Here is a 113,750-nt window from a genome sequence, read left to right on the forward strand (position 1 = left end):
TATCTATACTAGTCATGTGACGTCTAGCGATGAAGGCTTGACTCGAGTACTCGAATATCAATTTATTTTGAATTGAGTTTGACTCGTGTCAAGCCGTATTCGGCACATCTCTAATCTATACTAATATTATAAAGCCGAAGAGTTTTCTTTCAACGCGCTAATCTCAGGAACTACTGGTTCGAATTGAAAAATTATTTTGTGTTAGATAGTCCATTTAACGAAGAAGGCTATTTATTGGCTATATAATATTTTAGTGGGTATTTTTTTCTCAAATTAACGCGGATGAAACCGTAGGTCACGGCTAGGTTATCATTTTTGATGTTGATCATTTTGTGTTCTAAATGGAATGGATCCAAATGACTAACGACAAAGGTGTTATAGATATACGCACGGATATTGAGCGCTCGGAATCTGTGATTCTCTGGAAGAAATAAATCAACTAATCGAACTTATTGTCGATGTATGGTCAATCATTATTTCCTAAAAAAGCTAAAAGAGGGCGCTGCTGGGTATAAGTTGCAAACAATAGTTTTAAAGGAGACGTGCACTTTGGGATATTTCAAATATCCCTAATCTATATCTTATATATATTTAATATTATAAATGTGAGTGTAAGTTTGTTTGTTACGCTTTCACACGAACATTACTTAACCGATTATCGTGAGACTTCGTATACATATTCTTCGGGCTATTAGAAATAACATAGGATACATTATATTTAAAAAAAATGCAATGCGAGCGAAGCCGCAAAAAGTTAAGTTGAAGATCAGCGCTCAATCCATTTTATATATAAATCATAATTTAGTGATAATTAAAGTTTAAAAACACTTATTATTTGTTGTTTGAAATTTTGTGACAAATGTTATCAAAAAAGTTTTTTTTATTTTATATTTTGGTAAAAGTAAATCGTTTTATAAAATTGTTGTTAAATTTATCTTTTTTTTTAATTATTTAGTTTATGTATGTGTTATAAACACATATGTAAATGTATGTAATGTATGTAATTTTTGCGAGTTTTTGCATTTTTAAATTTGATATTATTATATATGTTGACATCTAAAGAACCAGCATTTTTTATGGATTATACAAAGATTTTTGAAAAACTAGCGTTTGAATATTTTAAAATAGCTTTATACACATTTTTAACTTGAAAAATGTAATTTAACTTATTTAACTTAATTAATAATATACGAAAACATCAGGTAAATTATACGAAAACGCACAAAAAATTCAGCTAAATCGAAAATAATTCTTTTTATAAATAAATATGTACCAATATTACAATATAATAATTGCAAATTAATTATTTATAGTCATGTCAATAACCAAAGAACCCAAAAGAACCATAAGTATATAACATTTTGTGTTCAAGAAAATCTTCCAATGATTTTTTTTTCATAATAACTCTTTTGTCATTTCATAAAATATTGTATAGTCTGTATCACAGTTTTAAAAATATATTGTGAAAAATAAGATACTACAGTATGTACTTTATACTATTTTAATAATAAAACGCTAGTAGATCTGACGTATGAACAATTTATGGTAATTGGTATGTAGGTTAAGCATAAATTCCACATATTGTATATTTTTATAGAAGCCATTTTACGTGACTAACTTAAGAAAATGTTGCTTATTAAAGATTGTTATAAAAATGATTGTTGAATCTTTATTTTTCTTACACCTTAATATCTGTAATAATAAAAATATTAACTTTATTCTGTTAGAATGGTATGTATGTAGATATTCTTCAGAGTCATCAACAGTTTCTAGGTCTAGATTTTTGATTAAAAAAATGTATTTCCTATGACAATTTCGAAGTAAATTACGAATTTAGTAGCAAAATTAACTATTATCAACCTTCAGAATTTATTCTTAACAAACGATATATAATTGTGCAGGCAAACGAAGAAAAACCGACTTCAATTATATCGACAAGTAATACAACGTAGGTAGACAAAAAAAAATTGTCAAGTAAATACGCATTATCAAAGATTACTCCAAGGGTTGTAATCAGATCTCGATAAAATTTAAATGTGACCACATGATAAACATCGGCTTTCGATTAAATTAAAAATCATTAAAATCGGTACACCCAGTAAAAAGTTATGCGGATTTTCGAGAGTTTCCCTCGATTTCTCTGGGGTCCATCATCAGATCCTGGTTTCGTTATCGTGGTATCAAACTAGGGATATCTCCTTTCCAACAAAAAAAGAATTATCAAAATCGGTTCATAAACGACGGAGTTATCCCCGAACATACATTAAAAAAAATATACGGTCGAATTGAGTAACCTCCTCCTTTTTTTGAAGTTGGTTAAAAATGAAATACCTTATTAGCTAATACACATCAGAATTAATTTAACTGGTATAACCGTGTCATGCGTTGGTCTTAGGACTCTTAGGTCGACGTTGTCGACAGAGAATCGGAAGAAATCGCCTTGATATGTCTGTCCCTAGAAGGTCTAGAAGCTAGAACTAAACTTTCCGAAAGTCTGAGTAGTTGATTGCTAGACGTAAAGCACAAGAACACAGTTTTAACTGAGGTAGGGCACAGCAGGAATTTCCTGCTCAAAATATGGAGCAGCCCGATTGGGGTAGTACCTCGACCTTACTGAAGATCACAGCAAAATAATACTGTTTTCAAGCAGTATTGTGTTCCTGTTGGTGAGTAAGGTGACCAGAGCTCCTGGGGGGATTGGGTCGGCAACGCGCTTGCAATGCTTCTTGTGTTGCAGGTGTCTATAAGCTACGGTAATCGCTTACCATCAGTTGAGCCGTACGCTTGTTTGCCAACCTAGTGACATAAAAATAAAAATAAAAAACAAGATTAAAGCCAATAATGTCATTTCTAATGATGCAAAAGACCGTACTTACGAAGTGGGTGAGCTTATTATTTAAGATAATAATCCCAAGCAGAAAGAGTATTACTTAAATCAACTTTAGAAAATAAATGTATAAACCAGGCTTAATAAAGAAGAAAAAACCATAAACTTTATTAAAACTTTCTTGACAAATGACATAATTCAACATGAATACAAAATTGAAGTAAATAAAAATAACAATTTCCAATTTTCTATCCATATATAAACAATTTCCTCCTTGTTCGTATACTCATGTAACTGATTATATCTAATTAATAAAAAACAATAATTAAAAACCTAAATCATGTCTAGGCATGTCTCGAAAAATCGAATCAAAAGAGAAAGAACTGCCATGGTATGTGGCTATGGTGTTGGGCGGAATGGCTGGGTAATGATTCATAGTTACTATCTTATTGTAGTCCTTGTAACTCAATGATCCCATAGCATTTTTCTGATAAAAGAATTTTTAGAATCTGTGTAGTATTTTGTGTTTTTTTCTATTTATTTATAATCTATACAAATAAAATTGGAGTGTCTGTTTATAATATTAAAATAATCGCTTTTTACTAAATACATATGGATGTATACACGGTACATATATCAAAATAACATTTTTTTTCATTTTTTTTACAATTTTTGTCTGTCTGTCTGTCTGTTCCGGCTAATCTCTGAATCGCTGGACCGATTTTGTAGGCATTTAGGTTACTTTTATTTTAGTAAATCTATTTTATAACTCTGCGAACTGAACAACACAACCTTTTTTGTTAAATTACACGCGGACGAAGTCGCGGGCACGTCTAATCTATACTAATATTATAAAAATTAAGAGTTTATGTCATCCGCCAACTCGTATCGGCGTGTATCGTGTGGGCTTAAGTTCTGATCCCGATCTGTTCTGATCTGAAAGAGGCCTATGCCCAGCTGTGGGATATTACAGGCTGTAGTGAACAATTTGTTTTTTTTTTCTTTGTTCGAACATGCTAATCTTAGGAATCACCTTTTCATATTAAAAAAATGTTTTTGTATTATTACTTACGTACTAAGGTACGTTACTAACGTAAGTGAAACCGAAAGGAATAGCTAGCATTAGTGTAAATGTAAAAAGAATTGAATATTATAATTTATGAAAAATTAATTTTAGTATGGTAGCAACAACTGCTGTCCATCCCTTGGACCTTATCAAAGTGCGTCTACAATTGCTCTCACGCTACTGTACGACCAGAGAAATGGCGCGACTTATCATACGCTGCAGAGGATACAACGCATTCTACGTCGGACTGTCCGCTGGTCTCATGAGGCAGACGACCTACACGACAACTAGACTTGGTGTTTATTATGCGCTGTATAACATTTATCGAAGGTACTAATTAGATTTTAGCTAATTTATACATTGGAATACTTTTATGGTATAGAACAAGTAGTATAATACTAGATATGTACGATTTTATTTTTGTGTTACCCACACATTAGGAATTCTAAACATTTTTGAATATCATATCCAAAATTGACCGCTCCAGCGAGGATCGAACCCGCGTCTCCGACTGAGCGATTTTCGGTTCGAACCGGTCCGGTCCACCAAAGTGTTCCGTGAAAACGATGATTATTACTTCAGATTGACCCAAAAACAATTGGTGGTCTGCAGCAAAACATAGATTTTGACAAACGGTTCTCATTGCTAAAACGTTAGGAACCCCTGGTGGAAATATTTGTTTGAAAATAATTTTTAAAATTCTTCATAACTCTGCCATAAAACTTACAAAAGAATAAGTCAGTGTCTTTTATAACTCTGTAAAACTTATTCATTTAAAAGTCTTATGCAGAGTTATGAAGACTTTTGGAACGAAGTTCCTTATCTGGTATCCCACATACATAACATACATAACTATAAACAAATTTATCTCTTTAATCTTTAGAAGCTAAACCAATCCAGCTATGCGGTTAATCTTATTTTCTCTTCTTTCTTCTTCTTCTTCTTCTTGTTTCTTGCTATCGCTTATTCTTTTTTTTTGCTATCGCCAGAATAGTTAAAAATTTATAAAAAACTAGCCGACCCGTGCCCACTTCGTTGTGCGTTAATTATTATTATGTATATTAACCAAATAACATACTTTAAACTTTTAAAGAACAAATTTTATAGCACTTAAATAAATAATATGTTGCTCCAACACCATCTATCAAAAATCGAGAAAACGTCGTCGATAGACTAAAATAAGACTAAATTAATAACGTCGAAAGATTAATAAATTGTTTTCTAAGTGGCGATAGATGGCGCTAGTGTATTTACCATTTTGATATAATATTTTAATATTTTTCTTATTTACTGAATTTTTTGTTCAATTACAATAAAATATAGCCTATGTCATTCCTGAATAGTGTAGCTTTCTGTTAGTGAAAGAATTTTCATGATCGGATCAGTATTTGCGAAGATTACCCTCTACATATAAACAAAGTTATAAACTTTACCTCTTTATAATATTAGTATAGATATTCTTATTCTGTATATATGAAAATGAATCGCTAAATTGTTTGTACGCGCATTAATTCCGAACGACTTGCTCCGATTTAGATAATTCATGATTTGTGTATTCATAATTGATTTCAAAATATATTACATATAAGGAAATATATATATATATATATATATATATATATATATATATTAAAAACATATGGCGCTACGAAATTTAGAACTAAACAAATAAAACACTGATACTAGATGAGTGAAGAAAGTAAGATTTTATTGTATATTAGATTCATTAACATGGGCCATCTGACACTTTTTCCACATTGCGTTGACACTTCAAGCACCCCTCGTTGACGTAAGTAGAGCCATCTGAACCGCACACGGGCTTGCGGTCTAATGAGCATTCGCAGTATTTTGGTTCTATTTCTATTGCAGAAGAGAACATAAGAATCGCTAGAAGTAGGGCTGAAATATAAAATACAAGTAATTTATGTTACAGCTCATTTTGTTTAATGTCATACTTATTCGACAACGTCATAATAAGTAAGGAAATTTTTATTTGAAAAGGATTCTACCTACGTGTTCTCAATAAGATATTCTGGTGATGACGATGTAAAAATGAGCTGGGACAGTACACAAACGAGTAAAAAATAGTAGGAAAACAACAAACACAATTATGAAAGCATATGAACCGTGGCGTAACGTGGAGGGTGTCCGGGGGCCATAGGCCCGGTAAAACTACAGTAGAGTTGAAAATCCTCCTTTTTTGCAGTCGGTTAATGAACGAAATAAAAATTGCGCTTGCAGTGAGTTGGTAAAAAAATTATGATTTGTTAGGGGAGGCATATACACGGTGAGCCCCGGGCGGTAAATTTACGGTTAGTCCCGGGCGGCAAATTTTCAACGCAACACCATGGTATATGTACAATGGCTAGTTCTCGTCATTTTATTTATTATTACCTACTAACAGTTAATACTAAAATGTTCGCTGCGATCCTACAAACCTATTTGTAAGTTAATAGTAAATAAAAAATTAAATTAATTTATCCTACTACGAAGAGTCGAAGAATATGTAAAATAATAATTGTGTTTGCAGGCAAACGAGAAAACCAACTACAATTATATAGAAAAGTAATACAACGTAGGTAGACGAAAAATTAGTCAAGTAAATACGTATTATCAAAGAATACTCCAAAAGTTGTAATCAGATCTCGATGAAATTTAAACGTGACCACATGATTAACATCGGCTTTCGATTAAATTAAAAATTATCAAAATCGGTATACCCAATAAAAAGTTATGCGGATTTTCAAGTTTCCCTCGATTTCTCTAGGATTCCATCATCAGATCCTGGTTTCCTCATCATGGTGCCACACCAGGGATATGTCCTTACCAACAAAAAAAGAATTATCAAAATCGGTTCATAAACAACGAAGTTATCCCCGGACATACATAAAAAAATATATATATGTATGCGATTGAATTGAGTAACCTCCTCCTTTTTTTGAAGTCAATTAAAAAAAATAATCATGACTCACGTAATATTAACTTCATTTTATATTATCGTCGATATCTTCGAAGTGTCGGAATAAAATATAAAGTTTTTTTCCTTTCGATGTTGTTTATAATATACCCGTATAGCTTAAATTGACTGTGAAGAGAAAAATGTGTTATAATTTTAAAGTGATGAATAAATATAATCAATTGAATAGAAGTGTAGGTATTGAATGGAACATAGTTTTAAATTAGCGATGTTTGAAAGAAATAGGAACAAATGAATTACAGCCGGAACTCATCCAATGTTCCGTTAGTGGCAGATTCTAATTTTCTAAACTTCGTTCCGCCATAATTCTTAAAGTAAATATATATTTTTTATTTTCTTATATGTAATACTAGCGATCCGCCCTGGCTTCTCACGGGTGCAATGCTGATACTAAATCTATACAAATAAATAAAATTTGAGTGTCTGTTTGTAATATTAAAATAACAGCTTTTTACTAAACGCATGTGGATGTATACACGGTACATAATACATATAGCAAACTAACATTTTTTTCAATTTTTGTCTGTCTGTCTATTTGTTCCGGCTAATCTCTGAAACGGCTGGACCGATTTTGACGGGACTGTCACTGGCAGATAGTTGTAGTAAGGAATAACTTGACTACTTTTATTTTAGTTTTTGTTATAACTCTGCGAACTGAACTATTACGTTTTTGTTATATTCCACGCATACATATTATCATACACATAAATATTAAATACATATAAATATTACATATATACACTGCTAAAAATTTCTATGGTAATTTATCAATAATAGCGTAGGAAGTATATTAGCAAAGCAGTTTTGTAATATACCAATTTAGGTGTTCTAATTTTACAAAATATTTGTCACTTTATTGTGTTGAAAAGCTACAAAACATAAATACTAATATGACTAGATAAATAAAAAATAAACAGTCATTTTACTATACATCTGTGTAATTACACCGTACAAGTGAGTTCAATTGAGATTACTAAAATTACAGAAATCCTGCCCTTTTTTGTCGTCTATATGACGACGACGTCTACGACTTTTTACATGAGGATAAGAATTTGTATTTACATTAATTATTTTTCGACTCTTACATAAAATTTCTCGCCTATATTCCTTTCGCACATTTATTCAGCATACTTATAAGTAAATAAATAAATAAATAAATAAATACTTTGTCTTTCTTTCATTCATCATCTTTCGCCGATCTGGGTGGGTTCCCTTCAAGTGATAACACTTATTTATTTTTTACTTCATTATTTAAGACTTTTAGTCAGAGTAATACATTTTTGTAATCTTATTTATTTTGGGGTGGAGTAATTACTAATAAACATATATGTAATCAGTTTGTTGAATTACGATTTACATATTATAGCTATAGTCAAATAATCAGCAAATAATATAGCTATTATATATAATCTATTTGTTCTATTACATTTTAGATATCATAGCTATTATTGTATTTCAAAATTTTATATAATTTAGGTGCAGTTAACTTTTTATCTATTTATTTATTTATACAAGTCTGGGCTGCTAACAGTAAAACAAAATATTAATATTCGACATAAGGTCACAATTACAATTTGTCATTACAACTAATGTGCTAACAAGCTGTGTGGCTACGGCATTAAAGAATATAGCCACCCCCTCTCTCTTACCGTGGGTGTCGTAAAGGCGACTAAGGGATAACACAGTTCCAATACCACATTGGAACTTATAAAGCCGACCGATGGTGGGATAACCATCCGACCGCTGGCTTTGAAATACACAGACCGAAGACGGGCAGCAGCTTCTTCGGTGCGACAAAGCCAGCCCTGCGGTCACCAATCCGCCTACCCAGCGTGGTGACTATGGGCAACACACATGAGTTCGCGCCATTTTTGGCGCGAAATTGTGGAGGCCTATGTCAGCAGTGGATAGGCTGGAGTAATGATGATGATGATGATGTGTGATGATATGCCTATCTACAAAAATTAATACCTTCCAAAAACGCAGAATGTATTAGTTTTACAAATTCCTTGAGTTCTTTTGTTTCAATCACGTAAGTCACACACCAAGGACACCTCAATATCACTCAACAAACTATTATTTATGCTTCAAATTAGATAAAAGAGTTTTAAAATGATTAAGCTTTTTGCGCGAAAGTCAAAACGCTTCGCATTCGACACACCATCAAAAGTCAATCAAACTGGTATTTTAGATTTGAGTGCTACATCTACTTCTCTCAATGGTAAGAGGGTACTGTGATATTTTGATTTCGTCAGGTCGGCTCGTATGTATATAAATGAATCACCGAAACTTATGTACGCGCACAACTTCCCAACGCTTGCGCCGATTTTGATAATTCTTGATTTGTGTACTCGTAATTGTCAGGACTGGTTTGTATAACATAAATTTAAAAAAATAAGTCGATTTCTTTATAAAAAATAAAATATGGCGATACGAAGCTTAAAACTATAAAATAAAACACTGATGCTAGGTGAGTGAAGAAAGTAAGATTTTATTAAATATTACATTCATCAACATGGGCCATCTTTCACTTTTTCTACATTATCTTCAGCTTCACACGCCAAGCACTGCTCGTTCTTGTAGACAATGCCGTCTGAACCGCACACAGGATCGTCGTCTAACGGGCATACACAGTATTCAGTTCTTGCAAAGGCAAAACCCCACATAAGAATCGTTAGAAGTAGGGCTGAAATAGAAAATACAAATAATGTGACTCCACAATTTACAACAACAAAAACAATTATGTATCATAATATATAACTAGTTCTTGCCATTTAATTTATTATTAGCACTAACAGTGAATACTAAACTGTTTTGAATGATGCCACAAAAGTTAATTGTAAATAGAAAAATTGTGTGTAACATCAATTACATCGACAACTATACAACGTATGTACAAAAAATAGTCGAGTAAATACGCGTCGTCAAAAATTACTCAAAAAGTCACCAGATCTCGATCAAATTTTAATGAGACACAAGACAAGGTCAGCTTTCGATTAAAACAAGGATCATCAAAATCAGTACACCCAATTGAAGTAGGGCACAGCAGGATATTTCCTGCTCAAAATATGGAGCAGCCCGACTGGGGACTCAAGCTTATAGAAGACCACAGCTAAATAAACTGTTTTCAAGCAGTATTGTGTTACTATTGGTGAGTAAGGTGACCAGAGCTCCTGGGCAGGATTGGGGATAGGGTCGGCAACGCGTTTGCGATGCTTCTGGTCCCGACTAGAAAAAAGGTCAGGCTCAACCAGATCATGTATCTGGACCGGATCAGGATAGAATGAGGCATACCAGATCCGGCAAGCTCTATCACGACCAGGTGTGGTCCAGACAAGGATAGCCTGATGTAAAATATAATCAAGTATGGTAAAGCATACTGGATCAGGACCTGGTCAGGTCCAGATAAGGATAGCCTGATGTAAAATATAATCAAGTATGGTAAGGCATACTGGATCAGGACCCGATCCGGTCCAAATCAGGATAGCCTGAAAGAAATTACGCGAACTGAGCCTGAATCGCGCTATTAATGTTTTTAAGCGCACTTAGTAAATATACAGTTATCAGGACAGTCTAGCAGGGAGTCCATTTCTACACAGTGGAGCAGTCGTAAGTAATAGGAAATAGTTAATTATTAGAAGTTAATAAATAAAATTTAATTAATAATAATAATTAATTAATAACATAAAATAAATAAAAATAATTAATATTTAAAGTAAAAACATAAATAAATAATACATTGGAAAAAATAAACGGAAATAAATATCATAATAATTATGTTAAGTAACATATTTATAATATCAATTCGCTTTCAATTTTTTCAAGAATATACATCATTGAATATACATTCGTGTTTTTTAAAAGGACCGGACCGAACCAGCTGATCAGGATGAGATGAGATTTCCTGATCGAGTCCAGATCAGGAAATCTCATCTCATCCTGATCAGGTCCAGACAAATCATCTGCATCAATACATTACATGCCTTATCTAGTCCTGATCAGGCATGCCTGGTCCGGTCCTTATAAGGAAGACGAAAAAATTTCTACTCTGGGTGTTGCAGGCGTCTATAAGTTACGGTAATCGTTTTCCATCACGTGAGCCGTACGCTTGTTTGCCAACCTAGTTATATATTTAAAAATAAACAGTATAAAGCTATGAAGTATATAGTAGGTTAGTGAATATATGAAAAAAAACATTACACACACTACCATGTATTTGACACACACACGCATATGTTCTCTTTTGTTTATTTTTAAAATTTGTGATCACTAGTATGTATATATATAAAAAAACAATCGATTTGAAAATCTCGTCCATTATTTGAAGTCGGTTAAAAATAAATTAATTTAAGAGTAAATGAAGAATTAAAATAATCAACACTCACGTAATATCAACTTCATTTTATATTAGCGTCGATACCTTCGAAGTGTCGGAATAAAATATAAAGTTATTTTCCTTTCGATGTTGTTTATAATATACTCATATAGCTTAAATTGACTGTGAAGAGTAAACTGTGTTACAATTTAAAAGTAATGAGTAAATATAATCAATTGAATACAAGCGTAATAGACCAGCGCCTTTAGCTTTTGAAACCTAAAAAAAAATAGTAGAATGAAACCCATTGGAAAAGGAAGAGAAATACAACAAAAATGAAAGGAAAAATAAATTACGGGCAATCTGAGTTCGGGAAATGGTAGGGGAGAGGGGGGGGGGGTTAAGGGTAAAAAATGGTATAACTCGATTTCCGGCTAAACAACAAGTCCTATGGAAAAAAAATCAATGGCAAAGTTGTAGGTAGGAAAAAGACCTACAACTTTTGTATTAACTCTTTTTTCACATAACCTCAAAATTCAAGTGAAAACTTCAAAAACCAAGTTTTAGGTTTTTTATTTTTATCTTTTAAAATATTCTTTTTTTACAAAATTTTGTGGAGACACCTTTTAAAGTTCAAACACACTGTAATTTTTTTGATTATTATTAGTCTTGGGCGTTGTTTTTTTTTTCCGCTGTCACCTGAAGCCCAAGAATAATAATTTATTTGTTAGAACTGACAAGTTCTAATAAGTGAATTATTATTCCAACCATACAAGAAGGAGAACGGGGGCTTAGGGATTCACAGAAATTTAACCAGCTTGCTTTTTTCTTTTTTGATACCAATCGTTTCATTTTAGCATTTATTTTTGCAAAACAATTAAAATTATTCTGAGTCATGTTCAGTGAGTATGCTTTCTCAGCCTGCAATCTTTGTTCGTAGATTCGTTTGCATTCCTCATCCCACCAGGGGGTGGAAGGCAAACGAGTTTTTGAGTTTAGGTGCTTTTTAGGAAAGTGAAGGTCTGCAGCAGTTAAGAGGGCTTTAAGGAAAAGATCATTACAAATAATTGTGTTTGCTCGCAAACGAAAAAAAACCGACTTCAATCACATCGACGAGTAATACAACGTAGATCGACGAAAAAATAGTCAAGTAACTACGCGTTATCAAAGATTACTCAAATAGTAGTTATCAGATCTCGATAAAATTTATATGTGATTACATGATAAACATCAGCTTTTGATTAAATCAAAAATTATCAAAATCGGTACACTGGTTTCCTTATCATGGTATCAAACTAGGGATATCTTCTTTCCAACAAAAAAAAATTATCAAAATCGGTCCATCTAGTAGAAAGTTATGTGGTATAATACAACGTAGGTCGACGAAAAAAGCGTCAAGTAAAAACGCATTATTAGATATAACTCAAAAAGTAGTTGTTAGATCTCAAATAAATTTAAATAGGACCAATTAACATACACCACCTTTCGATTAAAATAAAATTTGTCAAAATCGGTCCACCCGGTCAAAAGTTCTGATGTAACAAAAAAAAATACAGTCGAATTGAGAACCTCCTCCTTTTTTGGAAGTCGGTTAAAAAACTATATTTCTGTCATCTAGATAACGAGGGAGGGAGTCAATAATGTCATCGACAGAGGCAGCATATGCTGACCAATTAGCATCATTCAATCTGATTTTTAAGATGGGGTTAGGAACTATGTAAGGACTGGAGCTTTGGTTTAATCTTAAAAGGATAGAGAAGTGATTGCTGCTAAAGGTAGATGGAAGGACGATCCAGGATAATTGTGAGGCAAGGGAAGGTGATGATAGGGACATGTCAACGGCGAATTGTGGGTTCTGGTTCGGGTAAACCCTACGAGTCGGCGAGCCATCGTTGAGGATGCAAAGATCCACATCATCAACCATGTCCACCAGCCGGAGGGCGAAGCCGTCACAGAAATAACACCCCCATGCCACATGGTGAACATTAAAATCCCACATAACGAGAATTGGGCTAGGAAGAGAGGAAATGATGGCATGGATCTCCGGAATAAGAGAAGGATTAGGGTTAGGGATATACAGAGACAACAAAGACATATAGAGTGCTCTGACAGCCACAGCATTTATGTGTGGGGTGCTTGAGGGTAAAGGGATTTGGGAAAAGGGAATAGTGTGCTAGATAAGGATGGCACTACCAGCATACCCGTCACTTCTGTCATCCCTTAAGCAGGAGAAGCCTGGTAACCGAAAACGGGACCCAGGGATCAACCAAGACTCAGAGATGGCAATAATGACAGGATTATGCAGGTTAATTAGAGACAGGATTTCTTGTTTTTTATGACGGATACTTTTACAGTTCCATTGGAGGAACTTGGTTGGAGCCATTTTCAATGGTCTGTAAAAGTTGGGTAAGAGGTTGGGCAGCGTTGAGCGGTATAGAAGGATCATCACATGTGGAGAGGAAGTTGAGGACCAGGCTAATAAGGCTTAGAAGAACAGATTTTTTATCAGGAGAGGATTTCGTGGGAAGAGCGCAGCCATTAGGAAGGGAGGAGAGACAGTTGCTAATGATAACTTGGTGGGCTTGCTTGTCATATCCTAAAAGGCCTTTGGGACAATGAGTACGGAGAACAGTCTTACGGTGAGAAAGAATAGGAGAAGAATTAGTTTTTGGAGGATAAGATGGGGAATATATAGGAGCAATGCAAGCAATGCTTTCGCCATTTCTGAGTAGGAAGGGCGAGACGATGGAATCTGGGAAGAGGCTTCGAATGACATGCGGACTTTAATGTTGACTTGGCGGGAATATTGTGGGCAATCCTTTTCGGTCGAAAAGTGCTTGCCAGAGCAATGCAAGCAAGTTGCATTTTCTCTAGTAACTTGACACGACTCACCTGTATGCCATATCACCTGGTTGGGAGCAATTGAAGCACCTAGGGTTAGACCTACACTGTGATTTTACATGACCATAACGACAACTAGTGTTGCCCAAATTCAGTCTTGGTCTTGCAGTCTTGGTCTTGTTCTTGCGTTTTTGCAAGACCAAGACCAAGAACAAGACCGCGTATTTTTAGCAAGACAAAGACCAAGACTGACCGTGCAAGACTTGAGCAAGAACAAGACATAGCCTGCAAGACTCTTGCGTCTTGCAGCTAGGACTTAGCGCTATTTCACTGAGTAGTTAGGTGTAACAGTTCGGTGTATAGGTAGGTACGCTTAGGAATTTCTATGAGACGCAAAAAACTGTATCAAAGAATATGAAAAACTGGACCTATGCGCATTACGACTAATACCATAAACATAGCGAATAAAAAAATATCTATTAAAATCAAACTGAGTACATGCATAGTTATGTTTTAACCATCGGCACTTTGATAATGCGGCATCAAAGGTTTTGTACTTACTTCTCAAAGAAATTTGCCGCTTTTCGGAAGTACATGGTTATGATACACGCGCCGGCGGCTTCTTTTGAAATCTAAAACAATCGTTGCCGCCACGCCGAAATCATAACATTTGACACTATTTGATTGCCACCATAGGGCGTAGGTATACTCATGCAAAATAATTTCGAATTTTAAGAGTACCTACAGGTGTTCCAAAGAATAAATAAGTTTCAGAGTGCTTAGAATGAAAATGAATACATTATACTGATCACGCAAGTAGTATTATGATTAGGATAAAATGGTAAGGATAGGTAGTAGATGTCATATTAATTCATTCTAGTAAGTATATATTATAATATTGATTACTTATATGGTTTTAAACTAATTACTTAGGTACTATTATTGTACATTTAGTCATTATATTTCTTAAGTTTTTACAAGAAAAAATAGCAAAAAGTGTTCAAATATCACCCGTTTAATAAATATTGTAGCCACTTTTAAATATACTTGAAACGTGTAAAAAAATTCTACAAAACTAATAAAATAATATAAAAAGCGTAGGTACTTACCTACTAATAAAATAAAAAGCCTGCGATAAGAGTTTTGTATTACTTACCAGCCCGAATATCTCTGAGAGAGATGATGAGAGTAAGTATTTACTAGCTGTGCCCGCGACTTCGTCCACGAGGAATAGTAACTTTGGAGGTATAGTGACGTTCAGGACTTATTTATTTATTTTAAAACTTCTGTCATCAAACATACAAACGAACTCTTCAGCTTTATAATATTAGTATAGATGTACGCCAAAACATTCACTTATATGTAAAGAATAGTGATTGGCACTAATTCTTTACATATATTTTATTCACGCGTCGCGTCTGTACAAGTAGGTAATATTTAGTGTGTGTTTGTACGCCGCACGCGGCATTGTTTGATTTGCGGCGGCATCCTTTTCATAGAGCCGGCACGTGGCGAGGCGGCGCGGTAGAAAGCAAGGAAACGTACTATAAATAAAGGAATTATTTTAATTCCAGTCATTTCCAATTGAGCTGTGCTTCGAGTCTAACTTAATAATTGTTTTTACTAATTCTCGTTGTTTTCTAAAAACGTATCACGTGTACAATTTAATATGAGTGACGAAGATTCAAATTATTCTAGTCCGAGTAACGAGAGTTTGAGTCACAGATCTAAAAGACCCAAAAGCAAATTTGAGGAGTTTTTCGAAATAATTCATGCATCCCAAACTGCCTTCTGTAAATTGTGCCAACATAAAAAGATTGAAATAAAAATGAAAAACAGAAACACTTCAGGCTTAAGGAAACATCTAATATCTTTCCACAAAAAGGAATCAGAAATATTTCTTCCTGTTAAACCAAAATTAAGTGGAGATATCACAAGCTTTTTAGTAACCGCTGGAAGAAGTGAACAGGTAAGAATATTTTTTTAACAGTTAAAAGAATTTTAACTCTGCGTAGCTATTCATGCGATACTTTCAAAAACGCCATTAACTTACGTAAGTATTTTTGAGTTAGTGGTGTTTTTATCTAAGGGTGCGACATATTAAGTATGTAATTATCGTTTTAAATATTTTTTATAAACACCCATATTTTCATTTAATCGGCCAGTAACAACTAAGTACTTTATTTTGGTAAATTACAGTACAGTGCAACCTTAATATAACAAATATCAATTTAACGATTTTCTCGATTTAACAACAACAAACCTCCTCCTCTTATACGCTCAAACCTAGTATGTTTTAAATAATAACACAAGATTTATTGTTTTGTTTCAGTCGGAAAACAGCAGTGACAACATCACGACAGCTACAGTTGATTGGGTGGTGAAAAAATATCTTCCCTTCTCATTTTTCGATGACGAAGCTACACAAGTATATTTTCGATGTATTTGCCCTAATATGGTGTTTCCTAAAAGGTCTACACTTAGAAGGAAAGTCAAAGAGCGATTTGAAGAGCTCCAATTGAATCTCAAGGAACGACTTCAACAATTATCATCTAAAATGTCTTTTACCATTGATGGGTGGACGTCAATTGCTGGTAGGAGTTACTACGGGGTTACTATTCATTATATAGACAACGAATGGAAGTATCAATCTGCAGTTCTTGATTTTATACCATCACGCGGTCGACATACTGGGGAAGATATTGCAACGATTTTCCATAAATGTTTATTGGAATATGGCATAATTGATAAAATACAAGGTATCACGGTCGACAACGCAACTGCAAATACCAAATTTATGTATGAACTGGGCAAACAGCTGCCGCCACACTTTGATTCAGACAATCAACATTTCCGGTGCTTTGCTCACATTTTAAACCTTGGTGTACAAGATTTATTAAAGACCTTAGCATTACACTGTGAGTCTGACACTAACGCGCAAGATCAGCAGTACGAAGACTATGCAGGCGAAACTGAGGATGAGGAAGATGAAGAATCTGCACCAAATATTGCTGACTCGCGTACATCTGTAACAAAGTTACGCAGTATTTCCAGTAAAATAAAAAGAAGTGAGATAGTGAAGAAGAAGTTTCAGTCTGCTTGTGAAGCAACTGGCGTGCCATCAAATCTAAATGCCATTCTTGACTGTCCAACGAGATGGAATTCCACACATGATATGATTGGATTTGGTTTAAAAGTGAGAGCGGGCATTGACATATTGTGCAGTTCTGTCACCGAATTAAATGATTTTCAAATCACAGCTAATGAATGGCAGGTACTCGAAAAATTACATAAATTTCTAATAAACTTTAAACTTTTAAGTACAAAACTTGGTGGAGACAAATATGTTACATTACCGCTAGTCATTGTATCATTCAATCTCTTGCTAGATAAAATTGAATCCATGGTAAAACAGTTAGATGAGAAACCTAATCGATCTGAAGTGGATGAAAGGCTCATTCTAGCTTTCCAAGCAGCTCGAGACAAAATGCTTAAACATTACAAGAAGAGCAACTGGATTTATTGTACTTCTTTAATTTTAGACCCAAGGCATAAGGCTCAGACTTTTGACCTGACTTAAAACAGAAAGTCTGCGCAAGTTCAATGAACTTTATGAAGAATATAAAAGTCTACACTCACTGAACAAATCTCTGGAATTACCAGAAAAAGAAAATAAAGTATGTGATGAAGATGAAGACGTAATAGACTTTGATAAACTCTATGAATGTCCCTCGACCTCATCTGGATCTTGTCTTCAAGGCTTAGTGATAGACGAGTTGGAGGAGTACCCGAGAAAACCAAGAACTGCCAGCTCGGAAGACATTTTAGATTGGTGGAGGACGCATGAGACAGAGTATCCGATTTTATCGAAAATGGCCCGTGATTTTCTCTCAATACCTGCAACTTCAGTACCTGCTGAGAGGTTATTTTCTAAAGCATCATTAGTAATTAGAAAACATAGAAATAGGTTAAGTGATGAGTCAGCCAGATGGTTACTTTGTATTAATTCTTGGTCAAAAAAATTGATATAAAGTATCATAACCTAATGATAAAGCTGTTGATTTGTGTTGTATTTTATTTTTTATTCAAATAAATGATAAATCGTAAAACTCTTTTATTAAATTTCTTATAAGTTGAGGGTTCAATCTCTTTCTAGACAGATAAGTATTGTTCTTTAAAATACAGTCAAGTTATTGTAATTAATTTGTTTTTTTACATGTTTTAGCAAATGTAAGCTTATAAATCATAAATGTTTATTAAGAAACAGTTACTTCCATGGAAAACGACATATAGGTCAGTTGATTTTTCGAATTTCTTATCAAATCTTCAGTTATTTATTAATCTGCTTGATCTTTACTATGGCTATGTTAATTCAAGCTCACAATGTTCCAATTCTAATACGTTTTTCTAAGATTTAAAGTAAACTTTAATAAATAGTAATAGACTAATAGGTAATTGCAAGACTTGCAAGACTCTTGCTGCAAGACCAAGACCAAGACCAAGACTGGGAGCGCAAGACCAAGACCAAGACCAAGACCAGGTGTATTGGCGCAAGACCAAGACCAAGACTGGCTAAGTCTCGTCTTGTTCTTGCATTTGGGCAACACTAACGACAACAGAGGCATTGAATGGTAGGAAGGTTGTAGGTTTGGACTGGGAGGGAAGAGTGGTATGAGTATACTCATTCAGGAAGCAATTGCCCCCTGAAGGTTAAGACCACAGATTGGGTCGGAACCCATATTATGTTACCTCGGTATTTGATTTGCGGTTGAGCAGTCTTGCTTTGACAACTTGACCACAGCCAGGGGGTAGTTCCGTGATGACACGAGTTCGTCCATAGACCAGTCCACGGGAATGCCTTTCACTAAGCCCATTCTTGAAACATTGTAAGTGGGTATGGTGGCTTTGTATTTATGCACATTACTAGGACAGGGTTTTTGAGAAAATCATTAGCAGCTTTTGGAGAAATGAATTCCACTGAAATTCTATTGCGGCCTATATTTTTTACACCATCGTTCATAATTGAGGCAATTTTGTAAGTATGCAAAAATTGCCCGAACTTTGATGCCCGAATAGATGTTCCGGCAGCAGGATCAGCAACTTCCCTTGAAACGTGTACTATAAAAGGACCCTTTCATCGTCTGAGTAAGATTTAGGGCCTCCGGAAAAAGAGGGATGGATGTATGTGAACTGAATTGAGGGGGTTGCAGTGGACGGGTGAACAATGGTTTTTTTGAGGTTATCCATATTACTGTCCTTAGCTGGACGCTTTTTATTATTTAACTGAGGTTCAGCTGAACCTTGATAAACAGAACCGCCAGGATCCGGGGGATCAGGAGGTCTATCTAAATCCATTTTCTAGTGAAAAAGAACAAACAAAAAATTAAAGCCTAAGAAAAGTTAAATCCCTATATTAGTACTAAAATACAAACACTACCGAAACTAAATGTATTAGTAAAACCACTAAAACCAAAAAATTAACTATTTATACAAAAAACAATATGAAAAAGTAATGAAAACACCAATAGTCTCTCTAACACGTGTGTTAACCAAAGTCAACGTCAACCACAATAAATTTTGTTGATTTGAAATATTTATTATATATTTTTATCACCTTATTTTGACCTCTGTATCGAAAAAACACCCTCATTTTTAATTGAAAATTCTCACGTCTAAATATCAGCTTTTTTAAAAAAAATCCTTGGCCCTTTTTTCGTTAAAATCTCTACTTTCTCATGATGTAAAAAAATATACATTACTATGGTAAATGTTTTCAGAAAATGCTAAGAAATGGTCAGAAAATGAAAAGAATATTTAAGTAATAAGTCATCTAAAATATTTTGAGAAAGTTGTAGAATTTTCTTGTTTATTTATTGCTAGTACCTGGGTGACCGAGCTCAGCTTGGTATTTTTAGTAAATCGTGAAGGATTAGTAGAATAGAGAGTTAAAATGATTCGCTGCCGGTTTGGATGAAGTCTTTTTTAACCAACTTCAAAAAAGGAGGAGGTTACTCAATTCGACCGTATATATAATATACGGCTGAATTATATATATATATATATATATATATATATATATATATATATATATATATATATACTAGCTGTGCCCGCGGCTTCGCCCGCGTTTAAATCAGTGAGTCACAAAGTTTTCCCGGCAAACTTCCAGTGAAACTCAAAATCTTAGTCGTTCCGTAAACCTTCCTCTTGAAGCCCTGTCTCCATTGGTAAAACCGCATGAAAAGCCGTTAAGTAAATTTTGAGGGAATCGATCACATACACTTTTGGGGACTTATTGTTATAATACACTAACTGTTGCCCGCGACTACGTTCGCGTGGTTATGAAGATATGCATTACTATCAAGATGTTTAAGCAAATTATTTTTTTATTTCAGTCACTTGAAATGCTTATCACATTGAGTAACTTTTTAAAAGGTGCAATTTAGTATAATTTAATAGTTTTTTTTTATAACACCTCTCTATACACCACATTTTTAGTTTTATTTTCAGGCTGCAGTATAAATAACCTATCAGACTGCTTTATATGTTTAATACAAACTATCAACCCCAATCAAACGCCCTTAGCAGTGGAATATCAAAAAAACCCGTTCTTAGCGGACGTTTACTAACTATAATCTACCTCCCTGCTAGATTTCATCTTTGTCCATCCTGGATAGATGGACCATCCAGCGGTTTTTGAGTTCTCGTGATGAGTGAGTCAGTGACCTTTCTCTTTTATATATATAGATTACGATGCATTATTTGGACTACTTTTCACCATCTATAGAGCATACATTTTAAATTTCGTCTCTTACTTTAAAAACATAGGCCTTTCATACAAACTTCCGACCCCGTTTTATCATTTACGTCCTATACAAAACCTACTTGCCAAATTTCAAGTATGTAGGTGTTATAGTTTCGGAGATTTCGTGATGAGTGAGTCAACCTACTATCCCCCGTTTTAACTCCAAAAAGGGGTTGATTTCTAAAGATACATTATTTGGACACCTTTTCACCATCTATAGAGCTTACATTTTAAATTTCAAGTCTCTTACTTCAAAAACATAGGACTTTCATACAAACTGCCAACCCCCGTTTTACCCCCTTAGGGGTCGTTTTTCATAAAATCCGTTCTTAGCGGATGCCTACGTCTTATAAGGAGCCTACCTGCCAAATTTCAAGTTTTCAGGTGTTATAGTTTTGGAGATTTCGTGATGAGTGACCTTTCGCGTTTATATACATTATAGATATACATTTTTTTTATGTATGTTCGGGTATAACTTTGTCGTTTATGAAAAGATTTTGATAATTCTTTTTTTGTTGGAAAGGAGATATCCCTGGCGTAGTACCATGATAAGCAAACCAGGATCTGATGATGGGATCCCAGAGAAATCGAGGGAAACTCTCGAAAATCCGCATAACTTTTTACTGGGTGTACCGATTTTGATGATTTTTAACTTAATCGAAATGATAATGTTTATATATATACAAGAATTGCTCGTTTAATAGTATAAGATTTTAAGACAACTTAAATACCTGAGTGACTTGCGGAAAATTTTAGCCCATCAAAAGCTATTTCATACAGATGTGGGGAAAGGGCTAGGAGGGTCTGGGCCTTACTTCCTATTATTTATTTCAACTTATTTGAATTATTGAGGCAATAGATTCAACTGAACCAATTTTGAAAATTCGTCTGGAGGACGTCATTGTCCTCCAGACGAAGACAAGGAGGCTCAAGATTCACGACAGCGTCTCGCACGCTGTAGTCGCGGTGACTAGGCACACCAACACCTGTGTCTATTACACCGACGACCGTGACGACGCAATTGGTCGCTTTGTGGCGAAGGCAGCGGAAACTTCTAAAAAGACATCCTCGAGCACAGCCTCAGGATGGCGATTCACCACAGGGATGCCGCCGTCATTGAGGGTGTGCTCGAAATGTTAAAATTGTAGCACACCTTATTTGTAGGAATAAATTGTAATTTAATGTAAGGAAAACGCTTAGGAGTAAGTAAAAAAAAAAAAAAAATAATAATAATAATAATAACATAGGTTAAGTGTATATTGTAAGTAGGCCAAGTAGGCCATAAGTGTAAATATACGTTAGCTAGACAATAAGTGTACATATATTATAGATAGCAAGTAAGTGTATATATAAACATAGATAATAATAATTATTATAATAGTGACAACAATAATTAAAGTAAGGCGCAATATAATTCTATGTCTTTTTGCATGTAAGATATCAATTAAGTTTAGCATAATTTTGGTCGGTGGACTCACGTCTGCATTAGGGATACTAAGATAGAATAATTAGGTCTCTTATTGTAAGCTGCAGTAGTGTAACAAGTAAACGATCAGTAATAAAACTAAAAATCGGAATAACAAAAGCATGGGCACTTTAAGCCTGTGGACATAACTTTATTTATAAAAAAAAAAAAAAAAATTTTGAAAATTCTTACACAATATCAGTATCTACATAAATTAATGTTTTGATTTTTTTTCTGTAATAATAACATAGCCTTACTAAATTTTGTTTTAAAATGATAATTATTAAAAAAATATTCATCATCATCAATCGCTTCAGTCTATCGCAGTCCACAGCTGGACATAGGTCTCCACAAGTTCGCGCCAAAAATGGCGCTGATTTGTATACTCGTAATTGTCAGGACAGGTTTATATAACATAAATAAAGTCGATTTACTAATAAAAAATATGGTGATACGAAGCTTAGAACTATAAAATAAAACACTGATGCTAGGTGAGTGAAGAAAGTATGATTTTATTGTATATTACATTCATTAACAATGGCCATTTTTCACTTTTGTTACATTCGGTTTACACATCATGCACTTCACGTTGTTGTAGACAACGCCATCTGAACCGCACACAGGATCGTGGTCTAACGGGCATTCACAGGATGGAGTTGTTGCCAATGCAAAACCCCACATAAGAATCGTTAGAAGTAGGGCTGAAATAGAAAATACAAGTAATGTGACTCCACAACTTACAGCTTTTTTTTCGAAAAAAAAATGGGATTTTTTAAAAATTACACGAAAACAACAATAACAATTATGTATCCATACGTTTATAAATAGCTAGTTATTAATAGCACTAACAGTAAATACTAAACTGTTTTGTATTGCGTTACGATACCACAAAACTTCAATTACATCGACAACTATACAACGTATGTACAAAAAAAAATTGTCAAGTAATCGCGTTGTCAAAAATTACTTAAAAAGTCATTAGATCTCAATCAAATTTAAATTTTTATCACAAGACAATATTATCAGCTTTCGATTAAAACAAGAATCATCAAGTATGTAGCTAGTACCACCAGTAAAAAGTTATCTAATACTATTCAAGGAGCAATTCTTGTACATATATATCTGAATCTCGGAAACGGCTTCAACGATTTTCATGGAATTTAATAGATATGTAAGGGATTTCGGGGGAGATACATCGATCTAGCTCGAGTTCATTTTTAGAAAGTGTCGTTTTATCACTGTTTTTAGGCAGTAAAAAATGGCTACTATATTATTAGAATACGAAGGTAAATTTCGTCATATAAAATTGTAATAGCTCAAATCGGTATGTCGGCCGGTCCCGAAACGAAAAGATCGATTATATTTTTCCCTTTTTTTCTAATTGCACTCGTAATTTTTTATTTAAATAACTAGTTCATATTTTTTATTGTTATGTCGGTAAGATCGAAAAATATTATTCATATTTTATCAATGTGTAAATTTATATTTAAATATGGTTTCCACAAAATACGATTTACTAAAAATACTGAGCTGAGCTCGGTCACCCAGGTACAGAAGTATAATACAAGTAGGTTAGCGAAAAATAGTCAAATAAATACGCATTATTAGATATAACTCGTAAAATAATTGTCATATCTAAATTAAAATTAAATAGGACCACATGACAAGCACCATCTTTCGATTAAGAAACATTATCAAAATCGGTCCACCCAGTAAAGTTCTGGGGTAACATATATTAAAAAACTCCCCCTTTTTTTGAAGTCAGTAAAATATAAAGTAATTTAAGAGTAAAGGAAGAATATGCACACAAAAATAATCAACACTCACGTAATATCAACTTCATTTTATATCAGCGTCGATACCTTCGGAGTGTCGGAATAAAATATAAAGTTATTTTCTTTTCGTTGTTTATAATATATAGCTTAAATTGACTGTGAAGAGAAAACTGTGTTATAATTTTAAAGTAATGAATAAATATAATCAATTGAATAGAAGCGTACATCGAATATAGGTTTAAATTAGCGATGCTCGGATGAAATAGGAACTAATTAATTACCAGTTGGCTGTGTGGTTACGGTAGTAAAGAATATAGCCACGCCCTCTTTTCCCCTGGGTATCGAAAGAGGCGATTACGGGATAACACAGTTCCACTACGACCTTGGAACTTAAAAAGCCGACCGATGGTGAGATCACAATCCAACTACTGGCTTTGAAACACACAGGCCGAAGACGGGCAACAGCGTCTTCGGTGCGATAAAGCCAGCCCTGCGGTCACCAACCCATCTGCCCAGCGTGGTGACTATTAATAGGCAACACACATGAGTTCACGCCATCTTCTGCGCGAACTTGTGGAGGCCTATGTCCAGCAGTGGACTGCGACAGGCTGAAGTGATATTACGTCCAACTCATCATATTAAGTCACAACAATTATTTTTTTTAAATACTGATTGAGGTTTGATTCCAGTTACAACTTTGTACAAAAATAACGAAACAGGGTAAAAAAATCATCCTTCGTCGTTCCTTCCAAATTTGTAGGCACTCCTCTAACCGCCTCGGCCAGTATTGGAATACTTGGCGTCGACATATCGAGCAATGTGCAATTTTGTGGTCATCTGGAGGGAAAGACTAAGTTAGCCTCGAAGAAACTTGGTGTGCTCAGTAGGGCGAAGCAGTATTTCATGCCTTGCAACCGCCTACAATTATATAAGGTGCAGATCAAGACAGAGACAAGATTCTCTCTGCGTCTCGTGGGTCACTCTGCGTCTTCTACCGTATCTACCACGGGGAGTGTTCTGAGGAATTGTTCGGACTAATACCTACAGCAGAATTCCACCACCGGACATCGCGTCAAAATTCCAAATATCACCCACATCACCTCGATGTCCAGAGGTCTACGACAGCTCGATTTTTGCGCCATTTCCTGCCGCGCACGACCACTCTATGGAACCAGCTGCCACCTACGGTATTTCCGAACCGATACGACTTAGGGGCCTTTAAAAGAAGAGCATATTCCTATTTGAAAGGCCAGCAACGTGCCTGCTAATCCTCTGATGTAGCGGGTGTCTGTGGATGTTGTTTTCACTTACCACCAGGTGAGCCAACAGTCCGTTTGCCACCTCTTCTATAAAAACAAAAACCTGTACCAAGTACCGAATAACAGTGTGTACTGTACATACATCTAATATCTTATATTTAAAATTCTCGAGTCACAATGTTAGTTACAATACTCCTCCGAAACGGCGGGACCGATTTTTATGAAATTTTGTGTGCAAATCGGGTAGGTCTGAGAATCGGCCAACATCTATTTTTCAAACACCTAAGTTACAGGGGGGGGAATTAAGAGGGCTAATAACATGTGTGGCAAAACAACGGGGTCAGCTAGTATATATACATAAAATTCAAAATCATATACATATATGAAATTCAAAAATTGAAATTTGAAATATGAAATTCTGCACAATTATAGTTTATAGAGAAGGAACGCAGAATGCTAATTTTTTTTTTTTCACATGATGCATTTAAAATACATAAAATGAATTAAAAAAATATTACACTCACTACCATATATTTGACACGGGCATATATACTCCTTTGTTTATAGTTGCATACTTTTTGACAACATTAAACTTAACAATGTTCAAACTTATAATTTGAATTCATTATGATCGAATACGCGAGCAAAATTTTATATTAATATCTATATTTTATTATACAAATCACTTGTAGGAATATTTGTTACGTTATGTATCGTTTTAGCACTTGCGATGATAATATGTTTATTGCAAAATTAAAAAAAAAAAAAAATTAGATCACACGTCGACTGAAGAAGAAAATCTTACGAAACTATCTTTTGCTATCTGTATTAACTAATCCATTTGTCTCACTTATTAAGGCCTACACCTTTATCTATAATATAATAATATATATAAAAGCGAAAGGTCACTCACTCATCACGAAATCTCCGAAACTATAACAGCTACAAACTTGAAATTTGGCAGGTAGGTTCCTTATAGGGCGTAAACATCCGCTAAGAGATGATTTTACGAAACTCGACCCCTAAGGTGATAAAACGGGGGTTGGAAGTTTGTATGAAAGTCCTATGTTTTTGAAGTAAGAGACTTGAAATTCAAAATATATGCTCTTTAGATGGTGAGAAGGTGTCAAAATAATTCATCGTTATCTATATATATAAAAGAGAAAGGTAAATAACTCACGCATCACGAGAACTCAAAAACCGCTGGATGGTCTATCCATCCAGGTTGGACAAAGATAAAATTTGGCAGGGAGGTAGATTATAGTTAGCAGACGTCCGCTAAGAACGGATTTTACAATATTCCACCGCTAAGGTGGTTTAATTAGGGTTGATAGTTTGTATGAAAGATATAGAGCCTGAAAACAAAACTAAAAATGTGGTGTATAGAGAGGTTTTATAAAAATAACTATTAAATTATACTAAATTGTGCCTTTTAAAAAGTTACTCAGTTTGATAAGCATTTCAAGTGACTGAAATAAAAAAAATAATTTGCGTTCACCATCTTAATAGTAATGCATATCTTCATAACCACGCGGACGTAGTCGCAGACAACAGTTAGTGTACTACAAAACAAAGTCCCCAAAAGTGTATGTGATCGATTCGCTCAAAATCTACAGAACGGATTTTCATGCGGTTTCACCATCGGAGAGAGGGCTCCACCACTGGCAAGAGGAAGGTTTACGGAACGGCTAAGCCGATTTTGATGAGAGTTTCACTGGAAATTTACCGGGAAAACTTTGTGACACACTAATTTCAACGCGGGCGAAGCCGCGGGCACAGCTAGTTAAGTATAACTGTGTATCAATATAAATATTTGTTAGTCACTCATATGTATTATAAGAAATATATACGTTACGTCTATTTTCTTATTATTATTTATTTATATATTTATATAAAAATACAACAATATTATTTTATATGTTATAAGTACACATATGCCTGTCTGTGTTCACTGGTCATAATATCCTCCGCAACACGGTTGCCTGATAGAGATCGCTTTTTAGCGAAAAGGCCGCCTATTGTACAAAGCTAAGACTAATCTTAAAATATATTGTATTTTTCTTTGGTGTGCAATAAAGAATATTTATTTTTATTTATATTATTAACTTATATCTCCCTCTCAATTTCCGTTCGCCTCGCACGATCACACTTTTCGTAACGCTCTCGTCACGCGTTCACTAGCTTACTCCCCAAGTCGAGCGTGAGTAAAGAAGTTTTACTTCAAAAAATATGGTGGTACAAAGTTCGCCAGGTCAGCTGGTTTATACATATTTGAATCGCCAAAGTATTTGTACGCGCATACCTTCTGAATCACTGCTTCGATGTAAATAATTCTTGATTTGTGTATTCGTAATCGTCAGATAAACTTTTGTATGAAAGAAAATTAAAAAAAAAATTCGAATTGCTCATAAAAAATATGCTCTTACGAAGTTTAGGACTATAAAATAAAACACTGATGCTAGGTGAGTGAAGACAGTAAGATTTTATTGTATATTACATTCATCAACATGGGCCATATTTCTGTTTTGTCACATTGGGTTGACACTTCATGCACTGCTCGTTGCCGTAAGTAACTCCATCTGAACCGCACACAGGCATGTCTTTTAAAGTGCACGCACAGAATATAGTTCTTGCAAGTGCAGAGGACAACATAAAAATCGCTAGAAGTAGGGCTGAAATAGAAAATACAAGTAATGTGTCTCCACAACTTACAGCTCATTTTTCGAAAAAGATGCGAAAATTTACTGCAATTCTTTAGTTTTTCACTAACAAATTACATTTTCGGCGACGCGTTGGCGCAGCGGTCTAATCTGGCTGTTTCGCTGACTGTCTGGGTGTTTGTGCAGTCCTTGTGGGACTCCCCACCGTGCCTCGGAGAGCACGGTAAGCCGTCGGTCCCAGTTGTTATCATGTACCCCTGATAGCGATCGTTACTCCTAGTAGGGAATATATCCGCCAATCCGCATTGGAGCAGTGTGGTGGATTAAGCTCTGATCCTTCTCCTACATGGGGAAAGAGGCCAATACCAAGCAGTGGGATATTACAGGCTGAAGTGACCAATAAAGTTTGCCGCCCCCGAATTTTTGACTGATCTTTTTTTAGGCCACCTATTTCATAACTCCATCATTTTTACATGCTCGGCTTGCGCCGTTCCCCGTTCGCAGTTTGTGCAGCCCCGCACAGAATGCTGCTCCGGACCATGGCCCTTTTGATCTTAGGGTAAATAGTATAAAAGTATGTACGATTTTATTTTTGTGTTACCCACACATTAGGAATTCTAAACATTTTTGAATATCATATCAAAAATTGACCGCTCCAGCGGGGTTCGAACCCGCGTCTCCGACTGACCGTGTCGGCGCTCTAGCCAATTAAGCTATGGAACGATGTACCCGCTAGAGCGAAATCGCTTAAACCGAAAATAAAAATCATCATATCAAAGATTTCGCTCTAGCGGGTACATCGTTCCATAGCTTAATTGGCTAGAGCGCCGACACGGTCAGTCGGAGACGCGGGTTCGAACCCCGCTGGAGCGGACAATTTTTGATATGATATTCAAAAATGTTTAGTATAAAAGTATTTGTAAGTTAATAGTAAAATTCAATATTAAAGTGATTTATCCTACTAAGAGTAAACAAAGCACATGTACAAAACACAAACAACAAAGAATAATCAAGACTCACGTAATATCAACTTCATTTTATATCAGCGTCGATATCTTCGAAGTGTCGGAATAAAATATAAAGTTATTTTCCTTTCGATGTTGTTTATAATATACCCGTATAGCTTAAATTGACTGTGAATAATAAACTGTGTTGCAATTTAAAAGTCATGAATAAATATAATCAATTGAACAGAAGCGTAAATGGAATATAGTTTTAAATTAGCGATACTTGGATAAAATAGGAAGTAATGAATTACTACTGGAAATCATCCTATATTCCGTTAGGCCAGTTTCAAAAGCTAAACGATACGTAAAGTCTACAAAGCTCAAAATATATACCAAACTCATAAATTGTGTGTAGGTTGATACGGGCTAATCTCTGATTCAACTGAACCACTAATCACTAAAGGTTGGAAGAAAATCTAAATGGAGAAAGCATAGGACCGCTACCTGGGGGACGCCACGGCGCATCTGGAGCTGGCGCTGGACAGGCTGGTGGCAGCGTGTGGGCCACCAGCAACACAAGGCCAAGGATTGTACGTTCCGTTAGAATGGCCTTCAATAGGCTAGGCGTCAGCCGTCGCCAACGCGACATAGCCTATTAACTAACATAATGAAGCGCATCGACGGCCAGAAGCAGATAATCGTGGCATAAGGAAAGCGCATTCGCAATACTCTGAGAGAGTTGAACGCTTCTGATAAAATCGCCTCTTCGTGAGTGATCGGAAAAGATTCCATAGAAAGCTGGAGAACCAGATACCGTGCTCTGCTTTCCTAAAACCGAGTACGGTTGACCTCGTCACTTTTTGGTGCAACATATGATCAAGGGAGGTGAGCATGAGGAAGGCTCTTGGGTTGCGGTTCAGGACGCATGTACTAAAATCGAACCGATTAACCCGATCGCCACCTATACGGAGGACTTAAAGGATGACTTAGGGATTGACTAAAAGGATTCTCGGTCTACTATCATGCCATCATCGGCCATGCGACTTTGGCTGGTTCGAAACCTCCTTGGAGTGTGCATGGGACAATGGAGTACAAACTTTTGTATCCTTGGCGAGCGACTGACGGGCGCGGATGACCCAAATAAGATACGGAGGGGTATTTTTCAGGGTGATTGCCTGTGCCCGCTATGGTTTTGCTTATCTTTGAACACTAAAAGCACCCTACTGGAGTATTTGAGGACAGGTTTTCAGTTTCGGAGAGAAGGTACTAAAGTCTCCCACCTCCTCTACATGGATAACCTCAAATTGCTGGCACCTAACGCTGCACGCATGCAGAAACTAGTGAAAATCACTACGGAATTCATAAGTTCCATCAGGTTGCAGCTTGGAGTGGATAAGTGTGCGGTCGTGCACATTGACAGGGGGAGACTCAATCAGCGCAATTTAGTCTCGCATTAGCATCATTTAAGACCCTTTCCGAAGCTGAATCTTACCGATACCTGGATATGTCACAATGCATAGGGGTAAATGGGGTGGACATGAAACATACAGTTTCCGAAGTCTTGTTTGGACGACTGACAAAAGTTTTTCGGAGCAATTTGTCGGGCGGCAACAAGATCTGAGCTTATAAGCCCGCCAGCTGGGTCATACCCACTCTCTTGTACACGTTTGGCATACTCAAATGGACTCAGACCGAACTTGACGCCCTGGACAGAAGAGTTTGCACAACTATGACGTACCATAGTGCGTAAGTCATCCTAAGTCGTCGATCATGAAACTGTACATCCCGGGGAAGTGTGGTGGTCGAGGTATGTTAAGGGCTAAGACCATACATAAAACCGTGGGGTATGCAGCTTCAGGACCTACTATGAAACGAGACGAGACAGCGCTATCCATGGTGATGTTATAGTGTGTGATAAAGGACTGACACTCCTATCCTTGGCCAAAGAGGAATGGTAGAAACCGGTCGTACTGAGCACCTCTGACCGAAAGACCGTATGGATGGAGAAAGAGCTACATGGTTGATTTTAAAAGGCGCTCCACGCGCCACACGTAGACATTAAGACCTCCGTGCAGTAGTTACAATTCGGCAACCTCTTTGGGGAAACTGAAGGTTTTGTCTGTGCAATACAGGATCAGGTGGTTAAGACAAACGATGGCACTCCCGACTTTTGTCTAGCCTGTCGTCACCTCAGTAAGTCACTCAGGCTTGTGATTTCGCGTTATTCCATGCTTGCTAACACCGAATACTTGCACAGATACGGTCAAGCGGCCAAGATTCTTCACCAAGCGTTTGCTCTTATGTACGGTCTCCTGGAACAGAGGATACCGTATTATCAGTACTTACCGGGGCCAGTATTAGAATGCGACGGAGTTTGGCTCTACTGAGACCTGCCTATCGCCACAGACAGGACGATACTGGCGATCAAGCCTGATATCATGGTAATGGACAGGGCACGGTCGAGGGGTTTTAGTAGAAATTTTTTCGTCTTCCTTAGAAGGACCGGACCAGGCATGCCTGATCAGGACTAGATAAGGCGTGTAACGCAGATGATTGGTCTGAATCTGATCAGGATGAGATGAGATTTTCTGATCTGGACCCGATCAGGAAATCTCATCTCATGGTCCTTTTAAAAAACACGAATATATATTTAATGATGTATATTCTTGAAAAAAATTGTTTAATAAAAAAAAGCGAATTGATATTATAAATATGTTACTTAACATAATTATTATGATATTTATTTCGGTTTATTTTTTCCAATGTATTATTTATTTATGTTTTTACTTTAAATATTAATTATTTTTATATTATTAATTAATTATTATTATTGGTTGATTATAACTTCTAATAATTAACTACTTCCTACTACTTACGACTGTTCCACTGTGTAGAAATGGACTCCCTGCTAGACTATCCTGATAACTGTATATATACTAAGTGCACCTAAAAATATTGATAGCGCGATTCAGGCTCAGTTCGCGTAATTTTTTTCAGGCTACCCTGATCTGAACCGGACCGGGCCCTGATCCAGTATGCCTTAACATACTTGATTATATTTTACATCAGGCTATCTTGATCTGGACCGGACCGGGTCCTGATCCAATATGCCTTACCATACATGATTATATTTTACATCAGGCTGTCCTTATCTGGACCGGACCGGGTCCTGATCCAGTATGCCTTTATTATGTTTTACATCAGGCTATCCTTGTCAGGACCAGACCTGGTCCTGATAGAGCTTGCCGGATCTGGCATGCCTCATTCTATCCTGATCCGGTCCAGATACATGATCTGGTTGAGCCTGACCTTTTTTCTAGTCGGGGTTTCTACGGGCATAACTTCTGAATCAGTTCTCCGATGTTAATAAATCTTGATTTGTGTATTCGTAATCGTCAGATAAACTTTTGTATGGAAGAAAATAAAATAAAAAACGAATTTCTTATTAAAAAATATACTCTTACGAAGTTTAGGACTATAAACTGAAACACTGATGCTAGGCAATGAAGAAATTAAGATTTTATTGAATATTACATTCATCAACATGGGCCATATTGCTGTTTTTTAACATTGGGTTGACACTTCATGCACTGCTCGTTGAAGTAAGTAACTCCATCTGAACCGCATACAGGGTTGTATTCTAAATTGCACGCACAGAATTTAATTCTGGCAAATGCAGAGGACAACATAAAAATCACTAGAAGTAGGGCTGAAACAGAAAATACAAGTAATGTTACTCCGCAACTTACAGCTCATTTTTCTAGAAAGAGCGAAAATTTACTGCGATTCTTTAGTTTTTTACTAACAAATTTCGTTTTCGACGACGCGTTGGCGCAGCGGTCTAATCTGGCTGTTTCGCAGACGGTTGCGGGTTCGCTTACGACCATGTTGATGCGAAAATGAAAGACAGGTGCACAAAGGAGTAAAAAATACTACGAAAACAATAAACACAACTATCTAACGAGTTTTATATAAATGGCTAGTTCTCGTCATTTATTTTATTAGTAAGCCTTAATAACAGTTGCTTATTTAAAGATTTAGTGCCCCGAACCATTACAGTCGACGGCGCGTTGATGACACTACAGATTTGTGGTTGTTGTGATGGCGGTTGCGGGTTCGATCCCTGCACATGGCAAACATTTTTATTGGCCATACAGATGGTTGCCGCGGTCCGGGTGTTTGTGCAGTCCTTGTGGGTCTCTTCACCGTGCCTCAGAGAGCACGTTAAGCCCTTAGTCCTGGTTGTTATCATGTACACATTATAGCGATCGTTACACCTAGTAGGGAATATCTCCTCCAATCCGCATTGGAGCAGCATGGTGGATTAAGTTCTGATCCTTATCCTACATAGGAAAAGAGGCCAATACCAAGCAGTGGGATATTACAGACTGAAGCGACCAATAAAGTTTGCCGCCGCCGAATTTTTGGCTGACCTTTTTTACTCTACCTATTTCATAACTCCATGAGTTTGTGGCGCCCCGCACAGAATGGTGCTCCGGGCCATGGCCCTTTTGGTCCTAGGGTAAATACGCTACTCTTGACTAATATTCAATACTAAACTGTGCTGTGTTACGCTACCACAAAAGTATTTGCATGTTAATAGTAAAATACAAAATTAAAGTAATTTATCCTACTAAAAGTAAACAAAGAATATGTACAAAACACAAACAACAAAGAATAATCAACACTCACGTAATATCAACTTCATTTTATATCAGCGTCGATACCTTCGAAGTGTCGGAATAAAATATAAAGTTATTTTCTTTTCGTTGTTTATGATATATAGCTTAAATTGACTTTGTAGTATACTATGGTATACTTTAAAAGTAATGAATAAATATAATCAATTTAATACAAATGTAAATGGAATATAGTTTTAAATTAGAGATGCTTGGATGAAATAGGAAATTGAATTACTAGCGGAACTCATCCAATATTCCGTTAGATGCACTGTAGTTATATAAATTATTAAAAGAAACATATATAGTGTTAATCATATAATAATATAGTATGTGTCGTCAATCTTTCCTTTATTATTAATTATTAGTTTATAATAAGGTTATGTATTATGTATGTATGTATGCATTTATACCCGTATATGGATTTTATATAAGTAATGTTATGTAGGTATATATTGGCATGTGAGTTTATTATATAACTGTACTACCTACCCTGTCTCGAGCTAATAATAAATTTACCCTTCCTTACTTGGGTCGTCTGGAAGAAATGGCTAAATAGCCATAAGTCCACCCATTGTACTTCACAGTCTGTAACTGTCTTAAAATATGGTTAATGTTTAAAATGTAGTTGTAGTGTACAATATAGTATAACTAATTGATATTCGAGCTACAATAGAAAAGAGAGGGCGATGACGATATGCTGAACTAAAGCTATTTCACTCTGGTTTTCTATAGTGTGTGATATTTAAGGCATCCATTTTAAATTTATTGGTACCGTTACAACACAACACAATTACGATTACGAAAATCGTCTAATTTCTAAGAGTTTATTTCAAACTAGTTCAGCTATGTGGTTTACTCTAAAAGTTAATTTAAAATTGAACTTTCTTAATGAAAGTTATCAAAATGTGATTAATAAAAAAATATTTCGTTTTACTATACTCACGTCATACGTATGAAAGATCAAATGACTAGCCTTAGAATAACGTCTAAAATTGTTTGTTGATTTGTTTAAAAGTATTTCCTAAGAGGTTACTAAGAGCACAAAGTAGGAATGCTTCGACTGTTCATATGTATTTTTTATTAAAACTGTGGTTGGCAGACTTTTTTTAACCTGTACAATCATAATATTTTTATAGGGAAGACAAGAAAAATCCAGCAATTTACGAGAAGGTTGCAATCGGTATCACGGCGGGTTTGGCGGGTGCTCTCGCTGGCAATCCTTCGGAAGTGATCTTAGTAAGATTGATGGCAGATGGACCCTTGGAGCCCTGTATAGATTGTAGCTGCCCACGACGATACAGAGGAACTTTTCAAGCCCTTCAAAAGTAATTATATGTTTATTAAGATAGATAGAGATAGAGATATTGGTATTTCATTGAGGTAGGGTGCAGAAAAAAATATTCTGCTCGAAATCGGGAGCTGCTTACAGAAGATCACAGCTAAGTAATGTTCGGCTGCCCAATTTCAAAACACAGTAAGTAACAAAAATAAAATTATTGGAATATATCAATCGAATCATATTCACACGACTCCATTGGAACGTAAAATACAAAAAAAAAACGATTTCTCAAAATTTGTCTCTTACTATGTTTTGAAATTAGGCAGCCGTGTTGCTCTAAAGTAATGTTGTGTTCCTGTGGAGATAGAGATATTGGTATTTCATTGAGGTAGGGTGCAGAAAAAAATATTCTGCTCGAAATCGGGAGCTGCTTACAGAAGATCACAGCTAAGTAATGTTCGGCTGCCCAATTTCAAAACACAGTAAGTAACAAAAATAAAATTATTGGAATATATCAATCGAATCATATTCACGCGACTCCATTGGAACGTAAAATACAAAAAAAAAACGATTTCTCAAAATTTGTCTCTTACTATGTTTTGAAATTAGGCAGCCGTGTTGCTCTAAAGTAATGTTGTGTTCCTGTGGAGAGTAGGGTGACTAGAGCTCCTGGGGAGGGTCGGGGATAACGTTGGCCACGCGATACTTCTAGTAGTATAGCAGGCGTCTAAGGCGGCGGTAACCGCTTACCACCAGGTGGATCATAGCATATGGGTCATGCGTATACGCTTGCCGACCTAGTTGTATAGTAAATTAGTTATAGAATTATGTTAATAATATATATTAAATAATTGAGTTATAGGTAACAGCTGACTGTCATAGCTAAATATTTTTTTGATAAATATACATAGAAATAATACATATACAAATATTACACCCAAACTCAGGCGGGAATCGAAAGCACCGACGGGGTAGTCAAATTTTTTATTTAACAAAATTTAACTTCATATAATCTTAAAGCTTTGTTGCATCGGATCAGAATATGTAAAGAAGAAGGTGTGCGTGCTCTGTGGCGCGGTGGCACTCTAACACTTGGTCGATCTGTGTTGGTCAGTATTGGACAGCTAGGGAGCTACTCACAGGTGAATGACAATTACAAGTTACTTGGTACAATTTTGTTTTAAGTTAACTAGCTAGTAGGTTTATTATATAACGTGTTAATAGTTGAAGTGATTGTTGACTCGTTTTTTATCCAAAAAGCAAATCACTATAAACAAAAAGTCGAGACTTTAAAGAAGAGCGCCAAGCTATAGGTACCAACTGTAACCATAAACAGGCATAACGACATATGTCTACAGATAATGATTTCTACATTTTTGTTCATTATCAAACATACTGTTTATAAATAACGTTATAATTTGATATTCATATTTTTTAACACAAGTGAGGAAGAAATAAAAAAAAAATAACATTTGTCTCAGGTACGAGAAATATTTCGTGAAAAGAAACTCGCCAATGGTCTATCTCTACATGTATACACTTCATTAATCTCGAGTTTCATCACAGCGGTCGTCTCCCTGCCAATAGATCTCGTTAAAACTAGGTACATATGTATTTCTATATGAATATTTTATTTCACTTCAGCCTATCGCAGTCCACTGCTGGATATAGCCCTCCACAAGCTCGCGCCAAAAATGGCCGAACTCATCTGTTTTGCCAATTGTCACCACGCTGGGCAGGCGTATGGCAGCGGTGGACAGCAGGTCTGGCTTTGTCACACCGAAGACGCTACTGCCCGTCTTCGGCCTGTGTATTTCAAAGCCAGCAGTTGGATGGCTATCCCGCCATCGATCGGCTTTTTAAGTTCCGAGGTGGTAGTGGAACTGTGTTACCCCCTGTGTTACCTCTTATGACAGCCACGGGAAGAGAGGGGGTGGCTATATTCTTTACTGCCGTAGCCATACAACTCACATACTTAACTACGTAACATATTAATGATGCAGAAACTTCAATGTCCTAACAGCTAAGTCATTATTCCACTTACATGTTATGTTTTCGTATTTTGATTATAAAAATATTTTTTTTGTAAATATTAGTTTTTCTCAGCTATGCTAATGCTAATGTCACGAAAAACTCGTATTATTAAACTAGCATAAAACACGCAAATCTTTGAGAAAGTTTGTAATGAAACATGAGAAAAACGGCAAAAAAATATTAACATTATATTTTTCCCATACATCATTTTATTTTTGTATCGTTCTAGGTATCAAGTGAGAAAAAGTGGAATAAGACATTCACAAATATTCTACGATATTTATTATCGAAAAGGCATATGGTACTTCTGGAAGGGATTTGTTCCATACTACGTCAGAATGGCGATACATACCATTATTTCGTTGTTTGTATTCGACGAACTTTACAAAATATACTACGACGAAAAGTAAAAATGACTAAAGTAATGTCATAAGAAATATAGAACAATGTTGTAATCCGATTAATATGTTAAAATAATCTACTTATTATTGACGGATGACAAATACGATCGCAGCATTTTATGGAACAGAACAATAAATCAATTAGTTTATTTTAACGAATGTTTTTTTTTTCTATGTAGTTTTATATACAAACAAACTCAAGGTACGGCCGATGGTAAACGGTTATCGTAGCCGCCTATGGAAGTCTAAAACACCAACTACATGACAGCAATAATATTTGGTTTTCTGTAAGGTCGGGCTGCTAGAATTTTAACCAACATATTTCCTACTGTGCCCTAACCAATAGAAAATGTATGTTTATATTACGAATATAAAATGAAGTCTGTGCAATTATTGCTGTATGATAGACAAGTATCTTACTTCCAATCTTTCCTATCAATAGTTTTACGATTAAAATAAAAAATATTACAATGATAAGATGAATCATTTTTAATATTGAAATATATCTAGACACAAAAGTCACGCTGATCCTAACCGAATTAGCCTATACATACTTATTAACTGTGTGTTTATCTCGCTGGATATATGTCTAACGTCTAACAACTTAGAAGACAAACGTAATAAGTTGAGTCTAACATAAAAAAATACTCACCTACATACAAATGTAGGCGTGTAGCTCAGCTTATGGCACTTGTAGGTCTTTAATTAGCCTCACTAGTTCATCGTAGAACATCCCAGGGTTGTGACGCGTCCACTAAAATTCGACTAATAGATATGGGTACACAATCCACGTGATCGAATATTCACATATCTAACAAGATTATTCAAATTCGTTTAAACTCAGTGCGCAAATTATTATAGAGTATTCATTCGTTGATAATATTCGGCGTGAGGATGCAGCTCAATGCTGTTCAAATTTGAAGATTTCAGAACGTATGTTTACAGGAAGACAGTGAGAATGTTTAACCTGTACCAGCATATGAAAGCTGGGGAAACGAAGGAACAGAAGGAACCTGAAACGACTGGGCATGATAGGTTTTACCAGGAACGGTCTAGATCTATTTATAGAAAGAAGAAGCGTCGCGGAGCGTGTCGGAGGGCGCAGTCAGCTGCTGAACTTAACCCTGAATCTGTCGCCGCTGCGAATAAAAGAGATGCGTTCCGCATACGATCCGTGTCCACAGACAAAAGTGAAAGCGAAGGTAAAACAAAATAGAAAATACATACATCATTACAGCCTATACAGTCCACTGCTGGACTTAGGCCTCCACAAGTTTACGCCAAAAATAACGTGAACTCATGTGTTTTGCCCGCGTAGTCACCACGCTGGGCAGGCGGGTTGGTGACCGCAGTATTGGCTTTGTCGCACCAAAGACGCTGCTGCCCGTCTTCTGCCTGTGTATTTCAAAGCCAGCAGTTGGATGGTTATCCCGCCATCGGTCGGCTTCTTAAGTTCCAAGGTGGTTGTGGAACCTTGTTATCCCTTAGTCGCCTCTTACGACACCCACGGGAAGAGAGGGGGTGGCTAAATTCTTTAGTGCCGTAGCCACACAGCACATAAAATACATACATGTATACACATAATTATATATAATGTTTTGAAAACATAAATAGTTGTATTTGTAAAAAGATATATACTTTATAGAATTTTGTTTCGTTTCTTAATACATTTATTATTGCTTAAATTAGGTTGTTTATCTACAAAGTAGTAACGAGATTAATCGATGTATACTCGATCATCGCTAATTACAATTATTACAATATGTGACCATATTTTTGTTGAATTTTTTGTAAGTAAAAACACAAATTACGGTTCACCTTAAAAATATTATAACAGTAATAAAATAAGCCTAATTTTGTGTTTACAGTTTATAATATTTATATTAAAATAGTATTTTAAATGATTCCGTGGTTAGAAAACGTGAATCTTAAATGAAATATCGTCAAACAACTAGGAGTCAGAGCTTCTCTGCTTAATTAAAAACTTATCATACTTGGAAGCGAATACCATAACCTAGAAAGGAGACGTTTACTTTGCGCAGTCGGAAAATTAGCGTTATAATTTTGTTATTTCTTGTTGTGTTCATACTTCTATTATTACTATAAAAAAAAATTTTTTTTTCAATATACACCGAGTGTAAACCGTATTTTTAACATTTCACATCCAATTTCAGTCATCAACCCGCCCCAGCGTGATGACTATGGGCAACACAATGAGTTCACGCCATTTTTGGCGCGAACTTGTGGAGGTCTCTGTCCAGCGGTGAACTGCGATAGGCTGAAGTGATGAAATTTCAAATTAAACGACTTTTATGGCTGTTTGTTGTCATTAAATCTTTTGTAATGATAAAACGTATCTCCGACTTTAGAGGAAAGTTCAGAACGAGCTCCACTCGTCGCTCAAAAAATCGATTCCCTCGCGAAGCTGTTGTTCAACAAATCCTTGATGGGTTCAGGATCGGGGAAATCGTCTCCTTCGGAGCCTACATCTTCACCCAGGTATACTCTACTCCACTTTATATAGAATACATACATACCAAGTGGAAGTAGTGCAAATTGGTGAAATTAAAAGTATAAAAATACTAAGAAAATAAAATATACAGTGGACCATAGAATCTTCTTCTTTTTTGACATTAATAAGATTTGTAACCTTCCCGAGGTTAATAAGATTCAATTTGTTTTTTTTTTTTTTGCATAAAAGCACCATGTGTGTGATCGTGTGTGATGTGCAATTTTTCTTAATTTTTTTTAGCACTTCTCGTAAAATCTGCTGATTGCCAAAAACTGTAGATTAGCCTGTAGCTAAAAACCTAATGCTATGGGCACAAAATATAGTATGTCATATTTATATGTCGTTTTCCTAGATCAACAGTCTAGACCGACATTTTTGAAAATTAAAACTTTTCGATCAACTTTGGTTAAAAAAGAACTTTTAAAACAAAATGAAAAGCAAAGAAAAAATCAAAGCAATTTAATTTATTAAAATGTTAACAACTACTACTTTTAAAACTATTCATTAACGGGATATTTACCATGTTTTTTATTTTTATTTTGCGGAGCTCGATATTTCGACATTAACTGTGCATGTCTGACGACTTTGGCAATGTCCATATCGGACTACTACTTTCTCACACGTTTGCTGCGTAGACACTGGTTACCACTACCATTGTTACTTTCACCCCTACCATAGTCCTTTGCTTTACGCATAGCTTCATTTACGCATAGTCCCGTTATGAATAGTTTTATTAATAACCATGTTAATCTAAAAACTACTACTTTTATACCGTAAAAATTTCAGTAGACTATTTTAGTTTCACACTTCTAAGTACTACTAAGTAGTGGCTATAACAGCTTTTGTTTGTTACAACTCGATGTCAGTTTGTAGAGCGCAATTTTTTTTGATAATTTTAATGTCTTATTTATGATGGGTGCTGTACTGTACACAATATTCAAGCTAAGTGCTAAAATTAATTCAATGTACCCTAACATGCTTTGTAATTGTAAGTATGAAATACCATACAAATTGGCTCAATTTAACGCTTTTATTTCTGTATGTATTTAGGTAATATATGTTTGCAAACCAATTATTTCGCCGCTCCTCATCATGCTCCATTGCTTTTATATGTTTTCTCTCAATTGCTCCGTGTTGTAAGTAAATTAATTCTATCTTTTTCTCGAAACAGACTGGCAGAACAATCGATGGAAAGCTCGGTAGCTTTGGCTATTTGTAATGAATATTTATCGCATACTACGAGGTATTTACATTTATACATATGTACGTATATTATTATTAATATTTCATATATAATGAAAGCTTGACGCCGCGTTGGCGCAACGGTCACAGCCATGGACTGTACCTGTTGCGCTGGCGGTTGCGGGTTCGATCCCCACACATGACAAACATTTGTATTGGCCATACAGGTGTTTGCCGTGGTCTGGGTGTTTGTGCAGTCCTTGTGGGTCTCCCCACCGTGCCTCGGAGAGCACGTTAAGCCGTCGGTCCCGGTTGTTATCATATACACCTGATAGCGATCGTTACTCATAGCAAGGAATATATCCGCCAACCCGCATTGGAGCAGCGTGGTGGATTAAGCTCTGATCCTTCTCCTACACGGGGAAAGAGGCCTATGCCCAGTAGTGGGATATTACAGGCTGAAGCGAAAGCTGAAGGAATGAGAGTTGAGAATTCTATTTCGTGTACATTTTTCAGAATTAATTACGTCGACATTATGTCAATAAACAGTTTTACGAATATGATAAATAATATTTTCTAAAAAATTTGTAAAACCTCATTCCATAGCGAAATAGAATATTAAATAAATACTATTATTTCATTTTCCTTTTCTTGCCATCTTTTATTCAGCCTCTTTCAGCAGTCTATTGAATGTCCCTTATTAGAAGAATTCCTTCAATAATTTCAGGTACAGCATGATATCCCGTCTGAACACAATCGGTTCGCGCGCGAACAAAAAATGGTTTGCGATTCACGATAATTCCATTAAAACCGACCGCCTCCTCATATTGGTGAGTTATTAGATTTACAAATTCAAAATGGATTACGGGTGCTTATGAGCATTACAATAGAATTTACCTTGCTAACAGAGAACCTATAATACTTATGTTACGTAGAGACAGTTTTAATATACCAATTTTGAGCTTCTTGTTTATATAGTTTGTTTTATTTATATATTTAATTTTTGTGTCAATTCTTTTCCATTAAATAATTTAAATTCTGGTTTTAGAAATAGTAATGCAAAGTTGTAAAGTACTTAATATCTATATAAAATGAAATGCGAAAACAGTTTTTTGGCATTGTCACATTATTCTCTAACTAATGTATAATTTCGACAAAGCCAGCCCTGCGGTCACCAACCAGCGTTGTGACTATGGGCAACACACATGAGTTCACGCCATTTTTGGCGCGAAATTGCGGAGGCCTATGTCCAGCAGTGAACTGCTGAAATGATGATGATGAATGTACAATTTCAGACAAAACAAAATAACGACAATGTAGATACTTTTATCACAAAAATCACCTTTGGTCAACACCAACGATTTTTGTCTACAAGAGTGCTGTACAAAAGTGTTATTAATGGTAATAAATCTTCGTCACCAGATGCCCCTATCCAGCAAATGTGCCATAGAACAGGACGAGCATTCCCGCGGTCTCATCATGGAACTGTTCCGAGCGTTGCACCATCCCTACATCTACCCCGTGTTAGATCTCGAACTATGCAATGGACACGCATTAGCCGTGCTGCCGTATAACTCCAGGGGAAGTCTAAAGGATCTCATTTACAAGGTCATTACTTTAAGTATAATTATTATATTTTGGGAAAACTTTTTATTGTTTCAAGTTCTCTTTTGTTTCTTTAATTTTGATTTTTATGAGAGAAATTCGTTGAAAATTATTAACTTTAAGATTTTCAGTCAATCATATAAATATTATTAGGTATTACTCAAAATCTTTTAAACCTCTTAACCTCTCCTCTAAATCTCTAGATATGTTTTACTATAAAGAGTTTTTTTATGATTTTCCGAAAACAATTTTTTGCTCACAATATTAGATTAATACTTTTCTGCACAATAGAATCTTTATAACAAACTATTATGTATATAATATAAATTAACTACAAATAACAGAGCACGTGGAGTGAGGATTACAGTCGTAAGTACAGCTCAACAGGAACAGGCCTGCCCGCCACTCAGGTTGCAAGATTTGGACGTCAGATTCTGGAAGGGCTACTGTTCCTCAAGGAGAAGGGATTCCCGCCCTTTCGTCATCTGCACTCCGGAAATGTGATGGTCCAAAATGGCGTAGCACGGTATGAAAACACTTACTTTTTTGTAATTTTTTTTTCCAGTTTCACGATTACTTGCCATTTATTTTCATCTCAAAAATATGAGTATTTTTAAAGATATAAGTTTAAAAGCAGAAATTAATCATATCACCAGTTTTAATTACGGGGTTTTTGTGGCTTGAAGTTTTTACCATTTCTTTGTCAAGCGAATAGGGATTTGTTTTTAGCATCCATGGTAATGCTAGTGATTAATGGTTTTGGTCCCACTCCTGAAAAATTATTTTCGTGGTTAGTTCCTTTATCCGAGTTTTTATTGTTGGTTTTTTTCAATGCAAAACGTATAGATGTCCTATGTTCTATATAAGCAAATCTCCTGACTACTATTCGAGTTTGTTACAAGCAAGTAGAACTGTATATATCTCTAAAAACTTGCGTAGACATAGAAGACGTAGAAGGATTCTAAATTCAAAACGCTGTTTTAAATTTTCAATCAACTAAAATATATCTCAAAATTTCTTCCAAAATTGGTAAAACATAAATATATTCATAAAAATAATCATTAACATAACTACACGGTCATTTGTAATCGGTAACAGGAGACTGATACCTACATTTTTTTTGGTACATCTTGGGGGCGGAAATCGAACCCTATAATCCTAGTATTAGAAAGCAGTCAAACCAAACTGTCCCAACAATCTAGTCACTTATATCTAGGACTTTGTTAAGATTTGGATGTTCCCAGTCTCTGCGGTCTCGAGAACACACTAGTGGGCGCGACTCCGCGGCAGCCGGCGCGTTCAGCGGCACTCGAGCGCGTGGAGATTCTGTCTCTGGGCCACGTGCTCTTCGAGATGTGCGCTGGAACTGACACCGACCTTACTCTGTTGCCAGATCTGGCGAATAATTACTCGCAAGTGAGTAATTTCGAGTAGATCTATTAAGCGTCATTTTACCCGTTAGCTAGATTAATGTGGTGGCGAATGCTAGCGCGACCCCATCTCGCGCCACCCAGGTGGACGACTGCTCACAAGTGGTGGTTTTTTTAGTCAGTAGGAGTCTAACATAACCCTCTGGCACCCCCACGCTGCAGGGTATCCATGATGGATTTACCCCGCGTAAAAAAAGGGCTTTGGTTCACAAAAAAGAGTCTATGGTGATTCGTTATTGAGAGAGATGACTACTTATTACACTATGAGGTATAATGTAACTACAATTTAAAATATACTCCACAATTTATATCCTCGTATGATTTGCCCATAGTCACCACGCTGGGCAGGTGGGTTGGTGACCGCAGTACTGACTTTGTCGCACCGAAGACGCTGCTGCCCTGTGCCCTGTGACGTCTTCGGCCTGTGCATTTCAAAGCCAGCAGTTGGATGGTTATCCCGCCATCCGTCGGCTTTTTAAGTTCCAATGTGGGTCTCTTACGACACCCACGGGAAGAAAGGGGGTGGCTATATTCTTTAATGTCGTAACAAAGAAAATATAATAACAAAGAGACATTTCCTTCGTATATAATGAATAGTGGTAGTAGACGCCGCGTTGGCGCAACGGTTACAGCCACGGATTGTACCTGTTGCGTTGGCGGTTGCGGGTTCGATCCCCGCACATGACAAACATTTGTATTGGCCATACAGTTGTTTGCCGTGGTCTGGGTGTTTGTGCAGTCCCTGTACCTCCTCCCTACCGTGCCTCGGAGAGCACATTAAGTCCCAGTTGTTATCATGTACATCTGATAGCGATCGTTACTCATAGTAGGGAATATATCCGCCAACCCGTATTGGAGCAGAGTGGTGGCAGCTCTGATCCTTCTCCTACATGGGTAAAGAGGCCTATGCCCAATAGTGGGTTATTACAAGCTGAAGCGAATAATTAATACTAGTGCAAAATAAACTGATTATTATGTTATAAAGTAAATATATACCTACGTTTAAGGTCGTTGACATCATAGAAATGATCTTCAGCCCCCACCCGCCCACTCTACATGAGCTACTTCTCTGTGAACTATTCCGGAAAATTGATTTGCGAGAAATGAAAGGATCTTGTTTACCCGTGAGTACATCATTGAAGGAAATTTATTATTTATTATATCGTAAACGAGTCAATTCATCTGAAAAAATGTAACGACTACGCGGAAAATTGTGTTTTATTACTGTTATTACGAAATACTGCGCAGAAACGGATGTTTTGTCTGTGTTGATATAGCAAGAAAATTTAGCATGCCTACTACGTTTAAAATAGAAACTTCGTAATTATTTATAATCCATGTTAATACTTTCAATTGAAGGTGCAGTATGGCGTTATACAGTTTTGGCGACGCTAATCCATTTTACAACAAAACTAAATTCCTACTTTTTCTTAGAAGGCATTCAATTTTCTTAAAAATCGATCTATATGTTACATCAGCGGGGATGTGTCTTGTATTTGATCGTTAAGTAGTTCCGTTTGATTTTATTATTGAATTAGTTAAGAAGTTGATAATTACTATATACCTACGTCTATTTTTATTTAGATTATTATGGTAAACAAGCGTTCGGTCCACCTGATGCTAAGCGGTTACTGGACCCTATAGACTCTTGTAATCGCGAACCCGCAGTGGAGCTGCGTGGTGGATTAAGCTCCGATTCTTCTCCTACATGGAGGAAGAGACTTATGCCCAACAGTGGGAAATAACAATTACAGTGTAGGGCACAGCAGAAAATTTTCTGCTCAAAATATGGAGCAGGAAATTTTAGGAGGGGTACCGAATGGGGTAGTACCTTGACCTTACAGAAGATCACAGCAAAATAATACTGTTTTCAAGCAGTGTGTTGCGTTCCTGTTGGTGAGTAAGGTGACCAGAGCTACTGGGGGAAATTGGGGATAGGGTCGGCAACCTGCTCGCGATGCTTCTTGTGTTGCAGACGTCTGTAAGCTACGGTAATTGCTTATAATAATAATAATTATTATTATTTATTTATTTTGCAAGAATATGGTATACAAGTTGTCAAATTACATAGTTAGCCAACATATTCTACCGATTTTTGGTGTGCAAAAATTTTTTTAAATGTAACATAAATAATTCATTTTAATTTATAAAATGTCAAAAAACAAAACAAATCATGTCAATAAGATAAAGAAAAAAAAAATATATAATTAATAAACAGCAAAATACATGTCACATATGGTCATTTAAGTAGTCATTAACATTATAATACAATTTGTTTAACAGAAATTCATAAAAAACTTTCTTGAATACTATCAGTGGTAAATCCTTATAAGAGCCTGGTATTTTATTGTATATTCGAATTGACATACAGTAAGCATTCTTTTTATATATGGCCAACTTTACCATAGGTAACCATCAGGTGAGCTGACCTCATTACAGCCTATACAGTCCACTGCTGGACATAGGCCTCCACAAGTTTACGCCAAAAATAACGTGAACTCATGTGTTTTGCCCATAGTCACCACGCTGGGCAGGCGGGTTGGTGACCGCAGTACTGGCTTTGTCGCACCGAAGACGCTGCTGCCCGTCTTCGGCCTGTGTATTTCAAAGCCAGCAGTTGGATGGTTATCCCGCCATCGGTCGGCTTCTTAAGTTCCAAGGTGGTTGTGGAACCTTCTTATCCCTTAGTCAGTGAGCTGACCTAGTTGTATATAAAAAATCAGAGCGAATCCCGATCATTCGTATTCCAGAACTTCAGCCAGCGCCTCTCCCGCGCGTGCCTGTCCCTGCTGGGCGAGGTCGCTCGCCGGCAGCAGGCGCCCGCGCGCCACCCGCCCACCCCACCGGGAACCCCGCCCGCGCGCAGGTCGCCTTAGATCAGAGACCTTCGTAACTGGTGACCCGCTTGTAATCATTTGTAGACATTGGAATGTAACTTCATTAATCTTATATAAATAATATAATAGACATATTATTTTATGATACCGAATTAGAGTACGTAATTGTTAATGAAAGTTAGTATGGATGTATTGGATGTTTACACTTACACTTCAGCCTATCGCAGTCCACTGCTGGACATAGGCCTCCCCAAGTTCGCGCCAGATATCCCGGTCTTCCGCAATCCTCATCTAGCCTACACCGGCAATCTTACGTAGATCGTCGGTCAACGGGCCGGAGGACGTCCCACACTGCGTTTGCCAAGACGCGGTCTCCACTCTAGGACCCGTCTACTCCAACGGCCATCGGTCCTGCGACACAGATGACCAGCCCACTGCCACTTCAACTTGCTAATTCTGTGGGCTATGTCGGTTACTTTCGTTCTCTCGCTGATAGTCTCATTTCAAATCCTATCTTTGAGAGAGACCTCAAGCATAGCCCGTTCCATTGCACATTGAGCGACTTTAAACTTGTGGACCAGTCCCTTCGTCTTCTTAACTGGATGCTTGTTACAATTTAATTAATTACTATAAAACAACTTGTTATAAGACTTATATAATACAGACAGTCGGATATTTGAAATAATATATAATCTACTATATGTCCTGAAATCATCACCGACTGGCAATTTATGCGATTAAAATTGCAAGACATCAAGGCCTAATATGTGGAGAACAATGTTCCACCTATTTTATTTTACAACGGTATTAGAACTCAACTTGTCCACTTCAGACATTTTTATATAAGCTTGTTTTAGATAATTTATCGCTTGAGTGTAATATTGCCATTACTCACATGTAAGTCTTATATACATATAGTAGTATATATAACAGATCTCTTACTCATTATGCTTAGTAATAAAATTGCATAGTTTATCCTCTCCGTAAATTATAGTCATATTTAGCTACAAGAGACAGAATACACTCCCATGTAGCCTTTTGCTTCATCATTACAGCCTATACAGTCCACTGCTGGACATAGGCATCCACAAGTTTACGTCAAAAATAACGTGAACTCATGTGTTTTGCCCATAGTCACCACGCTGGGCAGGCGGGTTGGTGACCGCAGTACTGGCTTTGTCGCACCGAAGACGCTGCTGCCCGTCTTCGGCCTGTGTATTTCAAAGCCAGCAGTTGGATGGTTATCCCGCCATCGGTCGGCTTCTAAAGTTCCAAAGTGGTTGTGGAACCTTGTTATCCCTTAGTCGCCTCTTACGACACCCACAGGAAGAGAGGGGGTGGCTAAATTCTTTAGTGCCGTGGCCACACAGCACGCCAGTAGCCTTTTGCTTCATAGTTTTACAATTATAGAACTACTATCATACATACAACTTGTAAGAAATATCTTCATTTACTATTCTGTCCTTCCATTTCAAAACTGACTAACTTGAATCCAGGATCATATGTATTTCTTTTATTTCAGGTATGTTTTAATTTATTCAAGACTCGTGCGTGTTAATTCTTGATTATAATTAAATATTGTAATAATTGTTTCAGAAGATATCAGCTAGATCAAGATTACACCGAGGAGTGGCAATGGTAACAACGACATATAGAGTTTCATTGAAACAATAATTAAAAGACATACTTTACAAAACTTTTGTTTTAATTTATCCTGAATATTTAATGATATTCTTTATTGCACTTATATTTTTTGTACAGTAATTTTTTTATAAATTTAGTCAGCTACGATGAACTTATCTCTACAAGAGATCTCTTCCAGCCAACCTGTGATAGTGAGAACTAATGTTATACAGCAGGCTAAGAAATTGCAGTTATGTAGATAATATACAGATTCTTGAAAATAAAAAATTATTTAATTATTTATATCTACAAAGATTTTTTTTATTGAAATATTTGACTTTCATCATGCAATTGATTTATTTAGTTTAAAAAGTAAACATATACTTACAGCGTACCTATCTTAATATATATAAATCTCGTGTCACAATGTTTGTCCTCAATGGACTCCTAAACCACTTAACCGATTATAATAAAATTCGCACACCATGTGCAGTTCGATCCAACTTGAAAGATAGGCTATATTTTATTTTGATATATTAATTATTATATTTAAGAAAAAAATAAAGAAGGCGGTACAAAGTTCGCCAGGTCAGCTAGTATATAATAAAAGAAAAAAGTGTAATCTTAAGTTTTATTTTTATACTATATATATAATAAATTTTGACATATGAATGTAAAGAAAGGTTATAACAGATAATTTATTTTATAATTATTACATAATCTATTCACAATATAATAATATGTCAATTTTAACATACATCAATCCTATAAAAATGTAACTTCAATATTTTCATTTATCACAATAACAACATCAAAACTAATGGCGATCGTATGCCAAAAATAAAAGAAGAAGAAGAAGAACAACATCAAAAGAAACTTATTTTAAAATTATATTTGCAATATGTCTGAGAAAAATAAGCCGCCAGCTCGTAAGCCGATGCCAGGATGGCTAAATTTCGTGTTTGGAGGGATGAGCGGGTAAAAATTAATTTAATTTTTCTATACAGTCGTTGCAAAAAATTTAAGTTATATAAAATTCGTATACTATGTGACTAACTAACGAATTGAGAGACTTTTTATGTCGATTTCAAACCTTGATTCTTGCTAACAAGAAAAATCCTATAATTGTCTAAACAATAATGTTTGAGTATTTTTATTATGTTTAGTTAAAAACCCAATCAAATACAGAATGAAATTTTATACAGAAAATTCTGTGATATATAAAATTTTAAATTATGGAATTTCGGAGAGTAGTTAATACTTTATATAAGTCAGAAATACAGTCTTAGATCTTAAATATACTTTCGGTAATTACCAAATCTTTTCAGTATGATGGGCATTTGTGTAGTACAACCAGCTGACTTGGTAAAGACGAGGATGCAGCTCTCGGGGCCCTCGGGAAAGAAGTCAGTATTGGGGGTTGTCGGGGATATCCTCAGGAAAGAAGGGGTGTCTGGTTTCTACACAGGCTTATCAGCTGCGCTGTTCCGGCAAGCGACCTACACGACTGGGCGATTGGGGTGCTATAATGGGTTGAGCAATTATTACACAAGGTTTGCAGTCTACCCATATCTTCTATTAATTCATTTTTTTTTCTTATACAACTCAGCAAGGTCAGCAACCAAGGCCCACCTGATGTAAGCAGTTTGCGTATCCTATAGACATCTGCAAAACTAAAAGGATCGCAAATGCGTTGCCGACCCCACCCCCAACACCCCTAGGAGCTCTGGCTACCTGATTTAGCTGTGATCTTTGTAAGGCTAAAGTACTTCCCCAGTCGGGCTGCTCCAAATTTTGAGCAGGATTTATCTTGCTGAGCCCTACCTCAGTGGCCTGTTGTTTTAGGGATTCTAATAAATGTATTGTATGTAATGATTTGTATAACACAGGGAACGCAAATATGTACCAAATTAGTAATTACTCATAGATCGAGACATACTAGACGACTATGACTATGACTAGACGAGATATGGCGTTATTTTTCCTTGGTGGATAGTTTTGTAGCTGAAGCAAATATAATTAGTCAGCAAACTGAAAAGACCCTAATTATATATTTAGGTACGTTTACGACGTTTACGTACATCAGAACGTTGCATAATAGTGTTTATGAAGATATAGAGGGTCGATGAAACAAACCTCGTCAGAACCGAAAATATATTTATAGAAGAGTTACACATAGATCTATGTAATACAAAATTCCTACAACTCATATCATATGAAATACTTATGGTAAATGTTATTCGAGTTTGAAAATAGTATAAAAAATAGTATAAGTTATTAAAATTTGTTGTAGTCTGTACGTGAATACGTTTAGTATATGCGTGACTATTAAGAATTTCGTGTAAACACGATTTTCGATCGCTTATAACCTTCTGAAACCTTAACCGTCTAAAAACTTACAGAACAAGAAAACATAATTAATAATATGTTAATTTTTAAAGCACTTACGGTGTTCCGAGCTTCCCTATAAAGGTCGTGATGGGCATGGCAGCGGGGGGACTCGGAGCTTTCATCGGTACCCCCGCTGAAATAGCACTAATCAGGATGACGGCTGACGGCCGCCTGCCGCCGGAGCAGCGCAGGAATTACAAAAACGTCTTCAATGCTCTTTCTAGGTTCATAATTATATATTTAGATATGCTATTTTATGTACCAAAAGAATTTCATTCAAGATAATATTTATTTATTACCTGTAATTGAACTCTACAACTATTGAACTTTATTATAAATAATATATTCTTTATTAGAATACACTACTCAAAAAAATTGAGGCTACAAAACATGACGTATGACACATGTTGATGAAACTGTTTACAAGAATCAACGCAAACAAATTATTTCAATCAATTAGTTATTTATATATTTCCTAGAAAATGGAAAAATAATATTTTGTAAACAATCTCCCGCTGATCTCATTAGACCTTATTAGATCAAAAGGGATGTTTATTGATAATTGATATATTTGATAAGATGAGACTTACTTTCTTGTCAACTCTCTTAAGCAGAATCTACTTTCTTAGCGGGTGATACCTGCTCATAAACAATAATAATATCATATTTGTTTTATGTAGTTTGAACATCATTATAACATCTTATTTTAAAACGTTTTTAAAAGCTTACTACCACAACATATATTTAAATTTTGTGCATAGTGTAAGTATAGCTGTTAATATAGCTTAATATTTTTGATTATTAAATTAGAATTATAACGGAAGAGGGGCCAACCATGCTGTTCCGTGGAGCCACCGCAACCGTCACGAGGGCAATGGTCGTGAACGCGGCGCAACTTAGTACTTATGCACAGGTTTCTATAATAATAGATTTTGCAATTCCTTTTTAAACGACTTCCAAAAAACGAGGAGTTTCTCAATTCAACTGTATTTTTATGTATGTTACGTAAGAACTTTTGTCTGGGTGGACCATAGACCGTGTTGCTCTTTGGGGTGGACCGATTTCAATGAGTTTGTTTTAATCGAAAGGTGGTGCGCGTCATGTGGTCCCATTTAAATTTAATTGAAATCTAACATCCAAAACACTGTGTGGCTACGGTACTAAAGAATATAGCCACCCCCTCTCTTCCCGTGGGTGTCGTAAAGGCGACTAAGGGATTACACAGTTCCACTACCACCTTGGAACTTACAAAGCCGACCGGTGGCGGGATAACCAACCAACTACTTACTGGCTTTGAAATACACAGGCCGCAGACGGGCAGCAGCGTCTTCGGTGCGACAAAGCCAGCCCTGCGGTCACCAACCCGCCTGCCCAGCGTGGTGACTATGGGCAAAACACATGAGTTCACGTTATTTTTGGCGTTAACTTATGGAGGCCTATGTCCAGCAGTGGACTGTATAGGCTGTAATGATGATCCTAAATCCTACATTCAGTTCCTCCTACAAGTTTACGTACATTTTAGACAGATATTTCTACCCTAGATAAATATAAGAACATATCAGGCACCTACAATATAATAGCATATAACATTCCAAGAAGTCATATTATTGTATAATAATAATATTCTTTTCAAAGGCTCGAGAAATGCTAGTATCACATCTCGGCGAAGGAATTGGTCTCCATTTCGTTGCGTCCTTAATATCGGGATTGGTAACAACTTTTGCGTCTCTACCCGTCGATATTGTTAAGACACGGTAAAAATATGTACCTTTTATTTATTTTATTGCTTTATATATGTACACAGCTATACACACTAAGAATTTACACTAATATTTATACACGTCTGATTTAATACAGAGTAATAGCCTAATAGAAAACACTACAAATAGTAGGTTTATAGGAAACATAAAAAGTAGAATACTGTTTTGTATTGTATTCATTGAAGACAGAAAAAACTTTAGACGTGATCACTCAATAATATTGAGTGTCCCCGCTTTTCAGTCCTAATCCTTATTGTGTAAGAGATGCTTCAAAGTTATGATTATTTGTAGTTTATGTAATTCAAAATAAAAAAATCGATTTGAACTATAAATTGATTTACGCTACGTTTTGTTGAAATATTTAGAAGAAAAATCTTCAAAAAATATATATATACATATACATATGTATAATTTGTATATTTATTTATAAAACATCGTATAAATACATGCGAAGTTTTTTTTTTAAATATATTTTCTATGTTCGCGACACATTCCCTGCAACGGTGAAACGAATTATAATTTATCAATGAATATTTCATAAGATTACACCCATATAGAAGTACAATCATAATTTATTTTTTCTTATTCATATACCTACATATTTCTCATTGGTATTCTCTCGTTTTGATATTCTTAGCTACGACTGTATCTAATGATAAGTAATTTTTAGTTATTTATATACTTTAGCACTTGTATAAATAATCATTAATAAAAAATTTAAACCGGTAATAAGCAAATATTTTTCATAATAATGTTAGTTGAAGCTTCAATATCGAGACGAATCTTAGTTACGTCTACCGTTCGATAGATGTCGCTGTATCAAAAAAATTCACGCTATGGTTTGGTTCACACTGCGTGTATATCTTGCTACAGTAGCGTGATTACTACTATCAGACCTTAAAGGTCGTGGGTTCGATTCCTAAGTATTTTTGAAGTGCCATTTTGAATTTTGAGTAATTCAAAATCACAACAATAACTGTGATGTAAGTTGAGTAAATAATATAGTACCTGACCACGCGGTGTAACTGTAACACGAGGCAATGTATACATAAAGATATGGCATTATATATATGATATTATGACATTAAACGTGGAGACAAATTGAAATAGACTAATAGAGCTTTATAATGTTTTATAAAATAATACTTAGCTGTACCCTGCGCCGTGCTCGCGATGCTATGTTTATTTTTTATTGTTTTTTACTCGTACCAACTCAGAAACCTTTGTGGGCTCATGCACAACACTGCTGAAGATCACGACATGATCAAATATATAGTTAACGATTCTATAAAGGACATACAGACAAACATTCGTTTTTTATATATAAATAATGTAATCAGTTACTCGTCTATAGTTATAAATAGGCAACGGACAAATATTTTCGGTTTCTAGATTTACTGGATTTAAAATTTCTGTTACAATACTTACATACATTGCAAGTATATATTTTTCTTTAAATATTTGACACAGATATTAGATTAAAAAAAACTTTTTTCCAGGGTACAAAATTCAGCAAAAGGGACAAGCCAAGTTACTGTGTTAAGACGAATAATAAAAAATGAAGGAGTCTTCGCACTGTGGAGTGGTTTCATACCGACGTATGCGAAAATAGGACCCCTCACAGTCCTTATATTCATATTCTTAGAACAGTTAAATGCTATGTACTATAAGTGGACGGATTCTTGAATCTTGATACTAGTTACGTAATATAACAAAGTTGTTAGTATTCTACAAAACATTTGCTTTGTAGTTTGGTTGGGTTTATATTTTTATATATAGAAAAAAATATTCAATTATGTAGATTTACTTACAATATTATCTTGAATTAATAAATATCGACATGTTTTAAAGAACATTTTATAAACTGATTTTAATCCCATTACGTTAAAACTACAAATTTTGATATGTTGATCAAATTTTATTAAAATTAAAAATCAAATTGCGTGCGTACAAAGGACACATGACAGAAGTGACGACCGACCTTCTTTGGCAAACTGATTTTTAAGTCTCGTTTATATTTATCGCCATCGACAAAAACGTTGCCGTTTCATCAAAACGTTGCCGTTTCATCCTTAAAAAATTTACCCTCGTGCACCTTTCACTTCAAAAATAAAAAACATTTCCAATATTATCACTATTTATACAAATAATAGACGAACTATAAGGGTATAAAAGCCAAAACAATTGTTTTCTTATTGATCTGTATGATTTCCGCATCACAAAATCTCGTGTTGATTTCACTTAGTAGTGAATTACTTATTACAATTTTAGTTAAATTGTAACGAAGTAATTTTTTCACAAATATACCGCGGAATACAGCTAATTCGTAAATAAAACAATTGAATTAAAAACAAAATATTTATTATCACACAGCCCTCGTGGGTATAATTATCCACAAACAACAAAAATAAAAACAATGATCGAAGTCTGCTACTTCTTCGTACGATTTACTTTATTTTAAAACCTTCATTATTCACCGACTCTATAATTTACATTTAAAACGGGATATTTGCTTGAATATTAAGAAATATAATAGTGTTTATATATACCATGAAGCCTTCAATATTGCCAAATTATGGGAACTCAAAATAACCGACAATAAAAATGGTAATTATCACGTTTTACACATAAATTACATAGTTCTTTTAATTTACCATTAACACTATAAAAATTATAAAAATACTTTACGGTACAAATATGCCAAATGCCTGTAAAAATGTATAAATATTACCTGATTTAGTACGGGAAGACAGTTTTACGTATCCAAAAATGATGTATCTTATATATAAAATTCTCGTGTCACAATGTTACCATACTCCTCCGAAACGGGTGAACCAATTTTGATGAAAATTTGTATGCATATCGGGTAGGTCTGAGAATCGGCCAACATTTATTTATCATACCCTAAGTTATAGGGCGGGATTAAGGGGGTTAATAACATATATGGCAAAACAACGTTTGCCGGGTCATCTAGTAATTATATAGTATGAGTTATGTATTTAGATAAATACGTTATAAATTAATAAGTTATTAATGTGAATCCTACTAATATTATAAACGCGAAAGTTTTTATATATGGATATATATATATATATATATATATAGATGTATGGATGTTTGTTCCTCTTTCACGCAAAAACTACCGAATGGATTTTAATGAAAGTTTGCAATAATATAGCTTATACATTAGAATAACACACAAGCTATAATTTTGAAAGAAAGTGTATGAATTGTCCAAAATATAACGATGATTGTCAAGTAAGCCGGAACAATCTGCTATCTGCGAGCTATTTTGCCGTACGTTGAAAAAGCTGTAGAGTTCATACTTATATAATGTCAGAGTGAAATGTTTTTCTTTATTAGTCTGACAAAAAAGTCCGCGACAGCATATATGTATCTTTTATGAGTAAGCCATTATCGTCAAAACAGTGAACCATAAATACTATAAAAATTGATAATATACTTATTTCTAATATAGTAACAAATTGATTTTTATATCGCAGAATCAATTTTGATGAATTTAGGCACAAAGATAGATATTGTTGAGAAGATAATAAGCTACTCAAAATATTTACTAATCCTGCGTAGACGAAGTCGCGGGTACCAGCTAGTGTGTATATAATACAAAGCAGGTCGTACTATGGTCATACATATTTGATACATACACAGGCGTATATTTCATTAAAAATAAAAAAATACAATTTTTTTAACGTATTAAGGAGAGTTACTGTGATTGAATTTTTTTCTTAATTTTATCAGTCATAGTCAAATCATGTGGATATTCTTATTTAGCAAAATAAACTTTTACGGTTTAGAAACGTAAATGCCGATTTTTCTTTTCGATTCGTTGATTCATATTTTAAGAAAAAGTTAAGGAGATCGTTACTAAATAACAGAAATTTATTTGCAGAAGAACGTTTGTGATAAATTTTAAAGAACTACCTAAGCTAAAGATCTAATTCTATTGCGTTTATACACATTTTTATTTCTATTTAAGTACCATCAAATCATCTAAACACAAAGTCGACTGCAACAAAATTTCACTTTTAAATAACTAGCAAATAGAAATATAACAATTATTGACCAATATCCCAAACCTTTTATATAAAAAGAGAATATTAACAGATTAATTGCAAAGATACAACCCTACTGAAAGTTCCAAATAAAAAACGACAATTGGACTTCCCATCGGAAGTTATTGTAAACTATTGTGTATTTAAAATATTACAGATAGATCTATCTGGATCCAGATAGCCCAGATAAAAACAGATAAAATTTGTATGGAAATTTTGGAATCCCTGTTTCACACAATAGTTTACAGTAACCTCCCATGCAATCATCGTTTTTTATTTTGAATTTTCATTATTAAAATTTTAATCAAAAAGATATTACCGTGGTTTTAATATTATGAAATGTTGAAACGAACAATAATTACACATAATAATAAAAAGAAAGCTCATAAAGTTTTCTTAAACAATATATAAATACAATTGTGTAGCGCCAGTTATAACTAGCTAGAAATATAACAAAAAAAAAAAAAAAAAAAAATCGAGTCTAATATTTTACATTCTCGTATTTTTGGAATACCATAAAAATTACATTTCAAAAAAATTGTTACTTATTATTGAAGTTATACTTCTTTTGGCGAATTTGGGAAAAATCATGAGAGTAAATTTTGACGACGCCCGCGCACACCGTCACGAAAAAAAAAGCAGTCAGCTAGCCAATGAAGTATAACTTCTTACGTGCGTACATAAGTAAACACTCATACTTTTTTCTCATCAGAATGAAATCAAAACTGATATATATGGTATTCGACTCCTAACTAAGTACGTTCGTTCAAATGTGGAGTGCTGTAGGTGTTATAGATAAAGTTCCGCGGGGAAAAAAAACCGAGCCCTTTTTTTAAATTTCACTTTGTCTAAATATATGAATACTAACTGCCGCATACAACTAAAGAACCGCATATGGAAACGAATTCTAGAATGTTTTTTATTGTAAATTATAGCCATGCTTACTGAAAGGTATTATGCAGAACGAGGCTTTTAAAGAAGCTCGTCTATTTATAGTCAAATTTATAAATGGGCTAAATCTTTTTCACGCGTAACGTATTATAACGTTATTACATCCTCCAGAACCCCCCATTTGAAGGAACGCAGAGAAGTCGAACACCTTACATACACATTTTTAATTTAATCAGATCCATAGATCGTATATTTAACACAACTTACAGATAATTATTGCTTTTTTTGTACTTTTATATTTTCTTATGTAAATTTCTTTTTTTCTAATCAAAAAATGTTTTTTTTTTACATTTTTTTTTTACTTATTTTACGTTATTTTATCTTTTATAATTTTTACTTTCATTGATTTTTTTTTTACTTTACAATGCTAATTTAATTTTATTTCAATTAAGTATTGCAAGACGGAACGAATTATGATGTAATTAATTACTAATATTGGCCACAAATTGTCTCCATTTTATTACAATCTAATTTAAATATCTCAGTTGTTCCAATGTTTTATTGCTATAGAAACTTTTGTTAATTTAATTCAACCGATATAAACAATATATGTTATCTGTGGTAAATGTCAAACAAATTCAACCTCCTCTACGATGGTTTCCCATGAATCCGTGGACTCCGTTTCCCAGGAATCGTCGTCATCGTCGTCGTCGTCGTCAATAACGTTTTCATTGTAATATGCCAGCTGTAAAAATATAAAACAATTTTAATAATTTTGAAGTATAACGACTTGTTTAACGTAGTGCCTAAGATCCAAATTCCGTAATAATTAGCGAATCGTACACAATATGCAAATAAATGGTAATTTTACCAAAATTCCCCTAAGACAACATTTAAAAGAAAACTTCTTTATAATATGCTACTTTTAAAAATAGGGATAAATTTGCAATAAACTATTGTCGTCACTTTTTTTGAAATAGAAACAAATTAAAAAAAAATTAAAAGTATACATTATACAATAATTTTGTTTCTTCGCAATTAAAAAAAAAACCAACTTTAATCATGTGAACTAGTGGACTAAATTACAGATGCTTACAAAATTTGATAACAATTAGTACAGTAGTTTCGGAGTTACATGCGATAGCAGCGCCACCTACTGGGTCCAATTGAAAACTTTTGTTAATTAAAATTTTATCTCCCAAGTTGAACCAAATTTCAGATGCTTACAAAATTTGATAAAATTGAGGCTGTGTGGTTAGTGCAGCAAAGAATATAGCCACCCCCTCTCTTCCCGTGGGTGTCGTAAGAGGTGACTAATGGATAAATAACACAGGTCCGCTACCACCTTGGAACTTAAAAAGCCGACCGATGGCGGGGTAACAATCCAACTGCTGGCTTTGAAATACACAGACCAAAGACGGGCAGCAGCGTCCTCGATGCGACAAAGCCAGCCCTGCGGTCACCAACCCACCTGCCCAGCGTGGTGACTATGGGTTGACGTTACACATGAGTTCACGTTATTTTTGGTGTAAACTTGTGGAGGCCTATGTCCAGCAGTGGACTGTATAGGCTGTAATGAGATGACCTCTCTATTGCTTCGGTTGCCTCGCTCGATCACACTTTTCGTAGCTCTCTCATCGCACATTCACCAACTTACTCCCCAAGTCAAGCGTAAGCGTGGTAACTATGGGCAGAACATATTATGAATTCACGCTATTTTTAGCGCGAACTTCTGGAGACCTACCGGCGACAGGATGTGTTTGTGTTTGTGTGTGTGTGTGTGTGTGTGTGTGTGTGTGTGTGTGCGTGCGTGCGTGCGTGCGTGCGTGCGTGCGTGCGTGCGTGCGTGCGTGCGTGCGTGCGTGCGTGCGTGCGTGCGTGCGTACGTGCGTGCGTGCGTGCGTGAGTGCGTGCGCGAGAAAAAACTAATATATAACATCAAGTTATGACCTATAATTAATACCTATAATATAGGCCACAGCAGAATATATTCCACTAAAATCTGGAGCAGCCCGACAAGGAAAGTACCACAACTTTAAAGACACATCACAGCTACATAACAGCTACATAATACTGTTCTCAATAAGTAGTATTGTGTTCCAGTAGTAAGAAGGCCTGAGCTCCTGGGTCAAAGGTAGGATTGGCAACGAATGATCTAGTGTTCAAGCGTCTATAGGTGTTTACCATTAGTTGAGCTATGTTTGGTGACCTAGTCATATTAAAAATTATTCATAAAACCCTAGATAGCAAATTAGATCTTGAATTAAAAAAATACCTCATTTTCACGTAGCCTATGTACAGTATGCACTCTAATCTGGAACATCCAAGCTTGTCCCAGCAGTGCAACAGTACCGCTGAGCAGCAGCGGCATGCTGAATCGACATTTCCAGGCCAAGTTCATCAAAAATATGAATAAACTCTTCCTACCCGCCATTTTTAGAAACATCTGGAATGTTGACGATTATGTCAATGTATACTTATCTGTAAACAAATAAAAAAAAATAACTATAATGGTTTTTGTTCGCAAACGAACATAACCGACTTCAATTACATCGACAAGTAATGCAACGTAAGTAGATGAAAAAAATTAATAAACGCGCTAGTCGTCACTAAGATTTTCGAGGGTTTCCCTCGATTTCACTGGGATTCCATCATCAGATCCTGGTTTCCTTATCGTGGTACCACACTTGGGATATCTCCAACAAAAAAAGAAATTATCAAAATCGGTTCATAAACGACGAAGTTATCCCCGGACATACTTAATATAATATACGGTCGAATTGAGTAACCTCCTCCTTTTTTGAAGTCGGTTAAAAATAGTTTACGAAGTTGGTAAGAAACATCGTTTATAGGATAATTGTAATTATTTCATAGTATTTTTTACCAGTATAATATTTTGTCAATTCTCTTTTAATATATAAATTTTTTTTGGAATAGTTGCAAAGACAAACTTGTTTTAACTATCGACATCATTAAATAATGATAATAAAAGTTACCATGTAACTTTCGTAATACTGCTATACAATAATTGTTCTTTTAATATTCATAGATACTTAATTGAAACTGCTATCATTAAATTCAGTTTATTCAACGTTTTAGAATTTGAACTTGATAAAGTCACTCTTTATGTCCTTATATCATTATGTAAAAAATATAAAAAAATAAATAAAAAAAGGAATTACGAAATAAAAAAATTATGAATGTAACTCATATCTTAACAGGGGTACATTGAAAACACATATAAAATTCAAGCATTTATTAATATGAATTGCATTCATTATTTTATTATAATTATTATTTTAAGCACATACATTTGACACACATATAATGGAATGTTTTTAGAATAGTTTACGTTACACATACACGGTAATTCGTTAAAAATGCTACCATAACCAACGAGAACAGTTTACAAATGATTTTAATGAAAACTGTTAAGCAGTAATCTATTAAATACAATTTCTAGTTCTATAACAATCTCAAAAATTCATACTCAAGCTATATATCATATACTTCAAAAAATTGCACAAAGATTCATTTAAGAGATTAATTTATTCATCGTCAAAATAATCGACATGTTCGCCTGGAGCGAATTTTCCTGAGAGCAAGACTTTCATACATTTCTTTGCCGTTATTTCTGGTTTAAGCAAAGTCCCTTGATTTTTAAATGATGTAAAGACATCTTTCAGGTTCTCGTTCACTGCTTCTTCCAGGACGTTGTCAATCATAGCGGTCTCGACAGGACCGGGGGAGTAATTCAAGACTTTTATTTGCTTCTTTTCCTCTGCTAGGACTCTGAAATACATTTCCCTGGCCGCTTTACCACTACAATAGTAGGCCATACCTCCCATAGGCTTAATTGCACACAGTGATGTAATATTGACAATGATTACCCTGTCCTCGACTTCCTCAAATATCTTAAGAAACTGTGTGTTCAATGAGATTACTTTAAATACATTCAGATCATAGTATTGTCGAAGTTCTTCAACATTTTCCATTCGAGATGTTTCCACAGCCAAATTACCGAGAGAGCCGACATTATGGAAAATTAAGCAGTTTGAGAAGTTGGTAACTTTGTGACCAGACAGCGCCTCCTGAAGTACATCATACATTTCTTTTTCCGATGCTTTTGATAGGTCGATGGAATTGTACAAAACTTTTACTTTGTCAGATTCACAGAGGGTGGCTGTTGTGGCAAGTTCTTGTTTTTTACGTGCCAGCAACAACATGAGAGACTTGGGTCCGAGGCATTTTGATATTTCAACAGCTATAGCTCTACCTATACCTTGAGATGCACCGGTGACAACACAGAAAGATGGCCCGGACAAATCTATTTTAGATGATGATGAAGCCATGACTACTTACTAGGTTTTATCACCAAGTCACTCCTGCAGCAGTTTCTCTGATTCAGTATCGCCAATCACAGGATCTAAATCACAACCTTCTCTCATCAATCTATCAATACAGTCGGCTCTGTATGCTGCCAGATTTTCAACCACTTTATTCTTCTTTTTGAGAGCTAGGAGCTTCCTTTCTGGAAATGAAAAAAGTTTAAGTTACGCAATAATTATTGGAATTATAAATAAAATTAAAATATTCTATCTTAAACTAACTCACGTTGGGAATAGTCACGACTATACTAACTACTACTAACTAAATTAATTGAACAATCTTATTATGAAGAATAACCTCAGATAACCTTACATCTAAGTAAATGATAGCGATAAAAATATACAAAACAATATCATTACTTACCCAGTATAGCAAGATATTCAGCCGAATCGGCTAATTTATCACTCTTCTCAGGCTTGAAATCGTCTTCGAATTCTGATACAACTGTTGAGTCTCCAATTTCACAACCCCAGGGATCCATCAAATCTGCAATATTTAATAAATTTATTACTTTTACTATTTATTAATAACATTTTATAAATTTATATCAATAATACAATTCTTATTTCTAAGGCTTACAAGGCCACTAAAATATATAAAAATGTCATCGATCAATTTTCAAGTTACTTATTGTAGGTAGATACTTACTTGAAGGCTAAAAGCCGAATGTTATTAAACATTAATTAGGGAAGGGGTTTTGTACATAAAAAAATTAATTATTATCATTGAACTGTGCAAATTACAATGACAAACTCGAAAAACTAGTTTTTTTGCTGTCACGACCAATAATATTGATATTAAGCAAGTGTTACAACAGACTACTAATATTATGTTCGAATACTTGTACAAATTTATACATAATACTTTTTGTAAGAAAAGGAAAAAAATAATACGTAAATGGTGGTCTAGTTAGTAAAATCAAGTAACTAAATATAAAGAAAGATTTGATTTTCGTGATAGAGATAGAATAGAATTTATGGTCGTCTGGAAATAATTTAGAATTCTCATGTCACAATGTTAGTTACAATACTCCTCCGAAACGGCTTGACCGATTTTTATGAATTTTTGGGTGCATATCGGTCAGGTCTGAGAATCGGCCAACATCTATTTTTTATACCCCTAAATTATAAGGGCGGGGGGTGGATTAAAGGAGTTAATAACATATATGGCAAAACAACGTTTGCAAGGTCTGCTAGTTGTATGTAAAAACGGTAGGTCGGAGAATCGGCCAACAGCTATTTATCATATCTCTACGTGAGGGAGGGGGGGGGTTAAGGGGGTTGATAGCATACATATATGCCAAAACAACGTTTGCGGATAAGCTAGTAATTTATACAAATTATATATCACGTAATTTACTAATGTGCTAGAGCTTGTGTGCTATATGTAACAACATATTATGTATATTAAATATGTGTCTATTAATAAGTATAAAATGATGGGATCAATAATTAAAAAAAAATCTAGTTTGACATACGGTGGTACGAGTATTTAAGCGCGGGAAATTTCAAGTCATATGACTTTTATATTTATACTTGCTGACTCGGCAAACGTTGTATTGCCGCTAAACGCTATTTAAAAATAGGACGATCAAATCGTAGGGTTAAAATTTTTGGGTTGTATGTATTTTTTAATGTTGTATCATAAGAAATAAAAAAATAAAATTTATCTAAAACTTAAAAAAAATAGGGGTGGACTACCCTTAACATTTAGGGGGATAAAAAATAGATATTGTTCGATTCTCAGACGCCGCGTTGGCGCAGCGGTCACAGCCATGGACTGTACCTGTTGCGCTGACGGTTGCGGGTTCGATCCCCGCACATGACAAACATTTGTATTGGCCATACAGGTGTTTGCCGTGGCCTGGGTGTTTGTGCAGTCCGAGTGGGTCTCCCCACCGTGCTTCGGAGAGCACTTTAAGCCGTTGTTCCCTGTTCTTATCATGTAGGTACACCTGATAGCGATCGTTACTCATAATAGGGAATATATCCGCCAACCCGTATTGGAGCAGCGTGGTGGATTAAGCACTGATCCTTCTCCTACATGGGGAAAGAGGCCTATGCCCAGTAGTGGGATATTACAGGCTGAAGCGATTCTCAGACCTACAATATGCATACAAAATTTCATGAGAACCAATTTTGATAATTCTTTTTTTGTTGGAAAGGAAATCGAGGGAAACTCTCGAAAATTCGCATAACTTTATACTGGATGTACCGATTTTAATGATTTTTAATTTAATCGAAAGCCGATGTTTATCATGTGGTCACATTTAAATTTCACACACTAACAAGTCAATTCTGATAGGGCCAGAGAAGTACTTACCCGGAGCGCCATGTCCTATGAGTCGGTCGTTTGCCATTTCCGCAACTCAGGAACTTGCTACCAATCGCATTTACCAGGTTTCACCGCGAGGAGGTCACCGACAATTAACACTGGAATGGACAATGGAATGGAATCCTAATCTATTACTAACAACGTACTCGCCGTATACACGTTTGTAACCAATAAAATTCAACTATTAATTATCTAAAATTTTGCTAGTATTTTTATAAATGGCAACTTAATGTTTAATTTGAACACAAGTATTATATGCTTCAAACAAACCTGTCCCATAAAAATAATCATAGTAGCTATAAATTTCTAATGTCTAAGACCTAAAAACTAATTTAATGGGTATAAGATTCTTTTTCCCTATAAAATCGTAAAAATAACGATACGACATTTATAACCTTTTCCAATGGTTTTGCACGACGAAACGAAATTATTTTCATATCAGTTTATTAATTAAGTTGAAACAGGTTCTAATAGCCTATTGTACGTCCTGCTGTTAAAATCTATTTATAGCTTATTTGTAGGAAAAAGTTTATCGACAACCGGTGAAACCGGTCCATAAAGTAGGTATTATACTTATCCTTACTTAGGGATGACGAGTTGGCGCAGCGGTAATAGTTGCGCTGGCGGTCGCGGGTTCGATTCCCGCTCACGACAGACATTTGTATCGGCCATATAGATGTTTGTCGTGGTCTGGGGGTTTTGCCTGTGTATTGTGTGTGTTTCCGTACCACCAAAACAGAAGAAAATCCTACTGGGGGCCGTTGAGTGTGAAGCGTTTGTCCTCATTAGCTTGAAGAAAACATCCAATATCTTAATCTGCCCGATACATGCTTTGTCACGCATGGTAGAAAATAATATAAATATTGTAAATGGCATAGAATGGTATTATTTTACTATATTATTAATTTAAAAAAATTACAATTTCCGTAGCATGTGTTTTTAATCCCGTTTAAAGGAATTAATGAAATTATTTTTTAAAAAAATAACCGAAATTAACTCCGTGCCAACCCTGTTCGCGACGTCATATCAAACTGGATGCTCAGTTCTAAAGACTGTAAAAAAGCTAATTTTACGAAGTAACAAAACTATCTAGTGTTTCGAGTAACTGACGCGTCATAAATACGCCATAGTTTTGTTTAGCTTTAGTTCCAAATTAATACTAGCAGAATATGACGTAATGACTCTCTGCGAAGTATCACTACAGAAAAATACGGAATGTAAATTGTAATGTGTGTATGGTACTCAGAAGCACGATTATTAAACGCTTTGTTTATGCCAGTTATTGTAAATAGCACTTTAGTCCTGTTTGATAAGGCTCAGTTTGGTAGCGCTAGTGCACCTAGTGCTATTTTTATTTTGTGTTATATTCAAAAATAGTTTTTACGCCTTTTGTTATATGGTTCTAATTCACATGTTTCATTGTCTGTTAGTGATAAAAGTAGTTTTCACAGAGCTGCGAGCGAGCGGTCGCACTAGACGCAGCTGCCCGCCCGTCCCGCACTCCGCCGCGCCCCCGCCGCACTCCCCGCCGGCTCCCCGCGCGTGTCGCGCTTTCATAGATTAATAATACAGACATGATGTAAGTCTTAAATTAATTGAAGTCATAATAATATTATACAGTCATATCTGAAAACGTCAATGCATTTAAAATAATTTTTAAACTTAATATGAAAATTAAAGTCATATATATTTAAATTTATCTGACATGAGAAGCAATGAAATCTATTATATAATATTTTTTAACCGACTTCCAAAAAGGAGGAGGTTCTCAATTCGACTGTATTTTTTTTTAATGTATGTTACATCAGAACTTTTGACCGGGTGGACCGATTTCGACAATTTTTTTTTAATCGAAAGGTGGTGTGTGTCAATTGGTCCCATTTAAATTTATTTGAGATCTAACAACTACTTTTCGAGTTATATCTAATAATGCGTTTTTCTTGACGCTTTTTTCGTCTACCTACGTTGTATTATACCGCATAACTTTCTACTGGATGTACCGATTTTGATAATTCTTTTTTTGTTGGAAAGGGGATATCTTTAGTTTGGTACCAGGATAAGGAAACCAGGATCTGATGATGGGATCCCAGAGAAATCAAGGGAAACTCTCGAAAATCCGCAATAACTTTTTACTGGGTGTACCGATTCTGATAATTTTTAATTTAATTGAAAGCTGATGTTTGTCATGTGGTCACATATAAATTTTATCGAGATCTGATAAATACTTTTTGAGTAATCTTTGATAATGCGTATTTACTTGACTATTTTTTCGTCGAACTACGTTGTATTACTCTTCGATGTAATTGAAGTCGGTTTTTTTTTCGTTTGCGAGCAAACACAATTATTAATGAATTGTAGTAAGTAATAATAATAGTAATAATATTCTTTATGGCACACCATTAAAAGATATAAACAAAAAACAGTGCAATGAGATGTACAAAGACGGTCTTATCGCTAAAAGAGCGATTTCTTCCAGACAAACTTTAGGTATAAATAGAACAGGACATAGAAAAGCGGTATAGCAAATTATAAAAAAGCTAACTCATTTTCTTTTTAAAGCAGATTATTGCTTGAGCTTTTGTTAGAACGAAGTTTCTTACGGCAGGCTTGTTTATTTTCATTTCAACTTAATTAGAATATCTGATATATAAAATTCTCGTGTCGCGGTGTTTGTAGTTAAACTCCTCCGAAACGGCTTCACCGATTCTCATAAAATTTTGTGTGCATATCGGGTAGGTTTGAGAATCGAACAACATCTATTTTTCATAACCTTAAGTTATAAAGGGCGGGGGATTAAAAGGGTTAATAACATATATGGCAAAACAACTTTTGTGGGTATATATATATATAACTTAAATATACTAAAATAATGAGTGTGTTTTTGACCACACGACTGAAGTAAAATTTCTGCACAATAAGCCTGCACTTTGTCTTAGATATACGAAAGATATAGATATACTAGCTATGAGAGAAAGAGAGAAAGAAAATGTGTGCTCGCACTCTATCTCGCTCCGTTCGTTTCAATCAATCAGACTTTTCGTAACGCTCTCGTCATGCATTCATCAGCTCATTCCGCAAGTCAAGCGTGCGTAAAGAAGTTTTAATTCAATTATTTTCCAAATAGAATTTGTAATACAAGAAACTGTTGGAATCCAATTAGACTCGCTTTTGTTTGGATGTGGAGCGTTTAAATAATTTATCTATGGCACAGGCGGAGCGCGGCTCGCGCCGCCATTCTGGATATTTTGACGGGAAGGTCGGTCACGTGACTCGATGCGGCGGCGTGGCGGGCGGGCGTGTGGGGGGCGCCGGCTAGACTCTCCAGTAGCCGGGCCGTCCGTCTGCTGCTCTGACTGCGCCCGCTCGCCGGAATCCACGCCCTCGTCCCGCGCCCGCAATACGCCGAGGACCGACTCGGACGTTCGACGCGCGACCTTTTCTTTCGGAATTCGCGACCGGATCGAGGATCGCGTCCGCGAGATTTCGAACGCGAGCGGGCTCCGTTTCGGCGAGGTACGGGCCTCGACCGCGTATTTTTGCACGGTTGCGCTCGGGCGACGGGGCGGAGACGCCGGCGGGCGCGCGGCGGCGCGGCGACGGCGGCAGACATGCTCGGGCCGCTCGCGGAGCGCCACGCGCGCGCGCCCGCCGCCCGCTGACGGGCGAGGCCGAGCTGCGCGCCATGGACGCGGTCGCGCCGCACATCACCTCCGTGCTGAGGACGTACCAGGCCAGCGCGCCGCGCAGCCTGCAGGGCCCGGGCGCGGGCGGGGCGCGCCCGGCCGCCGCGCCGCCGCCGCCGCCGCCGCGCGCGCCGCCGCCGCTGCTGCTGGCCGCCGACCCCGTGCTGGGCGAGCGCGGCGAGACGGTGCTCGAGGGCGAGCCCGTGTCCTGCTTCAGCGTGGGCGGCGAGCGCCGGCTGTGCCTGCCTCAGATTCTCACGTCGGTGCTGACCGACTTCAGCCTCGAGCAGATCAACCGCGTGTGCGACGAACTGCAGATCTACTGCTCGCGCTGCACGCCCGAACAGCTCCACGAGCTGAAGACGACGGGTGTGCTGCCGCGCTCGGCGCCGTCGTGCGGGCTCATCACGCAGACGGACGCGGAGCGGCTGTGCGCGGCGCTGCTGCACGCGCCGGCGACGGCGGCTCGCAAGCTGCCCGGGTTCCGCGTGTACCACGAGTGTTTCGGGGGCGCGCGCGGCGTGTGCGCGCCGGAGCTGGGGCTAGTGCAGTGCGCGGAGTGCCGCGGGGTGTACGGGCCGCGCCGGTTCGTGTGCCACTCGCACGGCACGGAGCACCGCACGTGCCACTGGGGGTTCGACTCATCGCGCTGGCGCCGCTTCCTGCTGGTGGCGGACGAGGAGCGCGACCGCGAGCGCTGCGCGGCGCTGCTGGACGAGCTGGCGGCGCGGGAGGCGCGCGAGGCCCGCCCGCCGCCGCCGGCGCCGCTCAAACAACAAATACCACTCAAAAGAAAACAGGTACGTCTTTTTGTTATGTCTAGTGATCTTAAATCTCAATAAACTTTTAATCTGCTTAATTTTTAGCTTAAAACGACAAAAGCCTATCAGTATAAATTACAACATAACTAGGTATTTTGTTATTCCTTTAATATTTATAATATCTATAAAAGATATTATTACTTTTACCTAAATTCTTAACTATCAAGAAAAACAGATTTCGGAGGAATAAATTTTTTTAAATCATAAAAAACATTTTTTATGAAAAGGTAACTTTCAGTCTTGTAATAAGCGGTCGCCCGAAGCGCCAATGGAACCACTAGGGTTGCATATTTGGTTGCGTAATTTATTACGTAGTATGATGTACTTACTATATTACAGATCTGTCAAAAAAAGTATACAAAAAAAACTACGAATTGTTTAGCTAAATTCATAAATCTTTTTACATTGAAATGAACTGTCGCAAAATCTAAAGACATCTTTTTTTTACTTGAATCTTACCTGCAGCAAAAATAAAAAATAACTTGTAATGATATTATTTTTTGATTAACAATTATTCTCTGCTCTCTATTATTATTTCTTGTTAGTAAAAACGAGCAAATTGATTTAATTAATGTAAGAAAGTGATTTTACAAAACAGAGTTTGATGTATAACATCGTTTTTTTTATTACTCTACGAGTTATACAAAAAGAAATACTTATCGAAGAAGTACCTAATTCTGAAATGCTTTACTGGCAAAATATCTGAAATATATTTATAATTTACTTTAGCGTTAGTTATTGTCAATTAAAAATCGCTAATGCACCAACGGTTGTTAATTTTTATTACTGACAATAAAATCTAGGTTTACCGATAAACCCAGTTAATTATTTTAAAATGTGTGTGAGTGCGTTCGCTACACCGTATCATGATGGCCGTCACGCACACATCGTCTGTCACACATTGTGATTTGTGATCGTTCATTCAAAAAGGTTGGCATTGTACGTTCTACTATAATACAAGGCCTAATAAAGGTCAACAAATCGCTAGAAATGTTCGCAATTTTATAATCTACGATTTTATATTAACCGTTGTATTAGTTTACTAGTATATAAATAACTAACTAAAGTCATAAATTTTAAAGTTCTTCATAACGTTACCTGTTAAAAATTCTGATACCTATTATCTAATGATAAAATAAAAAGTCCGTTTATTAAAACTATCAATAGGCACAAATATATCACACCATGGCAAAGAAATATATATTTGTTGCTTTGTTTGCATTTTTATCAAATAATTAATAAACGCATAATTTACTATTTGATGGCAATTTTAGCTAAATTTTGACGATAATTTTTTTTTTTATTTTATTAAGGACAAAACTTTACATTACTAAAACATACGACTGTGTTGTTGTACAATCAGCACCATTATCCTCAGATTACTCTAATCTAAATGTAATACAGTAGGTGCAGCACTAAAGTATCACACAAGAAGTGGTTAACTATACAAAACTTTTAATAATAAAATAAAATAAAAAGGATTCACAAAATATAGTGAACTAGCCGACCTGGAGAAGTTCGTACCGGCTATTATTTTTTCTTAATCATAATAATTACATAGATATATCAAAATAAAATATAGCCTATCTTTCAAGTTGGATCAAACTGCACACGGTGTGCAAATTTGATTAAAATCGATTTAGCAACTTAGGAGTCCATCGCGAACAAACAACGTGACTCGTAATTTATATATAAGTATTAAGATTAATCCAATTTGATTAATTGCCAATAATCTCTTTCTTAAAAGAAATTAATGTAGGATAAGTTATATTTTAAACGTACTGAGTGAAAAAAATAGTAGCTAATAGAACATCTTATTTGACTGTCATATTATATTAATATTTTAGAAGTTTATTGCTTGAATGAATGTTACAAATTTAGATGCTAAAAAATAACCACCATGCTGAATTGTATTTAGAGTGGCTCATCAGAGTAGTCATTCAGACACTCGTTTATGGCTGTAGTCATTTATGGCTGACTTATTAATTTAGGAGACAGTAGATTTTTAGAGGCAAATAATGCTATTAAAAAGAAGTCTGTTTAATTAAGGGCCCATTTTTAATCGAAATAACTAAAATGAATGTCAATGAAATGTCATTAAACCAACAACTTTTAAGAGTATACTCGTAGTAGTAGAGAGCAGTATTTTTGCAAGTATTATTATACTTTTTACTGTAATTAATAAAGTCCAGATAATTTAACAATTTTTGATATATACTAGCTGGACTTCGTTAATGTATCTTTTTTTTTTCTCTTATACAAACCCTGAAAATTACGAATACAGAATAAAAACGGATTATCCAATTTAGTGCAGTCGTTCGAAAGTTGCATCTAAATACATTTCTGCGATTTATTTATGTAGTTGCATATTATGGTGCAATGTGTCATTATCTTATCATTTTGTATATCCTTACATTTATATCGGAAAAAGTTTCATTGAATTGTAATATTGTGTAATATTAAGCCATCGCTATCAGAAACAAAAATATCCATCACAGATTACTTTTTTTGTAAAAGGTTCGAAAGTAAAAAATTTTCGTAAATTATCGACAAGAAGGTTTCATAATAGAGATAATTATGTTAAAAATAGGTTTTATTACAATAAATTTTATTATTGTAATTATCGTAATTGTCTTTGTGAAACTTTTGTCCGTAAATATATATAGCTTACAATTACAATTATGGCATAAGAAAAAATTCTATTGATAATTTTTGTTTCAGTCAAAAATTAATCAATATATAATTTAAAAAGAAAATTAAGAAAAAAATTAATACGGTGGTATTGAATATCTTAATTACTTAAGTTCACGTCACTTTTTATTTCCATTCATTTACATTGAAAATTACATTAAAACAGCGTAATTATGTTAATGTCAATAAACAACGAAATTAATATATATATATATATATATTATATTTACTTTAGAATTGATAGAATAAATTTTGTTAAAATTATAATAAAAGATGTATTTTTTTTTAATTTATTTATTCACTATTTTATATATATATTTATATCGCTAAATTGAATGCGTACTTTGCACTGCATTAGAATGTAATAAAAACACGTGTTTATAGTCTAAGATCCAAACTAAACACGATCTTTACCCCTGTTTAATGACACTAAACCGCCATTCAAACCAAACTTTTAGCAGGCAACCCTATGTCGTCGTATTCGCTATGAAACAGCGCTCATTTTAATGTAAGATTTATTTATTAAACATGGTATATGCCTGTTTATACCTGCCACCCAGTGGTTATGCCAGAAAAATAAAAGACAACCGAACATTTGCATTTGATACAAGTTTCATACTGTCGTTTAGTAATAAATTTAATCTTTCAACTCATCGGTTCATATAAAATTCATATAAAAGTAAATATATCGATTTTGAATTAGGAATTTTTCAGTCAACCCTTTCTCGGTTTATTTTTTAATATACTAAAATAAATATACAATAACTTGGGTGAAGTTCATCTCTAGATCGGATCTCTTACTATTGTATTTTAGTGCAACGTCAGTACACTGCAGTATAGTTACGGATATAAAACGCTCGGAGACAGAGTGAAGATCGCTTTGCTCATCGTGTAGGCGTCGCAAAACAGAAAATAGTTTTGTTTAGTGGAAAAATAAAAATTCATAAAATGTGTGTTTTGTATTCATAGTTGAAGGCCAGCGCTAAATACCCGTACCGATAACTGTAGGACGTTTTTAGTTTCTAGCACATAATTATAGTTTTTAAAATAGTTTATCAATGGGTTTAAGGTTCTTGATATAAAAACTTAATTTGGTGAAGGAATAAATGGTGAAGAAGGCCTATGTCCAGCAGTAGGATATTACGGGCTAAATCGATCATGCATAAATCGTAGACAACTTAAAGCGACTAAGGAAAAGTACATTTAATCTGTTATTTTAATATGTTTGTAATATATTTTTCTTTGAAGTGGAACGTCAACTGGAATTTGCAATATGCCATTTTGAAAGTGACTGAAATAACCTTATCGCATATACAGACATACAAACACACACGCACATTCAAACAGAGATACAAGTCTACTATATTTGCGTTTGTATAATCATAATTAGAACATTTTTTAGTTAATATTTAATTAAGTAATAAAGCTTATTTTATCAGACCTTTAATCAGTAAAAAATATTTGTTCCTGATTAGGAATAGTAACGACTTAATTAATATAAGTTTGTTAAATAAATAAGACGTTTCGTGTTTGAAGAAATAACAGGATTTGTTAACATAATCTCATTACGTATTTGCCGACAAAGAATTTTTTATACATATATACACAAGCTAAGAATTAAGTTATTTCTTGCCTATTTTTAATTATTTTTTGTTACTCATTTGTCGGTATCTTAATAATGCGTAATAACAATTATTATGTTCTTTTCCAATGTTAAATATGTATAAAAATAAACGCAAAGTTAAGTATAAGTATTTTTTTAGATACAATCGTACTGTCCAGCTGATGTAAGTGCACGCATAGGCATGCTACCGACACTAGCACGACCTCGGCCTACCATTTTCAAAATAGGAATACAACACTAATCGAAAGCAGTATTATTTAGCTGTTATCGTCTGTAAAGTGAGGTATTTCGACATCGAACGATGTCTTGTGAAAAGATCTGTGTGAAAGAAATTACCAACTACCCTCATGTTAGTTACTTTTTAATTCGAACGTAAACTTTGCTTCATCGTTCGAAATCTCAACCATGTAAATAACAAATATGAACGAATGCTGACGCACGCAGTAAACCGCTCCGCTCACGTGGGCGTTTATCGATCTGCGTAATTACACGTCTGAGACTATGTCTACTTATCTACACTGAACGCTTTTACCGAGTTTGCTGAACTATCAAACGGGGATAGGCATCGAGGCCGCTTTCAGACCATAGCTATTGCGAAAGTTTGCACGGTTCTTACGACAGAAAATATTGACTAAACAAACGCAACTTGACTCAAATGTTTTTATATTTAAAACTAGCTGTGCCCGCGACTTTGTCCGCGTGGAATTTAACAATATAATTATTGTTTAATAGTCTACGAGACTTATAAGATTTAAAAAAAATCTAAAATGAAAGTAGCCTAAGTTACTCCTTATCGTTAAATCAGTCCTGCCGTTTCAGAGATTAGCCGGAACAAACAGACAGACAGACAGACAGACAAAAATTGTGTATTGTGTAGTGTGTCATTTTGGTATATGTACCGTGGATACATCCAAATGCACTTAGTAAAAAGCGATTATTGTAATATTACCAACAGACACTCCAATTTTATTTATTTGTATAGATTATCAATAAAAGAACTCGTGACAGCACACTAATATTAGAAATATGAGAATATGAATGTATGTTTTTTTCCGCAAAAGTATTGAATTAGTTGCAATGAAACTCTGTACCTACGCAAACAGCTGGAGCTGGCCTGTTTTACCGTTTTAAATATTGTGAAAAAAAAGTGGTTTTCTCAAAATGTATACATGACAATAACTACTATATACCTTCGTAATTTGTCGAAAAATGTGGTTACCTCCAGATAGATTTTATTGGTATCTATAAATATGTTATACAAGCTGATGTCTGCGTCTTCATTCTCGTGAAAATCTATTCCACTCACACCACATTTTTCTAGGATAAAAAGTAGCCCATTGCTAATTTGGATTTTAAATACAACTGAACCAAATGTCATCCAAATTCCTTTAATCGTCAAAACGTGATTGGGTAACATGAATCCACGCTATTTCGCTTTTGTCATAGTAAGGTTTACGGTTTTACCCGCCTTAGCCTAACTTAAAATAGTCTATGTGGTAATTTGGATCTTCAGCTATCTACTAAGTTTCATAACAATCAATTCACTACTTTTCACGTGAAAGAACGTCGAATATCCATCCATCCTTACAAACTTTTGCATTTATAATATTAAAAAAATAATTCAAATCATAATCTGATAATTAAAACATTTTAATAAATTAAAATCCATAATTATAATAATTCTAGATATTGTAATTAAAGACATTCTAACCTTATAAGAAATCGTTTGAACAACAGCCCGTAATCCCCCCAATAAAAAATAATTTGAATTCGAAGACCAACCAGCAATTATTAAATTAGTAGAACATTAGTAGGGTAGGTACATTGTAAGATAAGATTGTCTGTGGTATATATAAACGTTGGCTTTGTTTAAAAATAGAATAGTGTTACTTCATACGAATATTAGTTCACATTTTTTTTAGCTTATCACTCATCATCATCACTTCAGCTTATCGCACCATCACTCCTGGACATAGGCCTCCACAAGTTCGCGCTAAAAATGGCGTGAACTCATGTGTGTTGCCCATAATCACCACGCAGGGCAGGCGGGTTGGTGACCGCAGGGCTGGCTTTGTCGCCCCGAAGACGCTGATCTCTGTGTTCTATCTGTGTATTTCAAAGCCAGCAGTTGGAAGTTCCAAGGTGGTAGTGGAACTGTGTTATCCCTTAGTTGTCTCTTATGACACCCACGGGAAGAGAGGCGGTGGCTATGTTCTTTACTGCCGTAACTGCGCAGCGTTTTTTTTAGCAGCAGTTTTTAGCCTATATAAATGATAAAATTAAGATTAGTTTATTAGATTATTTTATGAAACTAATATGTAAAAATCTGTACAATATCATATATTGTTATTATTTTAGAAACTTTCGATAATAATGTTAATTACAGTGAGAATAAATGATAGTTAGGTAATTTAATTTTGCAAAGTGACGAAATTGAAATTTTGAAATAGTGACGTATAAATTTTACATACATAGCTTGGACATAATATATCTGCAGTTCTCTGTATTTTCTTTGATTATCAAGCATGTAATTGTTCTCTTATCGAATAATAAATATGTTTTATCCTAGGTTAGGAACCATACGTACTTATATAAAGCATAAATAATTCCGAAGACTATCTATTATTAGTAATTATAATCTTATGTTAAAAATTATTAAATCACGTTGAATTTTGTTCAATTTCTACTACTTATTTCACTACAAAATACTTTTAGCTTTTGTTCGTCTACTGAAATTCAAAAAAAAAATTTAAACTTGTAGATGACGAATTCATTAATTAAATTAAGTTAAACTATTAATATGACTTGTTTATAATGTACATACGCAGAAGTCATAATATAAGCGTCGCCGCGTACGGAGGTCAAAGAAACAATATGCAATAACAAAAACAAAGGCAAAGGTAAAAATAGCCCCCATTTGACTAATTAATATGCTGCCTGTATATCTCGTACACGAACACATGCAAATTTCATATAAAATACGGCAGGGACCATTGGAATTGCATCACTCGACCGTTTAAAATTCACATTTCGTGATTGGCAATTGTTTAGTTTAACTGTCTATTCAATTTCGTCGGTTAGTAATTACACTTAACCACATTATACTACTAGATTTAGAAGCAATTTTGTCAAACATAATGCAAGGTGCGATGGCCTTTTTAATTCAGCCAGCGTATCTTCGCTTGGTAACAACGATAGGTATTAGGTACACAGAATACTTGTGGATAATTTAATTTTATAGCATTATAAACTTTATGTCCTAACAATAAATGTCAAATTAGTTTATACCGTTTATACGTTATTGTCCGTCGTATAGTTGTTTATAGACTGGCGGGCGACAAAATGCCCGGCTCTTTTAATTTTAGTGCTAAACATTTAGCGGGTAATGTGCGTATACATGCGTGTTCCATTAAATGTTGAGATATATAAAAACCGTCACAGAAATATAATATATGTATTCTGATGTTTATAAAAATAGTTACGATGAAATCAAAGCTCTTCACCGAATTGGTGCTAATAAGCTTAAATGTATTTTTTACGTTTTGTACTAAATGAGAATGTTTAAATAGAGTTCGTTTTAGAATGGTTCAATTTGGTAGTGCTTTCGCAATAACTAGTCAGCGCTGCGGGGCGCCGAAACTGCAAAAATATCTCCACATTGGTAGCTTGGTCTACATTTCTTGACGTTAAAACTGTATAACATAGCTCAAAAACTTATAAATTCACTTAAAATTCTATTAAATTTAAATAGGTACGTACGCATATGGATGACAAATTAGAATTTAAATTTGCATGCAATTCAATGCAAACATTAATGACTTGTCGCACCGGTTGCTGATAAAACGATCTGAAATATAGTATATACTCGTACCTACATACATAAAAGTTATAGTATATAACTATATACATAGATAAAAGTTTATGATAATGCTAGCTGCGCCTAGGGTTTTACCCGCGTACTTTCTAGCCTATGTGTAATTCTATATCTTCAGCTATCTACGTACCAAGATTTGTTATAACTAGTTCAGTAGTTTTTGCGTGAAAGAATAGTAGAATTTAACCACTCTATCTGAAGTAAGATAGCCCCTTAGATGTCTGCTTTACGGCCTAGTGATTTAACCCATCTGTGCGTATAGTAGAAACGATAGTATTCAATGCGCAAGCGCAGATCACAGATGGATAAAGGGAAGTTGGCAAGAACCGGTTGTCAAGTCTGTCATTATAGTCGTGTTGGAATTGTAGATTACTGGTCTAACACTGACAATATAATAGTTACTTTTGACACCCTCCTATACGATGTTATTGCATAGTATTAGATATGTTAACACTGCATTACTATGTAAAACTAGCGATTACAGTACGTATTTATATATACATAAAGGTTATATTTCCGTAGCGATTTAAATCAAAGATTTGCATCCAAACCGGTCGGGCTAGTTACATTATGGTAATATAAAATTAGCAAATGTATTTATGTTATAAATGTAAAGATTGGAAAGACAATTATTTTAATTTAAAATGACGTTAAAATCGTATTATTTTTGAAGTTCAGTGATCGAATATAAATAAAGCATGTTGGTACATATTATAATCTATATTAATAAATTAAGCGCCGCGTTTGTCATTTTGTTAGAGTAAAGCACAGCCTCCTCGGAGGCGTGCAAAATGTATCGCCGATATCTATGTAGTACGCATGTACTAAATTGTATAAATATATTTTTTTAAGGTATGAAATCGTTCTTTGGAAACGTAACTCTCTCTCTTTCTATTTTCACTAACTTATATCTCCTTCTCAACCTCCGTTCGCCTGACCCGATCACACTTTTCGTAACGCGCTCGTCGCGTATTCACCAGCTTGCTATCCAAGTAAAGCGTGCGTAAATAAGTTATACTTAAAAAAAACGATGTTTTCAAAAAAATAAAGCGCAAGCGCAAAAAGCAAGGTAAACAATAATACGGTATTATTCTAGATTTCTAGAACTTATTTTCGGGAAAAACACGCGCTCAGTTATCTTCCACAGTGGCGTTGTTTATACTTCAGGTTTAAGGAAAACGTGAAAAAATTGATAAACGCTTTTTTGTCTTATTGGTTTGATTAAAGAATTAATGCTTCTTATGGCCTCTAATCAATCACACTACTACCTAATTTTTTTGTGGCATTGTCATTTTATTCGTCTTTTAATTTGTGGAAAAAAGTTTTAGGGAGGGGGGTACCTATGTATTCCTACGTACTTTGAAGTCTATTACGGAGTATAGCGTCATGTGTGACAGACTAGCAACCTGTTCTAAAGTAGATTATATCTCCTACGACGTGTCAAAAGCATTTCAATTAAGGCTTTATTTTTTTATTTTATATTACTAATTCAAACTAAATATATAAATGCCTGATAACTAACAGGAAGCTGTAGTAGTAGGGTGAGAATCTTGTATTGGAATCCGGGAACACAACACAATCCTAATCACCCAGACCACAACAAACATCTGTATTTTTAAACTGTCGTGAACAGGAATCAAACCGCGACAGCACATCGGTTACTGTGACCACTGCGCCATTAAAGGGGCCTACTCAAAGCACTGCCTGCAGGGCCCTGCTTGCAGTGCCACTGCCGATCGTATTGTATGTATGCATGCAGGGCCGATATTTTAATTGTTCACCCTGTCGCAGGGCCGCAGTGTCGTTCTGCCAGCCCGACACACGATCTCCCCACTCCGTAAACTGCAATCAGGGACATGTGTAGCTCGGTCGGGCCGATTTAGACCACCATTTTGTTTACGTCGGTACATTGCGACGTTTGTCTACTCTATTTGACCTGGGGTTTGTCTTGTCAGTGGTTGTCATTTAGCAATTAATCAGTTAGTTGGTGGTTAGTTGGTTTGGTTTTATTATATTATTTGTTTGGCTCTGTTTTCTTCAAGAAAAATGAGCCAGCGAGAAAAAGACGTGTGGAGGGACGTAATCTAATTGTATAGGGATTTGCCATGTCTTTAGAAAACTAACCACGATCATTATCATAACAAAGATATGCGGTCGCAGGCTATGTCGCTTTTACATGAAAAATATAAAACTTCTTTACACCAGTGCTTCCTTTTTTTCTTTTGAACGCTACAAGTACTCAATACAGTCAAACCCAATGCTATTTTTTGGTGTTTGAATAATGTAGGAGCCATTTATAAAAACTGACGAATTTAGGCAAGGACAAAGAGAACACAAGTGAACACGACAACGTATGCCGCGTAAATGATTTGCAGTGCTTTGTGGAGCAACATCCTCTGCGGCAGTAACTGCAAGCAGGCCCTGCAGGCAGTGCTTTGAGTAGGCCCCTTAAGCGTATAACTTTATTGCAACTGAATGATATGATAATGGCGCGCATTCACGTCTTTCTCGTTACAAGCAGGGTTCGCCAAACCGATTCATAAAGGTAACTGTTTGAAACGGTTACCGTATGAATCGGATACCGATTGAAAAGGTTACCGTTTTATTTCGGTTCCAAAACCTTAATAAAACGGTTACCGATTAAACTGTAATACCGAAATATAACGTTATGTATTTCGGTTTTAAATGATTCGGAGTAACAGAGGGTGACAAAATCTGTGAGCCATCGTTTAAAATGAAGAATCTGTAATGTTCCTTTGCTTTTATTGATAATGCTTGGTTTTTCATAAGACTGGCTTCTTTAACTATGAAAGTAATTAAGTTTTTTGTTTTGAATTATTCGTTATATGCAATGTAAACATTAACGAGAAAGAGATGAAAACTTGCTCGCGCCACGCCCGGGGCCTGTCGTCTATCACAAATAAATAAGTTTTAAGTAAAATCACGCAACACACGGGAGCGAATGAGATAGAGATATGGTGTACGTTCGGACCGCAATCCGAGCTAGCGCAGCGCAGCTACAAGAACGGGAATTGCCCGCTTAAACTTACGACGCGAACGTTATGCCTACTACCGGTTTATTTCGATACTGTATTACCGATATGATTCGGTTACCGAATGATTCTCTTACCTTTATTTTGATTCGATAAGTACCGTTTTATAAAGGTAAATAACCCATACCGGAATATCCCTGGTTACAAGTATTTGTATTCGCCATACATAGCGCTTATCGTGGTCAGGACACTTGAGTTGTGTCCCGAGACTACATCCTAGATGAGAACGTTGAACAACAATTAGTTGGCAGATATTGTGAATATCTCCTTAAATACTAAAAGACCATCAGATAACTGTGACCTTGTCTGTGGTGCATGTTGATACTGTAGACAATGTGTCTAGAAATTACTATTTATGATAAGATCTTTGCTTTTTGTTAAGTTCGAATATTACTTTTATTTTTGTGCAATGGGAATAAATAAACAAATGTAGCTACTTTGGATTTTAAAAAAATATCAATTATGTCCAAGGTTAGAACATGGCCGTGCCGGCACGTGCGAATAATGCTTCCCTGCTGAAAATTCCAAATAAAAAACGATAATTTGTATGTGAACTTACTGTAGACTGTTGTGTGAAACAGTGATTCCAAAATTTTCATACAATTTGTATGTTTTTATCTGGGCTATTTGGATCCAGATAGATCTATCTGGAATCCAGATAGACCAGTCAATTTTATGAAAATTTTGGAATCCCTGTTTCAAACACACAATAGTTTACAATAATTTCCCATAATAATCATCGTTTTTTATTTCTAATTTTCAGCAGGGTTATAAAAATGTTGTTTCTTAAAATTTTAATAAATTTACATTGAATGAAGATACAATATTCAAGGATCTTATTTATAATATATATTTTTATTATTTTTATTTTTGCTGTTACTATATCCTGTTAGACTTGATTGAAATCTAACCAGTAGTTATTTCGTGACGCACATACAAAGGCAGGCTATTATTCTATGCCTCCTGTGACAAAGTGATACAAGTCGAAAACCACCATTTTACAGGTGAGCAAAAACAAGATTACAAAAAATTCTTGTTCGTGAACTAAGTGGACTAGGTTCAATTTGAATATTTTCTATTGTAGAGTAAAACACTCTCTTTTAATAGATATTTAAGTTTTATTGGTAAAAATTTAATTCTAAAGCTAGAGTTTTATCTTTTTTTATATAATTATTAAGTGCTTAATTATGTGATAAATTATACCTACTTGTATAGTTAAATTACTTTATACCTCTATATATAACATATATGTGTGTACTATATAACATATATATGTATAAATCCTAGCGGAATGTTCCTCAAACAAAATATACGTATATATAAAAAATTCTTACTGACTTATATATTACTAAATAAAGTGCAAAGGCGGTCTTATCACTGATAGTGTATTCTTACAGACGACCCGTCTATAAAGGAAACATTTGTTACAAATTACAGGCACGGTGCAATTTATTATATACATTATACATAGTATAAGATTCATATATTCCACAGATCATAGTATACTACTCCGTGATATATATATATATATATATGAATAACCTTTATATTATTCAATAATGAAGGACGTCGGAAGCTCCCAGTGACCATTGCTTGTGGCAACGGTGTGATCATATGCAAGAACATTGCTCCAAAACTCATTAGCCGCTAACGACCGTAACATTTATTTCTTTGGCGGCTACCGACCACGTGCACATGATCACGTACGATAAAACGTGTACAGAAATTATATATATGATAAATAAAAAGTATATAGTACCTATATTCATTTTTTTTACCAGGAAGGTTAAATATTTAAGGTTACATTTGTTTAGTGGTTTTTGTTACATGTAGAGAAATTCTGTGCATACTATTTATACTTTTTAAAGTAAAATTTCTTTACGAATGCTTGACTTGGAGAGTATTCTGGCGAATGCGTGGCGAGAGCGTTACGAAAAGAGTCATCGGTTGAGGCGAACGGAGCAAGAGAGAGAGAGAGGTGCGAGCACATATTTTCTTTCTCTCTTTCTCTCATAGCCAGTTACATTTCGCATATCTAAGACAGTACAAGCCTATTGTGCAGATGTTTTACTTCATGGTATGAAACTTATTCGTTTTTGAGTAAAATTTCTTAACGCACGCTTGACTTGGGGAGTAAGCTGGTAAACGGGTGACGAGAGCTAGCGACTTTACGTATGATTATGAAATAAAAAAAAAAATTTGCTAGCAACTTAAAATATAATTATCAAAATTTATATTCATATGTGTAGCACCGACTTTACGAACTGGGCAAGAGAGAAAAATAAGATACGTGATGCGTGTATGAAAACGGTTTGTAAGTAATTTGCTATAACATCGCTCCCCGATGTATGATAATGAATGTAATGTGAAACGAAACATAAAGATTCATTTTATTACTATTGCATATAGGGTGTTTGACTCCTAACTGCGTTCCTTTTTGTGGGGGGTTCTGTAGGTGTTGTATATAACGTTACACGTAAAAAAATGTTAGCCCGTTTTTAAATTTTACTTTGTAGCATGCGGATTGAGTTTATGGAGTAGCTCGTCTATTTAAACAATGTCAAATTTCAAAATGGGCAAGGTATTTTTTCACGCAGAACGGTTTTATTACACTTACAGAACCACCCATTTGAAGGAACGCAGTTAGGAGTAGAACACTCTGTATATAATATTTAAATTTCGAATACGGGTTACTAACTGACGAAGACAATTAGCAGATTTTACATTAGCAATTTAAAAATTATATTGTAATTAAGACTTTTGATTTATTATTATGTTGTTTAAAAATGGTGCTTAAAGGTTTTTGTAAGATTAAGTTTTTTGTGTGCTTCTATGAACACGAAACGTGGTGTTAACTAATAAAGTACCTTATATAATAAATAACCTAATTAATCATTCAACCTTCAAGAAATGTGAATAATTAAAACATTTACAAGGGTACTCATAATTAATGTGACAGCTTACAAATAACAAAAATAAAAGTTATAAAAAGTATATGAAACAAATCTTATTTTCTACAAAAATGAATACATAAGTAAACCTTTAACACTCACCGACCTCCAATGTCATCTGACAGGAGAATTATGTGTCTATAATATTGACACACAAGTATCTGTATTATCCATACAAATATTTGTCTCATACGAAGTGAGCGTGCGTCTGTCGCCATTGTTCTTTGACGTCATAAAACCGAAACAAGTCTTTAATAAACTCTTATGATAATTTGTATCCACGGAATTTTATTAATTACATTAATGTTGGCGGTAATTATGACATTCGTTAGTTTGTTATAGAGTAATAGTGTTCCATGCAGTTGCGTTGATCGTTGAGCGGAACTGGATGTAGGAGGAAAATTAAAAAATTAAAGTTATAAAGCTGGCTATACATTATATAGTTTTTAGAATACAAAAAGTTTTGTTATTAACACACTTTTTTTTGTCCTTATCTCTTTCAGGTAGTCTTTGGGCAGAAGACTAGCGTAGAAATGTATGAGAACGCGATGATGATTAATTCCGTAATGATTATGAAATAAATGCAACAATTAATGAATTGTAAAATGCGTAATCATATTAAAAAAAAAAAAAAAATCATTCCATAATTTGATGTATAGGTACTGAGAATGGTGGTCTTTTTTAACAGACTTCCAAAAAATGAGGAGGTTCTCAATTCGACTGTTTTTTTTTTATTTTTTTTTTTTTTTTTTTTTTTTTTTTTTTGTTACATCAGAACTTTTGACCGGGTGGACCGATTTCGACAAATTTTGTTTTAATCGAAAGGTGGTGTGTGTCAATTGGTCCCATTTAAATTTATTTGAGATCTAACAACTACTTTTCGAGTTATATCTAATAATGCGTTTTTACTTGACGCTTTTTTCGTCGACCTACGTTGTATTATACCGCATAACTTTCTACTGGATGTACCGATTTTGATAATTCTTTTTTTGTTGGAAAGGGGATATCCCTAGTTTGGTACCATGATAAGGAATCCAGGATCTGATGATGGGATCCCAGAGAAATCGAGGGAAACTCTCGAAAATCCGTAATAACTTTTTACTGGGTATACCGATTTTGATAATTTTTGATTTAATCGAAAGCTGATGTTTATCATGTGGTCACATATGAATTTTATCGAGATCTGATAACTACTTTTTGAGTAATCTTTGATAACGCGTAGTTACTTGACTATTTTTTCGTCGATCTACATTGTATTACTCGTCGATGTAATTGAAGTCGGTTTTTTTTTCGTTTGCGAGCAAACACAATTATTTGAATTTATGATTTGCTATTTTAACCAAGTTTCATTTAATATTATAATAAAAAAATATTTCCATATTACTAAATAGTTTCCCTATTTATAAATTAACATTTTTACAAGACATATTTTTTTTATCATAGAATTTGCACAAGATAATTATTATGCAGATGTAACGCAATTAATCTAAAGAAGTTGTCTAAAAATAAAAAAAGACGTAAATTTTATTTAAAAATACAAAAATTACAAAATACTTATAATATTTTGCTAAATTTTACGTATTTGTAAGATACCTAAGTATATGTATAACTTCTTAAGAATTTTGTAAAACTAAGTTTACATCGATGCGACATTAGTGCCCATTGAATGCTCGGCTAGGTTTCTATTCAGTATGGTAAACCTAAAATAACCTAAAACCGTACAACAGTAGTGACTAGTGACGCTTGCATTGCCAAAAGAAATTTAGCATTTGCTTAGTCAATGGGCTTATATAGAAACGAACAAATAACAGTAAACTATAAACTTCATTTAAGGCTTACGATTTTAAAACCCGTCAATCGCGTCTAGACGAAAATAAATCACAATGACTACAAGAAACTTCTGTCGGTAGAAAAAGGGATTATACCTAAGTATTGACTTAGTAACACAACAATACGGGCGATGATGCGGAAGCCATACCGGCGGACACACGTGCCGTTATCAAGTTCGTTGATCTGAACCAAGCATAATAATAGGCTAAAAATACAAATGATTAAACGTATAAGGAATTATATTTCAGTTTTTTACTATAATAGGAAATCTTTTTTATTTACGCACGTAAAAATTTATTCAAAATTAAAATAAATTATACTTTATAGCTTATACAATGCTTATAAATGTTAATTTTATAAAAATAACAATTACCATGAAGATTAATTATACGCTTATTATTATTTAATTTTTATATAATTGTTGGTAAATCATTTTTATTTATATTAAATTATTTACTACGATATGGTGTATGGAGTCCATTAATTTTAACTTAATATCTGATTGTATTCAAATGCGGTACAGAGTCAGGTGTGAATGCTATGTGCACTGAGTCGTGGACATTTTTCATTTCCATGCCGTCGAGCAAATTTCTGTACTCCGACTACCACGCCTTTGAAAAGGGTGTAGGTATAATTATCTACGAGGATAACGCTCTTTTATACACGTGAGATGAAAGAGTAGGATGAAACATTATTAATTCTAAACTATTATCAAATCTAACACTAATTGCGTGCTACATATGTAGGTATCCGTCCATTTTGAATACTTTTCTTAATCATTTTTGTGAAAAAAACGATGCAATCTGTAGGAGAACTTTGTTGTTTTCATTGATTTTTGCCTAATTTACTATAAATATTTTAATCAGCAATTATCAAAAATATAGGTGTATATTAAAATTGTATATTAAAATTTATTTTAGAGAATTCATCTCATAAACAAAAGTTAAAAAACCATATTTTTTTTAATTCTTAAATATCGTAAATGGTAAATATTTTATCTAAAATACCTAGTATTTTGTTAATTAGCTTCAAGTACATACACATGTTTTTACGAACTAATTACTTAAAAAATAAGATGAATGTATAGTAATATTTTTTTTGTAATATAAAATATAACTTTTTGATAAAAAAATAATTGTGTCGATTTCTTATTCCGTTATATTGGTGTACATAAGTACACGGCAGTTCAACTACGAATGGTCTATCTAGGTCAGACACGCGTTGTTAGACATTATTTTTTGTCTAGGTTTTACTTCGTCACCATAATATAGTTATAACTTTTAATTCTACTTTTTTTTTCTGCTACTTCTATGCTCCCATAAGCTGCAGTTTTTATACATTTCACAATTTTCATATCGTATATAAACACGGCAGGTACTTGATAAAACTTCCTGTATAGAAATGGAAATAATCTCTTCAGAATATTTCAAATTTCAGAAGATAAATAAAAATTTGTTAGATATTTCTACTTACTCTGACTTTGGAACCAATCTGATTCCATTAAAACAAACTACGTTTGATATAAAAAATAGTATAAAAATAACCTACAGTTTATCCCTATGTTTAAAAACTAGTTTATTCAAAACGAGTTTATGAAATTGTGGAAAATTGGACTTGACTAGTTTTGTAAATTAACGTACTCCTGATTTGTAGGCAGTACGGTTACCTTCAATACAAAAGTACTTTTAAATATCATTATACTTTCACATTTATTTGTATCAACCTCACGTTCCGTCGATTAGAAAATCAAAGCGTATTAAACATAATTAATATTGTCTATATTCATTACGAATCCCCACAACGGTTGCGCAAAGATGGCAGTTGTCTCCGCGCCAATTTTTAAAATTAGACATTCGTAATTGTGTTTACTCGCAAACGAAAAAACGACTTCAATTACATCGACGAATACAACGTAGGGTAAAAAAATATTCAATTAAATACGCATTATTAGGAATAACTCAAAAAGTCCTCGTCGCCGAGATTACAAGCAGCAGCTTTCGATTAAAATGAATTTTTTTTTACATAAAAAATACAGACGAATTGAGAACGTCCTCCTTTTTTAATTTGGTTCACATAACAACCTCCATAGAGACACTTTTTTTGTTACGCAATTTAAAATTTTCATTTCTATTTTATTATTTCTTTTGAGTTTTTAAGTATGCAGTGTTAAGGTTTTGGGTTGACTTGTGTTGTTGGTATTAGTAGAGATCTCTTTTTGAAATAATTTCGTACTTATCAACTTTTTTGGTAAGGCCAACTGTAACTATGTTTTTTTTTTTTTTTTTTTTGTTAATACGGGGAAATCACCAGTGTATAAGTATTACTCGCACTTACTGATAGGTTTATCAGTTCTTAGGGCTTATTTCACTTCAGGTAATAAAATGCAGCTTTTGTATTTACAGTTTGCGAATGGATAAATAAGAGGTATAGTGGAGGAATATGAAAAAAAACATTATATAAGCTTTTGTGTTGGATATCGTCTTACGTCGTACAACTAGCAATCGGTAATAACAGGAACGTAAATATTATATATAAAAGAAAGTTTGTCTGTATGTCCTTTATAGAATCGTACACTATGCATTTGATCATGTCATGATCTTTAGCAAAGTTAAAGTGTTGTGCCTACAAAGGTTTCTTTTAGTACAACAAAAAAAAAGCGTTACAACGCGCGGAGGGTACAGCTAGTATTTTATAAACGAGACATACAGAATATTTTTAAATAGGTGACAATTAAAAACATTAATGCCACTAGGTTTTTTCTTTTATCTATTGGTTGCTGTTGCTTTATTTCTTCAGCTTTCTCAACCCTGATGTTGAATCACCATTATTATAACATATTCCCTTGCGTATATATCTCTACAATGTCAAAGTTACATATAGGCATAGAAAGTTAATTAGGTACACAACACACGGTGAGTGTTTAGAGTACAGCAGTATTATCCTGCTCAAAATTTGGAGCAACTCGTCTGGGGAGGTACCTCGACCTTATTGAAGATCGCAGCTAAATAATAATGCTTACCGTAGTGTTGTGTTCCTATGGTGAGAAAGCTGGCCAGATTTCCTGGGGGGGGGTTTCGAGGTAGGGTCAGTAACGTGCTTGAGATACTTCTAGTGTTGCAGGCGTCTATAGGTTACGGTAACCGCTTACTATCATGTGTCACTCTGTATAACGTGTTGGTGCAGTCACAACTATTGGCTGAAGGGGTAGCAGTCGCTCCTTCGATCCTCACATATGACAAATATTTGTTTGGACCATACAGATGTTTGTCGAGTTCTGGGTGTCTGAGATTATTTTATGTCTTTTCATTTTCTTTTATTTATGAGGGGTCAAAAATTTTGTGACATCACATTTCAAAATGATATAATTACTAGCTGACGCCGCAAACGTTGTTTTGTCATATACGTTATTAACCCCCTTAATTCCGCCCTATAACTTAGGGTATGATAAATAGATGTTGGCCGATTCTCAGACCTACCCATACCAATACCAAAATGTTATAAAAATCGGTCCAGTCGTTTCGGAGGAGTATTTTAACTAACATTGTGACACGAGAATTTTATATATAAGATATATATAGAATTATTATTATATTTTCATGATTTCATCATTTTAAAATATTATATTTTATAAATAATTTATAAATAATTTAATTGGAAATAAAAATCCCACCAAAAACATTTTCATGTAAAATGTTGCCAAGACGAGATTATATGGCTCGCACTGTCAAAAAGTTATCAGATCTCATGTAGAGCCAAGCTTCTAACTCTAAACGCCCTAGCTCTACAAACCCTAACTTTACAAACTCTACACCTTAGTCAAAATATGTGGCTTGGCCGTTTCGCTACCGTCACGTGGGCGTAAGATGAAAAATTTATTCACTGTTTATTACTTTTCTGTTATACAATAGTTCTATTAAAGAAAAAATAATAATAAAAAGAATAATTGATATACATATAATACAAATAAAAATAAAAAGAGAATATATATATATATATATATATAAATGAGACAGAAAAGTCGTCATCTACAACATCGGCAGCCGGTAGTAACGAAACGGAAAACGGATAGGTAGTGCTTTTCGTTTTTTTTTTTTTTTGGCTCGTCTTGGCGGGGGCACTACCGTGCCCCCAGATAGTATCAAAACTGACGTTTTAATTTATTTAAAATTGCAAAATATATGACGTCACACTAGGTCTCACTCTGGGGGTCTCACTAGCTTGTCTCTCTGTGACAAGAGGTCATAAAATCGAGAAATTCGTGTGACGTAATTAATGGATGGCTCCTTACAGGCGCGTATCTGGTAATATTTACATAAATTATAAGAAAAATAGTTTTAAATTTTAGGGAAAGATCATATAAAACTTAGCGTACGTAAGAGGCTACTACTAAATGCTATATTAATTGAAGGTTTTTGTACGTTATATTTGTCCCAATGTAACTAAAAACGTACGAAATGTATAACAGATACAAAATAACTTGTTAAATGTGTGTACAAATAATGCATACGGAGTGACCTCGTGGTGGTTTCCGCTACCTACACTTGTAAACGATACACTACCGAAATGGGTAGACCTTATCGCTTACAAAAGATAATTTACATGTGAAATATGCCTCGCTCATTTGAATCTTAATGAGCTGAATACAGACAATTTGGCTACAGCCTACAAGTGTTAACGCAGCCCATAACGCTGCGAGCCATTACCTCATTACAACGGACAAACCGTTCTGTGCATACATTAAATTTCCGGCTTTTCAAATCGTATTAGTACCTATGTATTTATTATAAGCGTTCGCCGTCGACGCAAGTCTTATAAAGTTTTTAATTTATTCACTCCTCTAATGCATCGGATGCATCCAGTCTGTTTCCTTATGAGTCGGAGGTGATTTGTGACGTCACGTCTGCCATGCGCCAGCCGCCATGTCGTTGCGCTGTCTGCGCCCGCGCGCTCGTCCCCCCCCCCTCCGTCTGAGAGAACGGTTGACCAGTGACCTTGTCGCACTCTCTCGTTCTCACTCATAACAAACAACGCGGGCGAAAGAGATACACAAGGACCGGTGTAGAAATAAGTTGTTTATGCATGAAAGGTTTTCTTGTGTTATTTATTTAAATGTTTTTAAATTCGCGACGTAATATGCGGTCTGGGCTTTTGTTGTGGTAGGGGGTAACGACCTTGAGCGGCGGTCCGCTTAGCAACGCGGTACTATCAAGATAATTGTTACATCAAAACACCGCCGGTAAAAAAAATATATGTACCTATATACTTCTTTTCTAAGGCCGCTACAAGAAGTGTAGGCACGGAGCGAGATCTTGAGTTATGCCATATTGTTTTTATGATTATCTTCGAGATATTAGTCACAAGCTTACTGATGAACATTTATATGGATAACATTTGAAGACACATGTTTACTTAGAAACTTATGCAAAAATTGATATGACGCAAATTCTAAAAATTTACATTTATGCCAATTAATGAACTGCTATCAATTTTATAGGTCGCAATATTTAGATAAGATGTAAAATGTCAATGCTTATGTATTCCAATGAAGAGCTTTATGGCGATTAACTTGATTTTATGGTTTTTAGGGTTCCGTACTCAAAGGGTAACTAAATCTTATACTGAGAATCAGTTCCATCCTTTGGTTTATTACATTTTATATCTTTGTACCAGTTAAAGTTATAAGCACAAAATAAACGTAAGTACTCGTATATTAAATACATTAAATTGTCAGAAAAATCCGTGTTATTTTAACGATTTTAATTTGATCTTCCATACTGATAAATATTATAATGTGTTTCACGTGCCAATCGGACTCTCACTTAACTGGTTTTTGTAATTGATTTTTTTAATATTTTCCTATAATTTATTCAATAGCTATATGGGTTAAAGTTTTATTTCGATTCGTATTTACAAACATATAAATATCATATATAAATATCAAAGTTCAAAATGTCCATATAAAACCTCCATGAAATAAAAACTCCTTGCAGTACTTTCCACAGATAACTAGAATCCTACACAAATAAAGTAAAAGATAATGGCGGGTTCGGCGACCGGGGGAGTCAGCTGTTTACAGGACGTCAACCTCGGGGAGTGGAGCCTTTGCTAACATTCTATAACCCGCTGAATTGGGGAGAGGGGTATTGCATAGATATTGCCCTTTATCACAGCTATAGCTGTGAGCTATCCCAGTGGGGTTATAATCCTTTTGGATTTTTTCACTTAGTACATTATTTTTAATTTTATAAAGTACCAAGATTTCTTATACGGTCATAGTATATTTTGTGTTATAAGATATGTCGATAAATTCTTAAGCTTATGTATAATGGTTATTTTTGTTGTATAAAGAAATTTTGCACAAAATGACAAAAAAAATTTTTAATGTTGACATTATCTGCGTCTGGTATTGTAATTCTGGTCCATGGATAAACAAATCCGACTTTTTACAAATATTACGCAAAAAATAGAAAAAAAAACGTAATAAAAATTTAAAAAAAACTAAATCGACTTAAAACTAAAAATAATTTGATTGTTTAATTTTAATTATGGAAACAATAAAAGTAAAATACTGCAATTAAAAAAGTCAGTATGACCGGATGAGGTTAGTTACCAAGAAATCGACGTAAAAAAAATAACATTCTTTTCCTCGTCAGACGTTTCCAAAACATCTTCAAGTTAGCGTATAACAAAAACTGGTATATTTTAACATTGCGAAACGAAAAAAAAAAACTGTGAAACGAAACTATTCCTCACTGAAAGAAAACTAATTGTGAGCTCGAATGACAAATAATATTAGAAAAGATTACCGTTCAGACCGTCGAAAACTCATTTAGGAATTAGGATGGACTGAAAAACTTTTTAAGACGTTTACGTTACTTTTTGAGAATACCTTATACATAAAATACGCGTGATCTACTCAGCCTAAGATAATAGCTGTCAGTCATTACATAATTACATAATATTATGTAGGTTGCTAGACTAAATGATCTTTGAGGTTCCGCTAGCGTGATTTCTTATTTTTATTGTAATGCATTAAGATAATTTATAAATTTCTAACTCTGACAAAAATTTTAAAATCCGTTTATTGATTTTTAGCATTTATAAATTACTTAAAACTCATATACCTATAGTGTTAATATATTCCCACCTACATTTCATCCGTTCTCATACATCCGTAGTTTGGCTGGTAAAATGCTATTAGTTTTAAATCCGTCTTCTGTTCCACACATCTATGTATGTAATTATGTATCACTAATGAATTTTGCAATACAGTGAAAATAAACAAATACCATAACAAATACATACTTTCATCAAATTATAAAGTTTAGTCAAAAAATTATTTAAATAAACGTAATACCTAATTTGGTCTTTATAACCGACTTCAAAAAAGGAGGAGTTTACTCAATTCGACCGTATATATATTTTATTCGGGGATAACTTCGTCGTTTATGAATCGATTTTGATGATTCTTTTTTTGTTGGAAAGGATATATCACAAGTGTACCATGATAGGAAAACCAGGATCTGATGATGGAATCCCAGAGAAACCGAGACAAACTCTCAAAAATCGTAGTGACGACTAGTGAGTTTGTTAATTTTTTAACCGACTTCCAAAAAAGGAGGAGGTTCTCAATTCGACTGTATTTTTTTTTTTTATGTAGGTATGTTACATCAGAACTTTTGACCATGTGGACCGATTTCGACAAATTTTTTTAATCGAAAGGTGGTGTGTGTCAATTGGTCCCATTTAAATTTATTTTAGATCTAACAACTACTTTTCGAGTTATATCTAATAATGCGTTTTTACTTGACGCTTTTTTCGTCGACCTACGTTGTATTATACCGCATAACTTTCTATTGGATGTACCGATTTTGATAATTCTTTTTTTGTTGGAAAGGAGATATCCCTAGTTTAGTACCATGATAAGGAAACCAGGATCTGATGATGGGATCCTAGAGAAATCGAGGGAAACTTTTGAAAATCCGCAATAACTTTTTACTGGGTGTACCGATTTTGATAATTCTTTTTTTGTTATAAAGAAGATATCCCTAGTTTAGTACCATGATAAGAAAACCAGGATCTGATGATGGGATCCCAGAGAAATCGAAGGAAACTCTTAAAAATCCGCAATCACTTTTTACTGGGTGTACCGATTTTAATAATTTTTAATTTAATCGAATGCTGATATTTGTCATGTGGTCACATATAAATTTATTGAGATCTGATAACTACTTTTTGAGTAATCTTTGATAACGCGTAGTTACTTGACTATTTTTTCGTCGATCTACGTTGTATTACTGTCGATTACGTCGATGTAATTGAAGTCGGTTTTTTTTTCGTTTGCGAGCAAACACAATTATTTCGTCTACTTACGTTGTATTACTTGTCGATGTACTTGAAGTAGGTTTTATACGTTTGCGAGCAAACAAAATTATTTTAAAAATATATTACCTCTATATTTTAAACATATATATTTTTAAAGATAGGATTATGTAAGTAGTATAACTTAGCTACGGCAGCCCTATCCCGAGGTCAGTGCTCCTCGTAAAAACTGCATACAGTGATGGCGGACACGGACAAATTAATCCGAACTTGAGAAATGACCTTGCGTCCGCTATGGACCGGACCGCCTTTGTTACAAAAATTGTTCAAGAATCGAAGGGAATATAATATATATAACCACTGTGTTTATTCTAGAATATGTTTACGAGCTCGATTTGTTGCATTCTATATAATTTGATTATTGTTTTATTGGTGGTTGACAAAGTTTATCTCGTACATAAGTTACTGATATCGCTTTAACCTGTAATATCCCACTACTGGGCATAGGCCTCTTTCCCCATGTAGTATAAGTTACTGATAACTGATAGTATATCGTTAGGGCGTAAAATTGCTCCTTAGGGCTTTTTTATCTCAACTAATGAACGCAAACTTTTGGTTTCACGGTCACAATTTTTTTTTATATATACATATTACAAATTTTATTATAAAAGATACATGGAGGGACAGATACGAGTATATTTCTATTTTTAACCGACTTTAAAAAAGGAGGAGGTTACTCAATTCGACCGTATATATGTATATTTTATTTATGTTTGGGGATAATTCTTTTTTTGTTGGGAAGGAGATATCCCAATGGAGTAGGAGATATCCCAAGGATATCATGATAAGGAAACCAGGATCTGATGATAGAATCCCAGAGAAATCGAGGGGACTTTGAAAATCGTAGTGACGACTACTGCGTTTGTTAATTTTTTTTCGTCGACTTACGTTGTATTACTTGTCGATGTAATTGAAGTCAGTATTTTTTTCCGTTTGCTAGCAAACACAATTGTCTACATTAAAACACATACAGTTACAACGGACTATAATACTGCTGTTTATAATTATAAACTGACAAATTGAATACTGTTTCAATTTCCAAATATAGTTTACTATCTGCGGTCATATCGACAATTTATTACTGTAATAGAAATATAAAACTCGATAATAATAATAATAATAATAATACCTACATTGTTTGTATATTAAATTACATTAACGATTCATGTTTTCGTATTGTTCCGTTTTTATTTGACGAAACAAAACACTGTAATCGATACATCTTATTTAATAACTTAGCTGACTTGACAGACATAGCATCTTGTTATCAAACACGTGCAGTTCAAATAATTGATCGTTACGCTGTCGGTAATTTTGACCAAATTTTCTAATTTTTTATTCCGTTAGAGCCTCCCACAAAGTATTAGAAAACTTGAAAAAAAAAGAAACGAACGTGCTTTAGACCACACGACTGAAGTTAAACTTTTTTAACAATAGGCCCCTGTAGGCACTCTGTCTTAGATATACGAAACGTAACTGGCTATGAGAGAAAGAGAAAAAGAAAATGTATGCTCGTACCACTCTCTCTTGCTCCGGTCGCCTCACCCGATCACACTATTCGTAACATCACGCATTAACCAACTTACTTCCCAAGTCAAGCGTACGTAAAGAAGTTTTACTTTAAAATATTTATGAAATCGGTCAAGTCAATCTCAAGCTATGACGTGAAAATAAATGTTCAACATAAATAAAAACTGTCAAGAAAAAAGTTTTAATGCTGGATGTTATATAATCTGCAAGAGATGATCTTTTAAAAAAATCGACAGACTTTTATCAAAGAGAATTTATAATCTGTTGAAACGTTAAAAAAGATGTTCAGTCTGTTTCGACTTTGTACTGCCGTCTCATTATTTTTAAGTGCGATCTCGACCACCCTTTCTGGTACCGATGAACGAGTTGCGTCACTATCGCGTTAATTGCACCCTCCTAAGTCGCAATACAACGCGCCCTCACGCTGAAGCACTTAGGTATAGGCAACATACGTACACCTTCTTCTATCCCCTTTAAAAGGGTACCTACGTATATATGATAGTAAGATTTTTTGTTAAAATCCGTATCTAAAGTATGCTTTCAAGTTAAAAGGTGCCTTTGTACGTCGCAAAAAGAGTAAAAATTCATTGTCTTCCTACGTATGTTACAACGCCAGTACTTTTGAAAGAAATATTTTAAAAAACTTATGCTTTGTGTTGTTTGATTAAAAGCTAATGTAAAATATAATTTATCATCTGTGTAAAATTTGTTTATTTTCATAATATAAATTAGCGTATCGTTATTGTTATAATCTGTGAAATTAGACAATATATTTTTATATTCTGTGCCGTTAACACTATAGCGGTTATGACCTATTTTATCCAAATTTCGTAATGCTTGTGAGAGTTTAGCTCATAAATCTCGCGTTTGTTGATTCGTATAAGAAAACACAGGAGCCCACGATTAAACTGAAGCGATATTTCTTCATAACGGTGCCAATGATATTTCTGTGTTCCCGCCAAAAATAAGTCGCCATTATTTTCAAGTCCCATTTGACAAAACTGGATCGTGATTTGGCAACGCGGTCATGGGCCATTTCTTTTTATTTTTTATTTTTTGTCTTCCTATACAAATTGATACATAAACGAATTAAGAGCTTGATGTGTTTTTATTTTACTAGAAAATTATATTGGATTTGACTTTGGAACATTTAACAATTACTAATTATAAGTGTCTTGTTTTTGTTACGAATTATAGTCGTCGCTACAAAATAAAATTAATATAATTATAGATTTATTTTTTATTTTCAGGTAATTTTATTTCCTTCATGTCACTACACTTCATCAATCGTAAGGTCAAGTATATACTTATAATTATGCTATATTTATTATTCAAAAATTATTGCTTTTTCATCTAGTCATCATCACCATACATCTATTTTTAATCTTTAATTGACTAAATTTAAATAGAAATTGGAACGATTGTACTATTTTTGAACAAATATTCTTCTTTCCTTATGGCAAAAAAGGACATATTTTTTTTAGATTTTAATCTGCATTTTAATATAGTTTTATCTTCGAGCGATCTACGTCCATAGCAAAAGTAGGTACTAAGTATTAAAATAAAAAATACTAACTGCATTTCCGCGGAGACAGGGCGGCGCTTTTTATTATAATTTAATTAAATTTGAGCTCTGAACGGTCACCATTGTTTGCAATATACTATGTAGATGGACTGAAAATTCAATTGTAAAATTCCCTTTCATAATTAAAGTTTTAGAAAATTATAAATGACAAAATTAATACCTTGCTGTTCAGATATTGTCTCTTGTGACTGTGAGAAGTTATTAATTATGAAAATTATAGTACTATATGGAACTTGTCATGATAAAAACGAATCGTTTTCTCTATATAGGACCCGGATATTAAGTACGCAGCCCTAGAGTAATGTTGGTGTTGATTGCATCACATGGCGAAAATCGATGTCTGATATCAGTTGTAGAACACGCTCGTCTCTGCCACGCTATTTTGCTGTTATTACTGGATAATTGTATTTACTGTCGAATAATTTTATAAACTATAAAAGCTATAAATATATTAATAACTTATAGTAAAGTTATTGATATTTCCACCCGTTACCGATATTATAGCCCTCCCAAATACTTCTTTTAAACTCGTAGGTCATACCAAAACGTCTGAGAGAGATCGCTCTTCTAAGGTTTGGTAAGGTTAAGTTTTCAGTAATGTATCTGTTTTTCTTTTCGCTCTAGTAGTAAGAGATCTCTGATATAGATAAAAGATCAACATAAACCCCGTACGAATTATGGCAAAAATTAATCGCTAGTAAGCAATGTTAGAGATAGATTGGTTTTCCCATCGCTAGCGATAAAGCCGCCTTTGTACATCTTTATTTGTTTAAATTTTTTTCCTCCGGTGTAAAAAAAAGTATGAGGAGTAAAATAGTGTGAAACAGTAACTGTGTGACATCTGGTGAGAAACAAATATATACTTTAAATTTCCCGGCAATCGTTCTTAAGACGTAACTCCTTTTGCGTGTCAGAACTGACACACAAACTATTTTTTTTTGTTTTCAAAGTGATTTTTAACAATATTTTTACTGACAATGGTTCAACACAAGGTGAAACCATAGTGCCGACCATGGTGATGGTGTTTGTAAGGCTGACCTTGGTCGCTCGAACGCTACCTACTATTACAAAACGCGAACGCTCTACAATATTGGTATAGATCATAGTGTAACCAGATAGTTTTGAGCCACGAAGGTTACGTTATGGCGGTACCGCGGTACGTACGCCGCGGAGGCATGATATTTCAATGTGGGTAGCTAATGGCTATATGACACGAAAGTCTACGAAAACTAACGTAGCATACCATTATAATGGTATGGAATCTCAGGTTACATTTCGATAGGTCCGAAGAGTTCTACTTTTATTGAGTTTATGATATTTTCTGTTTCCAAGTGTATCATAAATGTCTTAGTATTTTTCTACTAAAACTATCAGTTGTTAAATAATTGATTTAGCATAAATTGTAATTTGGTTTGAAGAAGATTAATCTTTCAAATATTTTTTTTAACTAAAACAATCGAAATACCTTTGAAAACATATGTATTTTAAATATTTGACTCATTAATACACTTATTTGTTATGTAAAATATAAAATTAGAAAAAAGAATAAGATATTTTGTTATATTTACATATTTATTATATTTCTTTAAATATGTTAAAGAGATATAAAATACGTTAATTATTCTTCATATATTTAAAAATAATTAAAAACGGGACTAATATAATATCTATAATAATTTCACTCTTTGCTAATGTTATAGAAATTTATTATGTACCTATTCGCTACGTAGGTACGTATTCGTAAAACATTAGCAGTTGTGATCGCACCCGCTCCAATAAATTACTGTATCCTGCTCGACGACGCCTCGAACTTGCAAGATTAATTAACTTGTTAAAACGAAATGTATTGCTACTGGCCTTTCTTAGTAACTGTAGCATTTTCTTTACTTCTTATTGTTTTCATACAATTCCTCAATTAATCTTAATCGTGTTCATTTACGTAGCAATCTCTTTTTGTCTTCTCTAGTAACTTTACTAATATTCTTAATTTTGTATAAACAATTTATTGCTTTGCATAAATGAACCTGTTCAAAGAGTAACCGTGTTACTATGTAGTCACCACCCAAACAATCTATCGTCTGGAGAATGTTGAAGTTCGGATACGAAATCTCGCATTTCTCATTCATCAATTCTCGTAGAAAGCTGTAGGCGAGCTCGACGATAAAAGGAACGTTCAACCAAAACTTTCCGCGCCTACACATCTCATTAAGTAGCTGAATGTACACGCGAACTCTCATAAAAAGAAACAATATTCAAAACGGATACCGAACGACCTCGCCTCGGATCGTAAACACGAAAAAAGTGTAAATCGAAAACAATAAACGCGTCTGCGACGCCGAGAGAGGACTCGAGCGAGTCTGGCTACGTCGTAATACACGGCCGCTTCGCGGAGCACCTCCGCGACTGCTGCGTTTATGTTATTGAGTTGTAAATAAACTCGGTCGGGTTAAACATGACCGTGGGCGGTCAACGCATTAATATGTGCGAGCGGTCACGGGGTCGGCGCACCGCGTTTTAGAGCACGCCCGCAGCGTACCTACAGATTTCAAAATGGCGACGCGCCGCGGAGGCACGTAGAGCGGATTTTATGCGTATACAATAATTTTGTGTAATTTATATTCGATACGCCGGCGGCTACTCGATTGCGTCCCGATTGATGTGGCGGGCGATCGTGTCGCGTCCGGGTGTTCCACGGAATATTGATCGCCGCCGCGCACGCCGCATACGCAGGATGCGTCCGCATGCTGCATAATGCATCGCTGATCGCTCTCATTGATATTCAAACTTTAATCTCTCTATAGACTTCCGAGGGACCTGCGGCGGCCAGGACTCGAGTTTCTAGCCTCGATTCCCACATTGATCTATTGTCAGGCGGATGAGGGACACCGCATGAATGAGAGTTCCTTTTGAATCGCGTTTGTGGACTTACTTACCTACCTCTTTGTGAAGATCTTTAGTTTTACAAATGTAAAGAAATCGAGTAACCCTCGGTAGCCCTACTGCGCAGCGCCGCTCGTACATTATATGAAGATATTAGTGCCGCCGCCGCACATGTCGATTTAATTTTATATGGCTCGAGGCTGCATTTGAACGGCCATTTAAAACTGAATACCATTATCTACGGAACGATCGAGCGGATCTCGATGTGAAATGTTGTTTTTCCACCGTTTCTTACGATGTTTACTACGAAGTTCAGATCATAAAATTCTGAATGCTATAAGAATGCGCATGAGTTTTCAATGAATTGTACGATAGTTGTGTACAATGTTAACCGAGAGGAACAAAAGTGTATCATGGTGTTTCGTACTAAAATATTCATCGTGAGCCAAGGGACAAAGTGCCGGATCACTAACGTGGAAAGGGCGAAGGTCGAGATTAGCTTAAGAGTAACGTCGCGTCACGTTTGCTACGCTAATTGGATCGTCACGATAACATCGGATGACTCAATTTTTTTTTCAAAGAACACTCCGCACATTTCAGAATAACGCCCTAAAACGTTATAAGGAAATGTCAACATGTCGGTTCGTTTACGTCATTGTGAGATAAATGCTCCTCGTTTTGAAGATATCACATTTAAATGGGCACAAATAGCCTATTATGTTGTGGACAGACTAATTAATTACTTGTGATAAATATTTACGAAAATATAGGTTAATCATAATTAAACAAAAGTACCGTAAACATCGGATCATTGAATAAAAATATATTTGAGGAGAACTTTCTGATCTTCCGATCCCGCTTCCCATAGGTTTGAAGCTTAAAACATGAACTGAACAATTCATTACTTTCTATTCTTGAACAAAAGTATTAGAATGAGATGATGCGTCAATTAGCAGTGATTTGAAACGGATGCTAAGGAAACATCTAGATTTCCTAACATTAAATTTTTAGAGACAAATTTTAGTATTTAAAAAATAAGCGTTCATTCGCTGAGCCGTCACAATATTTTGATAATTATTAAGACTACTACACACCCATAAATCCTTTAATACAGGTATTTGTTGTTAACTAATGAAATACATAATTATACGATAGTATAATTTATTAATGCTGTCACAAAACACATCGAATCCGTGATGTGCCCGACACGCCGCGACAACAAAATGAACATAATTTATACATATACTCTATAATATATAAAAATGAATGTTTGTCTGTATGTCCTTTATAGAATCGTAAACTATGCATTTGATCATGTCATTTTCTTCAGCAGTGTTGTGCATGAGTCCACAAAGGTTTCTGAGTTGGTACGACAAAAAAATAAGCGTAGCAAGGTATAGCTAGTACTCCATATCAAATAGTATTTAAAAAAAAAACTGGACCAGAATGGTATGTGCGTTAAATATTAATGATTATTATCGTTAAAGATTAAATTACAAGTTAGAATCTTATCTATCTGGTTCTGCTATCTTTATTTATGGTTGCGGTTTTGATTTCTAAAAGCGACAGTTAGTTTTCGAATGTCTAATAGATTGAAGTTGTATCTGTAAAATAAAAAAATGTTTTATTTTTAATTGTGTTCTAATACATGCTATGTATTTTTGTGTTCTAATACATGCTTTGTAAAAAATTCTTACGGAAAGTACGATTTGAAAATATTAATTGACGATTAATGACAATTCAGCTAACGATATAACTAGCAAGCTTTCCTTAAGCTTGCTAGTAGTTAAATAATTTGTTCAATACAATACAATTCTTAGACGCAGAAACGAATGACAAAATATATATATATATATATAAACACCACAGAAAAAAAGCACTTAATTATTTATTAGCTAATATAACTGTTTTACTTGCTAACTGAATTAGTTTTCTAGCTAAATTAACTGTTTTATTAGCTAACTTAACTATTTTATTAGCCGTCAAATAGATTGAAGCTACTAAATTAAAACGAACAATGAAGAAAAACTTATTATTTGAGCTTATTTTATAACTTGTTTTTTTTTTGTTTTAATTTTATGTTAAAAATTTGATCGAGTTTTATTTTTAAGTTTAATATGTGTCGTTTGAATCCCAACTTAATAAAATAATATTTATATATACTGAAAAAAAATTAAGGGTAGTTACTAGTTATTGTATATGAGATAGTTTTATATGTACTAAATTTGCACTAAATGAACTGAGTAGTCAGAAGAGAGTCTATAGGTCATTGCTCGGTAAGTGCGCAAGCTTCGACCCTTGTTATCGCGCCCCAATAATTATTATAATAACAGATAAATAAAAGATAATTGTGTTTGCAGGCAAACGAAGAAAAACCGATTTCAGTTATATCGACAAGTAATACAATGTAGGTAGATGAAGAAATAGTCAAGTAAATACGCATTATCAAAGATTACTCTGATCTCGATGAAATTTAAATGTGACTACATGATAAACATCGGCTTTCGATTAAATTAAAAATCATTAAAATCGGTACACCCAGTAAAAAGTTATTCGGATTTTCGAGAGTTTCCCTCGATTGCTCTGGGATCCCATCATTAGATCCTGGTTTCCTTATCATGGTACAAAACTAGGGATATCTCCTTTTCAACAAAAATAAATAAATATCAAAATCGGTTTATAAACGACGGAGTTATCACCGAACATACATTAAATAACTATATGTACGGTCGAATTCAGTAACCTCCTCCTTTTTTTGAAGTCGGTTAAAAATACTAGCTGTTATATTTTGTGTTAACATTGTTGTCAATATTGATTATTTTATTTAACAACCTGTACACGCAGATTTGTCGCTATAACACATTTTTTGTTTTCATCCCCTTTCCCAATTTACTGAGTGGATTTTTTAATAAAATCGCCTGTATCATATCGTAGTGTGGACTCAAATCATATGAAGTTTTATTAAGTACTAGCTGTGCCTGCGACTTCATCCGCGTTTTGAGTATATACATGTTTAACGTGATTCTTTAAATTTGCGTAACTTTTTTATTAATGACCCTGTTGACATGACACAAACGCTAAATGTTCAAGTCAAGCTTACCACAAAATATTAGTGAAAACTACATCTAAATCGGATAAGCCGTTTCTGAGATTAGCGTGGACAAACGCACAAAAATTCATAAAATCATTGTTTTGGGTGCTTTTTGCGTTGATAAGGATCTCAATACTTTTTCTCATATATCTTCCATGTACAGACAACGATCCGTTACATTTTTATTATATGTATTGAGATAATTAGTTCGTTTAGTAATTTCGGCGTGATGAGCGACCAAAACTTAGAAAATTAGAAACATAAGTTGGTAAAAATACAGTTTTGGTTTCATTAGGTAATAGGTATAGATTATTTATTAATTATATAGAACCTTAAAAACTAAATAAAACTCTTATATACTTAGAATGACCCTTTTACAGTTATACATAAGTAAATATGATAACAAACACGTGTTAATCGTATATATGATACGGTAATCACAATTAAGAAAAACAATAAATACGTATAAATAATAAGTAGTTATCAGAAGTAATTCTATATTATGTCATTCAAGCCTAAAGAAAATAACTCTTATCTCCTATACGTTACTTATACAAATGCGACACTTTTAATAGATATTTGTTATTCACGTGACCTTGCCTGGTGTTTTAGGGGTTAGAGAATCACAGGCTACTTTTAACCCCGAAAAAATGCACGAAGTCAATACAGCAAATTTTTTACTAGAATTTAGACGCGATCAATATTTATAAGTGACTAGCTTCTGCTGCGGGGTGTGAGTTGAGAGCCTCCTCGAGTGACGATACATTACTGATCGTTCGGCGCACCCTGGGCAGTCAACTTTAAATCCATCATGTTGACTGGCTAATCCCTACACCACGGCATGAAGAAGATGCATCACGATGATCATCTCCTTGCCCATTAAACGCAGTGACGCGCCGCATCGGCCCTCACGGTGTAATGCGCTAGCGTAAGCGTCCTCCGGGTGACGGACGGAGGAAAAAGTCGGTAGTACAGCTTAGCTACGCTTCCGGCTAAGTCCGATGGACTCGCTGTCTTCTGACGGGTGTGGTCCTCCAGCAATATGGGGGTTGTGCGGCGGGTTAACGCCCCTCCCACGCAAAAAAGACCAAGTTACGAAACCGAAACCAAGAAAGAAACGATCCGATAACGTGGATCGAATTTCCTTGTATGCCATTTTAAGGAATTTTAATATTCCAAGAAAGCTAGTGGACCTAGTGGTAGCGGCTACCGGAGTGAGCAGGATGTGTGTAAAGGTTGGCGGCGAGCTGAGCGACGAATTTCCTGTTATTACCGGTCTAAAACAGGGCGACGCCCTGTCACCAGTGCTCTTCAATATTGTCTTAGAGCATGTAATTAGAGGATTAATGACACTCGATCTGGAGCTTGACCTGAATGGAAGGCATATGGTGATAGGCTACGCTGACGATTTGGCCCTGTTGGGGGAGCACATTAACGATGTTACTTTAGCCGCTATGACACTCGAAGAGCAGGCAAAAAAGGTTGGTCTCTTGATCAACCATGACAAGACCGAGTACTTCCACATGAAGCGATATAGGAATCTTCGCGAAGCAAGACAAGACCTCCATGTTGGAAGTACCACATACAAGAGAGTGTCGAAATTTAAGTATCTTGGCTGCACTGTAACCGATACGAATACACGTGACGAAGAAATACAGATCCGTATACAAAACACCTTGAGGTGCAGTGCAGCCCTGCACAAGGTCTTGGTGTCCAAGCTTCTTAGTAGGAAGACAAAGATCACAATTTACAAAACCATCATTCGTCCAATCCTAATGCACGGTTGTGAGGCTTGGACACTTACGCTCAGAGAGGAGAACAGGCTTCTGGTTACGGAAAGGAAAATTTACCGTAAGATCCTAGGACCATCTAAAGGGCAAGATGGCAGCTGGCGAATAAAAACCAATGCTGAAATTGCAAACCTGGTGTCAGAGCCAAACATCATTGGAGTTACCAAATCCCATCGGTTGCGGTGGCTCGGTCATGTCGAACGCATGGGGGAGGATCGAGCAGTTAAGAGAGCGTATCTGGGTCGACCAACTGGACGTAGACCGGTGGGTCGCCCCAGGTACCGCTGGAGGGACATGGTTGAAGCAGACTTGAGTGAGATCCAAGCCAATAATTGGCGGGAAATCGCGCAAGATCGTGCAAAGTGGAGAAATCTTGTTTCGGAGGCCAAGACTCACTTCAGGTCACTGAGCCAGTTGAGTTAGTTAGTTAGTTAGTTAGCTTCTGCTCGCGACTTCGACTTATCGTGATGATATATAGCCGAAAGAAAGAAGATTAGCGCGTTCATGCAAACAAACAAACAAATTCTTTAGCTTTATAATATTTGTATAGATAAAAACTTTTTTATATTATAACTTATAACTTTATAACTTCAGTCGAGTTTATTTTTTTTTTTAATATTATTCCAGTTTTATCGAGTCAACAAAAAAAAATAATTCTGTCCCGCCAGTTTTATCTCATGTTATTTGTTTTATCAGATAACATACATATGTACCTACTGATAATATTTTAATTTATTCTTCAAATAGTAACAACGGTATCATAATTTTTTTTTTAAATAATTATTTGGTAATTAAAACATTTTATTATGGCGTCATTTATTTTATAGTGTGGACATTGATCTCAAATAAAATATACAACTGTAACACTTTTTTTAATAAGAAAAAAAATACGATTATTACTTATGAAATTAATTCGTTTCTTGATCTTTGCAGGTATACCCATTAGTATAATATATCTTAAAATAAACATTAAAAAAAGGTACACCTTTGTAATTGAATGATAAAATATAAAATGATATTTTTCACAAAATTAACACATTATTTCCGTATTTACCTGTTTTAAAATCCATAATAATATTATAAATCTTAAAAGTTTGTTTAAACGCGCTAATCTCAGGAACTACGAGTTCGAAGTGAAAAATTATTTTTGTGTCAAATAGCCCATTTACCGAAGAAGGCTATAGGCATATTATTCCCACAAATTATCGCGTGTGAAAATGTGTCACAGCTAGTGAATAATAAAATGCGTTTAGTTCATAATAACTACTCGTTTTACACATCTGTCGGCGTGGCTAATATAAAATTTTCCACCGATACAAAATCATAACTTTCTATTGCTAAAAATCTGAGATTTAAAAGACGTGTGGAGATAGACAAATAGCAAAACTAGACAAGGAAGGAAATATATGATAGCAAATTAGAAAGCACAGCTCTCTAGACATTATATATTATTAACACATACCGAATGTTAAAGACAGCTGTACTAGTGCCTTTATCAGTAGCAAAAATGACTTGAAACAAACTCAGTAGTAAATCCATATATGGAACTTAAACTGAAACACTTCTTTGTTACGAGTCAATGAAAGTGGTTAATTCCTTCTCAAGTACAACGGTATGTTTTGTATTTGATATACCTACTTTTTTACCATCAAGCTCTATTGAATATGTCGGACATTTTTATTTGCAAGTTTTGATTGATTTGAGTGAGTGCTGCGAGACCGAAAATTGTATTTTATATCTTTATTTACGATTTTTTATACATATGTATATTAAAGTCCTATACTAAACTTATCTATATGACACTAACAATTTTAACATTTTTAAATAAACTAAATAGCAATAATAAATTATTTCTAGATCTTAATACTATTAAATACAATCTCCAGTATAGTTTTGGAACATGGGGATGTTGGTTCAGACAAGATCTCATTGAACAATCCGACTTCCAATAAATGCAGGACACCAGGATCTCGCCTCCTCCATTTGTAACAGGCACATTCAATGAAAACATGTCGTACGTTTTCTACATAATTACATAATTCACAATTTTGCGAGTCTACTTTTATCATTAAATATGCGAATTTATTTAAAGGAATGTGTCCGGACCTTAGTCTTAAGGCCGTTACTACAATTATCCGTCTCATATACGTGTTAGCAAACCATGATATACGAGGAGTTTTATACTGGATATATACCAAATGTAAAAGTTAAACTTTCACGGGAACTATTTATACTTCTTTTTATTCAACGGGACTTACGACCTTTTGATACTGAATCTGTTTTGGCCGTTACAGTCGAACGTCTAATTAGAATTTTCAAAACCACAACCGCAGTAAGTCGAATCAAAAGAGTTTATATTTCAGGGGCAACCAGCCGTATGATCTGTTTTACCTCCTGCTAACGGTATAACATCAGTATCAGCTAACGGTAAAACAAGTTCTAGATAATTGTAATTAACTATTGTAAGAAAGAAATTTGGCGACCCTATTGGGCCGGGTCACCATCGGGGTGGTCGAAACGCTATAAATCCAAACGCATTTACATATTATCTTGGATCAATGCGTGAGATGATTCCGACAACGAAACTCGTATCACGGATATAAATCTTGTATGGGCCCTTCAGAAAACATATCCGCAAATTGGACGCGTAAAAAAAAGAAATCCGAAAAAAAAAAATGGTTACTCGTACGTTTCTGATGAGTTTACATTCGGTATTACATAAGCTTAGATGGGATTTTCTTTTATATACGAAATCTAGTAACTAGAACGTTGCAGGCAATCTTATTACGATTGTATTCTTTTTCGTGAAATAATAAAAAAGCTACCTAAAATCTGGAGCAAGCCGACTAGGGAATCCCCTCGACTTAGGGGATCACCATCATCAAGTGTTATTCCTGTAGTAAAGTACAAGGCGGTCCAGGTTACCAGAGGATACACCGTGAAAAGCTGGGTTAGAGTCAATAACGCGCTAGTGTTACAGGTGTCAATAGCAATGATGTCACCGCTTACCATCAGACTGAACCTCACGCTTGGTTATAAAACCCTAGTGGTATATAAAAAAAGATGTCGGTAAAATTTTCAATTGCAAATATCAGCTGTAACTTTAATTTTTTTTTTAAATTAATGGATTGTCATTAAAGACGATATACAAGCTAAAGTAATTAGATGCTCGCCCATTAAAACACATTTGAAATATTAAGCCGAATAAAAAATTTACATATTCCGAAAGCGAACCATAAAATCTAATTAGAAATACGAGCAGGTTTAGGTAAGTAACATGATCGATCTACCCATCGCGAACTGTGGAACGAGATCTGTTACCAAGGCAACAGAAAAAATAATATTAAATTCTATCGTAATCTGATCCACGAGCGAAAACAAAGTTATCTCACGTTGCAAACATTTAGTTTAATGTTTAGGCTTACTGTCTTTTCGTGCTTGCTTCTACTAACGATTCGTGAAAACAATTCACTAACCGCCTCGAATTCATAGAATGATATTTGACCATAGTTAACCTTGTCATTTATGATAGACGCGATAATCAAATTAATTATTATCATGCTATACAGTTTATCTTTACTAAAAGATCTGCTGTATTTTAAGTTATATTTCATACACTAGCTGTTGCCCGCCACCTCGTTCGAATAGAAATTTTTCTTATATATTATGTTACCGATATAAATAAAATTTCGCCGTTTTTGCAACATTTTTATTGATGCATCAATCCTATTTATATCGTGATGTTATATAGCCTTAGCCTTAGACTATTTAGCACTAAAAGATTTTTTTTAAGTCAAAATAAGTTTTGCGGTACCCAAGTTCGTTCAACCCAACAATCTCTTCAGATAAAATTAGTAATTCATACAGATGATTATAGAAAGTTAATTCCGTTTGTCACTTTCAATTCCTTTAGCTTACCATAGGTTCGCTCAGCTCGTAACATCCCACTGCTGGGCATAGGCCTCTTTTCCATGTAGGAGAAGGATCGGAGCTTTATCCATTGAGGGTTAACGGATATATTCCCTCCTATGAGTGACGATACCATCATCTGAGTATGCAATGACATTGTTCAATTATGCATTATGTTTTGATTTCGAATGTATAAACCGCTGCATGGTTATTATCGTCAATAGCTGCTAATCGTTTTATTGTTTCGGTTGATGGTAGGCTGGCAAGTTCATTTGTCACTCCTTCCTTTCAACTAAATTCAGAATTATAATATATAATAATTTACTATAATACTTATCATTGCAACAAAGTCTACTTGGAGGTCCCTTTTACCGTAACATTTTTGCAATACATGGTAGTTTGCGTAATGTTTTTTTTTAATTGGTTTAATTTATTTTATACAAAATTAAAATTAAAATAAAACATTAGCATTCTGCATTTCTCTATATAAACTATAACTGTACGAAATTTTATATCACACCTCCGTTCGCGCAATTTTCGTAAAAAGGGGTACAAAGTTTTGCTTCACGTATTAATATATTTTAGTCGAATAATATAATATATTTTCACTAAAAATATTATTAAAAATCGCTTGTCGTAGCACATTTTATGGTAATAGTGCTATTAATATTGTAGTCGTAGTATATTTGTTATTATTATCCTGTATAAATTTTCGATTACTGTTTCTGTAATCAAGAATAGATACAAAATTTTACAATTGTACTGTAAACTGTAATTGTATATTTTTTACTATATTTAAATAAGTTTGATATGTATATATGTATGTATATTTTGACACCAGCAGGCCTAGCATGCACGCCACGACAAAATTTTGTCGACCCCTTTTCTCGTATTATCTCTCTATGTCTACAGTAGCTAACATGCGTGCACGCGATACTCTTCTCGTTACGTCAAGAAGAGATAATCATTAAATTTTAGTGATCTGTGATATTTATCTCTACGGAAGCTAACATGACATCGTAATTTTGTCGAATTTTGTCGTTTTAGGAAGAGAAACTTCTCGTCTTCAATATTATCGACGAGAAAGACGATAAATAAAAAATAAATAAAACCGGGTGCCTATTTTTTTATACCATGGCGTTTCCCTATTATAATTATATAATTTCGGTATACGAAGAGCGGGAAATGCGAAAAGTCGAGTGAAGTGTGCCATATAATGACACAAAAAACGTATTTGCGCCCTGTTGCTTCTTATTCTAAATAATAATAATAATAATAATACTTTATTTTAGACCAAAGTATAAGTCCATATTTTGTTAGTACAACAAGACAAGACAACATTCAGAATAAAAAACAAAACAAAATTATATTAAAAAAATCAATAACTAAAAATAAAATTAAATAGAATAAAAGTAAAATCAATAATCAAAAAAAAAAATTCAAAAATTCAAAAAATTTTAAAAATTAAAAAAAAAAAAAAAACAAACAAACAATGCGTGATAGAATTACAATTATCTAATGTGCGACAAGATATAAAGCACAACACGAGCATATTGTTTTACATATATAATTAAATTCATTTACTTACGCCGTTTTATTTTCCATATTAGAGTTTTTTAAATTAGATATACACTTTTTATCTTAGCCAAAAGGCCGAGAACATTTTTAAATAAAACATGTGTCACTCGTTTGAAATTGGTCAATAACCTTGTAAATTCAACTTTACGACATAAGAAATAAGAATGATATTCAGTTGTGATTATGGTTGATAATGTTTCTCTACTCGACAAGGCGAAGTCTTCGGAAGAGAATTTTGTCTCTCGTAGTGCGCATGTTAGGGTAATCGAGAAAATACTCGATGTAGACATTATCTTTCTCTCTCGTCAAGAGATATCTCGTTGTATGCATGCTAGGCCGGCAGGAGAACATAACTTAATAGATGTTATTAGATTTACCATCTAAGCTCGTTCGGTTCAGATCACAATGGACTTCGGTTTTGTCCAGTTCGTCCACCTCGTTCATCTAATTCTGTAACGCCCGTTGCTCTCACCGCCGACTATTCCTGTTGCGTTAATACCGTTTGACATTTTCTGCAAGAGAACTACGATTCGCAGGCTACGGCTATTTCTGACGTGTTTGAAGTCCCCCCGTGTTCACTTGAAATGATAAATGAAAGTCCGTCGGACAACACGGTGACTAATTCATTATGTTACGTTGTTTTGTTTTGTTATTATATTACAATCGTATCACTTTTCATATTCTATATTAGTTATCGTGCTATAGCAACATTGAAAACGATTGAATGGTAAACAAACGTAGATATCTGGAAATCCAAAATATTACTAAGGTGGAACTAAATCAACCTGTAAACATATCATAATAACGAAACAACTTTTTCCGATTTTATCGCGGTTTATTAGGATTTTTATATGCCCGGCAGCTGTCAGCAGTCCTTCCGTGACCATGTTTACTTTAAAGTATCCAAAACATCGGGCATGTATAAAACCTAATAATTCGCGATAAAATCATAAGAAGTTGTTTCATTGTAATGAGTGAAATTCGCGTAAACATTAGAAAACAATATGTAAACATCTCACTCCTTGGCACAGACCTCTGGTTCAAATAGTAGAAAGTTTGTAGTTAATCCGTTACTCCCATCAACTGCGGGTTGTTACTACAAAGATAGTAGTTACAATAGGAAATTCCTAAAAGATGTTAAGAAGTAAAATCGCAAGACAAAACGAGTATAAAATAATGTTTAAATTAGTTGAGTTTATGATCATAAGAATGAAATTACCATTGCCTAATATTTAATATTCGTAACATGTATCCTTAAGTATTTGAGAGACTTGTAAAATTAATGAAATTATCGTTTAATCACGTCATGAGTTACGGTGTGAAACAAGAGGGTAGACATAAATAACTGTAACATTCGGAAGCAATCATTACAGCCTATACAGTCCACTGCCGGACATAGACCTCCATAAGTTTACGCCAAAGCAAAAGAAAAAGAAGAAAGAAAGAAGCAATAAGATCGCTAAAAAAAAATATCAGTGTTCTGTGCTTTCGGTATAGATGTAAGTCTCCGTGTCCCCTGTCAGCAAAGGTCGCTAGCCTGGGTTGGCGGTTGTCCAGCGACGTTGCGACTATTATTACCCTTCTTGTAAGAATGGTACCACCTGCTGGTATTCTAACAACTTACAAACAGATACAATTTGTTTTATATTATAATAAATCTTAGGCTGTTGAAAATTGTGGGTAGTCGGTAACTTATAGGTAGTCGAATACGTAAGTGTAAACACGATATGTTCTAAATCGAACCTGAGTAAAATGAATCGTTTTTTGAAGTTATACTTCTTTTGGCGCATAAGGGAACAATGATGAGAGTAAAATAGGATGCACCCTGTAGTTCCATCATTGCAGCCTATTGCAGTCCACTGCTGGACATAGGCCTCCACAAGTTCGCGCCAAAAATGCGTGAACTCATGTCTGTTGCCCATAGTCACCACGCTAGGCAGGCGGGTTGGTGACCGCAGGGCTGGCTTTGTCGCACCTAAGACGCTGTTGCCCGTCTTCGGCCTATGTATTTCAAACCCAGCAGTTAGATGGTTGTCCCGCCATCGGTTCGCTTCTTAAGTTCCAAGGTGGTAGCGGAACTGTGTTATCCCTTAGTCGCCTCTTACGACACCCACGGGAAGAGAGGGGGTGGCTATATTCTTTAGTACCGTAGCCACACAGTACGTTAGTTAACATAATAACAACAACATTCAAATATGCGTCGTTAGATTACACGTTGTTACAGAATGCGTTGAAGAAATAAAGGCTCACTGCTCGTTCCCCGTAGGTGATAGCGTGATATTATGTAGCCTATGTGTCTACGACCCACCGCTGTTCTTAATAATATTCGTGTCAAATTTGAAGTAAATCCATGAAGTACTTTTTGAGTTTATCCCGGACATACTCATACATATCATACATACAGAAAACAGACAAAAAATCTAAAAACTGTATTTTTTGCTTCGGTATCGATTGTAGATCACACCCCAATATTCTTATTAAAAAATATTTAATGTACAGTTTTGACTTTCCTACCATTTTATTATATGTATAGAATTGCTACCCCACTCACACCGCTCGCAAGCGACCTCACTCCCAACGTCCTTGACACACTTAATAATATCAATATTAATCATATAACTGTTTTTTTTTCCTGTTAACGTTATATGGAATTACAGTTTAAGAATATTGGATATAATTAATGATTATCGATTTATTGTTAATTTTAACTAAAATAAGTTTATAACATAAAAAGTGTGATTGAGTAATAAAACTAATAATGAGAAACTCAAATGTTTGACGTTAATCGATTTCTCCGCTGACTGCTTGATAATAAAAGTTATAAATAAAATTTAGAAGTCTAAAATATCGTAATTGAAATGATTATGTTATTGGGTTTAATCAATATAATTGAATTATTATTTATCGTTGTGTCCATTTGTTATAAGTATTCTTTGACGGTTCGCAGGAAAGTGGACATAAGGTGCCAATCAAACCACTAATTGCAAATTAATTAGTGGTTTGATTGGCACCTTATGTCCACTTTCCTGCGAACCGTCAAAGAATAATTGAATTATATTTTGCATAATTGTGGAACACTAAAAACCTAAAAAGATCTTCAAAAAATATCGCTAAGACGAACAACCAATCATGATGTATGACGTCACTATACGTCTTTCATCGTAGCAATCAGTAGACAAAAATAAATAAAATAATAACAATATATACTAAAGATAAGCATAATCATTATCAGTATTGATCTTTGTCATAATGTGGAATTTTCCCACATACCTAAAAAGTTATTAATTCGTGTTTATAAACGTTAATGTCCGCTTTAGTAGTAATACTATCCAATCTAATAGTAAAATGGGATAGAAATAACTATGTTTGTCGTTAATCATTCTGAATTAGACAAGACGTGTCATATGAATAATGACGTCACGCGATTCGCGCGTCGTGATTGGTTACATAATTTTGTTACTAATTTCTAAGACATTTCAAATTTTGGATCTAGTATAAATAACCTAATTTAGATGTTCATACGGGGATTAACGCGAACAAAATTTTTTAAGGTAAAATATATTACCTTGAGGCCTGACGTTTCAGCCAGGTTACACTAGCCGTGGTCGCAGGCAGACTGATCCAGCGATGTCACGACTCCGCTGTCAGGGTAGATGTTTCTTGGGGTGGATTTGAGGGTGGATGAAGATGCCTGCGACCACGGCTGGTGTAACCTGGCCGAAACGTCAGGCCTCAAGGTAATATATTTTACCTTAAAAAATTTTGTTCGCGTTAATCCCCGTATGAACATTAAAATATAACCTAATTTAGTATGTTTAAAAATATATAATTTATTTATTTTTAATTGTAAGTAGCCATTATTGGCGGGAATTGTTTATATTTTTTCTTGCTTGGCACACGCGGTGGTGAGTCAGTGCTACCTGAATTTTCTTCAGTTTGAAACGATCGCGATGCTGTACGCTCTGCTTAATGACTCGTGACTAATTATCCAGTGATGAGCGATGGAGTGTTTGCATGATTAATTAAAACAGTTTTTTTTAAGGCACCAGTAACTGCAAGATTATTGAAATCAGTAACGTCGTTCTGAAGTTATAGCTTGACCAAGGGAAATAGGGATT

The 113,750-nt window shown here is 34.9% G+C and overlaps 4 protein-coding genes and 4 long non-coding RNA genes across 8 annotated transcripts; 4 read left to right on the plus strand and 4 right to left on the minus strand.

Moving 5' to 3' along the window:
* Positions 1 to 22,784: 22,784 nt before the first annotated feature.
* Positions 22,785 to 33,684, minus strand: LOC123660113. The gene is made up of 2 exons (XR_006744136.1): positions 33,630 to 33,684; positions 22,785 to 22,997 (listed from the first exon to the last, which is right to left on the minus strand). It is a non-coding gene; the product is annotated as an uncharacterized LOC123660113 (long non-coding RNA).
* LOC123660112 lies at positions 27,790 to 29,133 on the minus strand. Its single transcript, XR_006744135.1, has 2 exons — positions 29,011 to 29,133; positions 27,790 to 28,002 (listed from the first exon to the last, which is right to left on the minus strand). It is a non-coding gene; the product is annotated as an uncharacterized LOC123660112 (long non-coding RNA).
* A 4,553-nt stretch (positions 33,685 to 38,237) lies between the features above and the next one.
* On the plus strand, positions 38,238 to 48,595 carry LOC123660108 (slowpoke-binding protein). The gene is made up of 10 exons (XM_045595214.1): positions 38,238 to 38,535; positions 39,703 to 39,832; positions 41,017 to 41,088; positions 41,755 to 41,857; positions 42,450 to 42,635; positions 42,977 to 43,158; positions 43,877 to 44,048; positions 45,070 to 45,186; positions 46,813 to 46,928; positions 48,496 to 48,595. The coding sequence occupies exons 1-10, from the start codon at positions 38,238 to 38,240 to the stop codon at positions 48,539 to 48,541; spliced, it is 1,422 nt and encodes a 473-aa protein (XP_045451170.1). The 3' UTR covers positions 48,542 to 48,595.
* An 828-nt stretch (positions 48,596 to 49,423) lies between these two features.
* Positions 49,424 to 54,413, plus strand: LOC123660110 (mitochondrial 2-oxoglutarate/malate carrier protein-like). The gene is made up of 6 exons (XM_045595216.1): positions 49,424 to 49,500; positions 49,851 to 50,075; positions 50,964 to 51,137; positions 51,724 to 51,826; positions 52,549 to 52,667; positions 54,173 to 54,413. Exons 1-6 carry the CDS (start codon positions 49,424 to 49,426, stop codon positions 54,357 to 54,359), a joined length of 885 nt encoding a protein of 294 aa, XP_045451172.1. The 3' UTR covers positions 54,360 to 54,413.
* Positions 54,414 to 58,132: 3,719 nt separating this feature from the next.
* LOC123660111 lies at positions 58,133 to 62,851 on the minus strand. The gene is made up of 5 exons (XR_006744134.1): positions 62,675 to 62,851; positions 62,390 to 62,512; positions 62,000 to 62,168; positions 59,913 to 60,118; positions 58,133 to 58,382 (listed from the first exon to the last, which is right to left on the minus strand). It is a non-coding gene; the product is annotated as an uncharacterized LOC123660111 (long non-coding RNA).
* Positions 60,879 to 61,993, minus strand: LOC123660109 (sepiapterin reductase). The gene has a single exon (XM_045595215.1). The coding sequence runs from the start codon at positions 61,987 to 61,989 to the stop codon at positions 61,186 to 61,188; it is 804 nt and encodes a 267-aa protein (XP_045451171.1). The 5' UTR covers positions 61,990 to 61,993; the 3' UTR covers positions 60,879 to 61,185.
* Positions 62,852 to 68,042: 5,191 nt separating the features above from the next.
* On the plus strand, positions 68,043 to 68,885 carry LOC123660192 (ski oncogene). Its single transcript, XM_045595291.1, has one exon. It carries the CDS (start codon positions 68,043 to 68,045, stop codon positions 68,883 to 68,885), a length of 843 nt encoding a protein of 280 aa, XP_045451247.1.
* Positions 68,886 to 86,050: 17,165 nt separating this feature from the next.
* LOC123660491 lies at positions 86,051 to 103,459 on the plus strand. Its single transcript, XR_006744209.1, has 3 exons — positions 86,051 to 86,061; positions 101,807 to 101,812; positions 103,101 to 103,459. It is a non-coding gene; the product is annotated as an uncharacterized LOC123660491 (long non-coding RNA).
* The last annotated feature ends 10,291 nt before the right edge of the window (positions 103,460 to 113,750 follow it).

Source organism: Melitaea cinxia, chromosome 15 (assembly GCF_905220565.1).
Source record: "Melitaea cinxia chromosome 15, ilMelCinx1.1, whole genome shotgun sequence".
NCBI classification, from domain to species: Eukaryota; Metazoa; Arthropoda; class Insecta; order Lepidoptera; family Nymphalidae; genus Melitaea; species Melitaea cinxia.

Coding starts and splice junctions, on each gene's coding strand:
- LOC123660109 (XM_045595215.1), bottom strand. CDS start 61,989: ATGGCTTCATCATCATCTAAAATAGATTTGTCCGGGCCATCTTTCTGT.
- LOC123660192 (XM_045595291.1), top strand. CDS start 68,043: ATGGACGCGGTCGCGCCGCACATCACCTCCGTGCTGAGGACGTACCAG.
- LOC123660108 (XM_045595214.1), top strand. CDS start 38,238: ATGCTGTTCAAATTTGAAGATTTCAGAACGTATGTTTACAGGAAGACA. Junction 38,536..39,702: donor AGACAAAAGTGAAAGCGAAG/GTAAAACAAAAT, acceptor CTCCGACTTTAG/AGGAAAGTTCAGAACGAGCT. Junction 44,049..45,069: donor TGGCGAATAATTACTCGCAA/GTGAGTAATTTC, acceptor CCTACGTTTAAG/GTCGTTGACATCATAGAAAT.
- LOC123660110 (XM_045595216.1), top strand. CDS start 49,424: ATGTCTGAGAAAAATAAGCCGCCAGCTCGTAAGCCGATGCCAGGATGG. Junction 49,501..49,850: donor GTGTTTGGAGGGATGAGCGG/GTAAAAATTAAT, acceptor AAATCTTTTCAG/TATGATGGGCATTTGTGTAG. Junction 51,138..51,723: donor GTCTTCAATGCTCTTTCTAG/GTTCATAATTAT, acceptor TTATTAAATTAG/AATTATAACGGAAGAGGGGC.